General features: G+C 46.0%; 2 protein-coding genes across 10 annotated transcripts; both read right to left on the bottom strand.

The window, feature by feature from the left end:
* Window positions 1–16,399: 16,399 nt before the first annotated feature.
* LOC120405129 (cytochrome c oxidase assembly protein COX16 homolog, mitochondrial) lies at window positions 16,400–89,991 on the bottom strand. 2 transcript variants are annotated; one of them, XM_039538424.1, is made up of 4 exons: window positions 89,722–89,982; window positions 62,142–62,219; window positions 38,682–38,744; window positions 16,400–16,763 (listed from the first exon to the last, which is right to left on the bottom strand). In XM_039538424.1, the coding sequence occupies exons 1-4, from the start codon at window positions 89,815–89,817 to the stop codon at window positions 16,647–16,649; spliced, it is 354 nt and encodes a 117-aa protein (XP_039394358.1). In that variant the 5' UTR covers window positions 89,818–89,982; the 3' UTR covers window positions 16,400–16,646. The 2 variants fall into 2 exon arrangements, with proteins under 2 accessions (XP_039394358.1, XP_039394359.1); XM_039538425.1 differs by lacking the exon at window positions 16,400–16,763 and adding an exon at window positions 27,204–27,579 and having other exon boundaries at window positions 89,722–89,991.
* Window positions 89,992–95,880: 5,889 nt separating this feature from the next.
* LOC120405126 (maestro heat-like repeat-containing protein family member 7) lies at window positions 95,881–124,698 on the bottom strand. Of its 8 annotated transcripts, none has more exons than XR_005598392.1 (15): window positions 124,629–124,698; window positions 123,339–123,474; window positions 119,493–119,599; window positions 118,286–118,435; window positions 111,521–111,699; window positions 111,276–111,413; window positions 110,432–110,546; window positions 109,255–109,395; window positions 107,243–107,464; window positions 104,579–104,734; window positions 103,639–103,740; window positions 103,266–103,368; window positions 102,756–102,815; window positions 101,453–101,749; window positions 95,881–95,932 (listed from the first exon to the last, which is right to left on the bottom strand). XR_005598392.1 is itself a non-coding variant. In XM_039538417.1 (14 exons), exons 1-14 carry the CDS (start codon window positions 124,659–124,661, stop codon window positions 101,565–101,567), a joined length of 1,827 nt encoding a protein of 608 aa, XP_039394351.1. In that variant the 5' UTR covers window positions 124,662–124,698; the 3' UTR covers window positions 101,276–101,564. The 8 variants fall into 8 exon arrangements, 4 of the variants coding, with proteins under 4 accessions (XP_039394351.1, XP_039394352.1, XP_039394353.1 ...); XR_005598393.1 differs by lacking the exon at window positions 95,881–95,932 and adding an exon at window positions 99,484–99,660; XR_005598395.1 differs by lacking the exon at window positions 95,881–95,932 and adding an exon at window positions 99,741–99,759.
* Between the last annotated feature and the right edge of the window lie 4,691 nt (window positions 124,699–129,389).

Raw genomic sequence — 129,389 nt, 5'->3', positions numbered from 1 at the left:
AGGCATATGAATAACTAAGCCTGTTTAATTGGTTAGGGCATTAGTGGAGCATCCATCAGTCAGGCACTGTCTGTGCTCTGTAAGGAAACAAATCCTGATCCACAGTGAAGATGCTGACATATACAAGGGGAGAGAATGGCTGCGATGAAAGGTCCTGTTAGCAACCAAGGCCCCCATCCTATCAAACCCTGGTTAGTCAATTGTATCCCACAGAGATGCGATGAGATGAGAACGCCCATGCAGCAGGCTGTTAGGAATACCAAGGTGATGAGAAGTAAGTGAAAAATAGTTCATTTAATTCTGCAGTGGCCCTGCCAGAGCCATTTCAGCTGGTGTTTGGGTCTTAACCAGGCTCTAACGGGCGCTTTGTCCTGCTTTCACAGGCTGTAGTAGAAGGCATTTGCTTGGGAATCTAACATTAGTGAGGGTTAAATGAAGGAGACAAAGCCTAGCTCACAGGAATTTTACATCACAGTAGCCTCTTCTGTCTTCTTTGCTCCACGTCCCCTTTGCTCACACCGGTACCTACCCACCTTCTGTGACACTGCTGAGGAAGATCACAGCATTTTCCATGCCTTTAACATTAATCAATTTATATTACAGTAGCACCAAGGGGCTGTAACAGTAGATGCCCATTGTGCTAGGCATTGCGCAAAACACAGAGAAAGAGACAGACCCTGTACTGAAGAGCTTCCAAGCTGACAAGCCAGATAAGGACAGATATATCACAGTTTTACAGATGAGAGGAAGCCAGTAAGTGACTTGGCCGTGCTCACAGAGAGGCCCAGATCCTCAAAGGTAGTTAGGTACCTAATGCTCATTGAAATCAACAAGCTTTGAGGATCCAGGCCAGAGAACCGATGGCAAAGCCAAGACCCTTTCCCTGCGTCCCTAGAAAACAGATTCCTATTTCCTACAAGAACACTAGTCGGTAATTTCTCCAAATGAAAGAGCCACTTTAGATTACAGAGACCACAGAGAAGAATAGCCAATAAATGTTAATTATTAAACAGATGAGACTGGATGCTGAGAAAAGTTCTCTCAAGCTGCCTTAGATTTAAATTATTTTGGAAAGAAATCAAATGAATTAAAAGTTATTTAATAGCTTCCATTATGGTTTAGTCAGTAGTTCCTGTTTGACTCTCTCCTGCAAGGCTGTCTAAGCATTGGACATAACCAGGTATGCTCTAGCCCAGGGAGCCGAGATGATGAAAGAACCCCAAGCCATCTTGTACATGGTCTATATTTTTGTCTGGTTGGACAGTTTTTAAATTGTTCCCAGTCAGGCAGATACAGTTGATTTCATAGGTATGTAAAGAGTCTGATGGGAGATTAGAACCAGGGAGGAGGCCGGCTGGGGGTCTGGAGCTGAGATGAGAAAGTAAATCTGCAGATGGGAGGAGACAAGTCTGCTGAGGCCTGTGCTTGTAACATCACTCTCTGGCTTGCATTTCTCAGCCAATCCACCTGAGGCATGGCATCTCCCTAGGGAGAATGCATCCTGCCCCAAGTTCCTCAACTTTACTGCACTGATGCTTTGATTTTGAAAGGTGACACACTTACAAGACAGACTAAAAATACCGTTGACTTTTGTTCCAATCACCCTCTCTTGTGAATAAGCAAATACAATTTCCAGCTTTCCTGTTACCCAACAAACATTGATTTTCTTTAAAATGCATCTTTTAGGATAGAATCTTTTCCTTTTAGTGTCCCCTTCCTTTACCCAACAGCAGGGAAACGTCTAAACTTGCAACAGAGTGGAACAAATCTTTTTGACTAGCTGCTCGGGTCAAACAGGGGCGACACTGGTGTTAGCAGCAGGATCCAGTTTCCAAGGAGAGTAACTGAGCTGGTATTCCTGTTGAACCAAGATGGAACAAACAACGGAGGTATTTGTAGAAATCAGAAACGGCCAGCAGGAATAAAGACAAGATCTGAAACAAGAGCTGGAGGTTTCCCAGAAAGGACTCACAGAGGGACTTGTAGGCTGAGGTGAGATCCCTGTTAGAGCAGCGACTACAGAGCGAGAAGACAGATCGGCGGGCACCTCAATCAATCAGTTTTACCATCCCAGCTGGAGTGTGTTGCAGTGGGGCTTCCCATCTGACTGCCATAGAAGAGAAGTTCTGCCCTAAAATAGTGGAGACCGTTGCAGCAAGGACTAAAGGTGCTGAAAATTCAGCTCCAGAAGGAAATCAAAGGGTCACCGGCCACAGTGGAATGAAGCTGCCTGGATGAGTAATTGATCCAGACAGAGGACTTGGGTAAGACAGACATTTACAACTGTTTGCTATCCCTCTTGTAAACTACACAGGCCCAGAGAGGAGAGGCTGGCCTGTCCCAGCTCAAATGATGCAAAAGCGTCATTTTATTTGAGGGGAAAACTCCCTGGGAAGCTTATTTGGATGAATTCAACATGACAGGTCAAATGAATGGGTGGGAGGAGGGACAGGAAGGAGGTTTAACTGCAGCCCAACACTGACAGTGCTGCAGAACATACTCCCAGAGAACACTGAGTTACCCAGACCTGGTACAAGCCCTTGACAAGCCATCAATCTGAGCTGGCCAGGACACAGCTAAGAGCAGGAAGGAGAGGAAAGAAGAAACCTCACCTGAACTGGCAGAGGTCCTACGCAGGCCTGTGTTCTGGGCATACCCAGATACTGGTGACGCCTTCCAGGGGGAACTGGCGATGAGCCAGTTTATAGATGCTCAGCTGTTCTTCTGTTTCCCATTTAAGTGCTGGAACAAGTCCAGTACAAACTCTGGGCGCTCACCTTCATTCCCTTCCCTTGTAGTTTCCTTCTATACCAGTATTTATCAGATTGACCAGTTCACATTTAGCAACCACAGTTCCCTTTGTGCAATTCCTGTGTCCCTTTTGTATTGGACACAGCTGCTAGTGCTTACAGTCTGGGGGCAGTATTCAAATAAGAAAACAAAGGGCTTGAACGAGTCGTATCTTATTATAGTTTAAGTTCTCCTGAGAGAAATTATTGCACTTCCCAAAAGGAACTCCTAGCCATGGTTAAGTCCATAGAACATGTTCATCGCTATCTGCATGTGAGGAAGTTTGTGGTCAGGACAGACCATGCTTCCCTGCAATAGCTCTTTAGACTCAGGAATCCTGAGGGACAGCCTGCCAGGTGGTTGGAAAAAGCTGCAGTACTATGATTTTGCAATCACACACAGGCCTGACCATAAGCATAATAATGCTGATACCTTGTTGGGCGGCTAATTGCAAATACTGCCCCAAGCAGGAGAAGGATGACTTAATTTATCAGGGGATGGGTGTTCCTCTCTTCCTCTGATTCGCAGAAGTGCCCATGTTCTTGGTTCATCCACTGGAACAACGGGAATGCAGGAATGGACCCAGAGCAACTAAAAACTTCCCAGCGAGAGGATCCTGACATCAGGATAGTGTGTGGTCGAAAAATCAACTGGCAATTGCAGCCACCCTAGAATGATGTCCCCTCACAACACCACAGTAAAAGCTTTCCGGTCACAGCGGGAAGACTTGGCCTTTAAAGATGAAATATTGTGTAGGAGATAGGAGAAATCAGCATGTGATAGATACAGGCATCAAATGGTTGTACCAGATATATTGAAAATAAGAGGCTCTGAGGTTGTCATGATCTTAAAACTGCTGGACATTTGGGGGTTGCAAAAATTTTCTCTTGGGTAAAATGCAGAGAGGGCATAGAAATGATGCACAAAATGTGATGCTTGCATTGCAAACAAAAGCAGTGGAATGTAGGCCTGGCTTGACATGAGTAATTGAACAAAGGTGAGGCCTCTCTTTCTGGGAGACAGGATTAGGGAAGTCTGTGACTCAGCAGGGAGATTAGAGAGGCTATCAAAATAAAGAACTCAATAATAGTGGGGGATTTCAATTATCCCCATATTGACTGGGTACATGTCTCCTCAGGACGAAATGCAGAGACAAAATTTCTCAATACTTTAAATGACTGCTTCATGGAGCAGCTGGTACAGGAACCCACAAGGGGAGAGGCAATTCTCGATTCAGTCCTGAGTGGAGCGCAGGATCTGGTCCTAGAGGTAACTATAACAGGACCACTTGGAAATAGTGACCATAATATAACAACATTTAACATTCCTGTGGTGTGAAGAACACCTCAATAGCCCAACACTGCGGCATTTAATTTCAGAAAGGGGAACTATGCAAAAATGAGGAGGTTAGTTAAACAGAAATTAAAAGGTATAGTGACTAGAGTGAAATCCCTGCAAGCTGCATGGACACTTTTTAAAGACACCATAATAGAGGCCCAACTTAAATGTAGACCCTAAATTAAAAAACACAGTAAAAGAACTACAAAAGAGCCACCATGGCTTAACAACCATGTAAAAGAAGCAGTGAGAGATAAAAAGGCATCTTTTAAAAAGTGGAAGTCAAATCCTAGTGAGGTAAATAGAAAGGAGCATAACCACAGCCAACTTAAGTGTAAAAATGTAATAAGAAATGCCAAAAAGGAGTTTGAAGAACAGCTAGCTAAAAACTCAAAAAACATTTTGTTATTACCTTTCACGTACATCAGAAGCAGGAAACCTGCTAAACAACCAGTGGGATCCCTGGACGATCAACATACAAAAGGAGCATTTAAAGACGATAAAGTCATTGTGGAGAAACTAAATGAATTCTTTGCTTCAGTTTTCATAGCTGAGGATGTTAGGGAGATTCCCAGACCTGAGCCGTCTTTTGTAGGTGACAAATCTGAGGAATTGTCACAGATTGAAGTGTCACTAGAGGAGGTTTTGGAATTAATTGATAAATGTAACAGTAACAAGTCACCGGGACCAGATGGCATTCACCCAAGAGTTTGGAAAGAACTCAAATGTGAAATTGCTGAACTATTAACTATGGTTTGTAACCTGTCCTTTAAATCGGCTTCTGTACCCAATGACTAGAAGATAGCTAATGTAACGCCAATATTTAAAAAGGGCTCTAAAGGTGATCCCGGCAATTACAGACCAGTAAGTCTAATGCCAGTACGGGGCAAATTAGTTGAAACAATAGTAAAGAATAAAATTCAGACACATAGAAGAACATAAATTGTTGGGCAAAAGTCAACATGGTTTCTGTAAAGAGAAATCATTTTTTACTAATCTATTAGAGTTCTTTGACAGGGTCAACAAACACGTGGACAAGGGGGATCCAGTGGACATAGTGTACTTAGATTTCCAGAAAGCCTTTGACAAGGTCCCTCACCAAAGACTCTTTTGTAAATTAAGTTGTCATGGGATAAGAGGGAAGATCATTTCATAGATTGAGAACTGGTTAAAATACAGGGAACAAAGGGTAGGAATAAATGGTAAATTTTCAGACTGGAGAGAGATAACTAATGGTGTTCCCCAAGGGTCAGTCCTAGGACCAATCCTATTCAACTTATTCATAAATGATCTGAAGAAAGGGGTAAACAGGGAGGTGGCAAAGTTTGCAGACAATACTAAACTGCTCAAGACAGTTAAGACCAAAGCAGACTGTGAAGAACTTCAAAAAGATCTCACAAAACTAAGTGATTGGGCAACAAAATGGCAAAAGAAATTTAATGTGGATAAATGTAAAGTAATGCACATTGGAAGAAATAACCCCAGCTATACATACAATATGATAGGGGCTAATTTAGCTACAACTAGTCAGGAAAGAGATCTTGGCGTTATCGTGGATAGTTCTCTGAAGACGTCCACGCAGTGTGCAGCGGCAGTCAAAAAAGCAAGCAGGATGTTAGGAATCATTAAAAAGGGGATAGAGAATAAGACGGGGAATATATTATTGCCCTTACATAAATCGATGGTATGCCCACATCTTGAATACTGCCTACAGATGTGGTCTCCTCATCTCAAAAAAGATATACTGGTATTAGAAAAAGTTCAGAAAAGGGCAACTAAAATGATTAGGGGTTTGGAATGGGTCCCATATGAGGAATGATTAAAAAGGCTAAGACTTTTCAGCTTGGAAGAGAGTAGACTAAGGGGGGATATGATAGAGGTATATAAAATCATGAGTGGTGTGGAGAAAGTGAATAAGGAAAAGTTATTTATTTGTTCCCATAATATAAGAACTAGGGGCCACTAAATGAAATTAATGGGCAGCAGGTTTAAAACAAATAAAAGGACATTCTTCTTCACACAGCGCACAGTCAACCTGTGGAACTCCTTGCCTGAGGAGGTTGTGAAGGCTAGGACTATAACAGGGTTTAAAAGAGAACTAGATAAATTCATGGAAGTTAAGTCTATTAATGGCTATTAGCCAGGATGGATAAGGAATGGTGTCCCTAGCCTCTGTTTGTCAGAGGCTGGAGATGGATGGCAGGAGAGAGATCACTTGATCATTATCTGTTAGGTTCACTCCCTCTGGGGCACCTGGAATTGGCCACTGTCGGTAGACAGGATACTGGGCTGGATGGACTTTTGGTCTGACCCAGTATGGCCGTTCTTATGTTCTTATACTGAGGTAAAGAATAAGCTATGCATGGGCAGTGTGCGCTGTTCAGGTGTTGGTTCCTACAAAGTGACCAAGCCAATCCCAAAACGTGTGATGCAATGCATAGTAAATGCAATGTAATGTGTAAATGTATATAAAGGAAGAGGTTTGCTGTGTAACTCTGGATGTGATATGCCGTATACCCACCCCCTATGCTTGAGTCTGATCAACTCAGCATAGCTTTGCTGTGTGCCAAGTAAAGGAACCTGAGTGATGAGACTGGAGTTGAACTGAACTGTTGGAAAACTGAGTGGATGAGGTCTTGGGGGAACCCCAAGAGTGCTGTGTACAGTCTTTTCCTTAATGGTGTAAGACATCTCAGTGTTATTCATTCTGTTGAGTAGGATGAGAAGTTTAAGCCTATGGCTCTAACCTTGTTGCTCATGCAACATGTGATCTCACTGAAGGGATGGTCTCGAGGCAAAACTCACCATTTTAGGTCAGAGAAGATCTGCTGGTAAAAAAATCATTTCACCCAGCGATCAGTATTTCATTTAGTCCTGCCCATGCAATCCGACAGCATTTCCACTCCCCAGGCTCTTTTGTGGTTCCCCTCCCAGAGCAGAGAGCTTTGGCAGACTACCCGAGGAGTGGACAAAGCTGGGATTGCACGTTACATCTTAATAATGGATGACAGGGCTGGATCTTCCTCCACCTTTGTAATGATTATTTACTGCCAACATGAACTCATCATTGCTTTGGGTGTCTCCAAATATAAACCTCATCACAGAGCAGAGCCAAAAAGATGAAATAAATACCACCACCCAGATCTAGGGTTGCCAACTTCCTCATCGCACAAAACCAAACACCCTAGCCCTGCCCCTTCCCCAAGTCCCTACCTCCCGCACACTCCAGCCCCCCTCCCTCAGTTGCTTGCTCTCCCCCACCCTCATTCACTGTCACTGGACTGGGGCAGGGGTTTGGGGTGCGGGGCAGAGGGCTCCCACTGGGGATGCAGGCTCTGGAGTGGGGTTGGGGACAAAGGGTTCAGGGTGCAGGAGGGGGCTGTGGGTTGAGGGAGGGGGTTGGGGTGCAGGCTCTGGGATGGGGCCATGGGTGAGAGGTTTGGGGTGCAGGAGGGGGCTCCAGGCTGGGGGGTGGGGCAGAGGGATTCAGGGTGTGGGAGGGGGCTATGGGATGGGGCAGAGGGTTGGGATGCAGGGGGGTGAGGGCTCTGTTTGGGGATGCAGGCTCTGAGGTGGGGCCAGGGAGGGTTTGGGGTGCAGGACAGGGCTCCAGGCTGGGGCAGAGGGGTTCAGGGTGTAGGAGGAGGCTCTGGGCTGGGGGTTGGGATGCAGGGGGGTGAGGGCTCCATCTGGGGTTACAGGCTCTGGGGTGGGGCCAGGAATGAGGGGTTTGGGGTGCAATAGGGGGCTCTGGGTTTGAAGGCACTCAGGGCTGGGACAAGGATTTGGGGCTGGGGGTTGGGGCAGGGGCTTACTCCCGGCAGCTCCTGGTCAGCGGCGGGATAAGACAGGCTTCCTTCCCATCCTGACTCCGCACTGTGCCCCAGAAGTGAACAGCAGTCCGGCCCTAGGCGGAGGCATGGCAGGTTGCTCTGCGCGCTGCTCTCGCCTGAAGGCACCACCCCCACAGCTCCCATTGGCCACGGTTCCCAGCCAATGGGAGTGTGGAGCCAGTGCTTGGAGGGGGGCGTAACGCTGGCCATGTCTGGGGTGCAGCGCAGAGTCAGGATAGGTAGGGACTAGCCTGCCTTAGCTCCGCAGCACTGCTGACTGGACTTTTAGTGGCCCAGTTGGCGGCACTGACTGGAGCCGCCAGAGTCCCTTTTTAACCGGGTGTTCTGGTCGAAAACTGGACACCTGGTCACCATGCCCAGATCCTGACCTACAGTCTATGGCAGTGCGTTAGACTGGACCTGGGAGAAGAGGCTCAGAGAACTAGCAATAGAATATAGAGCCTTCCACTGTTTTTGCATCAAACAGAAGCAAGCTAGGCCTTAAAATGGTTTCCGTCACATTGGCGGTTTTTTGGCCTTGTCACAGGGTCCCTGTAGCAGGGTGGCCACCCGCTCCTGCCCTGAAGGGCTGAGAACAGCCCTGGGAGAAGGCTGTGGTAGGGGAAAACCTGGGCTGATTGGGGAAGTAGCCACAGCTGGGCCACACCCCAATCAGGCCACAGATGGCCCTATAAAGAGGCTGTGGGCTGGGCGCACAGGCAGTCTCTCTCTAGGTGCAGAGAGAGAAAGGCCTGGCTCTTGAGTAAAGCACTGGAGTAGAGCAGTGCTGGGGAATAGGGCTGGGGAGCTCCCACCTGGAAAACCCCTGGCTGCAAAAGCCAAAGGCCTGAAAAGGTACTGGCAGGGGTGCAGTCCGGGGGTAGGTGGCGGCAGCAGGTTCAAACCTCCCTTGCCAATGATAAGTGATATGGACTGCAGTCTGCCCCAGAGTGCGGGGGCTAGATGAGAACTGGCAGTGAACACTGAGGAAAAGTGGGAATAGAGGGTGGGAATTCCCCTGGAAGGGGAGCCCAGAGAGAGGGGGGTACTGCCAGGGGGCAGCACTCAAGGGAGAGGGGTACCAGGGTCCGGGAGGGACATGGGGCCAGCGACAGCAGGACAGTGACCTGCAGAGGGTGCTCCAGCTGCTGGAACACTAATTCCCCGGGAGACTAGCAGGGGGTGCCGCAGGGGTGAGTCCCGCATCGCTACAATCCCACTCATCATTAGGGTTCCTCCTCCTGGCTGCTCTGGGGATTAGCTTTTTCCAGATCTGCTGCTTGCTCATGTGCCCTGCTGCCTCTCTCTCTCTCTCTGTGGCATGGCCCTTCCGCCAGGTCATTATAGTCCTTCCACTCTTCTGGAGTATCAAAGTCTTTCCATAGCAACTGCATAGGTGCTGGAACTACGGGTGCTGGCAGTGCTTCCACATCCTCTGGCTTGAAGTGATTTCCATTATATGCCGGGTTCACAGATTGGTTCAAGGGCTCTCAGCACCCCCACTATACAAATTGTTCCAGCACCCTTAAGCAACTGTCTTTGTCAGTCTTCTCATTCACTGCCCAGATGGTGCCATTTCCCCTGTGGCTGGTATGGGAATTCAGGCCCAGTCTGTAGGCCGGGTTCCAGATCAGGGATCCTCCAACGAGCAGCCAAGGTTTGTACAATCTTAAGCCTTGCTGCCATTTTCCTGAGCCTTTTCCTACACCCTCTCCCCTAGGTTTCCCTCCTTCCCTCTCTAATGTCCAGAGAGTGAATGCAGGCTCCCTCACTGCAGCCCCTTTCTGCTGCCAACTTCCTGGTTTTATCATAGCCCTGCCTGTTACTTCTCAGCTGGGCTCTATTCCCAATCAGGGGCTGCTTATCCAGCCTAATTCCCCTCAGGTGTGGCCTATCAAGTTAACTGGCCCCCTTCTCATCATTAATCCTTTCCAGACTAATGTGGCGTGAACATCCCTCCACACACTGTCCCCCTTAAGACTGCATCCCTCGGAGGTATGGATGCCTTCTCCCCTAGCGTTGCCAGAGCCGGGTCTGCAGGTCATCCCGCTCCTGCTCTAAGTCGCCAACCATGAGAAGCAGTTTACCCTTCTCCTCCATGCTGTCTCCAAACTTTTCCTTCTAGAATTGAATGTCCTCTATAGCTTCGTGTAAAGCTGCCTCAGTTGCCACCAATTTCTGTTGTAGCACCTTTCCTTGTTCCGTAGGATCTCCCAGCACTCTGTCTCTCAGGGTCTGGATTCCTACTGTCTTTAGTCTATTCTCTGTATTTGTCCCTGCATCCCTCACTTTTATCTTTGCAGGACCCTTTCTCATCTCTGGTTCTTGATTACTGCATCAGCTTTCTCTACCACTCCACTAATGTTTTGTTCTGGTTTCTAATCAGGACCCTCCCCTTCCCTGGGCCACAGTTGGGTTACTTGTGAGGGCAAAGCCTCTTCACATGTCCTTAGGGCCGGCCTTAGGGAAAATGGTCCTCTAGGCAAACTTGTATTTTGGTGCCTTGCCCCTATGGCCGCAGCATACACACACACACCGTTGAATAGATCAGGGAGAAGGCAGCACCTAGCTTCACACAGGTCTCATGATCGTTGAATGGGCAGAAAAGGTAAGGCCGAGAGTGCACTGAATACATAAAGGTTAAATAGGGTTTTGTTTGTCAGCAGTGGCTGTCTTTTAAAAGTGATGAAGGAAAGCATCCATTTAGGGAGGGAAAATGATGACATTTTAAATGTTAGCTGCAGAGAATCCTATGTGCATCCTTCTACTGCTAGCGAAGAGGGGAAACAGCAGCAGGCTTAGGGATAAATAGATGGGAGCCTGATGCATGATATGTAGAGAGAGTATCACCAGGTTAGCTGGCTCTCTAGAGGGGGTGGAGAAACAGGTTAGTTTGAGGTACTAATGTGTATGTCATGCTGTCTGGAGTGGCTTACAGCTGTGAGTGCCAACCTCAGGGCAGAAACCCCAAACTGGCAGTATGTTCTGTAATTGGATTTCATCAACCCAGTAACAAGTGTGAACTCCTAAAGCACTATAAATACATCAGAGGGATAAATAACTCCTCTCCCTCCCTGGTATTTAAGTTAAGTGCAATGTGGACACAAGAACAAATGGATATAAACTGGCCATCAATAAGTTTAGACTCAAAATTAGGCAAAGGTTTCTAACCATCAGAGGAGTGAAGTTCTGGAACAGCCTTCCAAGGGGAGCACTGGGTGCAAAAACCTAACTGGCTTCAAGACTGAGCTTGATAACTTTCTGGAGGGGATGGTAAGATGGGACTGCCTACAATGGCATATGCCTATTGGCAACTGCCTGTAGAAAAATCCCCAATGCCCAGAGACAGGATACTAGATTGGGAGGTCTCTGAGTTACTATGGAGAATTCTTTCCCTAGTATCTGCCCGGAGGGTCCTGCCCACATGCTCAGGGTCTAACTGCTTACCATATTTGGGACTAGGAAGGAATTTTCCCCTGGGTCAGCTTGTCAGAGACCCTTGGGGCTTTTCATCTTCCTCTGCAGCATGGGTCACAGATCACTTGCAGGTTTAAACTAGCATAAGTGGTGAATTCTCTGTAACTTGAAGTCTTTAAACCATGATTTGAGGACTTCAGCAACTCAGCCAGAGGTTGTGGGTCTATTTCAGGAGTGGGTGGGTGAGGTTCTGTGGCTTGCAATGTGCTGGAGGTCAGACTAGATGATCACAATGGTCTCTTCTGACCTTAAAGTCTATGAGTCTATAACAGTCTTACCATGGAGTCACAGATAGACTGGAATGCCCAGGGGGACTATGTTGCCACCCAGGTAAGTTGGACTATGTGATAGATGGTCACTTTACACCAAAAATCACTACAATATTCAGATTACTCCCAGTCACTTACCACAGGTCATTTGTGCTCAGATCTGAAATCAAAGACAATGCCTGTAGCCAATCCTGTAATAAACTAATTCAAGATTTATTAACTAAGAAAAGAGTTATTTATAAGGTGAAAACAGAAAACATACACGTTAGGTAAAAAGCAAGTCCTACTCACCTCTCCAGCACCCGAGTTTGTGCGGAGTTGGTATAGGGCTTAAGTGTAAGTTTATTGAAGAGCAGCATCAATGTTACACAGAAAAAACAAGTGTGATAGATCATAATAAATGGTCATGCATAATCAATCAAGATTCACAGGAAAAAAACAGTAAAAAAAAATTGGAGAGAAGACAAAAGAGGAGATGGCTACTATTACTACTTATTGGGAGGGGAAGGGTCATGAGTAGTTCGCAGGTCAAAGCTTTTGATAAAAGTTTCAGACAGAGACATGTAGTCTGAGTTAAGTTTCAGTTCATAAGAAGTTCAGACTCAACATTCCTCCATTTGTAGCTATTGGGATAACTATTTCAACCCACCCAAAAGCCAATTCCCATAAGCCACCAATCATAAGGTGGCTGGGGTGGCCAGAGGAGTTCTTCTAGCCATTTCCCTTAGATGTTTGGTTTTGAAAAAGTGGTGGTAGGGTGTTGTTAAAAACACAGCACATTTCATTCATGGCACAGGGTCCTCCTCTCCCTGCTAACATTATGTCTAAAAGTCATTCATTTTTTTAAAGCTAACTGGGCTGGCAGGGCTGGGATTTCCCCAATCCCAGGTGCTCTCCAGGAACACTGCAGTCTGGGTTGTTAAAGAACCTGGTGGGGTCCAGTAAACCATGAAGCAAACCAAAACAAGGGTGCTTTTTTCAAAAAAGCCTTGGCATATTTGCAAAGTCAATTTGAAGATGTTGAAATGGAGGACATGTGCATGCTTTCACTATTGACAGGCAGTAGGGTTGAATGCCTGGAGCATACCAAGAGGATGCATAGGGTTGTCCAGTGCGTCAAACAGGTTGTTGTTTATATCTGTAGAGATGCTAACTACTACCCACACAGTCACAGTCGTGCTGATCCTGGGCAGGTCAGGAAGCAAGGTAGCTGGATAAGGGGGGGGCCACCTTTTAAAAATTAGGTTAGTGTCTTCTAAGAGTTAGAAGGGACAAGGCATGAGAGGTCAGGACCGTGGTAAAATGACAGGGTCAGGCTCTTTTGCCTTTGTGATCAGCAGGGCAGCTGCTGCCAGAGTCCGAGGTGAAACCAAGAGATATTGAGTCTGGGTGCACAGGAATGCTGAAAAGGCTGATTTTAAGTCAATAACAGTGAACCATTTCAGCATCCCAGGGATTGGCTGATGATAGTAGCTGATCAGGAACTACTGCATGAAGAGGGACCACATACTGATTAATAACCCGAATACCTGACTATTTTTATTTTTTTTCCACAGCCTGCTGCTGTGTCCCAACAAAAACCAGTAACATAACTGTCCCGGATGGTCTTTTTCGATCTGGCTCCTTACTCCTCTTAAGGCAGCCTGTTAGTCATACACACACAGTGTGGTGTACAACCTCCCTAGACATTCCCTCTCTACTGGGGAGTTTTCCTTCATTCCATAACTTATTTACAATCCCCAGCGGACTATGTCTGACTGACACTCTCCAACAACTGGCGTTATCCTGCTCAGTACCACGACCCTCAATATTGAATTGGCTGGGAGAAAGTTGATCAACGGGCTCACACCATCCTTAGCTTAAGAGCAAAGCTCGGAGTAAGTGTGGCAAGTTTATTTGGGTGCATCAAATCAAAAGAGATTCTACAGGATAAAACAGGTTAAAATGTAAATTGAGAAGACAAAAGAGGAGATGGCTACTGGGGCTACTTATTTGGAGGAAGGGTCATGAGTAGTTTGCGAGTCAAAGCTTTTGATTAAAAGTTTATACAAGAGTTTACAGTCTTAGATTTAAAAAGGCAATATAAGCTTCTATAATAAGCATCTCTATATGTCCTTTAGGGCTGACCCATGCCAAGCAACGTTGGGATCTCTTGCTTATGTTTGGAAATCTTTGGAAATCTTTGGACCTCAGAGTCCAGACAGTATAAAAGATCCAGTTTCTCCTTGTCAGGGATTTTTAACCCCCCTACCTCGGAATCCAAGCTGATGGGATGAGCGATCCTGCATGCAACCACTTCATTGGGAGGAGAGGAGAGAGGGACGTAATCAACGAAGTCTTTGTTCCACAATGGCCCATTTGGATTCAATAGTCCTTCCTGATGGGTGGGAGATAACACCTCTTGTGGTAAACTAATATTTCACACTTGGTAATTCTTCTCCCCTGACTGTGGGGAATTTACAGTCTTAAACATTTTTATATTTAAACACTACCTTATAATATGGGATACAAAAATATTATAACTAGGATTAATACATGCAGCATCCTACAAGCATTCCATAAAGTCTAAACACATTGTTCCAACTCTAATATCTATTTTGATACTGCTAACCCACATGTAAGCCAGATTGGTTTCCAGCTATGCATTTGTAAGAGTTCAATGAGGCCTAGGGACCTTAGAATGAGCTGGCACCTGGTGTGCCAGTGTCACATTGTAAACCTGGCTTCTCTGGGAATTCACACCCTCGATTTGCCAGATCAAGTGTCATATGTGTTAGAAGACTGCTCTCGGGAGACTGCATCTTGTACATGCATGTAATGGATTAGAGGATCTAATAAATCTTTTCCATTTCTAATTGCTGTCATAAATGATTCTTCACAGGGAGAAAGGGGAGAGAGGTGGAAGAAAGGAATCTATCTGAATAGATGAAAGATAAGAGCTGAAATTATTTAAGATAAAATTCAATAAGAAAGATGATGCTTACATGTACGAGCCATTATTACAGCAGTCCCTGGGAGTGCTCTGTAGTTCACATAGCAAAGCACTCTGTGTAATAATTCACTGTTTAAACATTCCCACAGCAATCCAAAAAAATAACATTCCAATTCCATTCATCTCAGCTCCAAGGTAAACTTTTGAAAAATCTGAGCAACTTTCATTCAGCCATCTTGAGGTATAATATAGTAAAAATAATACATGTATTATATTGTTATTTATTATTTTTAGACACTATAAGTATGATAAATGCATCACAGGGAACACACAGAAGACAGTCCTGAGAAATTTACAAACTCAGGTCTCAAATCAGCAAACATTTATGCACATGCTTAACTTTATGCAAATCCTATTTATTTAAATGTTTGCAGGATTAGGATTGGGGATCTTGGCAGCCAAGTGAGGATAAAATATACTTCAAAAAGGGAAGGGATGAGAGTTATTCCAGAGATGCATTAGTGCAAATGAGACTAGAAACGTACCCACTATTTCCCAGTCTGATCACAAATTCATTTTTTCATAGATAACTAAAATATGGCAGAAAGTTCAAATCTGGCATTCAAACAGACCTCACTGAGGCTAAGAGGTTGTCTGATTTCAGGCAGCATGTATCATGTTAGTTCCTCTTTAAAATGAATGTAGATTTCATTAGTGTGGCATGGGAATGGAGCTCGTTGTTGGAGAGCCTGTAGAAAAGTGGGTTTTGAGGGAGGGTGCATGATACACAGGATGGGGGAGGACATTCCAGGTGCATTAGACACATTATCTGAGGAAGGAATTTAAAGAGAACATGTCTCTGTGAGTTTTGAGGAGATTTACATGTACTTGTCTCTGGACTGCTCCGAAAGTAGCATCTTCTGTTGACCCATGTTTAACTACCCAGCTCTCCAGGAGAGGAGTTTTACATGTCTTTTGCAACACCTTAGACACAGATTCATTGTGGCTGGAAGGAATCACCTAGAAGCATCTACAAAGACATTCTTTGCAAGAAGGTTCCAAACTTTACCGTAAGTACTTGCTAAGCAGCTTCTACATATTAGTGCATGAAGGCACAGATTCACACAAAGAAGATTACCTGTAATTGGCTTTCTCTATAAACAATCTCCCTACATCTATATGAATGTGCACATACATGTATATTATAACAGTCCTAGGGAGATTTTGCACTCCTCATATTGGGTCAAGAAGATTCTACCACTCTGCTCAGCTAGCTCACATAAAAAACAGCAAGATTCTTAAAGGGGAAGAGCTCATATTTAAATTGAAATGTTCCATAGGGAAAGTTGCTGCCCGCAACAGCACATTGATAAAGTGATTACAGAAATCTGACCACAGCTGAACGAATGTTATTAAAACCATTACCTGCTGGAACTGATTAGTGTATGAGTGAGGTGCTGGAAATAAAACTCAAGAGCATTATTATCCAAAAATGTGCATGCTGTTCCTTAACAGCTCTTAAGCCTGTAGAGTACCTCCCATGTTTAAAAGCCTTGAGCCTGAGATCACACAGGAGCTCTCTGCACCAACATGTATCTGGTCACACACATCTAGAACCATCTGCAGAACCACCACTCTCATTAGGGTGACAACTTGTGCTACTGACAGGCTGAATTCCTAGATGTCAGCCCTCACTGAAGCCCACACAAGATTTTGACCAGTAGCTATGAAAAATGCTGAAGGAAAACACTGAGATCCTCAATGAAAGAATGGGCTGATCTTTATTAAGAATTAATATACACAGTCTATGGGCTTCCATGCAAATGGCTGCAGTTGAACAAAGATCTTTATTTAACATTTCATCTCAGATTGATCTCAAGTAAACCACTTGTCAGCTTGGTTTTTCCTCCACCCATGTCTCTCCCTGGACACAGGATTAGAAAGCAAGAAAGCCCAGTCACTGGCATAGCAGTGATTCTACAAAGACACCGGAGTGAGCGCACATAGTCAAGATGGCTTGGAATGAAGAACTTGCTGCTGCTGCTCTTGAAGAGACTTGGAATCCTCCCATGGACGGGGCCCTCTGATGTTCTTCCAGTCATCAAAGTCAGAGCTTTTCAGTTTCTATAGATAAACAAACATAAAGCGATGTTAGGGCATGAGTGCAGTGCTTTAAACAGAGTTCTTCAAAATATGCTTGTTTCCTATATCACAAATGTAACAGCAGCCACTGGCTGATTAACTTTCACCCACGACCAAATGATATTCTATAGGAGAAAAAAGTCTACAGACAGGAGAAAGAACAGAGAAATATCATATTCCTTGCGATGACTGTAGCTGTAACTGCTACTCTATATCTAGGGAAGAGTGAGCCATTGGACAGGGCAGAAAAGGTTCTCTTCTTTACCTTTTCTTTTTTTTAAAACTACCCTATTTTTCAGGTCAGCCCTTTGACTGCAGGAATTTCTGGTGTCGAGGTATAGAAAGCTGCCAAAGCACAACCCAAACCTGGCTTTCGCAGAAGGAACTACTCTTGAGGGAGGTAGGGGAAGGAAGACAATGTCTGCTCATTGGTGCCCAGAGGTATTCTGCCTGTGCAGGGCAGATGGCCTCAGGGGAGTCTGAAACAGCATGATCCCCTTCACTCCATACTACTTTCATATAAAAGAGAGGAATGCGCAGCTTTCCAGAATGTGCTTCCTAATTCCAGAAGCCACAAATGAGAGATAGGGCTATAGCCATGTTCCCAACCCACCTACCCATGTCCCCCTTTGGGGTGAGGAATACATGGGGGGACTTGTCTGTATGGGGTGTTAGTCCACACTGAGGAGTGTCCACTAGCGTGTTGCACACTAATTGGCCCATGTGGACCCTGCTGGGATGCACTAAAAGCTTCTTAGTGCGCGTTAATCTAGTACTGTTTGAAATGGGAACTTTTAGTGCATGCTAGCAGGGTCCACGGGGGCCAGTTAGTGCGCAACACACTAGAATTTACACCCCTCTAATACAAACTAATACATTGTGGAGACAGGCCCCGGGAGTGTTAAGTGGCCAAACAGCCTAGCACTTAAACAATGTCTAGATTTCCCACACAGGTGGTCTGGGGAGTAGACAGGATCTTTCTCCACCCCCCTCTAGTACCCCTGTTCAAGGGCATCCACAATAGGACTCTTTGTGCATTTCTGTGACTGGGTAAAAAGAAGAAACACCCTCTTGCCCTCCCCTGCAATGTGCTGCTGCTGCAGAAGGCAAAGGGATGCTGAGATTCCCCCAGGAGTATGGCTGTAGCACCACACAAGACAGCATTTTGGCACAGGACGCTGCAGTTCTTGCTATAGAGAAGCTAGAGAACCTTTGCAGACTATTTTTTAAAGCCTCTCCAGTTCCTATGTCAAAGAACTACAATAGTAAAAGACAGATGCCAAGAGAGTTTCTGTATCCAGTGCGTTTTAGTGCAAAGTTTAATTTCAGTGCAGTTACTGAAAACAAGCTGGAAGCAAACTCCGCTGACTCTTCCTTTAGTTTAATGCACACAGATAGTGGAGAAGTAGCTGCTCATCCCAAGTCTTCTCCCTGACCATCTACTTTAGTTTGTTACTGCCCCTGCTCTCCACCTCCCATTCTCCACACTCTATCCTTGAGATGGCACATTCTGAACCAAGTCCCACAGTGGTATAAGCAGGTGTCTCTCCCATTGAAGACAATATGAGTTCTGCTTGTTTACACCAGGCCAAAATTTGACACCCCCCCCCTCTTCACAGTGCAGCTAGTTGGGACATGGAAGTCCCATTTCCCACTGGGCACAGACTCTCTATAGTCAGTAAGTTCCTAAATAAGGAGCTTCACATCTGCTAACAGCAGACCTGTGAGGGAGTTTGCAACATCATCCCAAAAGTTCACACTGATGGGAGAAGGGGGCATTCCAAGTGTTACCGAAGTGGAGAAGATTGTACATTATTAATGATTAAGGCTAAGATTTTGTCATGGTTATTTTTAGTAAAAATTATGGACTGGTCACGGGCAATAAACAAAAATTCATGGAAGCCATGACCGGTCTGTGACTTTTGCTGCTGTGGCTCCATGGTTTCCCTTACCACTGTGGGTGGCTGGGAGCCGTGGGGTTCCCCCTCCGCCCACGGCGGCTGGGAGCTGCAGGGTGACCCAAAGAGAAAACGGAACACCCCGGCTGCTTGCCCGAGGCGTCCCCCTCCTGCCGCACGAGGCTGTTGCCTGTTGCTGGACCCCTGAGGCGGGCCCCCTCGGGAGTCTGTCACTGGAACTTTGCCGGGGGCCTCCTATGGCTTGTCGCCAGAACCCTGCCCAGGGCCCCACTGGCTGTCAGCTCCGGAGTCCTGCAGCCCCTGGGGCTGAAGCAGAGAATGTCACAGAGGTCTCTGGGAGTCACGGATTCTGTGATTTCCATGACCTCCATGACATAAACATAGCCTTATTAATGATACATATTGTAGTGGGACCCAACCCCTGCCTCAGGATCCGGGCCTCACTGCAATAGGCACTTTACATATACACCAGAAGACACTACCCTTGCCCTACAGAGCTTGCATTCTAATTTGCCTACTGTCAATAGGGATGACAAACAATGAGGGACTTGAAAAAGGGTCACAGAAAAATTTGACAGCTGTAACAGGACAGGCCTGCTGTTATTAGTTCATGTTATGCAAAACCTTCATGACACTTCTACAACTTGAAGAAATCTCAATGAGATTAGTCAGATTTCAAAATAAATTAAGCAAGATCCCACAGAAAACACTTGTGCACGCATATATATTCGCCAGACTTTTGATATGAGGTAGCAGCAGCTGAATTTTTCATACAGTGGAGTGAGTTAGCATAAGCACTTCCTGAAAACTGTCCTTGCTACTTTATTCAAATTGTGATTAACCAGCCTTTCATTTCCACTGGAAAAAATTTGAACTGACTAGGGAGGAGAGGGAGAGGGAGTTTAGGGAAGGTGCCCCATCATCCCATGCGTCAGCAGCCATCACTCGGATTACAAGAGACAGAGTTTAACACCTGACTCAAATGGAAGATTGCAAAGAACCTTGTGCTTTACAAAGGGAAAGGATTCTGACTTTATAAAACACATATACAGTGCAGTTTAGATTCTCTACCCACAATGCCTGCTCTAGAAATGTTCAGAGATATTTTCAATAAGCAGTTACTGAAAGTGAAATATATTCAGTGAAACTTACAGAATCTGAAGCGACTACTCAAGGGACCAACACAAGCGGAATACCTAATAGAGGATAGTCTTTAACTAAAGGTCATACTCTATTGTATCGGAAACACCTTAAGAAGGCTTTGAAGGGGTCACTCTCAAGACAAAGGGTTACTTACAGCACAGGGTGTTTCAAATATGTACAGTATCTAAGGAAATGAAAACAAGAAAATATTTCGGTAGTCTTTGTTCCAAATTTAGTGGCATCAAGGTTCCTGAAAAAGCCATTATGAATTACCTAATGAAGGACTTAACATCCAAGGGTTGGGTATAGTCAGAGTAAATAAATAGATTAAACTATACAACTGATGAGGTCTACTAACTGAGTTTATCCTTGTCAGTTAAAATTAAGGAGTTACAAATCTAATCAATGCACAGAGAAACCATACATTTGTTTGTTCAGGTGTTACATTCATGAAGATCATTAATAGTTTGTGACATTCACAATAAAGATTTCATTTGATGCCTCACTGCAAGTCTAGGGAGAGTAGCTTCCTAAGGATGCATGGCAGAATCTGCAACTATTATTAAGGCTGCGATTTAGTCATGGAGGTCACGGAATTCAGGACTTCCAAAGACATGCGTGACTTCAGCCAGTGCGGCTGGGGAGCTATGGGGAACCTCCACAGCTCCTGGCCACTGCAGGTGGCAGGGGGGACCTGGCGGCAGGGCAGATCCACCACTTCCGGCCACCATGGGCAGCAAGAGGGACCCCTGCTGTTCCCAGCCCCCGTGGGCGGCAGGGGGGACCCGGTGGCAGGGGGAATCCCTACCATTCCCATGGATCGTGGGCAGCAGAGGGGATCCACGGTGCTCCCGGCCACTACGGGTAGCAAGAGGGACCCCCGCCACTCCCAGCAGCTACCAGCGGCAGACAGGATTTCCACTGCCATGGGTGGCAAAAGGGACTCGGGCAGCTCCCAGCCGCAGTGGTGGGGGGGACACCCTGGAGCTCCCAGCCCCTCCCCTCCCAGCTGCCCAGGCTACCCATTTCCTCATGGGTATTTTTAGTAAAAGTCAGATACAGGTTCATGGGCTTCCGTGAATTTTTCATTATTGCCCGTGACCTGTCCGTGACTTTTACTAAAAATATCCATGACAATAACTTAGCCTTAACTATTATCAGTCTAGAAGGGACATGTATCCAATCAGTTATACATTCAGAACAGCCAGGCTATACAATTTCCCAAATCTGATGATGTCATAAAAGTTTTACAAAGAAAAGGGGTCCTTTTTTATTCAGGTAAAGATCAGAAGGAACATCAGCTACGAAAATGGACCTGATTCTCTACGGCTTAGCACCTGTAGTTATTTACATCTGTGCAAAGTGTGGGTACAACTCTACTCAACCAGAACTCTCCACTCACTTACACACACTGGTGAGAGCCTTTCACACCCACTTTGTACAGAGGTAAATGACTGCCCCAGTGCTGGGCAATAGAGAACTTGGCCTTCAACTGTTACTGTGCTATTTTTATTTTTCTTAAATAAGCCTGACAACCCTGAAGAGTTAAGTCCTCTTTCAGTCCACTGAATAGGAACAGCACAGGCAGCGGCGTTACCAGCGTCCCTCAGACTGGCACACAACCATGTAGCAGGACCACATCTTTGGGCGAGAGGGTAGCTCAACCCCCAAGTTCACTCAGTCTTTGGCTTTTCTGCTGAGAATGCCAGTTAGTGCTAGCTGTGATGTGGACACCTGTCCATTAGGACCAGGACTGAGACCACCTAATTTCACAGAAGTACAACATACAAATGGCAAAGTGCTTTCAGCCACTCCCAACTTGAGATCTATACAAACTGGCTGTCTAGAGGTGAAAGGCTCTCTGCTCTGCTACCAGTCCCCTGCACTAAACAGTCAGTCACTGAAGGAGATGTAACCAGATCAGATTGACATTCCTTTTGCTACTTGTCTCAAATAGCCCAAAGGATCCTGGAAATGAATTGTTTAAAGTCAGAACAATGTAGTACATCAAACCTACTGATTCTCTTTCTAAATCAGCTAAAAATGCCTCTTAAAAGTCTTTGGCTAACAAGCTGAAACTAGAAGACAGCTGCAGCTCTGTGAGTAGGTGGTGTGGCTAAACAAGCATTCAGCTGCTCACTACACATTTGGCTTTTATAAGACTCCTGTTAAGCAGGTTTCAATATTAGGGATACTGGATGGTATAAGGGACAGGAAGTGGCCTAGAGAGTCATTCACTCCCAGCTCCCTGGTTCAAATCTGGTCCAGACTGATGGTGTTTGAAAATCATTACCCTGTGAGTTTGGGTATACGTTGTCCGTAGAGGGCAAGCCTCCACACCACAAAGAGCAAACTGAAGTCAATCAAAATTCATTTGGACCTGGGAGTTCTCAGCACCTCTGAAAAATCAGGCCAAGTTATTTCAAGTTGGCCACCAAAATCAGTGGTCATTTACAACAACCGTGACTGTAGTGTCTCTGTGCTGCACTATCTCACCTGTAAAAACGAGACAATAAAAATTTGCCTCTCTGAGAAGGGTGTTAGGAGGCTTACTTCCTTAGGCTTGTGAAGTGCTCAGATACTTTGGTGATGAGCACCCCAGAAATGCCTATACATAACAAATCAAAAGGGGCAATTACTGCCTGTCATGGTAACCGGCATGTAAAATTTCAGATAAAGATGGAAAGATTACAAAGGGCAGAGCATCTTCACAGTTGAAAGGAGCAGGGAAGAGAACCGCATCAAATCAGCTTGGTACGTGTCAGATCAACAAATTACTTCCGGGGCTATAGCGCGTGTAATGAAAGACCATATTGTAACGTACAGATGTAGGGGGACAGAGTTAAAATGGGTGTTTAAAATCTCCACCTTATTGCAGTAATGAAGCTCTGTTTTTGCATGAAATCTTTCACAATGCAATCTCTTTGTTCTTTTCATTTTCCTTACAAAAGTCTGCTGCCACATTTGTTTAGTGATTTACGGGTTATCACTTTGTATTTAATTATTATCTGTGATTAATCCTGCTCAGACTGGAAAGCTGCATGGAGTAATTCTTTTTAACCAGAGGGTGTTTCTTTGTAGTTTTATGTTATTCATGTATAACGCAAGTTGACAAGGGCTGAAGAAGTTGAGAGGAAAGAGAATGCAAAGTCTGAAGTAGGGTTTTTATTTAGTGAAAGAAAGAATGGTTGTGGGATTGGAGCACAGGATTTAGACCCGGATCCACAAAGAACTTAGGAAGTGTGGTGCTAAGCGTTACAGCATTTCTAGGTGAGGCACCTAGACAATTACTGGAACAACACTGCAATCCACAGAGCCTGAGTTAGGTGCTTATGCTCCCTATACAATGAATGAAAAGAGGTGGGTGCCTAAGAATGCGATCCACAAAAGACAGCACACTAGGCATAGAGCCAGCTCAGATAGCCAGTGGAAGATGCTGATGGGAGATAATTAAAGAGTTATTGGAGCAGGTGGACTGGACCCCTGGGTCACCCACCTCCCAAATGGGTGCCCTGTCCACCAGGTTACAAAGTCATTCTTGCACTGTCCGGCTGAGCGTTACAGCATTGTGACTAATTATATGCAACACAGAACAGCTTCGCCAGGAGAGACTGAGGGAGCCCTACATAAGAATATCCCCCAGCTCAGTGGTTAGAGCACTTGCCTGTTCAAATCCTTTCTTCCTCACATTCTGGGTGAGTGCTCTAACTACTGAGCTAAAAGTTATAAGGTGGGCACCACGACCACTTCTTTCCCTGGCCTCCAATTCTGAATGGAACCCAAGCCAGTGGGCAGCCTCTCGGCGTGCTTACCAGATCGGGCCCATGAGCGCATTAGGTGCTCCTCTGCCTATTTTCCCATGGTTCATGCATTAGATAGGAGATAGGCAACTGGGCACCTAGAAGGAAGCAGCAGTGCACATACCCAGTGGCACAAACTTATGGGAACTTTTACCCTGAACATTTAGATACTAAGTGAGTTTAGGCACCTACAGGGTTCAGTGGGACTTTTGTGGATTGTGATGGAGCCTAATACTGGGACTTAGGTGCCTAAGTCTGGGGTTTAAGCACCTAACTTAGCATCCAAGAGATATGGGTTCTCTTCTCAGCTCTGCTGAAGACTTGTGGTGAAATCCTGATGATACTGAGGGCAATGGGAGTTTTGCCATTAACTTCAATGGGACAGATCTCACTCTCGGCACATGAGCTTGGGTAAGTCACTTAGGCCCAGATCCTCAAAAGTATTTAGGCTCCTAACTTCTATTGAAATCAGTGGAAATTAAGAGTATGAATACCTTTGACAATCTGTGCCTTATTATCTCTGTGCATCAATTTCTCCATTTTTCAAATAGAGGCAGTACATCCCTCCTTCACAGGAGTGTGTAAAGCTTAGTTAATATTTGTAAATTGCTCTGAGAACCTTGGATGGATGGTAGTATGGAGATCCAAATTATTTAATAGTCAGAATATTTATTGCACTCAGTAATCTGTAGGGTTACATAGCCTTTCCATTTTTAAACTAACCCCACGCTGTATTGGCCAGAGGTTTCACCTCCTAAACCCCAGAGGGCCCCAGAACCCATGCACATGGCAGGAGATCAGCAGAGACAGAAGGCCATTCCTGCATTGCTTCTGTATGCACAGCTGGTTAAGCGTGCTTTTATTGGTTCAAAGAATTCACAAGCTCCAGTAATAAAGCCGACAGAACTTGGCTATTTACTTCTACATTATCTTCTTTACTTAAACAAAAAATCTGGAAAATTAAAAGCAAAATAGTAGTATTAACACAATGTTAAGTCTGCAAGAACAAGCACTGAAAATTCAGTGAGTTCCAATCTTAACTAGGCCAGGATGCACATATTTTCTGTTCCTCTTTCCCTTGTTTATGGAAGGTTAGTATATTAAGATACAAGACCTTAGAAATGCTCAGAACGAGACAGAAGTATTGCTCTTTGTCACTGGGAGGTGCCATAAAATGTACAGCATGTGCACCGGGGCTAAGGAATTTCTTTACTTTTGAGTGCTTACTCTTGCCATCTTAATATTGTATTAAAACTTTTAGAAGTAAATCCTAGCCAGTATTTTACCACTTTAAAGGGCCCCCTTCCAGCAGGGCAGACGTTTGAGAGGTGTTCTCTTTTTGCCTGGAGTCCACCTCCATGGGTACTCTTTATGCAGCTATGTGCTGTGAGATCTGGGGTGGGGGTCAGCCAAAGCGTGAGGCTCCCCTGCTGTGCAGCTTCTCTGGTCTTTCCCCATCCCCCATACACTGCAGGATGAGCATGGCAAGAGAATGGGGGCTAGGGACATAGTTCAATTGTATGGATGGAGTAACATCTGCAGAGCACCTCAGGTCCTACTCCTGGACCTAGGTGGGGAGAGGAATACAGATTGCTCCAGCACTTCCCTCTACGGACGTCCCCTGCAGGCAGCTGAATTTGTCAGGGTGGGCACCAGGGAGAAGACCTGCTCCTTTGTCTTGCTTTGACTGTAAGCTCTTTGAGGCAGGGACCATCTTTTCATTGTGTGTGTACAAGGCCTAGCACAACGGGTCCCAATCCCTGATCTGTAGGCACTGATGCAATACAAATAATTAACTAAAAAACACTTTTTCAAATGTATATACTAAAAACAGAAGTTGTACTACAAGGGAGGAAGGAGAAAGGGAAACATTTCATATTTGAGTGCTACCAGGAGGTTTAACCTCTGAAAATTTTTCTAATATAAATGATTCCAGGAGCTTCTGGCAAGTGGAAGGGAAGGGCTGAGATGCATGTCAAGGAGTGCGCCAAGGAGCCACCACAGCAAGAGGTGATTACCTGCCAAACTAATACATGATGGTGGCATCCCTAAAAACTGGCATGTGAGAATACAGGTTCCCATAAGAAAGGCTCAAGGAGCAGATCTCAAATATAGCTAGGGCCTTTCATATTCAGTTTTTATTTTAATTTTTCCCAGGAATTTATCAGTGTTCATTACCACAACAACAAAAGCAGGTGAAAAATCAGTACCAAAACCTATTAATTTTTTTGGGTACATATCAGGGTTTATTTTGATGGATGGAAAGATGGGGAAAAAAGTATTCAGTAGATTAATGTTTTGAATTCCATTCGCTCAATGTGGTTTGCTGCAGAACTAAAACAGAACTCAAAACACAATGCCCCCGCTGAGTTTATGAAAACAATACATCTCTAATCCCCGAATAAAAAACTTTTCATTTCAATAAACAGGTTACTGTTGTAGACTTAGAACTATTAGCCTATAACTATTTACATTTTATAATTGGGCCACACCATTTGCAGCACATACACTCAACTCTATCCTTGTCTCCTGTTTGTTTTATAAAAACTTTCAAATACTTCTGGTGTTCTGAAATGTACTCTGATACAGATTTTTGTTTTCTTCCCATTTTAGTGTGTCAACTCTTTAAACTGTTATCAGATAACAGCTTGAAATGCGTACATGGTGGGCATGAGATTCATTAGTATATTCAGATGTGCATGCACTTTAGACCTTGCGTGCGTGCCTGCTTGTTTATTGTGTGTATCTTCTAGACCAGGGGTTGGCAACCTTTCAGAAGTGCTGTGCTGAGTCTTCATTTATTCACTCTGATTTAAGGTTTCGTGTACCAGTAGTACATTTTAATGTTTTTAGAAGGTCTCTTTCTATAAGTCTATAATATATAACTAAACTACTATTGTATGTAAAGTAAATAAGGTTTTTAAATGTTTAAGAAGCTTCATTTAAAATTAAATTAAAATGCAGAGCCCCCCCAGACCGGTGGCCAGCACCAGGGCAGTGTGAGTGCCACTGAAAATCAGCTTGTGTGCCATCTTGGGCATGCATACCATAGGTTGCCTACCCCTGTTCTAGACTAATACATAGCCTTACTTCAACAGGCAGCTTTGCATATAAACACAGACTAATTATTATCATAATATATGTATCAGAGGGGTAGCCGTGTTAGTCTGGATCTGTAAAAGCAGCAAAGAGTCCTGTGGCACCTTATAGACTAACAGACGTTTTGGAGCATGAGCTTTCGTGGGTGAATACACGAAGTGTATTCCGACGAAGTGGGTATTCACCCACGAAAGCTCATGCTGCAAAACGTCTGTTAGTCTATAAGGTGCCACAGGACTCTTTGCTGCTATCATAATATATCTACCTCATGCAATGTATTGTATTTTCCTCATAAAACAAGTTATTTTTTATATATTTGAATAATACAAAAGTAAGGTGAAAATCAGAAAAAAATTAATACTACTTTTTTGTAAAACCCCAGAATTTTTTTTGGTAAAAATCGGTTTAAATGGAAAACAAAGGGGCTTAAATATAGCCTACATCTAGGCCATTAAGAGCTTTGAAAAGAAAAAATTTAAAAAACCCATGTAGCAGATATAACTTAGAAACCAATCCACCCCTCTATATTTGTAAACTGCATTTTCTGTTTCTCAGCTGTTACTGTTTATAGACCAGCTGTCGGTTTAGGCAGTGCTCACACTGAGTCTTTTTAGTTAGCTCTCTGTCTCTTATCCACACTCTCCTGCAGATTTTCCACTCTCATCTCTTCCAGGAGCTTGCTAGACAATTTATAGTCCCCAAACAGAAAGGTTTTGTCTCTGTTAGTAATTCTGATTTTGGCCGGATGCAACACAGCAGCTTCAATTCCTTCAGCTATCAATTATTTCTTCAGTGACACCAATGCTCACACTTTGCTTTGTGTTTCTGAGCAAATGCCTGGGAAAAAAATATAAAATAAATTTGAACCATTTCATGCCACCTCTTGTTTCTTCATTTTGGCTAAAATTCTGTTTTTTTATTTGATAAGGCTGGTAACACTGCTCGCTTTCCCCCATGACGTTCTTTTTGCAGGCAGATTTCTGGGTGGCACCCTCAAGCTGTGCAGGATGTAGAATAAGTAAATAAATAAATAAATATTGCTTGCAAATAAATTGTACCTTTCTGGAATTATAACTGAAGTGTGTGTGAACCAGGTATGTCAGGGTGAATTGTTAATCAGGTCTATCCTAAACAAAGGAATTTGCATTTACCTCAATTTACATACAAGCAATAAACAGACTGTGACCATTGGTGCCTTGGAGGGGCCAGTGAGATTGCTCAATCAGGGTTAAGTGCAAAGAACAGGACAGACAATCCCCCAAACTGGTGGTTATTCTAATAATGAGATTCACCAAGACAGCAACAAAACAGCTTCTACAATACCTTACTGGTTACCCAGAAGCCAAAACCACAGCTTCCTTAAAGCCTCCTGGGCTTCTACCCAGACAGCCAAATCAAATATGATGAGGATTACTGAAAATCTTGTTTATCAGATATAAAGTTCTACCAATCCCAAGGGATCAGACACATTACCCACCAGATCAATGAATATTTCAGATCTTGTCCTAGTACACGCTTACAGACAATGCTTATTATCTAAACTAAGATGTATAAAAAAAAGAAACGTGAGAAAGAGTATTGGTTATAACAGATATGAATAAAGTTCTTAGGTCAGTTTCATTGTAGAGATTGCAAGCTGCCAAGTTGCAAAAAGTTATTGTCAGAATCACTTCATCTGGTTATAGTCCAAATAGGTAGTCCATATATAGAGTTTGTCCAAATTCTTCCATGAGAATTAGTTGGATAATCCAGATTGGAGCTGGAGACCGCAGTCTTGCGACTCAAGCTTCCCCTGACCAAGCTTAAGCAGATCTGAGATAACAGGATCAGGGCCCTAGAGTTCTTTTATAGATCTCTGGCAGGCTATCGATAGCCTCTTCACAGCAGGAGTTCCTTGGGTGAAGCTTTATGGCTTTTAAATAAAACCTCCTATTTCCTATGTATACACAGGTAATTAGTTGCATTCATCAGCATAAGGTAATTATCCATTAATCGGTTCACAGACAGTTTACTACAAACTTCAAAGAGAAATAAAGACAATGATATTATTACACCCAAGTTTCAACTAAATGTTAATGTTCCCTTCTGATCTCTGACTATATAGACTATAGTAACAGACAGGAACCATCTGGTTACACTGTTAACCTCTAACAAGATATAGGTAAACAGATAAATACAATCACTCTCTTACTCTATTTCTCTAACAATACAAGTCTACATTTCAAAGCTTTAGTCTATCTAGCATGGCTTTGTTAGCTGTTTATAAGGAATGGCCCTAATTGTCATTTATATACTTTTCTAATATTTCTTTAAAGGCTGAATTTGGGTCATAGTTGCTTAACCCTTTTTGGCTCAGTGTCACACAGACCCATCAAGCTAACAAGGGTTGGAGGCAAACTTCACACTAACAAGTGGGAAAGAAGACACATGGTGTCTATATCCAGCAGGAGAGAACCTTAGTCTGGGTTTTACTTTTCAGAAGAATCCATTTCAAAGGTTTACTGGGCTGAACTTCAAGTGATACGCAACTGAATCAACGGATTGTATACAACATTACTGTATCATAAAAACATACAGAATGAGGTCTTTTCTAAAAGCTAATGACACACTGGCAATATCATTGTGAAACATATGTATTAACATTATAGGAGAAATTATGAATACTCATTGATATTATATTTTAAAGTGTGTGGCCAAAGAAGTTTCCGCCCAGACTGGGAGTGGGGGCAGACATTTACTTGTCTCCTGTGTAAATTAAGCATAATAGAATCAAAACAACAGAAGCCCTATTTGCATAGAAATCAGAAGGGGGAAGGGAAGAATAGGATGAGGTCAGCTTCTTAGTGGATACAGCAAGCTGAGCACACAGAAGGGCTTCCTGTCTCTTGAACCAAGGCCATTGAACTTTGGGAGATATAAGCAAGGGCAAAAAGTCATTTTTGGTATCCATGGCTAGACAGACACAAGGGAACAGAGCTCTTGCAAGCTGAGAAAGATGGGTCCTTCAAACAAGGAGGGGTTGAAGTTTCTGAAACTGAATAGAGGTGAGAAGCCTGTTTAAGCAAAGATCTTTCACCTAAGATGACAAGGGAAGCCAGCGCCTTGTACCTTTTTGGAAGGTCCTGACTGAAGGAAAGTTAGCCATGGCTGGGAAGAAGCATGACTGGTGATGGAAACCATCTTGAACAAAGGCTGTATCTTGCTAGATTAATTTTTAGACTCTTATATGCGTGTTTTCACTTTTATTTGCTTGTAACCCTTTCTAACCTTATTCTTTTTACTTAGCATCACTTAAGCTATGTTCTATCGTTAATAAATTTGTTTTATTTTACTATAAACCAACTTACTGCGGTGTTTAAAGAGAAGGATGTATTTACCCCAGTTGAGTCAATAAGCTATGATGTGTGTTGTGTCTTTAGAGGAACAAGTGAACCATATTATTTCTCTGAATTGTCCAGGGCTGGACACTGCAGAGCACATGGTTTTGGGAAAATTCAAGACAGGGAGCTTGCTGGGGTCACCCTGCAAGTAGTAACCAAAGCTGGTGGAAGCCAGAGTGAGGCTGTAGATGGGCTGCTGGGGTGAGAACTGCTGAACCAGGGTTGTCTAGTGCGCGTGCGCGCGCGCACACACACACACACAGTGTGACCTGCTTGCTGGTAGGCTGGTTGGGAGCAGCCCAGGTTGGAGCTGTAACAGCAAAGCATTGCAAGGCACCCAAGGTTCCATGGCAGGCATGACAATGCCCTGCACTGGTCTGGATTTCATCCCAGAAGGTGATGGCATATGAACTAGGAAAAGTTAGTGCAGGCAGGCTTCAGGACAGAAACTAAACAGTCTCTGGACCATTCTAATCTCACTGTGGAACATTTTTACATTATTGTAAATATGACACTCTTGGTCACTGCCAAATCTGGACAAATCAGATCCAATCATGCTCTAAAACAGTCGTCATGCACTGTTTAATTGTGTGGTTCTATGTATCTTGCATTGCTAGGTAAACATTATTATTCACCATATTAATTATTATTACTACTACTTTTGTTTTGTTACATAAGGGTAATATGAGGCCGACAGAAGTTAAGTAATTTGCACAAGATCACAAAGCAAGAGAGTGACAGAGGTGATAATGGATCTCGGCCCACATTTTTTAAGGTATTTAAGCTCAGTATTGTAACACCTAATTGATTTAGGAGCAAAAGTCTCATTTTCAAAAGGGATTTAGGCACTTAGTAGCCTAAAACACTTAAATATGTTTTAAAATTTGGGTCCTCTTGTCTCCTGCCTCCCACTGCCCAGCACTGTATGCAGTGCTGTTGTAGCTGTGTTCGTCCCAGGATATTAGAGAGACAAGGTGGGTGAGGTAAGTATGTTTTGTTGGAACAACTGTCTCTCTCACCAACAGAAGTTGGTTCAATAAAAGATATTACCTCATCCACCTGGTTTCCTATTTCTTTACTCAAACCACCCTCCTAATTGTAGTTAGCACCCAGTGTGAACAGGGATTTTTTTTAAAGCCATCTCTTTAGTGGAAAGTATGCTATAGTCTACTCCACGAGCATGTCTACAGAATAGTTTAACAAATTAGTTTTTATTTCCCCACTACTCTGACCTCGTCCTTCCCCATTCATGAATCCCTGCATTAGCTTCCATTCTCTTCTGCATCAAACTTCAAGCTTCTCCTCAACCCTGCACTTGTATACAACTCTCACTTGCCTCATTTTCTCCTACATCTACTCCTGATTTCAATTTAAGTTTTCCTCTTCACCATCCTATGTGTTATCTTAGCCCCTCCCAACTCCACACCATCTTCCATGCTGTCCTAATGTTTGGAATAAACCCCCTACTGCTATATGCTAAAAACTTCTTCAATCTCCTTCGTGAAGCATCCAAGCTCTAATGGCCAATCCCCACTACTGTCTTGTAAATTTGGTTTCCCTTTTGCTCTTAGACAGTACGTTTTTCAGAGCAGGGGCTGGTTCACTGTTTGACCCCCACCTAATACTGTGCCATGTACACTTAAGAGTATTATATAAACATTTAATAACCACCCCTTGATGTGCAGATTACAGACTATGTTATAACAGCATTCTTCTGGAATCACGCTTGAAAAGCATTTCAAACACAGATACTGTTACTTAGGGTTTTTAGAACCCACAACAGGGGTAACTTAACTATTTCCCTCCAGGCGCTGTCAGGAATAAATCAATGGGAGCACAGCAATTCCGTCTGATAAAAGATGAATGCAAGTAAGCGTGCTCTATCGAAAATTGCAGTTTATTAGATTTAAGCACACATGGACATAAGCAATAGGTTTAGAACATCCCAGATATTTACCTAACATCTGGAACCAGATTGCTGGCACTTAAAATTAAAAAGGTTGTAGATCAGTTTTTAAACTAAGGGCTGGGGGAAAGCCAACAGGTGCAGAGGAGCACATGGTTTGGATAGAGACATCCCTTAGAGGAGGATCTACTAATGGAGACTCTCTATGTCCTAGTAAGGAGGAGAGTATGGAAGATGATAAAATACAGGTAGGATCAGATGAGAAACAGTCAAATGAAAAAAAAGTCTCATTCAATTACATCATGTAATGGAAGACAGCTAAAAAGTGACACGTTTTTAAAGTGCTTATATACCAATGCTAGAAGTCTAAATAATAAGATGGGTGAACTAGAGTGCCTCACATTAAATGAGGATATTGATATAATAGGCATCCCAGCAATTTGGTGGAATGAGGATAATCAATGGGACACAGTAATACAGGATACAAAATATATCAGAAGGACAGAACAGGTCACACTGGTGGGGGAGTGGCACTATATGTGAAAGAAAGTGTAGAATCAAATGAAGTAAAAATCTTAAATGAACTAAACTGTACCATAGAATCTCAATGGATAGGAATTCCATGCTCGAATAATAAGAATATAACAGTAGGAATATCTTACCAGCTAGATGACCAGGATGCCGATAGTGACTGTGAAATGCTCAGGGAGATTAGAGAGGCTATGAAAATAAAAAGCTCAATAATAATGGGGAATTTCAACTATCCCCATATTGACTGGGTACATGTCACCTCAGGACAGGATGCAGAGATAAAGTTTCTTGACACTTTAAATGAGTGCTTCTTGGAGCAGCTAGTCCTGGAGCCCACAAGAGGAGACAATTCTTGATTTAGTCCTAAGTGGAGCACAGGATCAGATACAAGAGGTGAATATAGCTGGACCGCTTGGTAATAGTGACCATAATATAATTAACTTAAACATCCTTGTGGTGGGAAAAACACCCTAGTGGTTGAACATTGTAGCATTTAATTTCAGTATTAAGTTCTTTCTAGCATGCCCTGTTCTTAATACACTGAGTTGCTCTCTCCACTAGTTGAAGTTCTGGGTGGCGTACCCTAGCCTAACGGAAACAAAGGCTTGGATAAGCCAACATTTTCAACAGAGAGAAAATGTCTTGTTGGGAGACTAAGAACCTTCCTCCTTGTACTAAAGTTCTATTGCCAGAATTTATTTTAGGAGCCTGTGCCATAATTGCTGCCCAGCTTCACCTTCCTGTAATACTTTGACCTTTCCCCGTGACCCACATCTTGAACCACAGGTTTATGAGATTTTTGAAAGAGGAAGAAGGGAGAACAAGATAACTTATGTATATATTGTACATTCACTCAACAAATACAGTACTTAAACACAAAAACTGCCCTAACTATAATCCACTTGCTCTCATACCTACTGCTAGTCTTGGTATGTCAAAGACTAATAATTAAGGCTATGTTTTAGGCATGGGTATTTTTAGTAAAAGTCATGGACAGGTCGCAGGCCGTAAAAAAAATTCACGGGCCAGTGACCTGTCCATGACTTTTACTAAAAATACCCGCCATGACTAAAACTTGGGCGTGTGTGTGCGCGTGCACTTGGGGGTGGGGGCAGTCCGGGACCCCCATAGATGCAGGGGCCAGGCCCAAATTCAATTAATAAGAGATGTAAATGGCACGAACCAGCTCAGCAGAGATAATACGTATATTATTTCCTTTCACTCACAAGGCATCTTGTGTAGGAAGCAGCCTTCCCAAACCACATGCCCAAACCTCTTGCTCTGCTGTTTGAAGACTGAGATGCCATTTAATAATTTTGCAATATTTGCCAGCAATCTCACATGATAAGTAAACAGTTACACATTTCTCACCCAGGGAGGAACGTTGCCCCCTCCTCCATGGATGCCTGGGTCACTCCATGCAGCGGAACTGATACAGTTCTATTGTACAAAGTATGGGTCATGATTTGGGTGGGCCATTGGACAGGGGATGTGAACCCATTGCATGTGGTGGAGTTCAGTCATATTTCCTCACGCAGACTTCTTATCTAATCTAATGAACTATGCAAGGTGGAAGTGGATCAGTATCTGGGTTTCATATATCATAGAGTTTAACGCCAGAAAGTACCATTAATCACCTCATCGGACTTTCTGGATATCACAGGTTATTAAGTTTCACCCAGTTATCTCTGTACTGAGCCCAATGAAGCATGCCTTCCAGAAGGGCATCCAGTCTTGATTTGAGGACATCAGGAGATGGAAAATCCACCATTCCCTTTGGATGTTTGTTCCTGTGGTTGATCACTCTCACCGTTAAAAATATATGCCTAGTTTCTAATTTAAATTTGGTCTGGCTTCAGCTTCCAGCTACTGGTTCTTGATATGCCTTTCTCTGCTAGACTGAAGAGCCCTTTAGTACCTGGTTTGTTATCCTGGATACCTTTGCTAAATTCCAACGCAGGTAATTACATTTTGTCTTGAAAAATTCTTACTGCAACTATGTATTTGCAGTCAGTTAGTTAAAAGGAAAACTGACAACTTGAAATCTAGTCAGTTAAAGAAAAGAGAGAGAGAGAGGGGATGCTAAAAGTAGTTTCAGGTTCTTCACATGCTCCTGAATCCCTCTTCCTGCCATTTTTGGGAGGGTTTTACAATCATATTTTCCAATTTAAAAATATTTTTACTCTTCTCTTCTGCTGTTGGAAAGACTCACACAAATAATAGGGGAAACTAAGTAAGGCCCCAATCCTGCAAAGTTTATGTATGTGCTTAATTTTAGGCTTTGACTTCAATGGGAGTACTCCTGTAAGTTAAGTTAAGCACAAGCTTTAAGTTAAGTGCTATGCTGGATCCAGGCCTCAATGTAGGGGCATTGAAAGTGATTGCCCACAAAGTACAAAATTGGCGGGGGGGGGGGGGGAGGGGGATTTCCCTCTGATCTCTTTCAGCTATAGTAATCCTCAGGGTAACATATAATTTAGTAAATAAAGAATTTCAAATAGAATTGTGATTAGAAGTTGACTGTGACCCTTTACATTTGCAAACCACTTTAGATCCTGGAGGATAAAAGATACTGTAGAAAAAAATTATGATTAGAAAGAATTTTTTGGGGGGTGTTCAAAATAAATTATTTGATAGGGAACAATGTGCCAATCGGGAAAATAATTCCCCTCCTTGCTTTAATTTTTAAGTGCCACTTTAGCACTTTAAAAAAAACAAAACTCTAGACCTCTGTCTCAGCACAAGTTATATACTACTTTGCATTTTTTATAGTTTGTTTAACAAGGCTCAAGCATGGAACTACATTCACATTAGTACCAATTTCATCTATGGAAAGGGCAATGATTTATTAGGCAAATGGGAGCAGCAAGGACTAGCTGGCTGTGCGAGAACACAAGTGTGTGTGAGGAATGCATGAGCAAAACGGAACGTGTGTAAAGGCAGTTTGCTCCTTTGGCACATCCCAAAGCACAAGATGGATGGAACCAATGATAGACCCAAGAGATTAACACTTCAGTATAGATTACACACACAAATGGTCGCCTCTACTGCAGTCCTTGAAATAACATCAATACCAACTGTGCTCCTATGTGGGATAAACTGAACTTCGCACAACTACTAAGCTATAGTGAAAAAAAAGTCTTTACATAAAACTTGTCACTTTAAATCATGACTTGATGATATCTTAACTCACAAAATTCATATTGAGTCAGGATATAATGTTATAGTACATTGGAAATATCTTTGCCCTGTGAGCCAGGACTCAAAAGGTGATAGGTAAGCTTTAAGCAGTAATCTCAGCATACCAAAAGAATTCAACACATATATTCCGATAAGAAGAAGAAGAAACAGAAGTCAACGGAAGGTTTTTATATATCAGACAGCCAAATTTCAAAAAGGACAGTTGTCTTCAACAGCGGCTGTGTAAAATAATGCTGTTAGTATAGCAAGATTGTAAAATAATGCCCTTCTCCTTTGAGTATTACATAATAATTATGCAACCTTCTTAGGGCCCTTGGGATTTTACTATTACTGTCCTTAATAAGAGGCACTATTATAACCCTCCAAGTAGTTCTATATATAAAATTCCAAGATGTTCTTAAGCAGCCATATTTTGGGTAGCCATGGGAGCAGTGTAGGAAAAAGGTAGACTATAGGGTCCACAGAGGAGAAAGTTTACTGTACTCAAGGAGAGAGATGACAAAGGACTTGTCCAGGAATTTTTTCAGTAGGAATGGAGAGGAAACAATGAATTAAATAGTCAAACACTCTGATACAGCCCAATCCTGCAAGGTGATATACAACCCTGCTGGGGCACAGAGCTCTTTTAACTTGTACTGTAGTGAGAATTTAGGATGCTCAACACTTAGCAGGTTTGGGCCCATAGTAAAGTTTTTATAATTATATACTTTTATATATTTGTATTTTGACATTAGAGATGGGCCCCGAACTGATCTGAATCCACCTTAATTATGAGGAATTTCAAATCCTGATGCAATCCAAACAACATATATTGGTCCTCTCTCTATAATCAACCACACTGGAATGCAAGATCTGAATGCTGTGTTGTTTGGTAAAGTTTGGATCTAGATCTGAACTCTGTGGCATGGGGCTCATCTGCAGTTTAGATTAAAAAACAAAAATTAAGAATGTTTCAGTCTCTTCTGTTAACAGGATGAGCCTCACAAGAATTATCAGAACACGTGTTTAAGATTTTGTTATGCCATCTTCATTTTATGAACACTGACGTCCCCCCTACAAGAGTCAGTGCAATTATGGCCGTTTAAATATTGTCCTTCAACCATGTACTTAATTGTGGTTGGGAGAAAGTGCGGCTTATCCAATCACATGTACAGTTCCATTCTGAGCTTAGGAGTTATGTATCATGTTAAAAGGACAGAGACTGTTCTTTTCATTGCACTGTGGTTCTTTCATGTTAATAAATCAAACCAGAGTTAGAATGCATATAAGGGAGCGCACAAGACTAAAGGCTCCCAAAGGGCAAATGGAACTGTCATTAGTGGATTGTAAATTATGAATTTCAGGCTGGGATTTTCCATTCATACTCAGTATGAAGCTTTCTGCCCTCTAAACACTACAAAACAAAGTTATTTGTAAAAAGTGCAATGCCCCAAATTTGTTTCCAGTCATCTTAATTTAATAACTTTTCTGTACTAGAGAAGGAAAACTCTGTGTGCTTATGTTAGAAAAGCAAAAAGAGTACATATTATTATTCGGATATAGATAATTCATGATGGATGGGATAGTGTGATAGACTGGTTTTATTAGCAAGTCCAGTTACTATTAAGGATGTAAATACCGGTTAAAAAAGTTAACTGGTTAAATGACTAAAATTATATCGTTTAATTAACCGGTTAACCGAGGTAGCTCTGGCATGGCGAGGGCTGGGCCTGCTCTGGATGGCAGGCCTGGTGCGGCTGTGTCTCACCGGCTGGCCTGGTGCAGCTGAGTCCCACTGGCCGTCCTGGCGTGACTGGGGCTGAGGTCCCACCGGCCGGCCCAGCATGGCCAGGGCTGAGGTCCCTCTGGCCAGGTGACTAGATGCAGCCGGGGCGTGGGTGCCTGCCGCCTGCGTGGGGCCACCGGGGTTAACAGTTAAGGTTGGTTAACCGGTAAGTCTAATGCTTACCAGTTAACCTTTTACATCCCTAGTTTCTATCATTTGAATATTTAAGTAGGGTGCAATCAAGTACATGACACCCATGTGTCAGGAATTTCACCTGCAAATAACTGTAGGCAAGAAACTGTACCCCAAATTATTTGTGCCCTTTTATCCCTCTCCTCCCATCAATAACAAAACAAACCAAGTGCAGAAACAACGAGCAGATAATTTGTTCCATTTAATTTTATAAAACTCTACAATTACCAAAAAAAACCTTTTCTATATATCAGTGTCATAATTTTAAGGTCTAATATCTTGGCCGGGACTGAGCCTGAAACAAACACCTTTTATCTCTGGAAAGGGATAACAGCTTTCCTCAGGGATAACAAACCCATTTCCAGCCTTGAAGACTTATGAGATACTGGACATTAAACCTGTAGCTAGCTCAGGCCTCCATCTTAGAGCAGTGTAATTGTGGGAAGGAATACATTTGGGGGAAAGGAGGAAATATTTCTCCGTGATGTATATATTTTTTGATGGACAAAAGGGGAATGGCAGCTGTGTGAAAACTGCACACATGTTTGGAATATAAGTAGTAGTTATGGAGGCAGATAGATTAGTGGGTAGTGTCAGCTAGGCGGTCACATGGTGGTGCAATTTCTCACAAGAATCTCATCACATCATATGTAGCATAAATGCTGACATGCACATATTCTATCCAAGTCCAGCGTAAGCTTTACTTTTATAGACTAGGCTAGCCACAGAAACTGTTAGCTTCATTTTAGTGCTGTACTTGGCAACTGGACATCAAAGCAGGGCTGTGTTTAGAAAGAAGCATTGCATGTTCAAAATCTTTTACCAAAAAACCCTAGTTTTACTGGACAGTAGTGAATTAAAGGCAAAGAGTTAGTTTAATTTTAATTATGAGCAGGCACACCTGACAAAACAGCTAGGGTAGGCAAGACAAGGCTACAAGCCCTGAGCAAAAAGCCTACAATACCTCATATTCAGATTCCAATGATATCTTATTCTTTCTGATTCTTTCTTCCAAAGCTGGATCCATCTGTAAGGCAAACGGAAAAGACATCCAAAATGTTTATTTATAAAATATACCCAAATTTTAAAGGAAAAAACAACAACACCACATTTCTCAATCTTCTTTTAAAAATAAACTAAATGCATTGCCCAGATACCACGGTGATGGGTGCAATATATGAACCCGAATACAAAAAAGGTCAACAGATTCTAGCTCAGTCAGACTAGCAGGGAGGAAAAACTGCCCTCCCCCTCTCCTTCGTTGCTCTCCAAGTACAATAAAGTAACCTTTGTGTTACTTAATTTTATATTACCTGAATTTTATTTTACTCTGCCCATAAATTTTCAATGTACTACTGTTGTTTATATAGCAATGCATAGCAGTGGGTTTTCACAGCTGGATGCTAAGAGTATTGGTACTCAGGAAGCAGTTTAAGTTTTGATACTGGAGAGGTAAATTCCTCATTTCCCACTCCAGCTACACTGTATTAGCTGTCCCATTGCCAACCCCCGCCCCCCATTCCAATATCGTCTCTTGTGTCAAACAAATGTGGAAATGATAATAATAGTCAACACACATTAGACTGATGTTTTTGCTCAAATGAACAGCACAGGTCCATGGAAATGTCCTAAAATGGTTTGAGTCCTTTCAGAACTAACCCAGAGAGGTGTAATGGGCAACTATTCCTCTGCCCTGAAAGTGCTCTCTTGCCTTGCTGCAAGGCTCTCTCTATCCTTTCCTCAATATTATTCAATATCTATATGAAGACACTGCGGGAGCTGGTTACACACTGAAAAATGTCAGCAATATACAGATAATACCCCACTGTATGTCCAGATGTAAACAGGACCAACTCATTGCATTCCTAATGCTTAGCAAGATCAACACTTGAATGAAGAGCAGCTGGCTAAAACTGAACCCAGGCATGACAGAATTGGTACAGGTAGGAAGAGGCAGGTGCTCAGAGCACATATCTCCTCCATAATATTCCCCTTGATCTAAGGCACCTGACTGCTGACTGTAAAGTCAATATATAGCTTTGGGGTCCTCTTGCATATCTAAGTTCCTAAAGATGCTCAGACAGCTGCGGCTGTGAAAAATTATCATTACCATCTGTGAATGGCTAGAAGACTTAGGACACGTCTACACTACAGATGCTGCAGCGGCACAGCTACGGAACTGCTCTGTCACAGTAGTGCTGTAATGTAGAAGCTCTCTACATCAACGGAAGAAATTTTTCTGCGACACAATACATCCACCTCTCCGAGAGGCAGTAATGAGGTCAACAGAAGAATTCTTCCATTGACTTAGCTACATCTACACCGGGAATTAGGTCAATCTAACTTCAGTGCTCAGAATTTTTCACAGCCCTGTGGGATGTAGCTAGATTGAGCTAATTTTTAAATGTACACCAGGCCTTAGTCCCCTTGCATGAGTCACAGATCTAGCTACAGTAATACACATATTTGTGACTTCCAGACTCTACTGCAGCTCATTACATCTGGGAATTAAGCCAGACAGACTAAAAAAGCTAACTTGGTACAAAATGCAGAAGCCTGTCTGGTGAGCAAAACAGGCTTTTGTGAAAAGGCTCCGCTCTCTAAACTGCTTCTCACCAACATTGGGGCAAATTCAACGTCTCGGTCCTGATGATTTTGAAAGTGCTCCATGGAAATGGCCTAGTGACTGGAAAAACTGCCTCTCTCTCTATAACCATGACCTCCAATAACAGCTATGTTCCACCACAGCAACAAACCCATTGGTCATGAGTGCGGGAGAGAGAACTCTCTCTGGAGCAAGAGGAAAATACCCCTGGACCTCACATCATTCAGAACGAAATGCAAACTTCTCCTTAGTGTCCTCACAATAGCTCTTCACATAGTCCACACTCAGACAGGGAAGGTGGAAATTAATTCTTATGCTTTTCAAGCTACTTCTCCAGATGGAGAAGGGAGCGGGGGGCACTCAGATGTCATGGTGGTGAGTACCATAAAAGTACCTACGTAGTTAAATCTGTGTTTTTATTTAAATTACAACAGGCAAAATGTACCTGATTATTTTTGTTTTGACTGTTACCATAAACATCTCAATATCCCCTATTTATCTGATTTATTTTACTTATGCGTAGTGATTCTAGTTCACATGGCTACATTTGTGAAAACTCAGGGGAGCACTGCTGCTGCTCCACTCCAGGACCCCTCTGCTCTCAGCCCACTTCCTTGTGCATTAATTCCCCTCTACCTGAGGAAGGAGAGGGGAGCATCTAAGTCTAAGACATAGAAATCCTGCAAATTTGTAACTAGCTTGACTCAGTAACAGCAATGTTGCCCCAAATAAACCTGGTCAGCCAAAGAAGCCACCTGAAATTGCTCAAGCAGATGTGCGACAGGTTGCCCCCCCCCCAGGATGCCACCTAATGAGCTGAGATACCACTGAGCCTGTCTATTATGCCAGCCTGGGTACCCTTTTTACCTGTCTTGCTTGAGCCAAGCTATTCCACTAAGCCTCCTCCAGCACACACACAGGCAGGGCCACACCAAACTGCAGGATGAAACAGACACTGAGATCAGTTCTGTGAAGGCTCAGCTTAAGGGACTTGCCCCAGCACTCAGGTGTCCACCTCCCTTGGGGTGCAGACCCAAAGATAGGTTATGAAATCCGCCTTCTCCCTCAATGTGGAGGAAGTTATGCACAGCCAAGAAATAAGTTTATTAACTACAAAAGGTGCATTTTAAGTGAATATAAGAGGTAACAGACAGAACAAAGCAGATTACTGAGCAAATAAAATGAAATATGCATGCTAAGCTCAATGCACTTAAGAAACAGTAATTTCTCACCCTAGATATTGTCACAGGTAGATTACAGAAAGTCTTGAAAGGCAGCTGCACTTGCCTGCAGCTGGAGATTTCAGGCATTTCCCCTCTCAGACTGGACGCCCTCCCAGCCTAGATTCAACCCTTCTCCCCTCAATTCAGTTCTTGCTTTCAGGTGTTTTTCACTGTCTCTTTGGGTGGGGAGGCAGAGGAGAACCACGATGATGTCACTCCCCTGCTTTATGTAGCTCTTGTGTATGGCAGGAACCCTTTGTTTCCCAGTGGAAGAACAAGTGTTCAGATACAGAAATGACACAGGCATACAAATTGGATAATCACATTCAATAAATCATAACCTTTCCAATGATATCTTACATGATCCATCTTGCATATCTCAGTTATGTCATTCATATAATAAGCATATTTTCACAAATATGGAGTGAAACGTCACAAGATGTTATTGTGTTAACACTCACTGGCAAGTACACAGAAAACTCGTCTTCATTATAAATAAGAATTTTATTCCATACCTTAATTACAGAGAGACTGGCTAGACCCTATTCTGAGCACACACTCTGTGTGTGGCTCCTGTGGAGCCCATGATGACCCACTGAAGTTATAAGAGTTGTTCTGTAGGAAGATTCCCAGCAATGACAATAAAATAAGTTTTCCCTCTTACCTTTTCCATTTTTTGTTTCCCCACACATTTACCCAATCCAGCAAAGTTGAATGATCCTAGACTTCAAGGATTCTGCCCTACTTTCTCAACACCTGCTTTCAAGACCCCACATTTCAGTCACCAGGTCTAATCAGAAGAGTTAAACAAGAATACATGTCTTCGGAACCAATGCAATGATCATGGTCAGCCATCAGGGAGAAAAAGTCTCTTACAAAGCGCCACTTCCCACGACTCCAAGTCTCAGTGAACCACATCTGCAACATTACGGAAAGGAAAGAAAGACAGAATGGGCATATCTTCCCTCTAATAAAGCATTCATTAGTACATGCTACAATTATGAACAACATGTCAGCCATAATCAAGCACCATCAGAGAACATTTAGAGTACAGCTATGACCAGGAAAGTAACGATGTCAAAATGACAATGGCAACTCCTTACTCTATAGCTCTCCTCCCTGCAAGTAGTCAGACCTCCCCATTTCACAGACACCAACACAGTTGTGTTTCCATTATCCCTGCCTAGCCAATACAATACAGTGAGCTGGAATCTATTCTACTGCACACATCAGCAAAAGAATCATCAGCTGAATTTTGAGTGCAGAATCTTGATGCAGACAAAACCCTGCTGAATTCTCAGAGCCCAGATGGAGTTTGCAGCACTGGCCTGGCAGCTTGAAAATGTTCTTTGGTTTATAAAATGGACTCATTTGAAATGGAATCACTGAGAGAAACTAAAAATTAAATCCAGGAGTCCATCCTTCCACACCTGGATAAGGAAGGGGGCGTGCACAAAGGTAGCTATGCAACATTTTTGCTCTCTTGACCTCAGAGGCTGCTGTGCATTACACCAGCTGACCAGAAGCCCCTAAGGGCCATTCTAGTGGCCAGAGATTGTCAGGGTGCAGGAAGAACAAAACTGTGTCCCATGCACCATGGGTTAGGAGGCACAGTGTCCCTATGCCACTGGAGAATTCCTTCAAATCCTCAGAGAATTCTTTAAGATGGGTTTAAGGTAGAAAGCAGGCTTTGTATTTTATTTTTCTGGGAAGTATTTTTTTCAAAATGTCTACTTACAGATAAGACCCATTCAAATTAACATTATTTGTCAGAGTATTTTGCACTGCGTAGGCTCACTGAAACTATTTAAATGAAAAAAATCCTAAAAAATTGATCAACGAAGACCAAGTTATTTCCCCAGAAACCTGCCCCAATTTACCAATTATCTGAAATAATCCAGAGTAGCAACAATTGAAGCCTTACGTGTGGGGAAACAGCTTCCTGGAGCTCACACATCATACTTCTACTCCTATAAAAGGCAAAACAGCAGTTCATTTCAGAGATTCAGCCAGGTTGGATCTTTCTTGAGAAAGGAGAGGGGGGGAAATACACTCTAACCTCTTCACAAGGATCTCCGACATCAGGCTACTGAACTGTGGTTTATGAGCAGATTTAAAAGCTACAGACAAGAAGGGATAAATCCCAGAGTTTAAAAGTGCAATGTATAATTATACTCAAGCAACTAAATTAGATGCTATTTTACTTCCCAGGAGGCAAAGGAAAAGCAGGTAAGGGTGTAAGTAATATAGTGAAAAGACAGAGAAGGTATTTACAAAATACATTTTGTAAAATACATTTACCTGCAGTTCTCTGTAATACTCTTTAGTTTTATTATTTATATTAATCATTTCAGCTGTATAAAATATAGAGATGGGCCCATCTCATCACCCTAGATCTGACCACCTCCAACCACCAGAGACTTCTGAATCCAGATTTGAACTTTATGGTTTGAGTCCATCTCTTATTAAAAAAATGTGGGTCTACGTAGGAACACCAAAATTGCCACACAAGGACGGACCAGTAGTCCAACTGATAGCTGACAACAGCCAAGCTCATGATTCAGAAAATTGCATATAAAACCCTGTAAGGCAGCAGTTCTCAAAACGTGAGCCATAGAGCACTGGTAATCTGACAAGAGCTGCTGGTCAAGTGGTGTCAGCACTCCTCCTTATTTCCAGCTGTCAAATTGCATTGAGAGAGGCTAAAAATACATTACGTTCTTCCCTACTATTATTTTTCCATGTGAACATCTGCTATAATTGCAGGGGTGTTATGTGGTCAGGAATGGGAAGGGGGGTGGTCTCTGCAATCAGAAATGGGAAAGGAATTGTGCACGAGACAATTTATTAAATTTCAGTCCATATAATGAAAAAAATTGAGAAACCCTGCCATAAGCATCCAAATTAGCAATACCATAGGTGGGGAGGGATCAACTCGTGCCCCAAGATATGAAGACTTACGACCCTTCTAACTGTGACCTGGTCAGTTTACTAGTGGGTGCTATTTTTCTTATTTCTCTCAATTTTTAAAAATATACTAAGCTGAAGACCACAAATGAGAGCGTTTATTTGCCCCCTACTTAGTTTATTGCTAGATTTGCCCTAAGAGCCTGAAATAGGGAACGGATGGAGGGTGCTTTGGCTGCTACTCGTCTATCTGTTTGGCGTAATATTTCAATGTTCCTATATTTTCTCACATACATGGGCCATCGGGAAATGGCAGGGGTTGTCAGCTCTCATCTCAAAAAACAATGTTCTCATGCAATTAATCAATTATTCCTATGCCCTCACATTCTGCTTAATTTCTAGGTGCACATTGATATATTTGATTTATAGAAACAAAACTAGAGGCCCCCTTCCCAAGCTCTGGGCACCCAGCCAATAAATTTAATTTCACAGTAACATTTTAATACAATGGACTGTTCTTTCCCGTGTATAATAAATATGTTCCAATACATAAAATAACCCCCACTACTAACGACAAGACCTGCAACCCTCCCCAAATGCCTTGGGGAAAAGATGGGCCTTGCAGCATGCCCTGAAGGTTAACAGATTCCAAGCACTGTCCATGCACCTTTCCCAGATCAGACTCAGCAGGACATAGCTTTCTAAAAGGAGCTTTCAAAACCTCCTGAGCTTTGCTACACCTTGATTTTTCTGTAGCTCCAATGGTCTGAAGGAAAGAACTTGCTGTGCCTTTTTGTGCACTTTTTCATGGCTTTCTGGCCCTTCAGTGATCCCCCTTCTAAACATGTAAGCAAGTCTAGATCTCTCTAAGGAATTAGGCAGACCTGACCATGAATGCCACAACTTCCCAACACTCCAGCACAAGGCATTTTGAGAAAGGCAAGAGTTGTTCAGCCTGCTTTTTTCATCAAGGGACTTGGTGCTCTTAGCCCTCATTTCAGTCTAGAGGAAATGAAAAGTAGGCACGTATGCTTTCCTTTGAGGCCAAAAAGTGGACTGTTGTGTTGTTCACAAATAGCACAACTCGCAGTAGGATTTTACTCTAGAGCTCTGCTGCAGCAGAATTTGATGATTCAGCTAAAATAAAATGATGATGGGTGGAGGGAAGGGAGCAAGAAAAGTAAGACTCCCATCTTTAAAATATTAAAAGACAATTCCTCAAGGTGCCTTTGTAAAGCCTCTTTAATATGCTGTACCTGTCCTGTTACAAACCACTTAAACAGCCTGAAGTGCAGGATTTAAACTAAATGCCCTTAGGGTATCAGCTGAGAGAAAGGAAATCTTATATAAGGCAGAGCTTCAAAAACGCTCTCTCCTTTTTCCTTGTCTCCTCAAAGTGGGTATAATTTATGAAAAATCCATTCATATTTCCTTCTAAAAGAACTGAAATCTTTAAATGTTGATTGTACCATATGCTATCTTATCTGCAAGTACTCTTTGTTAATCTAACAAAACTCTCTACAAAATTCCTTTTGCTGCTAATTTTTGTCTGACATTTATATTTTCAAAATCTGTTTTTATGCATTTCTAATTTTCCCATCATTGGTATCTGGCTACTACTGTTAAAACGTTTGATTTTTTTGGGGTATACAAAGGTACCTAACGTTCCGCTCTGAAAAATGACTGTAAAAATGTGTTTTCCAAGACATATCTGCTCATTAGTGACCCAAAAAACCCTCAAAAACAAAAAAAGTAGTTAGACTCCCTCTGTCCCTGCAGAGCTAACACAGGTAAGAGAGAGTGATCTGAAATTCCATTCCCTTTTGTACATCAACAGAATTATTTCCTAAGCACTAATTATAGGGTTAAACATACACTTGCACAAGCCTTGTGACGGCAATGGAGCCACACGTCTCACTGAAGACAATCTTTATTACTAGTATCAGGGGGTAGCCGTGTTAGTCTGTAGCCACAAAAACAAAAGGAGTCTGGTGGCACCTTAAAGACTAACAGATTTATTTGGGCATAAACTTTTGTGGGTAAAAAACTTCACTTCTTCAGATGCATGGAGTGAAAATTACAGATGCAGGCATTATATAATCACACATGAAGAGAAGGGAGTTACCTCACAAGTGGAGAACCAGTGTGACACCTCCCCATCTATTATTGGGAGTGGACTACATCCAGTGATGAGCTCCCAAAATCCTAATAACTGGTTTCGGCAGCATTTTGGCGGCAGGTCCTTCACCCAGAGTGAGTGAAGATCCCCCCACTGCCAAAGATCCGATAGGGAACCGCACGGTGAGTACAAGCCCCACGTGCCTGTCTCCCTCCTCCATCTGACCCCAACCCACTTCCTGCCCCTGACTGCTACCCTCAGAACCCGCAACCCATCAACCTCCCCCGCTCCCTGTCCCCTAACTGCCCCGACTCCATCCACCCCCCCCACGCCTACCCACCCCCCGCCCCCTGACTGCCCCCCCGAACCTCCGCCCCCTCCAACCGCTCCCTGCCCCTTATCCAACCCCTCCTCCCAGCCCCGGCCCGGCCCCCTTACCATGCTGCTCAAAGCAGCAGGAGCTGCAGAGCTGCCCAAAGCGCTGGCATGGCGCACTGGGGCTCTACGAGAGGAGGAGGAAGTGGGGGAGGGGCCGGGGGAGCCTCCCCAGCTGGGAGCTCAGGTGGGCCAGACAGGACGGTCCCGCGGGCCGGATGTGGCCCGCAGACCAGAGTTTGCCCACCCGCCAGCCCCTCTACAACCGCTTCTAAATTTAACAACCCGGTTCTTGCGAACCGGCTCCAGCGCACCACTGACTACATCCACCCTGATCGAACACTGTCAACACTGGTTCTCCACTTGTGAGGTAACTCTCCTCTTCATGTGTCATTATATAATGCCTGCATCTGTAACTTCCACTCCATGCATCTGAAGAAGTGAAGTTTTTTACCCACTAAAGCTTATGCCCAAATAAATCTGTTGGTTTTTAAGGTGCCGCCGGACTCCTTGTTTATTACTAGTGAATATATGCAAGAAAGAAAGCATCCCCAGATCCCAGCACGGATTTGCAGGACTAGCAGTTTTAAAAAACATCTTTTAGCCTGGATGCCGTTCTCCCAGAGTCACTTTTCATAATACTTATCAAAAGGCTGCTTTTTAATGTATGTGTCAGATTCAGAGCTACAGCCTAAGTGCACACAAGTCAGCAATGGGGAGAAGGTGCAAATATGGCATAAACTTCACCTTTACACCCTCTTAATCATGCTAACGTTCTATATAGCACCAGTTCCGTTCTGCCAAGTTAGAGCAGCCCTTAGGTTGCCCTAATTTTCTTTGACAGCAAAACAACCCCAGGAGATAAAAATGCAGCCAGAGATAAGCACGGTGCAGGAGCACCCTGTCTACGTCCCCAGGCCTCCAACAACACCCCTTTGCACTGCCACACCAGCTGCAAAGAAGGGGAGTGGTGTAAGACACTTTTACATTGGCTCTATGCTTCTGGAAGGCCACCTTTGCACTGATGGGTTCCCCCATGAGTCAGTTAACTGAAGTTGGGTCCAGTTTATACTGACAATGCAGCAAAAGTAATGACTCCACATACTAGAAGTTCTGGCCCATTATCTTTTGTGCAGCTAGCCAATGCAGATATGCAAAGAAACTCGTTTAAAAGAAATACTTGACAACGGAGTATGCCCATTAGAAGAATTAACTTCAAGGGCTCTAGAGTCCCAATTCAGGAAATAATTAAGCATGTGCTTAAATTTAAAGCACATGCTTAATTCTCATCAACTTCAGTAGGACATAAGAACCCTTCCTGATCAAGGATGCTTGATTAGGGTCTAAAAAGGGAAAAAAGTTGATTTTTTTTAAAAGAACAGATTTGTTAAGAAAGTAATGTTTTTGCCATCCTAAAACATACTTCATGAAAATGGTAATGCCTTCCTGCAGTAGGAATTAGACCTTTTATTAAACCGGCTCACTTTCCTGCTATACTGAGAGGGAGAAAAATCCACACTCTCTACAAAGCTCACTGCACAATATAAGTAAAATGGTTTCTATACTGACATCTAGTGAAGTTCTACAGTAACAAAAATAAACTCAACATTGAGCTAACACTAAACACTCAGATTTTCATATTCACAGTGATTTATTAACTAATTAGTCCTCACAACACCCTTGGAAAGTAGTTGCTACATATTTGTAGAATTTTGTGCTTTTTAGAATTAAACTATAATCCCCTTGCAAAGATATATTTGTATTTTGAATACTATTTTTTGTTAAATAAAAAAGAGTGTACATGTTGGCAGTGTCTCAGGCACTCTGATGGATACATTAAAATACCTAGAAAGATTAGATTGGGTAGATTAGATCTACTTACATTTAAACATGACTGGTAAAATTGCCAGTTTTCTCAGATATTGCCAGCAGGTGTTCTTATTAATTGGATCATTTGACTCAATTTTTTTTTAAAATGCAATTTATCTATTTATAGCAAAATAAAAGAGAAAAATAAATAGCACAAGGAAGACAGTGCCATACTTACAGTTTTGTATAATTAATATCAACAGTAGAGCCAAGCAGGGAGCAGATTCTCTCCACTCTGGCCATTATGCTGTTTCTTGAGCGGTAGAGGCCCAATACAGTAATCACAGCTAAGTCAATATGTCCATTAAAGTCAATGCAAGTTTTGACTGACTAAGGACTTTAGTCATAGGTAAGGCTGCAAGTTTGTCATGGAGGTAATTGATTTTGTGACTTTCCATGACTTCTGCAGCGGCTGCCGTGCCTGGCTCAGGGCAGCTCAGAAAGCCCCTGAGCCAGGCGCACCGGCCGCTGCTGGGGCAGTCTCGCCCCCCCTCCCTCCAGAGCAGAGTTTGGGCATGGGAGGAGGCGGGCTCTGGGTGGCACTAACCTGGGGGTCTCCCCGGAAGCGGCAACATCCCCCTCACTCAGCTGCTAGGTGGAGGCAAAACCAGGCAGCTCTGCAGACTGCCTCTGGCCAGAGTGCTGGCTTTGCAGCTCCAAATGGCCAGGAACAGAGGGGACAGGGCACCACACCCAGGAGGTGTGGGGGTCACACCAGGCTACTACCACTTCCCCACTGGAGGAGAGAATGCAAGTTCACCTTTCTCCTGCTCTTATCAGGCAGCTTCCTAGAGAGGTGAAACATGACATCACACCAGACCCCAGACTCTTCACCATTCTAAAAGCTAAGCTGTATCTTTGCACCTTATCAAAAAGATGCAGTTTACAACTGCCTAACACCACTCACAGTGGTACTGATTCAGCACTGACTCCAGGGGAAATACGGCACCTCCTGAATCACCAGTGAAGCTGTAAATGCCAAGTGTAGGGACAACTACTGAAAGAGTGACAGGTTCTCTTTTTCCCTCTCAATTGCCATTGTATTTCCAAAAGGTTTGGGTTCTGCTACTTCAGAATTCTGCAGAACTTTAGTCAACAGAAAAACCCAAATCAAAACCACAAAGAAACATAAAATTAAGGTCATCTCGACAGCTCACTCTTAAAACTGTTAGAGAGACGAGGTGGATGAGGTAATCTCTCTTCAGAAGAGTTCTGCGTAAGCTCAAACGCTTGCCTCTTTCACCAACAGAAGTTGGTCCAATAAAAGATATTACCTCACCCACCCTGTTTCTCTGAAATCCTGGGACCAACACGGCTACAACTCTTAAAACAATTCACAGTCTAGGGACTGATACATCAGCTCTACATTTAAAGTGCTTCTGTTCTTGAGTTTTGAGCTACTTTCTGGTATCTAATGCTGTTGTCACTTGTTTTGCAATAACAGTCTGCCAAGTAAGATGGGTCCAGGGCTGTGTTCCCTCTAGCTGCATGGTTGGACGGCCACACAGGAGCAATTCAAGTGCCGCCCAGTTGATTAGCAGTGTGAACACATCCGGCAGCAGGTGTTCAGGTGCCCCTTCCCCCGTTGCTTGTAGCCAGGTTGCTCCGTCCTGCTGCTGCTCTCAGGACCCTCCTGCTGGTTGTGCAAAGCGGGGGATACTGATGTCAGTGTGTGCCCATCTCTTCACCCCTGTGCCTCATCTCCACACACCAGGGGTAGGGGACAGCCTGGCTCAGGAATTGGAGCTGCAGCATCTGAGGTCTGATCAGTGCGCGAGTGCCTTTCTTAAAGAGACAGTGCATGGTTTCTGAGACTTCCCCAGCAGCCAGCTCTGTCTCTCTGACACATACTTCCTCTCTCCCCCATGCTCATGTACCCCAACTCCACATAGCCGGGGAGGAGAGACGGGGCTCAGGACAGAGCAAGAGAGTTTTCAGTGAGTTCACCCAGTTTGAGAGTGGAAATACCTGAAATCTCCAGCAGCCAGCGCACGCAGTCTCCGGGTCTCTCTCTCTCACACAGTCTCTGGGTTGGGGTCACACACACACACACACACACACACTCTCACATTCACCTCCCAACACATATTGGTATAATTGTTGTTGTTACTTCTTGGTACTTCCTGCAATGCACTTATATTATTTGTACATTTATTCTCTCAACGTGTGTTATTTTACGGTTTTGACTGGTCTATGCATTTCATAATGTTTATTTCTCTTACACTTACATTTAATTCTTTGAGTAGTGAGTTCTAAAATGCCTAACCTGTCCTGGCTGGAGTAATTATCCCTATGGTAACTTTAAAATATATTAGGCTTTTTTGTTTCTGCTGGTGGCTCACATCCGCACATACTGCGGTGCACATGACAAAATTTATTCCGCACATGGATGGGAAAAATTAGAGGGAACATTGGTCCAGGGCCCTGCTTCAGGCTACCAAGCAAGACGAATAGTGGAGATACAGTGTGTGAAAGGCTGCTAAGCATCATAAGTGCTTGAAAAAGACCAAGGGAAACACTGCTTAATATTATATGATGCTTTGGCAAAAATGTGTTTTGAGATAAATTATATGCTACAGGTTCATTTCAACTGCAATGGAAAAAGACTACTCATTAATTATGGAAGCGTAGTAGAACTCAAAGCAACCAACTAGAATTGTTGGTATTGCAGAAAATTTAACCACCTCAAAACTAACAGCATTATGTATGCTGAAGTTATTTCCAGCTAGCATGATATCCAACTCAATTTCTACACAGTAATTTGATATGAACTTATTTTTGATAAAGAAAAAATAAAGCAAAATAATACAGGAAAGATGTTTTTGTGTTTAAGCACAAGGCTGGGAGACCTGTTTCTATTCCCAGCTTTGTCAAAGAAGAGCTTGGTGACCTTGGGCAAGTCACTTGAGGCCCAATCTTTAAAAGCGCGCACTCATTTTATGTAAGTGCACAAGCAAATTCCATGCTGTGTGTCTGTGCATCAAGGCATTTTATGTATAAGTCAGGTATGAGCAGCAATGTCCACATACTTGCGTGTGCATATGTCTGAAGAGGCAGACCTTTGATGCTGAAGACTATTATCTAGGATCTTTGGTCACATTCAGAAAAATTACGCTAGTGCAGCACTAAAAGGTTGAAATTTTATAACCACAAAAGCCAGATAATTCAAAGTTAAGGCTCACATGGCAACCTTAACTCTACCCCACTGAGCATATGTATTATGATCAAGGTGTCTTGGTATTATTACACAACTAGGGTTACCACGTCCTGGTTTAACAAGATTGTTGTCCAGGAGGCTTATGTCTATTTTAGGTATTTATAAGGGGCATATAGGCTTGTCATTTATGTATCAACTTTTTACCACAGTTTCACTAGGGTGGTTCTGGTCTAGTTCTTCCTCTCCCCATCTACATTCTATTGGTGTCAGATCGCCATGCTTGTAAGACAAATCCTCCTACTGCATTAACTACAAGTAGTCAAGCTTGGTGTAAGGAGATAACACAGGGTCAGGGAGGGAGCAAACTACTCCCTCCAGATTGCCCTGTTGGAAGGTCTCCCACTGTGATGCAGAGTAAAGTTGTAATCCTGAAGTGTAGCACCAGGGTAGTCCCCTTATCCTGAACAGGATTTGTTTTACCTCTTGTTTGTTTGTTTTTCCAGTGCAACCACCATTGTCGCTGAGCTAAGGAGAAGCCAGATCAGAGTAAGGGCTTTCACTCCACAATAGCGTATTGGGAGGAGTTGCAGTAGAGCTCCTGACCTTTACAGGGGCAATAACCAGTGGAATCACATAGACCTGGCCCCAGAACTCCCTCCTGTGGCACACAGATGATGTTGATCTCTACAGAGTCAAAAATCTTACCATCTCCACCACAACTGAGAGGAGGGGCAACAGCAGTGGTGAACTGGAGCCAGTTCCCACAGGTTCTCAAGAACCGGTTGCTAAAAATTAGACCTCCATGGAGAACCGGTTGTTAAAGGGCCAGGGAGTGGGCAAAGAACAACGGTCCACGGGCCGGACCATCCTGTTGCTCCCAGGATTCCCAGCTGGGGAGGCTCAGGCTCCCCCGGTCCTTCCCCCCAGCTGCAGCGTGGCCAGCTGCCGGCATCAGCTGGGCAGCTCAGCTGAGCTCCTGAGTCGTCCTGCTGCTTTGAGCTGCCGGCAAGGTAAGGGGGGGAGGGGACTGCAAGCTCTAGGGCTGCCGAGGGGGCAATTTGCCCCAGGCCTTGCAGGGGCCCCCGTCCCCATGAGTATATCTCCCCCTGCACCTCCCCCACTACCCCCCTTAAATCAGAACTTTTTATAGGGAACCGGTTGTTAAGATTTTGGCAGCTCATCACTGGGCAACAGTATTAGTCCCTTTCTGAATTGGGAGAAAATTATGCACAATCTCAGCTGATCCATAATCCAGTGCATGGTATCATAAATTCAGCAAGAAAGCATCCAGCAAAGAGAGAGGGAGTGGCCCATTTAAGCCCAGGAACGCCAAGGAAAGTGAAAGAATGATTCCTGCTGCTGCCATAACCTATGAGAAAGTCCAGGAGTTCAACGTTAGTAGCTGGGCTCCAAACTCTGTAATGGGAGAGAGAAAATAAACAGACTTCCCCATCCAGACAATCCTTTTGGACTGGACCGGATCATTTGGAAGAGCTAATGCTTGAACACCTGGTATTACTAACATATGGAGTATGAAAAACTCCCTTCATTCCTCTGTCACGTTGCAGGTCAGATATTACTAACTTGGATGATTCAGAACTGTGAACTAAAATGAGGTAATGGGATCCAAGATCCCTTTGCTAATAGAAGGAAAGCTATTATAACAGTACCATGTTCCCACCAATCAGGATCAAGGCTACTGTACTAAATATCAAACTACCTCAAATCCTCCACCAAATAGGCAATGCAATGCTTGAAAACAGAAGTATGTTTTAATTCAGTAAAATGCCTCTATTAAATACAGACAAATGGCTGACACAGCTTTGGGTTTTGTAATAACTCATACATTTGTGCCTCTCACAAGCCCTTTAAACCACCAAACAACAACATTTTAATGTGGTTGGGTTTTTTTTGTTTTTTTTTTTATGACTTACAGCCAAGCTCATTAATGAATTTAGTCTCTGAAAAATCAACTTACACCAAGAAATTAGTTGATGTTTGTCTTCATTAGACTTGAGAGTCAGGCCAACCTGACCTGCTTGAGAAAGAAAAAAAATGAACAGCATCAATCCCCTGCCACACGGTGTTAGTGCGATTAGCTTACTGAAAACCAATTAAAAACAAGAAGATGAGAAGACTTAATTATTCTTCAAAGTTCAGTGACAGACAATGCAATGACTCTGTTCCCTAGCTGACAAACTGAAGTTATTTTCCTATCCCCCAACTCCCCCCACCAAATAAGGAGTGTTCAGACAAAAATACACAGATCTTTTTAAACAACCTGCTATGAAATTAAGGGACAGACAGGCAGAGAAAAGCTCTTTCCAGAATCTCATTGTGCCTCAGGGAAAAAACAACATATAGTGGACTAATTCAAAGAGACCCTCCACTTCTCTCCCACTGCCTATTCATCAATACTAGTTTGCTGACAGAGCATCCTGGTAACAATATTTAGTGTACAGTAATTCTGCATATATAAAAAAATAGATTTAGTTAGGCAGTGAATAAAATAACTACTTTATATCAATGGATTGCTAAAAACATTTTTGAGTTATAATAGTTATTCAAGTTTTATTATATTATTTTTAATTTTAAGTAAACGATGTTGGTGAAGGGTGTTGGCCTACTTGAATTCCAGAAGGTGAGTCCAAACCTACATGGGACAAAAGGCTCATCTCCTCCACAGAACTCAGAAGAAAACTGATTGCATGGAATGAAAAAAAAAATGAAAAAGCAAAACTGGAGATGAAGTGTGTTGGGCTGACTTCGCTAAAGAATAAAGCTTGAGGACAAGCTGTAGTTGCATGATCTTCCTCCACTTCACCCCATCCACCTGCCTAAACTCTAGATAGATGCTTCTAAAGGTGAGAAAGACATTCAGACTTAGCCACACTGCTGAGACTTGCCCGCAAGAAGGTATGTTGTGATGGTAGCTTTTAAAATGTGGATATCTATCGATTAGGAACTGAACTGACACAAAACTTATAATGGCCTTCAGTCACTCTCTTGAGCTGTATCTGTACCAGTGACAGAGATGAAAGGTGCCATATCCTACTAATGAGTTATTTCAATCCCATAGGTTTATAATAACCCATTGACTTACTACCATAATTCATTGATTTCCTATGAACAAAATGCGTTGCTGAGACACAAAAATAGAGGGCCAGAGTCTCAGATGGTTTAAATCTACATAGCTTCATTGATTTCAATTCCCTTCCCTGCCAGCTAAATCCTAATGCCAAGCCTCTAAAGAGAAGTTTCTTGTGTAGTTTCATTATACACAAAATGTGTGCAAAGTGCATTTTCTAACACATTTGGAGGTCTTCAAAGGAAGAAAAAAAGGGCAGTTCACAGAAAGAAGGCAACAACTATCATAGTAGCTAGGAATATGCCTGCTGGCAGAAGAAAACCTGGAAACTTGCAAAACATTGTTGCTATCAATTGTATTTTACATTGTAATAAAATATTGACATTCCAAACTCCATGATTAGAAAACAAAATTGGTTTCATCCATGTATTGTTGATGCTGCTGAGTTACAGTTGAAGATTTGGTCTTAGCTTCATTTCACCTGCTGCACTTGTTTTACAGGAAGAACGCACATGAAACACACTTTCCAAAAAAAAAGTAAAAGTGACGCACAGATCATCGTACATTAAGTACATTTCTGGGAATATTTATTTTCCAGTAAGAGAAACAGGAACTTCCTGCTTCAAGGATATTGCCAGAATCTGTGTTGCACAAAAATCCAGACTAGAATTTACATACGACTATCTCAGGAAAAAACAGTAACCACTAGATACAAAACTTACAATAGTATCTGACAGGCAGTCCTTCTTACATTCTGATGATTCATTTCGGATAAGGAGAAACTCCCAGACCAGATTTCTGGTCCCTCCTGAGACGCATGCTGGATTATACCTGTTGAGATTCCCTCCGAGACCTTTTCCACTCAGCTTACCCAGAACACCTCATCCGGTTCTGAGAGAACACTTTATCCAATACTCTGGAATCCAAAAACTTGGTTTGAATCAGGACTTGTCACTGAGGTGTCTTTATTGACATTTCATAAAGCTACATGAGGTGACCATGCCCAAATACCAGGAGGTGGGTTAGGGTGCCCCACAATTCCAAAAGCACATAATACATGAGATTACAGATGCAGACTAAACACATATACATTACATAAACAAATCCTAAACTGTCCACAAGATACAAAACATGCTAGTAAACAAAGCTGCAGCTGCAAACTTATCACACATTACTCTTCTTACAATTTCTTTATCTACTAACTACAAGGTCACTTGTGAATTAATATTTTGTCCACTGTTAACCTCTGCTTCCTTACTTCTATTTTCTTTCACTGTTCATGCAAGGCCTACAATGCCCTGGCCCTGATCTAATCCCAAAAGGACTGGTCAACTTTGTGCTCCCATTTCATCCTTATCTGTCTCATCCTGACCCAAATCACTCAATGGAGATTACTTGAGCAATTTCTACCTGAAATAATAATTTACGCTCAAATAGTGCCTTCTATATGAAGATCTGAAAGTACTTTAAAAACATGTGAATTAACTCTGAAACCTCACTGTGAGGTACAGTAGCATTATCATCTCCATTTTACAGATGGGGAATTGAGACTCATTGAAATTAAATAACTTGTCCAAGTTCATAAAGGGATTCTGCTGCACACTGGGAATAGAATCCAGGAGCCCAACTCTTTCTGAACAGGATATTGGTAAAATGCCTATTAAGGTCAGTAGGGGTTACTTAAACCCTGCCTGGATGGGGACAGAGAGGGATAATGGGGCCTACCTGTGGTCTCTTGACTCCCATTCCTGTGCCTTAACCACAAGGTTGAATGCCAACAACAGGGACCCCAACAATAGGCTGAAGCCCTAAAAATGAATGGGACTAACCTGAATATAGGCACATTGCAGCATTGCCAACCCTAAGGGTTCAAAAATAATGAATCAGCCCCCAAAAATCATGTAGTTGCTTAAATTTTTAAAATATAGTAAATGTTTGGGTGTTTGTCTTTGCCTTTGGACAGTGGTTCTCAAACTTTTGTATTGGTGACCCCTTTCACACAGCAAGCCTCTGAGTGCAATCTCCCTTATAAATTAAAACCCTCTTTTTACATTTAACACTATTATAAACACTGGATGCGAAGCGGAGTTTAGGGGTGGATGCTGCCAGCTCGCAACCCCCCACCATGTAATAAACTCACAACCCCCAGTTTGAGAACCCTCGCCTTTGAATTTCTGAGCCTGTAGGGGACATTTTCCAGCTTTTTGCCACAACCATGAGGGCTAGAATTGTACTTTTGTAAAATGAAAGCTGAAATTCTCATGTAATCACTTGACTCCAGGAGCTGGGGCTTTAACAACAAGTATTGTGAGACTCACAATAAAGTCCTAAGAGTTGTCAATAGCACAATGACTCATTGGAACAGCCTACAAGTCATCTCTAATCAACTGCTAAATGCAACTCAATTGGTCAGAGGGGTTAGCTGATGGGCTCAAAGCACTGCCATTCTCCCGGGAGCTGAATGCACTCCTTCTGCACTTGTACTGCTGATCACTGCCTCCCCTATTGGTTGCCTGCATAGGAAAATGGCTTTTCTCTCTGGGGAGAAAATGGCTTTTCTCTCTGGGGAGAAGATGACAGAACACACGTGACAGATGAGGAGAAACATTGCTTAATGCACTGTTGGAAGGCACTCAGATACAGTGGTGATGTACATGGTATAAAAACCTATATAGAATAGAATGGGGCATTTGGAATCAAAGCTGGATCTCTCGCAGCACAGTGCAGTAACTAAATGGCCAACAGGACAGCTGTGAAAAGACGTTCCTATGTCTCCTGTTTCGATGGTCCAAAATTTGATCTTCAGAGAAGGGATGTCATGGCTTGGATGGCTACAGTACCTGTCTATTAAAAATTATTCGGGTTCAAATTCCTGTCCTTACAGAAGTTTCCTGGAATTTAACAGAGAAGAATAATTTTTTTCTATAAAGTTTTTGAAGGATTCAACGGAATTCTATAGCAGGAATAAGTTTCACTATTAAATTGAATAAATTGGTTGGAATAAAAATTATATAGAAAGGATCTCATTTTCTATTAAAGTCCATATGGTTTTTAGAGTAATTTCTATATAAAGCTATTGTTTTGCTCCATTAAATTATATAGGACTTCTGCATAAAGATATTTATTTTTCTATAAACAATTTTGCTTTGCATCTAATCTTCCCAGAAGTGGGAATAATTAGGCAACCTAACAGGAGTTCAATTTAAATACTATCTGGGTTTTTATTGCAAAAATTTCTTGTGTGTCAATGGAAGTTTTCTTTTCTGAAGGCCAAATCCTCAAGTCCTTACTCAGGCATCACTCCCATTGGTTTCAGTAGTAGTTTGCAGGATTATGGACCTCAACATATGGCCCATGGTAAATAAACAAATTGGAATGTTCAGTGTACTGACATAATGTGAGTAATCTAGTTATCTGGCTCCTGGGTAATTTAAATGGCTCAGCTCACTCTAAAACATGTTTTTGCTGAGGAAAAGGATGGGCTTTTACCACTCTCTGAAACCCAAAGAAGTTACTCTAAATAGCTATAACATCTGTTGTTGGGACATTGTCAGTTCAATGGCTGTTACACACTGACATTACTGTTCAGAGCATCATTTTAGCTAGCATGGCAATACTTTATCAAATGCAAAAATGTCACACACTAACCTTCTTCCCAACTCCTGGTATTGGACAACAAGCTAGAAAGGTATTAATGACTTAGGAATGTCTTTAATGGGGTCTTCTGTTCATTAAACCACAACAGTGAGAAAAGAAAGTGGTGCTTAGTTGCATTATTCTTGGAACAAGGCCAGCTGCTCTACTGCAGGCTCCTCTCAAATACTGTTGTGGAGTGAAGGCCCTCACTCTGATCTGGCTGTCAGTTAGCTCAGCAACAGTGGTGGTCACACTGAAGACAAAAACCCAGGTAGACAAATCCTATTCAGGGTAAGGGGATTACCCTGGTGCTACAGTTTAGGATTAAAAATTTACTGTGCATCACAGAGGGAGACCCTCCAATAAAGGTGCCCATGCCTAACCAAAGGCTGCATTAGAAAATTGCCAAGAGAACAAGTTACAATACCAATTGTCACAAAATGGAGAAGATTGTAGCTGTTTCATTGTGAATACAATCAGAAGTGGAACCAACTGAGACTACAGCTCTTAGTATGCAATGCTCCCATTCACAGTATCCTGGCCATATGCACTTCCATGTTGAGATAAAGGTGGGAAGAAATGAGCTCCTGGATTCTACTCCCTGCTCTGCCACAAAGTCCCTATACGAATGCAGCCAAGTTACTTGTTCATAAGCCGAATTTTTTTAGTAAAAAAGGGAAGCACCAGAGAAGGGGGTCGGCTTATGAATGGTTATAGAGAGGAGAGGTGGGACACAGCCCCTCCCCTCAACAGAGGGAGCAAGGAGAGCCAGCACAGCCAGCAGAGCCAGCAGGGAAGAGGCAGGGCCAGAGTCTCTCCACTTCTGGCCACGCTGCTCTCCCCCTAGCCTCCGAAGCAGCTGCAGCTCCAGGGCTGGCAGGCTGCAGCCGTGCCACTCGGCCCGCCAGAGCACACTGCGGCCACGCCACCCATCCCGGCACGCTCCAGCCAGGCCAGAGACATCCTCCCCTGGCCCTCCCCAGATAAGGTGGGAAGGGATGGGGAAAGGGGGGGGTCCCAGGCTAGGGATGGGGTCATGTGGGGAGTGGTCACAGGGGTTATTCCCCTGACCCCCAGCTTCTCCCCCCCAAAAAATGTCCCCACCAATTGCTGTCCCCCAATGCAGGCACAGCTGTAAGGCTGTCCTTCAAGAACCCCTTGCAAAACCTGATACAGGAGGCATGTTGGAGGTGGGACTGTACCATGCAGGCTTCAGAGACTCTGGGCAGTGCTGCCCAGAGGAGGTGGTGTTTGACCCAGGGTCATCTAAGTTATAAGGGCTTTTCCAGGGCCTAGAGCAGCCAAGGATCGGAATGGAACCAAGGCGCTGTATAGCTACATTAAACCCACCAAGTTCTGTTCTTCACCTCTTAAAATAATCCAATGATTTTTACAAAAAGTGCCATGGAATCTTTAATGATTACAAAGCTCATTTCTACATCTCATTGGAAAGTCAGCAGCAGAATGACTCTGTGCACTGCTATGACACTCTCTGCCTCAAAGTAGCACCCTGGAACCACCATATTCACCATGGTGATACGAGTATGGTAAGTATATATTGTGAGGTATCGTTTTAAAAGTCTTGATCTGTTGAATATTAATATCCTGTTGCATTGTATATACTATCATTGTATGTGAAGTTATGAAGCATTACTGTTTGTGTTACAGAAATAAGTTGTGAGGTTGGGAACACCCACAACCATCCTTTCAGTTACAAGGGAGTAGGCATCAATAGTCAGACAGTGTTAATGGCTCATCAACACCCATCAAGAAAAGAATCCACTATCCTAGAGACTTCTCAGAGAGTAACTCACATCACAGCAAAGATCTTTCCAGCAAGCTGAAAGGAAATACGAGAGAGACAGTGACATCACCACTTGGCCACTCCCCACCCCCAACACACCACCTGGAGGACAAAGACTTTGAACTGCAGAAGAGTGGTCCCAGTCTGTGTATTGAGGATTTGTAATCTGCTTGTACCATCTGTTGGGGTGAAACTCTGCTTGATTCAAGTCCTGCTTAGTTTGTAGAACTTCGACTGTGAATTTATTTTTGTTTCTTAAGTAGCCAACTCTAATCTCTATGCCTACTACTTATAATCACTTAAAATCTATCTTTCTGTAGTTAATAAACCTGTTTTATATTTTACCTAAAATAGTGTGTTTTGGTTGAAGTGCTTGGGAAATCTCAACTCAGTTTACAAAGGCTAGTGTGAGTCCATTGCACATTGAGGGAGTGGCAAACTACTTAATTAACTTACGCTGGCCAGGCTTTTGACCAGTGCAAGACAATACAATTCTGGGGAGCAAAGCTGGGGGGAACTGGCTGGAGCCTCACTATTGATGGTTCATGAGTGGCTGGAAGATCATTCATGTAACACAGTTGGGTGTGTCCCTGCTCATGGATGTCTGTGTAAGTGCAATGCCTACCAGAGGTTTGTAGCTTGACATCAGCACCACAGTGTGAGAGGCAGCCCAGGCTGGTGGGTTTGAAGGGCTCAGCAGTCACACAGTCCAGGTTGTACACCGGGGACAGCCACACACTGGGGCATTGATTCAGTAATGATTCAGAAATGAGAGTACCACTCAGTGAACCACCAGCAGCACTTGCTGCAGTACTCAGTGAAAGGTTCCATATCTAATATACTTACTTCCCCCAGTTATGGGTTTTCAGTTACATTACAAGAAAGATTCTTTTCCCCCATCCCTTTAGTACAAGTTTCATATATGCGGGAAGATTGGGAGGGGAAGAAGAGTCCTCTACCTCCCTCGGGGACCCTAGAGCAACCCTCAGTCGGTATGTCTAAACTGGGAAAATATGTGACATTTTAAAATGTGTGAACTAATACATGTTGATTAACACAAAATTTTAAATACCACTTATAACATAAGAGAGATATGGTTTAACGCTTTAAAAAAGTGTGTTAGCTGGTCTTGGTCAACCCTAGGCTCCTCTTACCCCACCTCACTGCCATCTTGGGTTGACCAGGACCATTTAACACCATTTTTTAAGGAGTAACACCCTGTCTACCCTAGCACTAAGTGGTATTTAAAAACATGTTGGTTAAAACATGTTAGCTAGCAACTTTTAAAACATCACCTATTTTTTCTGGTCTAAACAGGGCCATTGTAACCACCATCCTTCTGGCAAAATCACCCTCCTTCACTGTAACTCATCATTGCTCCTCTTTAAATCGGTCAGAGGGGCTTCTGCTAAGCCATGCAAGATGTAGCAGCACTCATCTTAATTTTGCTCTCCAACCTGCCACCCAGGAAAAGTTGTAACATTTCGTTATCATCATTATTTGTTTTGTGGCGTGTCTCCCATGGATGAGGGCCATACTATGTTAGGCACGCTACAAATACCAAATCATACTATTTTCCCAGTCCTCACTATTTTTTAGTGCTCTCTAGATTTGAAAAAACCAACAAACCACTTAACTTACCTTGCTGTGGAGTTTTTGAGCATCATAACGGATTTGAGTGAACTCACGGAGACCAAAGGAGCCACCAATAATCAGGAGCTGAAACATTAAAGAAAAAGCACTCTCTAAAAAGACAGCACAGTACAACACACACTGGACTGCAACAAGAGAACACTGACCTGCACCCACTGCAAGTGTCAGGAGGCCTCAGATTCTTCCCAAGGCAGGAAAAAAAAAGACAGGAGGTGCATCACCAGATAAGCAGGGGGCATCAGAGCTTCCATCCTTGATAGTCTGTCTGTGGATCTCACCAAGTTTCTAATTTATGCAGAAAGGACTGTAGGGGGACTCAGATTTTCTTAGTGCCCGTTCCCTCCCCATCTTTCACCCTTACAATCTTCATATATAAATTGTTTTTCAAATGGCTCCTTGATTTGTCAGCAGCAGAGGACACTGCTACTGGATTTGTTCTCACTATTTTCATAGCAATAACAGGGAAGTAACGATGCCCAGTAGGCTTATTCTCATGCCTGGGCATAAAAGGACCCAATTAAGTTTCTGGAACAAACAAGCAAGATTGGAATAATGGCCCTACTGTCCTTTATGATGTCGCTGAAGAAATCAGACCCACTGCACCTGTATCTTCATTATTGCCCCATTTATTTTGTTGGAGCTCTCTCCACACCACTGAAGCTTATGAAAAGGAATAATAAAGGAAGAAATAGGCAAGGCAGTCTCATGTCAGCATGAAGAAAATCATGAAATGATTTGTTCTTACGACAGGCAGAGACACGTCACAAAGCCTAAACATCTATTTTAACCTTTAGAGAGCCCTGCCATGCTCAGACAAACCTAAAGATCAAGTACACCATTAAGGGCTGGCTAAGTAATCTAGTTGCCACATGGAAGATCAGAGTTCTGACTCTTGCTCTGGCCTGACACGCTCCTTCTGCTGTTCTCTGGCAAGGCCCATTGGCTGACATACAGAATGGGAGAGCAACAGGCTTCAAAGAGAGGCACGTCTGAGGAAGGCAATGGGAGGGGGATGTTCTGAGGACCCCAGAAGAAAAAACTATCCTGTATCTTCTCTCTCTCTCCTCACTGCTAGTTAACTCCTTTTCTGCAGGCTGCTGCAATTCACATGGTAGCAGTTCTCCATACAATGCTAGCTGTTCAAATGAAATGCATCAGGCTCATAACACAGCACAACAAAATGCCGAGTTTCATACTTGTTAAATCATGCTGCACAGACATGGTTAAAATGTGTGCCCTTCCTAACTAGCACATTACCCGACAGATTACTTCAGTGATGCAGTATTTGTTCTGTTTGTTTGTTTTTTTTAAATGACTTTTCTTCTCTGTTTATTCCTCCTGAAAGGTGCTGGCCAAATTGATTTTCCACTGGAAGAGGTTGGGCTGCCCCACAACAGAAACAGCAATAGGTATAACCTCCCCTCAGAAGCTGGAAGGTGACAGATTGGTAGCACTGGAAACTGAACCCTTCTAGATAGCCATAGAAATGGGCACCCCATGGCAAGTGGCAATGAATTCTAGGAGGAGTTAAGTCTCCACAGTCTCATTCTGTCTTGATCTTTGGATGTACATGACAATTAGAGTCAAATGTAGCAGTGGCTTTTGGGATATGGACTCCTTCCTGATAGGAACTGGACCCAGAACTACGACTCATTTCACAAAGCCAAAGAACCATCAAGTGGTAGCAAATAACTTTCAGTAGCTAACAACCTGGACCATCAAGAACCAAACTGGGCCAGATTTCTGACTCCACCATTCAAGGAAGTGATGATATTGTCATAGATGCTGGATCAACAAAAACACATACTGCAGAAAGCAGGGATTTATATGGGAAAAGCTTCTGCTCACTAACAAATATTTTGGTAATAAGATATAAGAAGAAAAAAACAAAAAAAATAAAAAACCCAACATGCTGATTAAAAGTGGTTTTAAGATTTGCCTAAATATGGCATGGGTGATTAACAAGAAGAATCAATGTATTCGCTGACTAAAGTTCGATTGCATGAAGCACTGAGCATCTCACAGGATCAGGCAATAACTCTAACCAAATGTGGTTTGAGTCACAGCATTTATTCTCATTAAAACAAAAATCTCCTTTGAAACTGGTCTTCTTTCATAGCTAATGACTAGTGTGTTAATTAACAGCCCAATGATTTACCTCACATTCTTAAAGCTCTAATGAACAGACCGCAAGATTGGTTTCAAGAAGTTTATTGCTATCACACACAATAGTTTACCAGCTGGAATCATGCTAACATACAGTATGAAAAATGCAGGGCCGAAGTAGGTGCACTAGAAAAGTATCTGGTACCCAGTTGTCAAACATCAATAATTAGTCTTGTTAGATCCATTAAGCATTAGTTTGCTCAGCAATGAACACTCATAAAATTATGCTATACAACCTGTGTCTTATTCACATTAACGAAGACTTACAGCTAGCCTGTTCCTCATAAGCCAAGCCCTACTAAATTGAGAATGGTCAATACACTGCGGTTTGTGAAGCCACTCTTTAACCAAAAGGAAATGACAACACACACTCTTACTTGCTGCATCTAAAACACTGTATATAATATGATTTAATAATCACCCTTTTGTCTGTGCCATAACTATGGAAAAACACTCACAATTTCATGAAACAATAGTCATACCACGCTGTATATGTTCTGTCTTGTCTTATCCTGTACTGATTTTGACCTGTTAATTGTTTGGCAGAGACCATTTACTATATACTACCCAGTACACTTTCAGCTATATACAGTACATGATAGATAAAAATGCTACATACACAAACAGACATATAAAAGGGGGCTGGTGATTAGATTATCTGTTTTTCTTGAAATTAAATATCTGAACTGTACTACCTAATTTAGATTGTAACACCAAGATGCTGTCTTCCTCCAAATACAGTACAGCACTGAGCACTACAGTATTAAACACATAAAATATAATCATCATCATAGGCCTAACTTGAGGCTCTAAGCAAAATAGATTGGTGGTTTCAGACTTGTACATATTACTTGTTTGTTCAGATCACAAAACCACCACCAGCCTCTGCAGTGGAGAGAGGCGCCATGACTCAGCCGGTGTGACTAATTTACTCTGTTCCTTAGACTACAGCTCCAAACCTTTACCTGCCCTAATTTTACTGACATCACCATTATATTATGAAATCTAAAGAATGTTTAAATTCTGTTTTACTTTTTGCCCTTCACATAGTTTGGGCAGTGAAACCAGACGGGTTGGTTCCATTTTCTGATTTCCAAATCAGAAATAGTCACCTTCCCTAACAAGGACCATTGGGTGTGCCATAATATAAATATTTCCTACCACCACCACTAATAAATAACAATAATTCTTACTGTTGGAAAGCTTAAAGAACTCAATAGAACAAGGGACATGTATTTACCTATGTCAGCTATTTTGCTTATCTTGTTTGGCTCCCCAAGTATATGCAGCTCTGTTCCCATGTAAGTTTCCAAAATATATAGTACAAAGGGTCAACAGATGTATCTTGTTTCCCCCTTAAAATGATATATGTATCTTGTATATCCAATTAGCCCCTAATAAATATATTACAGGTTGTATAGGTCAGCCAAATGATGTGGAAGGATGTAGATTAAGTTGTTTGTTACTGGTTATAAAAAGGGGCCCATTTGGCCGTGTAAGGTGTGTCTCTCTTCTGGCACTAGCCGATGAGAGCACCCGCTCAGCTGACCAATCAATAAAGGGAGTGGTACCCGTCTTCCTGTCCTCCGTGCCTCCTTGGTGTAATTAGGTAAGCTCCGGGGGGAAACGAGCCCTTTTGGCTAACAAATGGCGACCCAGATGGGACTTCTCTCCCTGTAGGGGGCGCTGACCGGCAGTCGAGGACGACTCTGGAGAGTGGCCACCTCGGGCTGTTGGTTTGCTCGAGCTCCGGGTCGCCACAATCGGCTGGGACGGCTGCGCCCCCTCTATAGAGAACTCCAAACGACACGGAGGCAAGACGGTACCAGAAGAGGGGGAAATCCAACTGCCGGACGCGGCCACTCCGGGCGGTAAGTGCGTTTACCTCCTGGGTTTGAGGGATAACGCCCCCCGAAGTGTGGGTTGGACCCTTTAGGTGATTCATGTAAGGGAAGGTATCGTAAGTGGATGAATGTTTTGTGGTCATAGTGACTAAGGCCAGCAACGGCTAATGAATAATTCCATTAACGCCACTAGTCCGTGGGCCGTGCTGAACAATTACTGGGACTTAGAACAGCCCGAGGGCCTGCTTTTATTCCTGGTAGGGGTATTTTTGTTTTTCATTATATTGGTATGCTGGAAGCCAAAACTGTGATAACCGGGTCTAGGAGTGTGTGAACCCATCTTCTCTCCCCCCCCTTCCTTTCCGTGTGGGCTACTGACAGTCTGATCATCTCACTGGCCGCAATCAGAGTAAGCGGCGCCGTCTCTCAGAGACTAGCCGACGCTCTTTGCTGAAGGGAGGTGTAGGAGAGTTGTGGTCATCCTCGTTGGTCTCTCCTGTGTGAGTGCCCTGTAGGGAGAGATCCTTAGTTTATGAGCCGCTAGCCCGGACAGGGCACCCTCTCTGCGTGTGTAAGTAGAAAATGGGTAAGGGACAGTCTAAACATTCCACCTCACCCCCTAAGGGTACCCCAGCATATTATATGTACGTACATTCTGGTCCTAAAACCTGCAGGTATTTAGAGAATTGGAATCTTCACACGCGTGAAGATCCATCTAAACAATGCCCATTAGAAGGTACCTTCAATCTAGATAAGATCATATATCTCAGAGGAGCTTTTAATCACCAAAGAAAAGCCTCTGACACAGTGTGAGCAATTTGTCTAGGAATGGGTTAATTTGAAATTCAGCTTGGCAGAGAGATAAAGAGAAAGTTGCTTTATGCTCAAGGTCAAGAATCAGTGCAAACTATGCTAAGTACAAAGAAGAACTGCTTTTAGCCCCAGCTGGCTGTGGAAAAATAGAGACAGGCAAACCAAAGGCAATACAAGTTACAGAATTGAAATTGCATTTGCAAAGCTTAACTGTTCAGTGAGATCCAACAGTCTTTGCAACCCCGGAGCTGGTGTGGTTTGGTGACACTGGAGAAGACATAGGCAGCTGACCTGGACTGGAATCTCTGAAAGAGACACCGCAGGGGATTCCAGGGTGTAAAAGAACAGCCCTCCCAGAGTAGAAGCATGTTGGAAATTCTGGGCAAGCTGTATACAGGATAATCTCCCGTCCACCTATTCCCCTTCTCTGAATGTTATATACAGACGTGAACAGTCTGGACATGTGTGAGTATTAAAGTGGCTTAAGGCTTGGGGCATTTATATTTTTTTGAGAGATGTGGGAGAGTTCCCAACACTCTCCATTGTTGTTTTATTATTTTTAATGACGCTTTAAAATTTGGTTATATGGTGTGTTTTATCCTCCCCCAACGTCCTGCAGTAGATAAATTGGTAAAAAATTTGTCACAGTTTGGTGAGCACTTGAGACTGGGGGAGCCCTGTAAAATTTATATTATTTATCTGTTTTGCCCTTGTTATTTTATGTTTCTTTTGTTTGGTACTGTTGGTGTTGTATGTTGAGGATTGCATGATTAAAGGTGAGCCCACTCTCAACTGCAGTAAGTCTGAGAACTGGAGAGGGGTTTAGCATTCCTCTCTCCACCCTGGTTGACCGGGAAGGGTGGCAGGTGGATCTACCCGCAGTTGTAGCAGGACTGGGCAATAGAGTAGTTGGAGAAAAGGGAGGACTCGGGTAGTCTTGTGAGTGAAAATGTTTTAGGGAAAAGACCAACTAGCCCCCACCCTTCTGAAAAGCCCACCCTCCTAGTTAAAACTGGTAGTGGAACAAGTTGGTGCCATGGAAGGGATGGTTCAGCGAGAAAAGCAGGATCGGGCCCAGGTGGGCAGGCAACAGACAGAGAGATTGGAAAACAGGTTGGAAACTTTTAAGGGTGTAGCGGGAGGAAGGAGTAATTAAGTATAAGCATGGGGATTTCAAATACTCAGGAGGATATTTGGAATGGTGATTTGAATTGGTAAGTGGCTGCTGGGAGACAAGCAAGTGATTTGAGGAAAGAGCAAGTGATTTGAAGGAGAGTGAAAAGTTAGCTCTGTAGTTGCTGGAGGGAACAGCAGTTAAACTTTGTAAAAATGCTAAAGAGAAAAGTTCTTGGTATCTTTAAAATGTTTGTAAATAAATTCAGGCAAAGAAATTATTAAATTGCAATCATTTAGCTATGAACAATTTTGTTGAATTAGCTGAAGAATGTATACAGTGCTATGTAAATGAAAATTTATTAGGCTCTAAGGCACTATAAGTGGTGATGTTTTCTGTTAGTGTTTTAAGCAGGAGTTAAAAGTAAAAAGCACGCCAGAAAGCATCTTTATTAATGCAAGTTATCTAACTGATAAGGTAGAAGCCACTGAAACCTGGGCTGCCTATAAAACATATATAAGAAAATATGGGGTAATGCCCCTGTTTTGCCTGAAATCAACAAGGGTATTTGTATATTTTAAGCAATGATTGACTACCCAGAAGGGGTAGACCTCTGTTTTTGTCTTTCAGATAATCAAAGAAAACTAATGCCAGCTGAACAGCATTCAACGTACCATGATTTACTGGCACACTAAAAATTATGTTTTGTGTTCTATGTTCTGTCTTGTGGTGTTTGTCTCGTGGCCAGAATTGTTTTGTTTAATATTTTTATGGGATGGTCTGGTTTGAAATTAAGTGGAAGGGTTGGATTGGAATGCAGATACTTGTTTTGTTCAACTTAGAATACAAAGTGTTTGGATACATCAGAAAAAATGTGGTATATTAGAGTCTAATACATTTTCTTAAGTAAGAGAAAGAAACGTCAATGGCCAAATCTTTTAATTGAAAATTGTTTTTAAAATTTGCACACTAACAGTCTTTGGAAGCAAGGACACGAAAAGTTAACCCACTCCCCATATTGTACATGGGATCCTTCTGGCTACCTCAGACTTCTAGCCAGAGGGCTGGGGATGGTGGGAAGCTATTGGACTAGAGGTTGTACTGAATGAACTCATCAAAGTGGGTGTGCTTGTCCTGGCTTCTTGTTCCAAAGCTCTGTAATAAGGTTATTTTAGTAGAAGGGTATATGTGGCATACATTAACTAATAAGATTAATGTACTGTATAACGGCAATGTGTATGTGTTCTTTGTTAACAAAAGGTGTATAAGTAAAAAGTAAAAGTTTCCTTTGTAGGTTTAAAAAAAAAAAAAAAAGCCAAGAAGGGAAAAGGAAAAAGAACAAGTTAACTGAGAAAAACTTTAATTAGCAAGCTCAGTCCAAAAATGAGACACTGACTTCGTTCAAGGACACTGCTCACAGTTAAAACTTGGCTGATAACCCAGAAAAGGGGGGGCTTGAATATGCCCAAGTAGCTGTAAAATCTGCAAAGACACTAATGCAGTGTGTTAGGTTTATTTTTTCTCACAGGTAAAGAAGCACTACCCAAAGACCCTAGCAGCCGTGCCACTCCTTGGAACCAGGAGACTGGATCAATGTAAAAGTCCACCAACAAAAGACTGCTTTGGCTCCATGCTGGAAAGGCCCTTATTAAGTCCTGCTGACTACCAACACCGCTGTGAAGTGCCAAAAACTGACTGCCTGGACCCATGATTCTCACTGCAAAAAGACCCCTCCACATCAGGAGAATTCTCCTATTGATAATTAGCCTATTCTTTCTTCTAGTTCTACTGTGCTTCTGGACAGCAGGGAAAAAGGACAAGGATGCTGAACCACGACTGCTTCGGGAAAGAAGAACACACACTCACTCCACTGACATTGCCAAAGTGCAGGAATTCCTGACCAAAAAGGACATTGGGAACTGATCCTGGTGAAGACACAAAGAATTATACACTGGCAGGAAGAAACTTGTGGGACCCCTGATTTGGGAATGTGGTATTAATTGGATTTTAGGGTTTATTTTACAGGCTGCACCCTGTGTTTTGGATAAATCTTTCTGTATGTATTGCCCTCCCTAATTGGATTTTAAATGACATTGCCCTTATCCAGTTTTCAGATCACTTCTACATACCCAAATTGTTCACAAGGGGCTGCCGTTAGATTAGCACAACAGAGAGCATGGGTTATTTCCTCTGGAAAAAGGGAGAATTGACCAGATCCCTGTGGGCTAGGGCCAATAGTGCAGCAACCATTTGGAATATTCTTAAAAGCCAAGAACATGATAAGAAATTGGGCCAACTAGAAAAGGCCACTAGCCTTATTTCTGAAGTTCAGCTAACCCAAGTATAGGCTGGAGTTGGTGAGTTACATGTCATTTCCACCCTTAGTTCTATGACCCAGAAGTTACTGACAGAGATGGTATTGAATATCACTGAGGCTGGGAAGTCATTGCAGCGGGATCTAGTATGTTTGGAAATTCAGGATTTCCTGAATGACCAGTTGATGGCCATTCGGAGTGATCTTGAGCACCAGACTTGGCCCACTGCCCTTACAGACACATCAAGAACATCTGATCTGTGGTCATGAAGACATACTTGGACACTTTCTGGGTGGAAGTGTGTACATTTACAGTGCTCCTCCCAAGCATATGGACCGGTTAGGGTGGGTGTGGGCTCCCACATACCGAATCCTGCCGGATCCATGGGGAGGATGAATGTGGAACTGAATACCCCCTCATTAATAACCCCAGTTCCCTAAAGCTTAATTGCTTTTTGTCCTCAAAGTATGAGAAAACTCAGCCAAAAGTTTGTTGAGTATTCTCAAAGGGGGGAGAACTGTTGGAAAGCTTAAAGAACTCAATAGAACAAGGGACGTGTATTTACCTATGTCAGCTATTTTGCTTATTTTGTTTGGCTCCCCAAGTATATGCAGCTGCGTTCCCATGTAAGTTTCCAAAATATATAGTACAAAGGGTCAACGGATCTATCTTGTTTCCCCCTTAAAATGATATATGTATCCTGTATATCCAATTAGCCCCTAATAAATATATTACAGGTTGTATAGGTCAGCCAAATGACGTGGAAGGATGTAGATTAAGTTGTTTGTTACTGGTTATAAAAAGGGGCCCGTCTGGCCATGTAAGGTGTCTCTCTCTTCTGGCACTAGCCGATGAGAGCACCCGCTCAGCTGACTGATCAATAAAGGGAGTGGTACCCGTCTTCCTGTCCTCCGTGCCTCCTTGGTGTAATTAGGTAAGCTCCGGGGGGGAACGAGCCCTTTTGGCTAACACTTACCAATGTTACAATTATGTATATAATGCTGAGCAACTGAAGGAGAAGCAGTAATTAAGTACATACTGAAAATTAAAACCAGGGTGGATTTGAATCACTAGTGAGGAAAACTCGATTTAATCATGGATTTCTATATAAAAGTGCATTCTTGTTGGTTGTTATAACCTTAATACATATTCTTCACAACTCAGATGTAGGTTTCATTTTTAGAAGGTACACACTATACATTTTTAAAGTGATTTATTTTGAAAATTTTTCAGAATAGTTTTACAGCTATATCAGAAAATGAATGATTGGTTATTTCATTTACTAAAAAGTAATTGAAGCAGATATTTATGCAGTCACTGGGAGGTGAACTATCTCCAATTCAACAGGTTAATAATTAATATTTGGAGGATTTTCTTGCCATGCTGTATTAGGAGGAGATCATCACCAGACAGACATTTAAATTGTTTTATTTAACTAAAACAACTAAGTTATGTATTTGGATTTTTTCTTCAATAACAAACATAATATTTTAAAAAAACAAGCATATGAATTTTTGAAAAAATCAAGTTTGTTTTTGTTAAAATTGTTTTTAACTAAAAATAGTGAAATGAAATATTTAAAAAAAAAATAAATTGGCTATGTCAGCCAGGTCAACATGAGAAACTTAAAATATTGGCTTCTGCAGCTAACTCAGTCATCTTCACCTTCATTTTGCTGTTTGTTCATAATCCAGACAAGAAAAAACAAGCTTTCCTGCTTTTTCAGGTCCCAAACGATTTTGCAGTTTGGAATGAATTAGTCCAAAGGAAGAAAATATTCTTTCTACATTGGCAGAAGCTACTGCTGTTAAAAGTGAGCTTGTCACTTCAACAGTCTCTGAATCCAAGTGCTTAAGTGACTTCCACCAGTTCACTGGTGTGACTTTCTTTGAATCATCATCAGCAAACATTTATTTCTTGAATGGTTCCCCCATAGCTCTGAAGTTTATTATAGTTGACATTATTGAGGGATGATTGCTGGATGTCCATGTCATAGCCAACTTCTCTTCTTCAGCAGTTAAGGTTTGACCATGATACCGAGTATTGAGAATATTTGCAAGAAAATGAGCTGGAGGTAGTGCTTGTCCCATTCGGTTTTTTAATGCTTGTAATTTAACTCTATCATTGCATATTTCTCTTTTTAAGATCTCACTCAGTTCCTTCCAAATTTCAACAGCGTCAGCAGTAAAACAGGTATTTCCCTGCATTTTGTTCAAGGCTACAGAAATATGCTTCAGGATACTCAGCATGCGTTCAACATTTCTCTTAAGCCCAACTTTGAGAATTTTGGCTATGAGAGTGCCATCTATTTTTTCACGATTTTGTTCCCAAACGGTCATCAGATTTGGCCAGTTCTTGATATAGTGCTCAAAACAGTCCAGTACTGAGTTCCATCGCACGTCTTGTGGGAGAGTTAGCTTGGTTCCTCCCATTTTTTTTCAGAGCAGCTGCTGCAAAGTGGTTGTTATGGAAGTATTTTACAATTTCAACATTAGCCTTTATTTCTGGAACACTGAAGTCTTAGGCTAGGAGGTGCATCAAATGAGCAGTGCAACCGTATGTTATTAGCTTGAGACTCTCTTCTAAATAATTTCTTCTCATCTTGGATACATTTGCAGCCTTGTCTGTGACCAAGCTGCATACTAGATATTTGAATTTTTTTCCAGTTTGTTATAACTTTTATTGCTACTTCTTGTAAGTATTCTGCTGTGTGTGCATTTCCTGATGTATCAATTGTTTCTGTAAGGAAGACATTCCCTTCTTCTGTTGTTACACAAGCACATACAACAGGATCATTGTGGACATTGCTCCAAACATCAAGACTCAAGTTAACAATTTTACCCTCTAGACCAAAAGCACACTGCTCAACTTCTCTTTCATACACTTTATCAGCAATTTGCCTGTGACATCTGCTCTGTTGGGTGGACTGTATCCTGGTCTTAATGACTGAACCATGTTAATGAAGTGTGGGTTCTCAATAATACAGAAAGGAGAGTTTGTTGCATAAACAAACCAGGAAATTTTTTCATCAATTACCTCTTTTTGTAATCTGCTAGTTCTTATCACAAATTTATCTATGGTTGTTTCTGGATGATGGTGCTACAGACTCCGGCCACTAGGCCACGCTGCCCTGTGCAAAAGGCTGCTTTATGGACTCCAGCCGTTAGGCCCCACTGGCCTGCATCAAAGGGCGGCTCTGTAGACTCTGGCCACTAGGCCACGCTGCCCTGACGGGCTGCTTTATAGACTGTGACAGACGGGCCATGCTGCCCTGACCTTAGGGGCATGGACCGTCACATTCAGACATGTTCCTTTCATCACCTTCACCACAGCTTCCTCCTGAGAAGGAACACGTCTCATGATGTTGTTTCATTCCGGCAACCAAGGCCTTGCATTTCTTTGTTGCACCGTTTGCATTCTGCACACATGCCTGTCTTACCCACAGGTAGAGGAACTTCATTAAAATATTCCCAAACTGGGTCTCTTTTATGGCTTGCAGCCATTACAGGTTTTCCCTTCTAGTGAGAGAGTAGTATGGTAGATGTATGGGGTGTTCAGGGAGGGGTAGCACCTCTGGTGTAGGGGCATGGCGTGTCCTTCCAGGGCAGCTCGTCCACCTTTGGTCCCCACCTGTCACTCAGCTCTCACCTGTGGCTCCTAGTAGCTGTAGCATGCGCAGCGGCCACACCCCGGGCAACAGCTTCGACAGGCTGGCCAAACCAGGTTGAGGGTAGCCTTCGGGCATAGACCTACGGTGAGATAGGGTCTTGTCTATCCCGAGCATGTGAAGACAGACTCCGGTGGATTGAGCGGATGAGACCTTTCAGAATAGGACCAACGGTCATGAAGGCGGTTTCTGCAAGCGATGTGGTATGCTAAGAGCACGGCAAAACGCGAAAGATGCCCTGGTCAACCACTGCGCCCAGCCCATCTCCAACCGTCTCGACTTTTGTCCTGCCATTGGAGCAAGATGGAATCTGGGAAGAGAGAGTGAGGCTGACTATGCGCACTTCTCCCTCACTTTAATCCAATTCACGCACAAGTCTTGACATCCCTCCAATTTCCGTAAACCTTAAAGTCCTGTGGTGATGGGCGAGCGACGAAGCAGCAGGTGTGGATACACTGGGAGCTGTAGCCGCGGACCTGCACACAGGCGGCTCAGGTCTAATGGTTGTCTTCCTGCTGACCGAAGCAACAGCTGGATTCGGCGTCTACCTGAGTGACTGAGCAGTCCTCTTTAGGACTGCACTGTTCACCTCCGTAGTAAGAGGAAGGGGCTAGAAAAGGTGCCCTAAACATCGTTTGCTTCATAGAACCCTGGCCAGCTTACCGCGGCTGGAGGGGATCCCATCTTATGCGGTCGAACAACAAAATTTCAAATAATAAAACGTAAGGTGACACCACTCATTATTGGTACATGGAACGTACGCACGCTTCAAGACAACCCCTCAGCAGATCAACCAGAAAGAAGAACAGCCCTGGTCGCCAGAGAGCTCGCAAGATTTAACATCGATATTGCGGCCCTGTGTGAAACTCGTCTAGCCAACGAAGGTCAGCTCACAGAAACAGGAGGTGGCTACACATTCTTCTGGTGTGGACGCAGCAGTGACGAACGTCGTGAATCTGGAGTTGGCTTTGCGGTTAATAATCATCTTGTCCGCAAACTTGCCAGTTTTCCCAAGGGCGTGAACGATCGGCTCATGACACTGCATCTTCCACTACCGAGAGGAAAGCGAGTTATACTAATCAGCGCTTATGCACCCACAATGACGAATCTGGATGAAGTAAAGGACAAGTTTTATGAAGATCTTGATGCCCTACTCTCATCCGTGAAGCACACTGACAGGCTGATTCTACTTGGCGATTTTAACGCGAGAGTAGGTTCCAATCACTCTGCCTGGGATGGCATCATTGGAAAAAATGGAATCGGCAAATGCAACAGCAATGGCCTACTACTATTGAAGACATGTGCGGCTCATGATCTGATCATCACCAATACCATCTTCCGCCTGCCCACTCGCAAAAAGACGTCCTGGATGCACCCACACTCCAAGCACTGGCATCTCATTGATTATGTCATCGTGCGGAGGAAAGACAGACAGGATGTAAGGGTGACCAAGGCCATGCCGAGTGCTGACTGTTGGACTGATCATAGACTTATCATCTCTAAATTAAGCCTTTACATCAAGCCAAAGAGACGTCCGCAGGGAAACAAAGTTGTGATGAAAGAGATCAACATCAGTAAACTGAGGAACCCCAACACAGCAGCTTCACTAGTAGAAGATCTTGGTAACCAACTCTCAGAGCAGCAATTAGAGGAAAATGTTGAGAGGAACTGGGAACGCTTCCGAAATATTGTGCACTTTTCTGCACTGAAGGTTCTTGGACCCTCACATAGGAAACAGCAGGACTGGTTTGATGAAAATGACAAAGAGATCAAGGCTTTACTTGCTGAAAAGCACCGCCTTCACTGTGCTCATCAGAATGATCCGTTGTCAACAGCTAAGAAAAATGCCTTTAACAACATTCGCAGGACTGTACAGAGCAAGCTTCGCAAGATGCAGGACTCCTGGTTGAGTGCCAAAGCAGATGAAATCCAGAAGTTTGCTGACAGAAACGATGCCAAACGGTTCTATGAAGCCCTTAGATCCTTGTACGGACCTCGGCCTTCAGGGAGTTCCCCTCTCCTGGACTTGGATGGTGTAACTCTCATTACTGAGAAGACTCTGATTCTACAGCGTTGGGCTGAGCATTTCCAATCCGTACTGAACTGCCCATCTTCCATCAATAACGAGGCGATTGACAGAATGCCCCAGACGGATATCAACTACAGCCTGGACGTTCCACCACCAGAGACTGAAACCCTCCAGGCCATTAGCCAGCTGTCCAGTGGCAAGGCCTCAGGATCTGATGCAATTCCAGCGGAAATCTATAAGGATGGTGGTGCAATGCTTGTTGACAAACTCACTCAGCTGTTCCAGTCCTTCTGGAATCAAGGGTCCATTCCTCAGGAATTGAAAGACGCGTCCATCGTACACCTCTATAAGAGGAAAGGAAATCGAAAAGTTTGCGATAATCAGAGAGGAATATCACTGCTTTCTAGCGCAGGTAAGATCCTTGCACGAGTGTTGCTGAATCGCCTGATTGACCACCTGGAACAGGGTCTACTTCCCGAGACACAGTGCGGCTTCCGCAAAGAGCGTGGCACTGTGGACATGATCTTCGCAGTCCGACAGCTCCAAGAGAAGTGTCAAGAGCAGAATCGCGAATTGTACACCATCTTTGTGGATCTTACCAAGGCTTTTGACACTGTCAGTCGCGAAGGTCTGTGGCGCATCATGTCGAAGTTTGGGTGCCCTGACAGAAGTATCCTGATGGTACGTCAGTTCCATGACGGCATGACGGCTCGTGTTCTGGACGACGGAGAAGCTTCAGAGGCCTTTCCCGTCACAAACGGCGTCAAGCAAGGGTGTGTGTTGGCACTGACCCTGTTCAGCATAAAGTTTTCAGCTATGCTGTCAGACGCCTTTCAGAACAGTTCCTTGGGAATCAGCCTGAGATACAGGACTGATGGGAAACTGTTCAACCTGCGAAGACTCCAGGCTGTCACCAAAATAAAGGAGACTGTGTGTTAAAGTTAGACTCAGGACTCACAGTTTGTCAGACCACTCTGTTTTATTAGCACAGCGCTCTGCTAATAACACCCAAATAATGTGAGCACCATGCAAGACACAAACTATCTTATTTATACAGATAAAGGGTGAGAACTTAACAAGATAACAAAGGAAGCAGAATCAGATAAGTTTACCTGGGCTAGGCATGCATATCTTATTTCCTTACTAACTATTACCCATCTTCTGTTAATGTTTCGCCATTAGCACCATTGTTTATGCCTAATGTTTCTTTTCCTGGCACCTGTATTTCAACATTTCTTATTTCTGCTTAAAGGTACATACAACATTTCTTTAATCCATTCTTATTTTTACAATATAATTTGACGGCTCGTGTTCTGGACGACGGAGAAGCTTCAAAGGCCTTTCCCGTCACAAATGGCGTCAAGCAAGGGTGTGTGTTGGCACCGACCCTGTTCAGCATAATGTTTTCAGCTATGCTGTCAGACGCCTTTCAGAACAGTTCCTTGGGAATCAGCCTGAGATACAGGACTGATGGGAAACTGTTCAACCTGCAAAGACTCCAGGCTGTCACCAAAATAAAGGAGACTGTGCTACGAGACCTCCTTTTTGCTGACGACTGTGCCCTAAATGCTGGATCAGAGCAGGAAATGCAAGCTAGCATGGATAAATTCGCAGCAGCATGTGACAACTTCGGCCTCCTCATCAACATAAAGAAAACTGAAGTGTTGCACCAGCCAGCTCCGAAAGCCCAACACCAAGAGCCCATCATCATAGTGAAGGGACAAAAGCTGCAAGCAGTGGACCAATTTACATACCTTGGCAGCACCCTTTTTCGCGCAGCGACAATTGACATCGAGGTCAATTGCAGAATTGCCAAGGCAAGTTCTGCATTTGGCAGACTGCTGACCAACGTGTGGGACCGCCGTGGAATAAGCCTTGCTACAAAGCTTAAAGTCTACCGAGCAGTAGTGCTAACTACCCTGACGTATGCCAGTGAGACTTGGACTGTATACAGGAGGCATGCTAGGCAGCTGAACCACTTCCATATGACTTGCCTCCGCAGACTTCTGAGGATCCAGTGGCAGGATAAGGTGCCAGATACAGAAGTCCTCTCTAGAGCAGGCCTGCCGTCAGTTTACACTCTGCTCATGAAAGCCCAGACACGCTGGGCAGGCCATGTTGTAAGGATGCCAGACTACCCCATCCCCAAACAGCTCTTCTATGGTGAGCTGTCTCAAGGAAAGCGATCGCACGGGGGACAAAAGAAGCGATACGAAGACACGCTGAAAGCCTCTCTTAAGTCCCTGGATATCGACATCACCTCCTGGGAAACCTTGGCACAAGATCGATCGACATGGCGTACGCTGATCCACCAAGGCTGCCAGACATCTGAAGCCAGAAGGATAATCATAGCACAAGAGAAGCGAGCACTTTGTAAAGCTGGAGCTGCAAATGCTGTAACAGTGGTGCCCACACATGTCTGCCCGACATGTGGCAGAACATTCCGTGCCCATATTGGCCTTGCCAGCCACCTGTGGACGCACTGTGGACAGCTTACAACCTGCAAGATGTCAAGGTCTTCTTTGAAAAACGATAGACGAACATCATCATCAGTATGGTAGATCTCAAATCAGTGAAGACTACACTCAGAAAGACCTCAAGACTTCTGGAATATGCTGCTCAAGCAGTTCCACTTCTGTTTCTACTGCCTGTCCCTCCCTTCTCACATTTATCTCCAGACTTCTTCTCCTCATCCAGATCTATTCCGCCCCCAACAATCTTCTATTCATTGAACTTTTTGAAACTTTGCACTTTTAGAGAGAGGTAAGGGATTGGCCCTGTGTACACAAATTTGAAGGACAATAGGGTTGAGGCCAGTTATTTCTTACCTCTATATATTTAAATGAATGAATGAATGAATAAATAAAACATTTTTGCTGTTAACAAGCACGTTATCTCTGGAGACACAAGTCCACAGTTTGAGAACTGCAAAACTAATCATCTCTGATATCTTCTAGACTGAGCACTGAGTCCTATTGGGTTGATAGAAAGATTAACCTATATAATCTATACAGAAGCCCCTGGAACCCCATAAAATTGGGTCCCTAATCCATGAACTATTGGAACTAATTTACAAAAAACTCTTCTTACACATTACATGAATATATTGTCTCATACTATAGAATTAGAATTTATAATCCCTATTCCATGATGAGATATCTTTGAGCTATAATGTATCCTAATTAAAAGTCTTTAAATAGGCTTTTCCTCAAAAATCTGTTATAAATTTAAAAAAATCTGATTTAAAAAAAATCATTGATTTTTATCCACCCTGATTAAAACATACTTTAATCACCCCAATTCTAGTAACCTGCAAATTGCTGCCTCACATTTAATCAGATGACCCAGAATACCCTATGCTGTGGACAACCCAACTGGAGAACAGAATCAACTTGAAAAGCTCAGATAAACCTGTATTTTTTTTTAAATGTGAGAAAGCTGTTAATATTTTACACTTTACAGAATGTGCAAGAGAAGAAATTTAAAAAGGTTCTGAATTCATTACATGCTGAAATGTCCCTCTGATTAATTATTTTGAAGCACTCAACATATGGATCTAATGGTGGTATTTTTTTTTACATCTAAAGGTCAGCTTTAAAAATAAAAACTAATAATACTTATAATTTATACAATACTTTGCATACTAGTAGCACTGCTACCATAAATACCCTCTTAAATGTTCCAATCTGGATTATTCCTGTATGCATCAATGATTATATATAAAAACTCAACATTTTACCGTACTCATGCATGCACAGAAGACATGTTGCAAAGTAGAATAAAAGAATGTGACATAAGAGTACCATCTGTCACATAAACTCAGCAACCTCAGTAAGCGTTTTATGCAAAAACAATTGACATTATTCTCCTTAACTTTATTTTTAAATCTACCCATTCTCTTCTCCGTTGAGAAGTGTGTTATGCAAACAGTTATGGATGGCACGGGGCTGATTATTAAGGCTGCATTTCAGATGGAGGATGCTAGCGCTTGTCACCAATTAAAACTGAGTTGTTCACTGATGGCCTGAGAACTCCCTGACTTACTGCACTTCCCTGAGTTATCCTGAACAATCTAAAGCAGCCACCCTTAGTCTCTTGGGTTAGCAAAATAACAAGAGGCAATTTCTCTGACATCGCCTAGCAATTTGCTATATTATAGAATTCCCGTTGCTAAAGAAACTCATTCCTGCTGCAACACCGATTGTGAAAGCCAACTTACAAAATTACATTTCCTTTGTCATAAATCCCTAAATTAATCACATCACAATATTCAATACTGGCAACTCAGATCATGCACTGGTGAAAAGAAAGCAGGAAAATGTTATGAAATATATTACTGGAGCGGTAATATGATAATTTTCAAGCCAATCTTCTTCAAGACAGCTGCTGCCAAAGCCTCAAGCTATGTATTGTGCAGCTGCAAAACTGGAAGTCATATGAAATATTTTTTTTTGTTTGTGGTGATCAGAGTTAAAAGGTTTTGGGGGTTTCCTTTTTTAAAAACCGTTGTGTGTGCAGTTCAGTGCTGGTGAGAGGTGCCGATTGGACAGTCCTGGAGAATGAAGTCCTTAATTTATCCACTAAACAGGTGCAGCATGGGCAGCAGCACTGCAAGCTTCCATCCCACCAAAACAGCTATCTGGTTCAACTCTGACCTGGAGGGACGCACCCCTAGGGCAAGGCGATAGTTTAGTCTCCATGGTCATTTCAAATCATTGGTCCCTATGCTGTGACTGCTAATAAGGGAGACAATTAGTGCCAGCTGTAGTGGTGGTTTTGTACCATGAACATTTGTGTAAATGGGAAATTTACTGAGACTTCCAACTCATTTTATATGAACAGCCTCCAGATGGTAACGTATAGTCCAGGGGCAGGCAAACTTTTTGGCCTGAGGGCCACATTGGGGTTCCGAAACTGTATAGTGGGCTGGGTAGGGAAGGCTGTGCCTCCCCAAACAGCCTGGCCCCCACCCCCTATCTGCCCCCTCCCACTTCCCACCCCCTGACTGCCCCCCTCAGAACCCCCAACTCATCCAACCCCCCCGGCTCCTTGTCCCCTGATCGCCCCTCCCAGGACCCCTGCTCCTAACTGCCCCCAGGACCCCACCATCTATCTAACCCCCTGCTCCCTGTCCCCTAACTGCCCCGACCCTATCCACACCCCCACCCCTGACAGGCCTCCAGGATTCCCACGCCTATCCAACCCCGTTCACTGACCACCACCCCCAGAATCTCCACCCCATCCAACCACCCCCTGCTCCCGTGACTGCCCCCGGAACCCCCCTGCCCCCTATCCAACCCCCCCGGCTCCCCACCCCCTTACCATGCTGCTCAGAGCAGGACTGGCAGCTGCACTGCCTGGCCAGAGCCAGCCACGCCACTGCACTACCCGGCAGGAGCTCGCAGCTCTGCCACCCAGAGCACTGGTAGCACGGTGAGCTGAGGCTGCAGGGCAGGGGGAACAGCAGGGGAGGGGCTGGGGGCTAGCCTCCCCGGTAGTTTGCCCACCTCTGATTTAGTCACTATAGATTAAAACATGCCACACCACTAACGCAAGCAAGTAGCAGTAGTAAAGGAAATACAAAGTATAATTTGACAAGATAGATAGATAGATAGATATGAGGTGACCCAGTCAATTTTTGTGTGCTAAATCCAAGTGCGAAGAGAAATGGGACAGAGAAGTGGATTGGGGATGAAAAATCACCTCACACAAGCCTCATTTTTCTCCTCCCACCTTATCCCTTCTCCCCTCTCATTTAAGCAGAAATCAAGGTGGGATCATTTAGTCTGGTTCTCCTCCCCACAGAAGGGGGAGGGTCTCTAATTCAGGACCCTTCTTTTTCTCTTTGTGGCAAAAAGATTAACTTGATTTTCATTACAGGCTATATAGCCTCCTTTTGAAAGGTGCTCAAGTGCCTTAAAAATATATATTTGATGCAAAGGACAAATTAAGAAAAAAATGTTTAGGAACTGTGTGTTAGCAGATGACGACCAATAGAGAAAGGAGTGAATATCATTACAGTGCATAAATACTTCTAGCTTAGAGATCAGCAATAGCCTCTCTTCTGCTGCCACCTACCCAAGCTGAAAACAAGGGCCAGCCATGTTGGGAAACCTACTCCTTAGCAAACATTGCAACCTGTTGTTCTCTGACTATTCTGCCTCCTGCAGCCACTGCCAGCAGAATTCTTCTGCACTGTTTATACACAACTAGAGAGAAACACAGCAGGGTGTGTATGTGTATTTCATGAGCAGATAAAATATACCAAGTAAAGGGCCATACTGACAAAATGCTGACAACCCTAGGGCAGCAACTTGGTTTAAGAAAAAGGAGCAGATTGTTCTATTCAAGATTGGAGGTAATGGCATTCAGGCCTCAGAGATTGCAGGTCTCAGCACGCAGTTCTCCATCTTGATCCAAGCAACCAGCTCACCTGGATCAGTATGGAGCACTGCATATTGGGACCTGACCTCTGCAGGCCGCACCACTATATTCAGTGTAGTAAGATGAGGCTCTGAAACATAAACCCTTGCATCAGAGGCCGGGTATGAGACCTAAGGCCTGAACTAAAGTAATGGTCAAGACTTTGTTAACATAAAAAAAAAAAAAGTTAAACTGTGAGTCAGAGGCAGGCCCTGCTCACAGAAGCTGGCAAGAAGGTGGCTGACTGTGTATATGTGCACTTACCTAAAAGTTACTAAGCACTAGTAAGATAAACATGTGCCAGGATGGTACCAGAACATTCCGGTACTAACACATTCCACATAGATAATAAGGAACAGGCTGGCCCATTCTAAAGACAGGGTCAAAAGGATAATATGATGGATAGAGTTGTTTTGTTCGAACCAACATGCACCAGGAGAGAGGCAGCACCCTAACATGCAGAGGGGTTGCACCTCAATACGTCAGGAGTGACGTGCGACTTGTTTGTACCTGTGTATAAGAATGCACCCCTGAGTGGTTGTCTTTTGTCTGTACCTAGTGAAGAATCCCGCCACTGACTGAACTGGTCCATTGTCAGGGAGCACATATATACTAGCAGAACTGTAGACATCTGATCCAGGGAGTCAGAGTCTGTGTTTCGTTTGACAATAAACCTGGCCTGGTGCCTTATCGGAGTCTGTGGTCCTTGGGGTTTCTCTCGGGGTCTGCTGTGCCACCTATCTGCACAGAGCCGGGGCAGCACACAGAGGAAACACACACGCAGCCGACTGTTATCATCACTGAACACAGCGGAGCATCATACCGGTGACGCCTGACGACATTCAAGATGCGAATGGCTGGGGGCCACATTGTAAAGCTCTGTTTTGTCACACGCTGTAGACACTGCGGTCTATTTTTTGGCAAAAAATCTTGTTTATTAAAATGTCCATTTCTTAACGTATGGGAGAATGCAAAAAAGGCATTTAGTAGAAACCAATTTCAGAACAGCGGACACAGCAACCCATATGTTCCTTTGTGTAAGCATTAGCAAAAGCGGACTTTTTCAACCAGACTGTTGTCATTTTGCATTATACACGGTGCTTGGACTGGTCAGGTGACAAGGGAATTTCACTCAGCAGCTGCAGCTGTTTGGAGAACAAATATGCTGTGGTGGTCAAGCGAAGCTTACTGTTACCAACAACACTGCCCCTTTCTTTAAAAATAAATAAATAAATAAAAAGGAAATCCTAGTACCATTTTAAAAACTAAGTTTACTGCCACCCATAGATCATAGGTGCAAATCCAGCTAAGGTTTACTGTGACCAAGGCTCTTTCCATCTGATCGCTCATTAGTAGTTTCTGAGCATGAAAAGATGTTGGTATAAGTTCAGTTACCATTAGACTAATAGCTATATTACAAAAACACAAAAAGAAACCATCACCACTGTTGCCATTAACTGTCCCCCTAGTTGTCAGTATTAGGATAAGGCTAAAAACTCAATGAGCCATGGGAACAGAACTAACCTCCTGCCCCTTTCTGTGGTTCCACCTGATGAGGACCGAGACATATTGCAGGGCTGTACAGAGGAAATGGGGCGGAGGAGAAGGAAGCCAACATCGCCACTGCTCATGTGTATATTTTCTGAGGATAAACAGAGGACTTCAGTCTACATGACTCTCAGGCTGGCCCATTCTACCAGCGCTAAATTCACACACGCACAATCTAGTCAAAATGAAGATGGGGTCTTATTCACAGAATAAAACATCACCACTTTGTTTTGGGAAGACATTCATTCAGAAACTCACACACATGCCCTAGACCTAAATCAACGCACTGAAGGACTAAGGAAAGACACTGTAGGTGAGCTAATTCAGGCAGCCGTACTAGTTTACCAAACTAAGACCAGAGTCGAACCAGCCATAGCAGACCATTCAGGTATGCACACTAGCTTCCAGCATACCATAGGCCGTTTCAAATGATGGTCTCACATGAAGCGGTACCATACTCCAGAAAGGATGCAGCTGAATAAGAGTTTAGAAGCAGTGGTGCAGCAGGGACCCAGTACACAAACTCATCTCATCATTAGATTAGAGGAGCACTGCTTGGAATAATAGCCACAGACACATAACAGTGACAGCATATGAATCAGTGGTTGGGAGAAATTGTTTTAAAGACTAAAATAGCATTAACAAAAGATTTTTATCCTCTATGTGCAGCACTAGTAGGTGTTTGTTTACATATACATCAGTTTATCTACAAGACTCAGAAGCCTGTTTGGGTCTCAAGTGTAAGCATTAAGGCCCATTTGTTCTTCATCTACACATTCTAGGCATATGAAGGTTTCAAGTCACTATGTTTCATACAGTAAATTGTATTTTGAACAGAAAACTCACATGAGGCAATAAATATAAATTCCCTGAAGATTCTGAAATTTTTAGTGGAATGCTGTATGTGAGTTTACGGGTGCCATGATGCTGGCAGAGCATCAAGAAACAGAGGAAATGCTCCTTGTGTGTTTGTAATGGGAGTTTTGGCACTTGATGCAATAGAAGACAATGTAGTCATGATCTGTGTACTCAGAAATTAACATCAGCAATGTCCCTTAGAATCTTTATTCACAGCAAGAATCTTCCTCAGTTGTAGGATGTGCCATCTTCACTCAGATCCTACAAGGTAATGGAAGTGAATTGTGCTCAGCATATTACAGGACCAGGCATTCAGAAATTCACCTACTTTTTGGAGTCTGAATCCACTTCATTAAGAGATCCTCAGATAGCCATTTATTTAAGTACATTATAAAACAATGTACTTCACCAGACCATTAGGCCTGCAATAGACTGCCCACCCAAAAACACACTGCATGGTAAAAAGGCAGGCTCCAGAATGCAGACAAAAATCTTTCTGAACACTAGTCAGAGCTTCCAGAGGACCCACATTTCAATTGGCGATAAAAATAACCTCAGTAAATCCAAACTGTCCTGCCAGCAGAATGTTTATTACATTTAAACAGACAAATAAGTCTTTAGTAGGAGCCTTGTAGACCACTGTCATTCCCCTGATGGTGCTTAGAAGTACTGACCACTTATCCCAATGCTGCTGGTGTGTTCCTCCCTTGCTGAACTCTGTTCTCTGCTCTGTATGTGACATAGACAAAGAGCAGAGTGCTGACCAATAGAAACACACAAAATGGCAATGCAATAATATGCACAGCACTTTCAATGCAAGAGGCAGAATTCTGAGGAAGAACGGGAAACACATGCAAGGTATTGCCAAAAGGCATTTTTATTATACCTCTACCCCGATATAACATGAATTCGGACATAATGCCATAAAGCACCACTCCGGGGGCGTGGGGCTGCACACTCCAGCGGATCAAAGCAAGTTCAATATAACGCGGTTTCACCTATAATGCAGTAAGATTTTTTGGCTCCTGAGGACAGCGTTATAGGAAGATAGAGGTGTACAGCAAAGGGAGAAACTGATAAATGTAAAGAAGACAGAAGAATCTACCTTTATCAGGCTGGAAAGTGCAATAGTTCAAGATGCTACAGTTGAGACTATATCTCTGTATGCAATAAAAAGTTAGAATTCAAGATGCATTTTAAAAAAGTCTACCTGCTATGACTCAAGTTCAGAGCCTCAAGTTTGTTTTTCCTCTTACAGTATCTGATGGCAGAGCAAGAAGAATCATAAGAAGCTCCACATTTATATTCCTTATACAGCTTTAGGTGCTTAGAAAGTCATTGGCTGTAGCAGACAAATGAACCATTAACTTGACTCTTGGCTACTACTGTGAGTGTAGGAGGTGATTTGCAACATTCATTTTAAAACGTTATTTGTAATTTTTAAGTCTGAGTATGTATTTTCTTAATCATTTGGAAAAACAATCTGTATTTGTCTGAAGGAAATGCATTTCCAGTCACCTTTAAATGTGTTAATTGCACTGGAGAAGTAATCTTACATGCTCAGTGTCTCAGAAGAGTGTATGGTGCCAGCTCCATTGGCAATGGTGCCAAAGAGCCTTGCTGGCACAGTATCATCTGAAAGTGTCACAGGAGGAATGGGACACTGACAGACATATCCCTATTCAGGCAGACAGAGTTGTCTGTGGAATAAGAAACACTGACTGAAAGCCAGGACCCTTCCTCTGTAATGGAGAACCAAGTGTCATACTGGCCTGCATGATAACCTGCGGGTGGTAATGAAAGAGTTAATCCCCCTGTACCTTTCTGCAATAGGAAAGGGAGAGATATGGATACAGCAGGAAAGAAAGATAAGTAAACTAAGTGGATACACAGGCAACACAGCCTCCTTCCTCACAATAGCAAGTACAAGTTACATCTGCAAGGTCAGTGGAGTTCATTCCAACATCTACACAGATGTTACCATCTTAGTGCTTCAGGACTCTATACCCTCTAGCATTCAAGCTGCTAAATGCTGTTCCATGCCAGGTTACATCACTTTCCTAGGCACATGTTGCCTTATGCCAGGCACTGGTATCACCACATGTCAAGTTTGTAGAATTGAAGAAAATGAGATTCACTGATTTATCTTGGGGGTGGGGGTGGAGATCTGTCCCTGTTCATTCCATTGATTTGTTAATTCGCACTCTCTACAGTCCAGCTGGTGTTGGGAAGAAAACACTCTTTCCTGCTAGGATAATATGACTGAGGAACTCTGATGATCATGCTACTCTCAGGGGCTGATAATTTGAGGCTTTAAAGATCACTTAAATAAGAAAACCTCTGACTCAAAACAGATCAAAATTATAAATGCACCCTGAAAATGGGTAAATATACAAATGTCTTTATTCAAAATTATATATATAAAAAGACCAACTGTCTTTAAGATATTATCTTTTTCACTCAGATCTGCAGAAAGAGTGGCAGATTAGACTTCAAGTTGTAAAATGAAAGACAATGAGGTTCATTTCAAGGCACTTTGACTGTATTTTTAAATGAATTTAGTGCTGATGAAAGGACTGACAGCCCTCATGACTAAAGACCTCTTTTTATCAACAAAGCAAGTATGGCACAGGACACAACATTCCAAGTTTTCATCACAGTAGACCAATGCTATGTAACAACAACTTCTGAAGAAATTAAGCATCTATTCTTTTTGTTTGCAGCTCACAGTTGGTTTCTTCCTAACTATGCACACAGATCCAGTGCCACTGCTCCTAGCTTCCCAGACAGTGTAAGAGTGAAGTTAATAAGATTCTGTTTAGCTTCACTGATGCTATTCAGAACTCCTTGAGCAGCTGTGAAACTAAGAAGAATCATATCCTCACCACTCTCTTCCTGCATTGGAAAGCTCTGGAAAGCAAAAGAGAGGGGCTCTGAAGTATGTACATGGGGAGAGAAACTTTAAAGGGGAGAGGCTAGGAAAGAGATATAGTATGAGACCCCCACTTTCCCCAACCAACAGTAAGGCATCCCCAGGGATAAGACCTATGGTTATTAAGTGTTAAATTTGTTCATAGCCTTTTATTTGAAATTTCACCTTGTTGTTACATTAAGGAAAAGGGGATAATTAGGAGCCCGATTTACCTTCTTTACATCATTGTTTTACATATCTATCAAGTCACCTCTTTGTCTCCACTGTAAAAGGATTAAATTGTATACTCTGATATCTCCTCAGACAGAAGCCCTGCTGTGGGGCTAAGAACTGCTGTTGCCTTTCTCTGATCCCCTTCCATTTATACTTTATTTTAGCGTTTTTGAGATGTGTTGACCAAAACGGAACAAAGTTTTCAAGGTGAGAGTATATATTTATATAATGGGATAATATCAGGATTATTTTCCATCCTGTCCTTCGCTCACCTTAAAAACCTTGTTTGCTTTGCTTGACCATCACAATGCATGTGTGGATCTTTTCACTCAGCTGTCCACATTACTGGCTAGGTCTTCCTTTTTGAGTGAAAAGGAATGAGGGCTACTTGTGGCACCTTAGAGACTAACAAATGTATTTGGGCATAAGATTTTGTGGGCTAAAACCCACAAGTAGTCCTTGTTCTTTTTGCTGATACAGACTAGCACGGCTACCACTCTGAAACCTTTTTGAGTGATTACACTTAAAACTCGTTGGCACATTTGAACACTTGAATTATTTCTGCCAATATGCATTCTCTTACACTTACCTATACTGAATTTGAGTTGACATTACCCTGCCCAATTGCACCACTGTTTGGTTACTCTTGAGTTTAATGCCCTTTTCTAATCTTAGTTATCCTAAATAATTGTGCATCATCTACACTTTTGCCACATCACTCATCTACCTATTCCTTCATTTAAAAGTACAGGCAGCACAAAAAGCCATTGCAGAGCTACAGCTCAGTAGCAGCTAAACCGAGGTCTCACACACGCTCGGCCTCTACACCAGCGGTTCTCAAACTTTAGAAACTGAGAACCACAGTTTTGATTTAAACTTTTGCCACAGAGCCCCGAGCCCCCCACCCCTCAGACCTCCCCCCCGCTTTCCTTGTCCTCCACTCCCAGCACTAGTGCTGCAGCACAGACGCTGCCTACATCCAGGGAAGGGCACTGGAGCTCAACCTCTCATTCATCAACCTAGCGGCGTCTATAGCGGGAGGAGGGTTGGCCCATGTGCCTCACCGGGCTGAGCGAGGCAGGTAAGGCTCTGTGTGAGCGAACACCAGCAGCACCATCTGCTAAGTGCCGGATTTACACAGACCCAGTTTCCAGCTGCGCGCCCGGAAAGTCTTTCACAGACAAATCGGGGCTCGCCCGCCTCGGTTAACGTCTCCCAGGGTCCGGGGCCGCACAGGAGCCCGCCGCGGGCCGTCCGCTCTCAGCGCCAGGGGCTGGCAGCTGCCGCTCGGCCCGGGGTCAGGGCCCCGCCAGCAGCGACCCGGCTCCGCGCCGAGCGCCGACCAGCGGAGAAGGGGCGCCCAGCGCTCTGCTCGCAGCGGGGCTCGGAGGCGAGGTGCACGGGGACGGCGCCCCCTGAGCCGGGCTGCCCCGAGACCGGAGCGGCGGGGACGGGAACCGAACCGGGAACTCCCCACCCGCGGCACGGCCTGGGCGCGGCAGAGCCTCCCAGTGGCGGGGGTCACGGGCGGCCTCGCTCACAGCAGCAGCCGGCTCCGGAGAGCGCCACCGGCCCCGCCCCCTGCCGGCCGCCAAGAGCGCCACTGGCCCCGCCCCCTCCACCAGGCCCCGCCCCCTGCTACTCACCATCATGGGGACCCCGTATCGCAGCGTCTTATTCTTCGCGAGGGGTCGCAGCCTCTCCAAGCCCCGCCGCAGGCTCCGCGCCGCCGCCTCCTGCATCGGGCCCCGCCCCCAACACTTCCGGGAGGCGCGGTCCTTTCAAAACCAGCCCCCCCGCGGACACCGCGCCCTGAGCAACTCGGTTCCGCCCCGCTGCAGGGAGGGGCCACGCTCCGCGCAGGCGCAGCCACAGCATGACGTGAGCTTCGGGAACGCGGCCGGACAGACCCGCATCTAACCCTTGGCACCTGCTGCGGGGCGCCCCGCTCGGGGTGGGTGTAACATTAAACTGCTTCCGGGGTAATTTGCGGCAGGTAGCGGATTCTGCAGGGAGCTTCCCCCTGTCGCAGCGAGCAACTTCCGCCGGCTTCGGCCTCGCTGCAGGGGTGGGCGGAAGTGGAAGGGGGATTGTGAAGCAAAGTGTGGCCATGTAGACAAGCCCTGATTAACCGAAGGGGAGGGAATAAGGGAAATGGGGGGGCGGGGAAGAGACTCTGTTAATTCCTTTAGTTGAAAAGGCTAAAGTTGGTCCCCTTTGTCATCTACACACCCTGCAGGCCTCAGCCCCTGGGATGCACGTACCTCTGATAGCAAAGGAGCAGTATTACCAGTGTGGGAGTTGTCAAGTGCACTTATTCCTGTCCATGTCTTGACATCTGAGTCACCATTATAATCTGTGGCCTCACTGCTAACCAGGTGTGTTTTAAACTGGGGGGTATCTAGTATGCATTAGCTATTCCACTAAAAATAATGGGGAGATAAGTCTCTTCAGTTTCACCACAGGGTATAAACTAGGTGAGGTCAACATTATGCCTCTCCCCAACCAATGCAAAGAAGTAACAGAATAATTCATGTAAAAATCTTTGATTTTGGCAAAAAGTAAACTGGTCAACAGGACTTTATTTTTAAAGTGGAAACCTCTTTACCAAGCTGCTGCTGCACCCTCTGTAACTCTCACTCTGCCTCCTCAACTCCTCCCCTCTCCTTCCTGTTTCCTGTCCTTTCAGACTCCCAACAGCCAGTGGTCCCAGTTCTAATAATCACAAGCACCATCTAAACACCACAAGAACACCACCAAAATGTATCAGAACAAAATAGGCAGCAAACCTAAAGGCTATAAAATGAAATCTTCAATTAGAAATGTAAACAATTCAGTAGAAAAATCAACATGTATGCAGCAAATGAAATAATAGAAGAGTAGTGTCTGTTTCAGTGTTTGCAGGATGAGAATTACTTACAGAAATAAGAATTTTTAATACATTTTAAATTAAAGTGTGTGTGGCAGGGGAACCATATGTTACTTTGGAAGTCCAAAGTGGCATTGGCTGTTATAGTGGGATTCTCAAAAGCCTCTAGGTCCTTTTGTCCCTCAGAGAATATTTGGGAACCAAGTTCTACACACAAGTGGTGATATGAAAAAGCACTAGGGTACAGGATAGAGAAGCAAAACAACAGTGACAAATATCAGAGGGGTAGCCATGTTAATCTGGATCTGTAAAAAGCAACAAAGAGTCCTGTGGCACCTTATAGACTAACAGAAGTGTTGGAGCATAAGCTTTCGTGGGTGAATGCCCACTTTGTCAGATACATGTAATGGAAATTTCCAGAGGCAGGTATAAATATGCAGGCATGAATCAGTCTGGAGATAATGAGGTTAGTTCAATCAGGGAGAGTGAGGCCCTCTTCTAGCAGTTGAGGTGTGAACACCAAGGGAGGAGCTATGGACTGTAGGTGATGGCCTGTGGAGTTCTGTTGGTTTCTTTCTTGGGCTTGTCTTGTAGCAGGAGGCTTCTGGGTACACGTCTGGCTCTGTTGATTTGTTTCATGATCTGCCAACAGTGACAAAGGTGATCCCCATTGGCAGATCAAAAGTAAGGTGACCATTTTTTTCAAATTTAAAACCAGGACATTTAAAATAGCATGAGTAATAGTCGCTGTCGTAGAATATAAATTGAAAAAATATTGCGGAGTATGCTTATCTTTTTTTTTCTTTAAGTGAAAGAATACAATAAAATGTACTTCTTTTATTTATATTATATATTATGAAAGTAATTTTGCGAAAAAAATATTTGATATGGGTAGATTAGTACATAATTGTATACTTAGGATTTTGGGATCCAAGTAATAAAGAAACAAGTGTAGCAGTAAAACAAAATCGTTTTAATAAAAAATGGTACAAAAGTACTTAATCTACATTCCTAATTTTGCTTCTTATATTTTTGTGAAGAGTGGATTGATTTTAATAATAATTTGTTTTCCTGGATGTTTTTATAAAATTCCATGCAAGTTTGGTTAAAATTATATTTAGTAATTAGCAAACATTTCAAAGTTTCAACATGTACTTGAGTGTTATCACTGGACCAGATATTGTTCATCTAAGAAAAAAGACGTTCGGCAGGTGCATTGGTTCCTGGTAAACAGAGACAATATTCTACCAATTTGCCAATATTTTTGTAGGAAACATCATTTTCACTGAAGGCTTTGAATATTTCAATCCATCTGTTCAATAGTGGTACAGAATTTTGTCTCCAGTGAGTAATTTTTTCATCTGTAATGTAGCGCAGGACAAAGCAGGTTTCATCAAACAGTTCATCTTCTACTAAATTGATTTCAGAAAAATACTGAAGAATGTAATCACTGCAAACTTGAATGTTGTCATGGGTGAGTTTAGTGCTTAACAAAACCCAATTGAATTTTTCGGTATGCTTAATAGGTCCTTCCCATTCCTCTAGATATTGAATACATGTGTCATAAAATTCTACCACTTTTTCTTTGAAAATAGCAGGTTTTAATATGCCTTCTTCCTCAAGCTGCTTCAAATTTTGCCGCACCTGTAACGGCAAGAAAATGTTGGCTTTTCTGTCAGCTAATTTTGTTTTTAAATCACTGTAAATATTGCTAGTTTCTATAATAGAAATCTCCTGTCCTTCTATTTTCAAAATAGCATTGTGGAACATTGATGACACGTTATGCAAAAAGTAAAGCCAAGACTCTGTCTCTGAATTATCAAAATAATTTGTGATAATTGTGGGGCTCTTCTCGTTTGAGGCAAAATATGATTTATGGGCAGGATATATTTGTAGGACGCTCAATCGCGGTCATGCGCCAACCATCATGTGACACTGTATCCCAAGACTTTCTTATATTCGATGTCCACGAATTCACAAAATTCTTTCAATTCATTAACGCGCACTGTATATATATAAAAGTATGAATAAAACTTAGTGATGAAAGTTTGCACATCAATTGGTACACAGTCGCCTTTAGTTTGTATAGCATTGTTCAAAATATGAGCGGTACAACCAATTCCCACAAGCTCTCTTCCACCCAAATTTGATTTCAGCTTGGTAAAAATGTTATTTTTCCCACTTCTTCGCATTCCTTCAAAGTTAGTATTGGTGTTGTCAGCACAAAATCCAAGTACCTTGGTATCTAAACGATACTTTTTTAACACTTCCAAAATATAATCAGTAACTATGTCAGATGTTTCGCCTGGCAAATCTCTTACTTCCAAAATTTTGACGTGTATTCCAGACTGGTATGAAAAATATCTTCTTATTATGGGAATCAACTTTACTTCCTTGTGGTTTGATGCATCCGAATAAATAGAAATAAAATTTGCAGCATCTAAATCCTCTTCCAATAACTGTTTCGCATAAGGCACCAGCACATCGGTAACTATTGCCTCGCATTTTGTTCTAGAACATGTAAACCTGGCATCAAAACATGTTTTAATCAGTTTGCAGGTACAATCCATTGATCGGAATGAGTGATTATGCATTACTGTGTGGTACGCCCATAAACCTTCAGCTGCAGCTAGTTTTCTTTCAGCATCTTCAAATTGTTTTTTTCTTAAAATATGATGTCACACTCGTACTTGCAATTGCTGCAGACACGGCCCGTTTATGTTTGACTGTTTGTATGTGGTTTTCAATGTCAGTTTTTCCACTGTTTGCAATAGAAAATATACTTCTGCATTTTACACATTCCACCTCACTATTGTCATTATTAGTACTTGCTTTGATGAATGTATATTTCGATTTTAACTTGTCATTGAAGACGCACTTTCGTCGTTTTGGCGCCATGGGTGTCCAAAAATAAACAATTATTACAAACTTAGTCGGATGTCGGTCTTGGTCCGAGGGGGTGAAGTCACCAGTCCAGGATCGAGGGGGGCGAAGACGCCGGTCCTGGTCCAAAGGGGCGAAGTCATCGGGTCCTGGCGAAGCAGCGAGGTGCGCCGTGAAAACGGCGGAGTGAAAAGCTCGAGTAACCGAGAGAGGGCGGAGCTCTGAGGGCCAGTGTCACGGTCCGAAGATGCCAGATCACTGGTGCCTGTCTTGTGCTGCGGAGGGCCTTTTATAGTCTGAAGCTAACACCGAATTGGTCTATTTTGGCAGGCTCTGTGTGATGACATCATCATCGAGTTCCCACGGTTGGGCTGTATGTAATGCACGGGAGTATTATCGAAGAGTCGCCGCGGCCACAATATAGTGAGAGTGCGTGTGCTGAATGCTGAGTATTGCCGAGATCCAACGACAAGAACCGTCGTGTAAAATAAAACTAAAACTAGGATAAATTAATAAAATTGATTTAGGCTGGTTTATCAAGGATTGATTTGATGTACTCAATCTTTTGATAAATTAATAATTTTTGATTTTGTAGTCCTAAACTGTACTGGTTACATCTCACGACTAACCAGACCACTGTCCAAAAAACCAGTACTGTACTGGTAAAACCAGTACGTATGGTCACTTTAGGTGAGGGGGAAAACTGCCACCCATCAGTGGGGTGGCAGTGGGGACGCAGGCCCATTCACTCCACTGCGTCCCGGCCCGGGGTCCTAGGCAGCGGCTACCACGGCTGACGGTCAGTGGGGATCCTGACCGCAACACACTGACATGGGTATGGGTTGATCTGCAGCCTGACTAGGGTCAGCTGCCCCCGGGCCACTTCCAATTTCCCCCTCTGGGCCTACCTGGTCCGCGGCGTCCACTCCTGGGAAGTCCCACAGCATGGGCTCCTCGCAGCCCGGGTGGGGGGTAGATCCGGCAGTTCCTCGGGGAAGTCCGGCCAGTGCTGCTCCGGGGGTTCCTCGGGGTAACAGCAGTGGAGAGGGGAAGTCTCCGGTGGCTCCTCGTCGTAGGTGGCACGGGGAAGCTCTGGCGGGTCCTCCCGGTAGCGAGTGAGGGGAAGCTCCGGCCAGTCCGGGCAACTGCTCTGGGCCCCAGTGGCTTCCCAGTCACGAGCTCCCTCGGGCAGGTCTGCTCCCAGCGGTGCCTGGGCTCTGACTGAGCTCGGATGGCCGGCTTTTATACGTCTGGGTCGCCGCTGACCCTCTGAGGGGCGGGCTCACTGTTCTGTAGCCCCGCCCCTTCCGGTGTCCGGGGCTCAACCCTCCCAGGGGAGGAGGGGAGCCACACCGGCCCGTTACAGAGTAGTTAACCATTTGATAGCTTTCATCACCATACAGTTTTTGGCAGGTTTCCACACCCCATCCCCATTTCTGGCGCCGTCAGCCCCTTTGACCATGCCCCTCACTACGATACTTCCGGGGGTACCTTGGTTCAGGGGACAATTAGCTCAGTGTTAATGGCTCTAGCCTGCAGTCAGACCAAGTAACGGTAGAGAGTCTGTTTGCCCGGGGCCCTCAATCAGGGCAGGGCGTCAATCAAGAAAGGGCTCTGGCCTACAGTCAGGCAGGCAGAGCAGCAGGAGGTCCATTTGCCTGGCCCTTGATCAGGGTAGGGCAGCAGTCAAGTAGGGGGGCTCTGGCCTACAGTCCAGCAGAGCTGTCACAGTCCAGGAGAGGTTAGCTCTCTGGTGGGAGAGTCAGCACAACTGTCTGGCATCCGGATTCAGGCGGGTGCCAGACCAATTCAGGCCTCCTGACAACCAGGTGGGGAGGCTGCCGCTCCTGACGTTGGGGTGGTAGGGTTAGAGGAACCCAGGCCCTCTCGTTCCACTGCGTCCCAGCTCAGGGCCCTAACAGCGGTGGAGTGGTCCGCCACTGGGTCAGCAGGGAAAGTCCAACCATAACACGCTGGCTGGCTTGTAGTCAATAACACATCTGAACCCAGTTCAGCTTCCCTGGGCTCCTTCCTACACGCCAATTCCATGTGTGCATGGGTTCCAGGGTTGTTGTTCGCTTTGGACCATGAAAAAGTTCAAGGAGCTGAGATTAGAGAAAAATCACATAAAATGTAAAAGGGCGTAAAGCCAATAGGGCTATCTATCTATCTATCTATCTATCTATCTATCTATCTATCTATCTATCTCCATACACCACATCTCTCTCTCTCATCTCAGGAAAGATGCTTTGGGCCTGTTTTTTTAGATAAGAATAAGGCAGTTAAAGGGGTGGGTAGTGAGGAGGGGAGGGAGGGAGAGGGCTATTGTTTAAAAATCTTGGATTGATAGGTTTGGTTCAGAGAAATTATTTCTATGACGCAGCTGTAGAACAGTTTCTGATTGGTCCGCCCGAGAGGCGGAGATAACCATGCTGGCGGCTGTGAGCCTCTTTTCCCAGAGGCAGCCACAAGGGTAAGTTCTCTCTTCCCCCGTGTCCCCTCCCTGCAGCTTTCTATACTGTCCTTCTCTCACTAACCAAAAACGCTCTCTTGCTGTTTTCTATACTCTCCTTCTCTCAAGCCTGGTCTACACTACTCATTTATTTCGGAATTAGCCGAGTTAATTTGGAGAAAAAAAAATCATTCCTTCCACATGACCAAACTGGTTTCTTCGATTTAAAGGGCTCTTTAATCCAATTTCTGTACTCCACCTCGGCAAGTAGAGTAGCGCTTAAATCGAGATCGCAATCCCGGATTAAAAGTAGTGTGGATGCAATTCGAAGTTATTGGCTTCCGGGAAGTATCCCAGAATGTTTCCTTGTGACTGCTGTGGACAACACTCTCAACTCTGATGCACTAGCCAGGTGGGCAGGAAAAGCCCCAGGAACTTTTGAATTTCATTTCCTGTTTGGTCACCAGCAGCACAGGTGACCAGCAGCACAGTCCACTATCATAGGCAATCATGCAGAGAGCACCATCACAAGAGACCACGCAGTCCCGGATTCGCAGATGAGCTCCAGAATGGTCCGAATGGGAGGTACTGGATTTCATCGAATGTTGGGGAGAAAAATCTGTTATGGCAGAACTACGTTAAAAAGAAAAGAACGCAAATACATACGCTAAAGTCTTCAGGGCCATGACGGAAAGAGGCTACTCCAGGGACACAGAGCAGTGTTGTACAAAAATCAGGGAGCTCAGGCAAGCGTACCAAAATGCCAGGGAGGCAAATGGGCGCTGTGGGTCACAGCCGCATACATGCCGCTTCTACCGTGAGCTGCATGCAGTTATGGGGTGACGACACCACTACCCCACCACTGTCCGTGGATATCTCCAAGGAGGAAGTTGAACGGAGCGAGGAGGATGAGTTATTGGAGGACGAAGAGGAGGAGGAGGAGGACAGTGCACAGGCGGTAAGTGGGAATCCATTTTCATCCCTAGCCAGGAACTATTCTTAATGCAGGAGCCAATAGCCCCACCCCACTTCCATGATCCTGGAGAAGGTACTTCTGGCGAGTGAGCCTGATCGGAGCCATGCGGTGGCGGGGTGGGGGGTGGGTAAAACACAGCCACGTTGGGCTGTTTGCGTTTAGTTTAAAGGGCTCATCCCTGCTCAGAGCCTCATCGGAGCCACGCAGTGGGTGCGAGTCTGTGTGTGTGTGTTGTGTGAAGCAATCATCCCAGAGAGCCTGCAGGACCTCCTTTTATACTGCAAACCTACCAGGCATTGCTTGCTATGAGAAAGGGGGCCCAGCAGTTTGAAAGTATTGAAATGAATGCGGAAGAAACAGAACCCCGTGTGCCCCTAGGGCTTACCATGGCTGGCTGCAAGCTGAATTCTGTTGCCCGGCTGTGTGTGATGTGCTGTGTACTATGAATTGCCTGTTTCACTGAGAAACAGTGTGTCCTTTGTTCTCTGAAATGTATCTTTTAAAATACTACTCTTCCTTTTTCTCCTCCTGCAGGTGCAAATGTTTCAACGCAGCCCCAATCTACTCCATCCAAGAGGCTGGTCCAGATTAGAAGGCAGAAAAAAGGAACTCGGGACGACATATTCGCTGAGCTCATGCAGTCCTCCAGCGCTGATAGGGCCCCGCTGAATGCGTGGTGGTAAACAATTGCGCAGTCACGTATTGCATTACAGGAACACGAAGAGAGGAAGGACGCGCGCGATGAGAGCAGGCAGGACACTATGGTCGAGCTCATGGGGGAGCAAACTGACATGCTGCCCTGTATGGTGGATCTAATGCAGAAAAGGCAGAAAGATCACAGATTGCCGCTGCTGCCCCTGTATAACTGCCCTCCCTCCTCCCCAAGTTCCATAGCCTCCTCACCCAGACGCCCAAGAACACGACGGGGGAGGTCTAAGGGGACTCACACACTCAACCCCAGAGGCTCACCCAAGCAGCAGAAAGTTGGCATATGTGAACTTTTGATTTGGTTTCTGGACTTCTCCTTCCCTTCTTCTCCACCCCCATAACCCAACCCCTCCTCCCCCCATTTACCTTCTGATTTCTCTCCATGTGTTGTGCAATGAATACTAAAGAATGGTTTTTAAACAATTGTGACTTTATTTCCTTTCATATATATAGGGGGCGGGTAACTTCAAGATAAACAAACACAAGTGTCACACTGTACCCTGGCCAATCATGAAACTGTCTTTCAAAGCTTCTCTGATGCACAGCACACCCTGCTGCACTCTTCTAATCGCCTTGTTCTCTGGCTGTGCGAAATTGGCCACCAGGCAAGTTGCCTCAACCTCCCATTCCGCCATAAACGTCTCCCCCTTACTCTCACAGATATTGTGGAGCACACAACAAGCAGCAATTACAATTGGAGTATTGGTTGTGCTGAGATCTAACCAAGTCAGTAAACTGCGCCAGCGCTCTTTCAAACGTCCAAAAGCACATTCGACCACCATCCTGCATTTGCTTAGCCTATAGTTGAACTGCTCCTTACTACTGTCCAGGGTGCCTGTGTACGACTTCATGAGCCATGGCATTAAGGGGTAGGCTGGGTCCCCCAGGATAACTATAGGCATTTCCACATCCCCAACAGTAATTTTCTTGTCTGGGAAGTAAGTCCCTTCCTGCAGCTGTTCCAACAGACCAGAGTTCCTGAAGTTGTGAGTGTCATGCACTTTCCCGGCCATCCCACCTTGATGTCAGTGAAATGTCCTTTGTGATCCACCAGTGCTTGCAGCACCATGGAAACGTACCCCTTACAGTTTACATATTGGCCGCCCCAGTGTGCCGGGGCCAAGATAGGGATATGCGTTCTGTCTATCGCCCCACTGCAGTTAGGGAACCCCAGCGCATTAAAGCCATCCACAATGGTCTGCACATTTTCCAAAGTCACTACCCTTGATAGCAACTGGTCAATGATTGCATTGGCTACTTGCAGCACAGCAGCCCCTATGGTAGATTTGCCCACTCCAAACTGATTCCTGACTGACTGGTACCTGTTGTGCATTGCAAGCTTCCACAGTGCTATGGCCACGCACTTCTCAACTGTGAGGGCTGCTCTCATTTTGCTGTCTGTGCTTCAGGGCAGGGAACAGCAAGTCACAAAGTTCCCTGAAAGTGGCCCTACGCATACGAAAGTTTCGCAGCCACTGGGAATCATCCCAGATCTGCAAAACTATGTGGTCCCACCAGTCTGTGCTTGTTTCCTGGGCCCAAAATTGGCGTTCCACGGCATGAACCTGGCCCAACACCACCATGATCTCCCAATCGCTGCATGCTGTGCTTCTAGGAACAGAGGTGTCCATGTCCTCATCAGTACAGTAATCGCTCTGTCGTCGCTTCCTCGCCCATTTTTGCAGAAACTTCACATACTGCTGAATAATGCGTGAGGCATTTACAATGGTCAAGACTGCAGCAGAGATCTGAGTGGGCTACATACTTGCCGCGCTATGGTGCCTGCATGGGTAATCCTGGAAAAATGGCATGAAACGTAGGAGAGCTGTTTGGTTCAAGATGGCTGATAAAAGGCGGGAAATGGTTTCCTTCTGTAGCTTTCAGTGGAGCCCAGCACCGACAACATGGAGAAATTTGCTACTGATGCAAGAATGGGAGAGCAGAGTTTGCAGCGGAAGCTGTGCTGCTCGGTTGTGATTATTCTGCCAGGTGAGTTCTTTCACCCGACCTTCTCAACCTTCCTTTATATTTCCTATTCTATTTAATTAGCCTTTGGTTTTTTAAATTGAGTTCAATTTTTTTTACTCTTATAATTTTTTAGTCCCAACAAAAATAACCTTTTACCACGTTCTTACAAACTCCTCTCTCTTGTTGCTTTCTCTAGTTTCCCCTCTTTCTTCTATTTAAGATAACCTTTCTTTCCTTTTTTCCTCTAAGCCTAAGCAATCTTTCTTTTTTTAAAACTCCTTTTCTTTAAGGCCTCTGTAGTGAGATGGCATAGTCTCCTGTCCTGACAGACAGGGAGGGATCCGTGAACGCCCCCCTGGTGGGTAGAACGGGGACTTGCATGGCCTCCCCGCTGGAAGCAGAGGGGTGGGACAGGAAGCGGAACTATAAAGGCTGGTCCTCCAGCTCAGTCGGGGGAGGGCTGCCTGAGGAGCAGGACGTCTCTTCCCCGTTGCGTGAGCCCAGACCTAACGGAGACCGCTCTCCTGACAGAGACCCAGAGGTGCTGACAAAGCTGCCAGATGCCAGGATCTCCGAGGAGCTGGGGGGGCTGCCACTAGCTGTCTATCCCAGCGAAGCGAACAACAACCCTGGAACCCATGTACACACGGAATGGGTGTGTCGGATGGAGCCAAGTGAAGCAGAATTAGGTTTGGCTGTGTTATTGACTACAAGCCAGCCAGCGTGTGGCGGCTGGACTTTCCCCGCTGACCCAGTGGCGGACAACTCCACTGCTGTTAGGGTCCTGGGCTGGGATGCAGTGGAATGGGAGGACCTGAGTTCCTCTGCCCCTACCACCTCAACGTCAGGAGTGGCAGCCTCCCCCCTGGTTGTCAGGAGGCCTGAATTGGTCTGGCACCCACCTGAATCCAGATGCCAGATGGTTGTCCTGACATTCCCACCAGAGAGCTAACCTCCCCTAGACTGCGACAGCTTTGCTGGACTGTAGGCCAGAGCCCCGCTACTTGACTGCTGCCCTACCCTGATCAAGGGCCAGGCAAATGGACCTCCTGCTGCTCTGCCTGCCTGACTGTAGGCCAGATCCCCTTCTCGACTGACGCCCTGCCCTGATTGAGGGCCCCGGGCAAACAGACTCTCTACCGTTACTTGGCCTGACTGCAGGCTAGAGCCATTAACACTGAGCTAATTTTCCCTGAACCACCGTGCCGGAAGTATCATAGCAAGGGTGTGGTCTCCCACCCAGATGGACGGACGGTGGGGCCTGGGGACTGCAAACCCTTTACAGCCTCTCTTTCTACTCATTCGTACTTTTTCTCTAAATATGTCAAACACAAGCACACAACCTTCCCCCAGCCAAACACAGAAAAATAATACAAAATAAATTTTCAAAATGGCCGACGGCATCAAAAACGTACACGACTGGAAATGGGGACGGAGGGCAGGACGTAAATGCAACACGGTGCATGGAAACCTGTCCAAAAGTACATGATGATGAAAGCTATCGAGCAGTTAACTACTCACATGGCTGGGCAGGGCAGGCAGCCAGTTGGGAAGAAGCCATGTGTTCCACCTTGCTCCAGGTGGGCTCTGATGCACCAAGCCCCCAGAGAAGGGAGGCTGGCTTTTCCCAGACCTAGGGCAGCTGGGCAGCTTCAATGAGCTGGCTCTCCGCAGTGCACATTGTTCTTATCCTATGGACCAATGTCCATAGGCTGCAGCAGGCTGGAGGCTGGTTCTTGAAGGCCTCCAGGATGAAGATGGTCTGAGAAGCCAGGCATCGGACTGAGGACTTGCTGTCCTGCTGCAAGCCTTTGAGGTCTAAGATTGAAAGGAAGGAAATGGAGGTCAGAGCCATGGCACTCTGGAGAGCCCCGGCAGGCCAAGCCAGCTCTGTACCTCTCGGCCCACAACAAGGAGGCAGCAGGCCAGGTGGCAGGAGGCAGGGGACTAGCGGGAACAACCAGCAACCCTCACTAAACATCCCCGCCGCCCTCCACAGCTGGGGGAGCCTCCAGACACAGGCAAGAAGTCCCAATGAACCCCATTCACTCACTATTTCTAGGACTGCCTCCTCCCTGCAGTATCTGAGAGCCTCATCCCTGCCTGTATTTACCCTCCCCCTTCCCCCCCAATGCATAGATGGGCACTTAGGCCTAGAGAGGGGGAGAGTCACAAAAGGGGCTTGGACATTGTTAGGCGCCGCCTAACTTCAGGTGCTCTGCTGCCCTCCAGGAAATGCCGAGGAGGGAGCTCAGCCATTCTCTAGCTCCGGTTGGGAGGCCCAGCTGTGAATCTGCTCTGGGAGTGAGGAGTCTGAGCTATGTCACCCACCCTTCCCTTTTCCCGAACAAATGTGGTGGAGATGCTGCTCTGCCCTGTGCTGCCCAGGAGTCCGGACACGCAGCAGGGAGGTAGGTGACCGGACGTCACTTCAGCCTCATTTGGAGCAGTGGCTTGACCCCAGGTGTCCCACGTGGAGGTGACTGCTCCAAACACTGGGCTAGTGAGTGCAAGGGGGGAGGCAGCACCCCACTTTGGCTGTGTTTGTGGGGGGCAATCATCTGCGAAGGCCAGCCAGCTCAGGCCCAGTTTGGGGATCTACCAGGCCACAGCTCTGAGGTCAGGGCTAAGTGCCTGGGCACATGCCAACCAGCAGACACAACAGGGTGAGGGGGCAGCTGATCAGGGGGTTGGGGATTGACATTTTGCATCCCCTTGTGGCTCTCGCCTGTGACCACGTTGCTGGCGTCGGAGATTGAACCCACCCTGCAGCCCTGGGCCATTCATCCCCCTAGTGCTCAGTACTCAAAGCGGGACCACTCACTGTCGCAGATGGCGTCCAGCTTGTCCTGGCTCCCCTGGTCCAGCTTCCGGGCAGTGAGCCCTACACACACAAACAGCTCATCACATCCCCGCGTCCCCAGCAAGGGTGTTAAAGAGCCTGTCACCCTCCAAGCACCGCGGCTTTCCCCCGCCCCTCACTGGCCAGGACACGCTCCTGAATCCCCAGGGGAAAGGGCGAGTCCCCAGAGAGATGGCTACAGGGCTGGTTGCCAAAGGAGAGCACAGCGCCTTGAAGGTCCACTACCAAGAGCCAATGGTGGGGTGGGGGCGGAGAATGGGGACTGCATGAGGAGCAGTGGGCTTAGAGGGGTCCCATCAGCCGATCAGGGCAGTTTGGGGTGAGCTTGCTCCTGTGGGTTTCTGACACCCCTTCGCCTTCATTAGGGAATCAGGAGCCCAGGGATCACTTCTCGCTGCTGGCAGGGACTGAGGAGAGCCTGGGACCAGATCCAACCCCTCTGCTAAAGGGACCCCTCTGCTCTGTGGTTACCTAGGAACCTGATGGCTGCTTCCCTAACTGGAGTCTGTGGGTTCTGCAGGAAGGCCATGGTCTGGCCCAGGAAGTCATCAGCTCTCTCCTTGTAGTGGATCACCTAGGAGCCAGAACAAAGGAGCACAAGATTATTAAAGGCCTTTCCATCCCACAGGCCAGCTTGCAGGTGTGTGGAGCGCACATCCTGTTTTTTCCCCTCCTTCCTGTGCTGGGAGGATCACGCAGAGGGACCACACCCAGGGCCAGGTGTGGTCCCGGGGCTGGGGCTCAGTGTGGGCACAGAGCCAGGCAATTGGGGGTGCCCTATCCACTGATTCCTCCACTTCTGCCAGCGAGGGCTGTGCAGTGAATGGCCAGAGGGCTCCCTCACCAGGCAGTCACAGCTTCGCCAGGTTTCCTTGTGCTGGATGAGGCCACTGAGCTGGTGCCACCTCAGGAATTGGGCGGCACTGCTGAGGGTGTCCCAACACACCTGCAAAACAAGAGGGGCCGGGGCGAGCCGGACACAGTTATGGGAGCTGGAAGCCACTAGCCTAGTTACCGGAGGCCAGGGAGGCCGTGCGTGCTGAACGCTTCCCTGCCCTGGCTGCTCACGGAAGGGCGGCGGTGTGGCTAAGGCAATGGCTGGAGACCTGACTCAATTCCCAGCTCTCTGTGCAGGAACTCAGGCAAGTTGCTTAGGCCCAGGGCTGCAAAGGGATTTAGGTGCCTAATGCCCATGGGGGTTCAATATTTTTGAGGCTGCGCCTCAGTTCCCCACCTCATGGGGTGAATTCATTAGTGCTGGTGGCATTTGTGTCCCAAGTGATGGGGGCCATGAGCACTAGCATGTGCAGAGGCATGGGGGGGAGGGGCTTGGGCATGTCATGGCTAGTACGGGCTGTCCGGGCCGCTTGGCTAAGGGCACATTGGGTCCTGTGCACCATCTGGAGGCTGAGTAGCCCTGCTCCTGGTAGGGATACGGCCAGGGTTGTGCTCTTCCCACCAGCACAGCCAGGGGAGTGTGCGGAGGCCAGTGGCTGTAGGAGTGGTGAGGCGACCACTCGCCCCACCCAATCTCTCAGCCTGGCTGCAGGGGGGTGTTGAGCTCAGAGGATGCAGAGAAGACTCAGCAGTTGGGTGGGGTGCCATGGTCATGGCACTACTGGACTCAACATTCAAGTGATTTTGAGTGCCTGATTGTCACAGCTCTGAGCACCTGCCCTCTACCGGCCAGACCCTTTAAAGGGGGGTGTCACATGTTGCCCCCCCCACAAACAAATGGTCGCTCTATAACTATCTCAGACGCAGACTCCAATTCGTGGCCTCACCTGGGACACGTTGGGACGCTCATCATGCACAAGGAGGAGCAGTGGGACCAGGCTCTGGAGCACATGCTCCTTCATCTGCCTCCGGTTGGGCCCCCTTACAAGCTCCAGCAGGTCTTTAAAAAGGGTGATGGAGAGCACCTGGAGCTTGCTGGTCACCTGCAAGAGATGATATAGGGAGGGGAGGAGACACTGTGACAGTCATTCTCATCCAGCGGGGCAAGCGCACACTGTGCCAGAGATGTCTGCCCTGCAGGGGGTATTGGTAACTCACCCCAGCCATACAGCCACAGCTGGGGCCAGAGTCTCATGGGCATAGCGCCATTGAAGGCAATAGAGATGCAGATTTCCACCAGCTGAGGGGCTGGCCTGGTAACTTCTTGGCCAGGGAGAGCAGTAAGCTGGGGTGAGACTGCCCCGGGCTCTCACAGCCAGCTCTGGGTGCACTGACATCAGCACCCGCCTGTGTCAGCCAAGGGGACACATTCAGGGTGGAGCAGCGCCAGGACAGGGCGGCAGAGAGGAGCGATGAGGAAAGATTCAAAGAGCGAAGGGGGGGTGTAGTTTGTCCACCCGCTTTGCAGGCCCAGCTCACACTGGTGTTGACCCACAGCAGCCCTCTAGCCGGGCCAAGGAGGCCAGGCATAGGGGGCAAATTCCTACCATTGGTGTTTGTTTGGGCCATGCTCAGGGACCTGGGGTGAATTTAACCAGGGCCAAGGGGTGGTAAATGTGCAGGAGCTCCCAGATAGGGGGCCTTGGATGCCATGACTGGAAGCCACCCAGCCTCCAGGGGTTTGGGGTGGGGTGAGGGTCAGCTCAGATGGTCAGCTGGGCAGCTGAGCCCAGATGGTCAGATGGTCAGCTGAGCTGGTCAGCTGGGCAGGCTCTGTACAAAACACGTGGGAGGGTATGGGGGCATCAGGGCTGCACTGCAGTGGGCACAGGCAGATGTTGAACTGGCACCTCTCTGGTCTTCCCTCCAGTTGTTGAGGCCTGTTTGCCTTTCCCTGGTGATGGGTGTAGTAAGTGCAGGCCATGATAAAGGCCCAGTATGAGGCCTGAGGCCTGAACTAAAGTAATGAACAAGACTTTGCTAACATAAAGCAAAGGTAAGCTGTGAGCCAGAGGCAGGCCCTGCTCACAGAAGCTGGCAAGGAAAGGGCTGATACGTACCTAAAAGGTACTGAACATTCACATACTTGCACATTCCACACAGATAACAAAGAACAGGCTGGCCCATCCCAATGACAGGGGCAACAGGGTAAAAGGAGGGAGAGAGTTGTGTTGATCGACCCAACATGTACAAGGTAGAAGGTGGCACCTAAATCGTAGAAAGGTTGTACCGTGCTACGTGGATGGGGTTGTACCTCATAGGTCAGGTGTGATGTGTAACTTGTTTGTGTCTGTGTATAAGAATGCATCCCTGGGGCGGTGCCTTTGTCCGGCCGAGGGGGCAGTGGAAAGTCCCGCCACTGAGCCGGGTCCATTGCCAAGAGGCACTTTCTCGTAGTATGCCCTGAATTAGGCTAAGAAACCTACAGGGAACTGCAATTGTGTCCGAGGTCGCAATAAACCTAGCCGACGTGGCTTTGCATCTTACTGGACTCTGTGGTTATTGGGGGTTGTCGTCGGGTCTGCTGTGTCAGCTATCTGCAGAGCTGGGGTAGCACACAGAGGGAACACACGCACGCAGCCGAGTGATATCAACAAGGAGAAAGCAGAGCACCACACCGGTAGCACTCTGACAACACACTTCTGACAACAATGGGCGTTGTGTTCATTAACACTATTTGGATATAACCCCTGCCCCATAAAGAACCTGTTCTGTTCCCCCCGGGCCTGAGAGGGGTTTGGTTTAAAGGGCTCACCCCAGGGCGAGATCCTGCATCCTTGGTCCAGGCTGCCCTGTCCCTTTGGCCAGCTGGGGATCCAGGAGACCCTGGGAACAGCTTTAGCCAGGCCTGTGCCACTACTAAATAAAGAGCGGCACGGTCCCAGCAGAATTCGGGAGGGCTGAGAGTAGGATTTACCATTATGAGAGCTGGGGAGTCCCTCCAGGAGCCCCCACTGGGGCATTACCCCTGGAAGGCAGTAATGGATGGGCCCCTTTCTCCTGCCCGCTTGCTGGATCTCGCCACCCAGTGTGGGACTGAACATCAGTCTGGTGAATGCGCCAGCGGGCTGGTTGTGGGTACAAAGATCTGAGGAGAACTTTCCCCTCCTTTGACGCTGCCCTGCCATGAGAACGAAGAGGAGAGGAAAGGGCGGTAGCTGTAGAACCTACAGACAGAGCCATTTCCTTATGGAGCTGACAGGCCAGCTGTAGGATTCCTGGCCAGGGAAAGGAGGGCAGATTTTCACCAAGGTACCATCACTTGTCACCCTGGAAGCCAGCAAGAGCATTGCAGCACCCTGTGCTGCAGAGGCCCCCTCGCTGCATGCAGGCTCAGGAATGCACGTCCTTCCCCAAGGGGAGCCTCGTCCCCAGGCTGCTCTCATCCTTGTCAGTAGGCCTGCGGGACACCAGGGTTCCCATCCTTTCTGCCATGTGCTCTCATGGAGAGTGAGAGGAAGGCGGGAATGGGCTCATGATTTATGACAATCCGTTTTCTGGCTAGGACCATAGCACAGGCCCTGCTAGCCCACCCCCTAGCCCCCACTCACATGTCTGCAGTTTGATGGGATCTCCTGTGAGCTGCCAGGCCTTACATCATGAAACAACGGCAGGAGTTGCGCAGCCACTTGCACAGCCGCGCAGCTGGCGCTCTGCCTGTCCATGCCGGCGAGGAGGTGTTTCAGCACGGTGATGGCCTTGCGGATGAGGTCTCTGTCTACCTCCTGGAGTCGCTCCAGGACATCTGGCAGCAGATGCTGGAGTTTCCCCACCTGTGTGAAACAAGGAGCTGCTTTACGAAACACCCCCCAGTGACCCAACAAGCCATTTCCAAAACAATGTCTGCCTCCCCTGCAGACAGAGGCATGGGAGCTAGGGGTGCTGGGGGTGCTGCAGCACTCCCAGGTTTTTACGCAGGGCTCTGCTCCTGGCCCCACACACAGGGTCCCAGCTGCCGGCCCTGTGCCAACCCCCAGCTATGGCCCCAGCCTTGGTCCTCTTGCCCCATCCACCCCCCGCCCCCGCCTCCTGGAACCATGGCCCTGCTCCTGACCAAAGCTCTAGTGGTGGAGGGGTGTGTGGACAGGGGTAAGGGTGTGTGTGTGCAGCACCTCCACTATAAAAAGTCTTCCAGCGCCCCTGCCTCCAGAGACATATTACAGCCTCAAAGCCTTTGCACAGCCAGCTAAGATCACGGGCAGTGGGTCCGGCAACCTGCAACATAAGCAGCTGCTTCCTTGTACTCCAGATCTCAGGGGATGGTTTTTATTAGCAGATTATCATCCGTGGAAAGTTCTCTACACAACACGTTGACCCCAAATAAATCAAGTGTATTATTGTTCGAATAGCACCTCGAGGGCCTGTCTGCAATGAGGGCTTGTGCTGGGGGCTTTCCAGGCACAGGAAGAGACGGTCCCTGCCCTGGAGCTTACAGGCTAGACACACGAAGGCAGGATTTCTATCCCCATTGTACAGACATGGAACTCGGGCACAGAGAGGTTACGGGACTCGCCCACAGTCACTTAGGGAGTCTGGCAGAACCAGGAACCGAACCTGGGTTCTCCTGAATCCTGGTCCTTACAGCCCAGCCTAGGGGAGGGAGTCGATTTTGCACACTAGTTCTAGGGTTAGGCTGTTACTAAAAGCCAGATTCAGTCATTTCTGTGTTTGGTTTTTCAACCTTTCAAAGACAGCCCCACAAAATCTCAACCGGCATCAGGGAAAAAATAGGTCATATACAGGCTAACCGGTTCCGGAAAGGAAAATGAACCACAAGCAAGTGAAAACCAGGCTGAAGTGCATGGAACGATGGGAATGGTGTATAACAAAGAGAATTACAGTCACGCCCTCTCCATGTCTGATCTAGTCATAGTCCGGGTTTAATAAACCGGACTGACCCCCCTATTCTCAGGCGAAGTAAATTATCATTAACGAGTTGCCTTCAGATTGTCTCCTCTTTACCAGGCTGTCAGATCTGTGTATTTAAGTCCCAAGGGCTTTCTCTGCCTTCACTATATTGTGGGTATCAAACTTGTTATGAGATCTTAGCAGCAAAAGGCCCTTCCAGAGCTCTTCAGAGGAGCGAGTGCTGCAGGACAGAGCCGTGACGTCAACAGTTAAAACCTATGAGGCTTTAAAAGGGGATTTGTAGGAAAAAATGGTTCCTAATTGTAGTGAAATGGCTCTATCCAAGCGTCCCTGATCACTGGGGTCGCCAGCATTCCCTGGGGGTCTAGAGTCTGCAGCTCTGCTGCTACTCTAGTGCTAGGGTTCTTTGGATCACAGAGACCCCAGACACAATCAGGCCCAGCTGTGCCAGATGCTCCACACACCTAGAGACGCACCCTGCAGGAGCCAGGCCCTGCCCTGCAGAACAGCAGACAAAGGCCAGGCAGGGGCTTGCCCAAGGGCACCCCGCAGGTCAGTGGCAGAGCCAGGAATAGAAGCCAGGGCTCCTGACTCCAGGCCAGGGCCATACCCCCAGGGAAGGTTTCAATGACCCCAGCCCTGCAGCAGCTCCCTGCGGTTCTGGGTTTATCCCCCAGCCCTCCTCCCCTCTCACCTTCTCTGGGTGAAGGGCCAGATTGAGGAGGCCTTTGAGCGCCAACCAGCGCACCACGGTCTTGGGGTCTCTCAGCAGCCCGCTCATCTCCTCCACGATGGCGTCTTCCAGCTCGCTGCCAAGGTCAGGGCACTTGAGGAGCTAACACACCAACAGCAAATCAAGCTAGAGAACGGGGCTGGCCTCTCGCGACTCATCTCTGCCACGGGGCCCTAAGCTCCACTGGCCAAGGCCCGGCATGGGCTGCATGCAGGGCATCGCGATTGGTCACCGTGTGGGCCCCACTGAAACGCTTCTAGCGCGACGGCCCCTCGAGGCTCCAGCTGAGATCAAGGCCTGCCCTGCTCCCTCACTAAGGCTCAGCTGCACACGGAGCAGTGGTGTGTGTGCGGGGCGGTCGGCAGCCTTGTGCTCCAAAGGGTCGCCCGGTCTGCGGGGGGCAGGTGAACTGGCCATGAATGGGCAGGCAGCTGCCCGGCCTGCACATGGCACACGGATGTCAGAGGGGGCTCGAGGGCCGAGGTCACACAAGGGACCATTCTATGGAACTGAGTCTTGGGGAACAAGAGACACCTGACCCTGGGCCTTGCTCCAGCCCCGTGACACCAGCTGGGACAGGTAACAATGCCCAGACTGAGTGACTCCACCCCTAGGGTTGTAGGAGCTTTCCCTGCCCCTGCTCACCCACCCACCCCCAGGGCCTTCAGGGCCACCCCTCTCCTGGCCATAGGCATGAGCGGCAAGTTCCATTGGCCCATTGGCCCCAGATAAGCGCCGCACCCTCCCAAATCCTCCCAGAGCCTGCCCCCCCACCCCTTTCCCGCACCCCACTCTGGCCCCCAAACTCCTTCCCAGAGCCTGCACCCCCTCCCTCCACACCCCCTCCTGTCCCCAAACTCCCGCCCAGAGCCTGCATCCCCACCCTCTCCTGCACTCCCACCCTCTGACCCATCCCAGAGCCTGCACCCCAGGCCCCCTCCCCCACCCAAACTCCCTCCCAGAGACTTAGGCAGGTGGGGGGCAGAGTTTAGGGGGGCAGAGTTTGGAGGGGCAGGTTCTGCTGAGCACCACCAAAATTTCTACAAATCTGCCGTCCCTGGCCATAGGTCAGCCCCATTCCCCAGTCACCGCTGGGCCGGGGCGCTTCTCACGACCCTCACCCGCTGGTGAGGCTCACCTGAATGAAGAGCGCCACGGCCGGGACGTACCACCTATCGTCCCGATCGTTGAGGATGGCCATGACATGGTGGAAAATCCAGTTTCGCTCCTCGACATTGAGCGAAACCATGGCCCTGGCATAGGAAACACAAACACCACATCATCAAGGTGGGCAAGGACTGGTCCTCCATTTACGAATCTAACCAGACCAGTGCCACAGGACAGGGGATCCCGGGCGACTAGTCACGCGCAGCTGGCACAGACTAGTTCCTGCTGGCTTAAAATGCCCAGCGGCTTATGTGCTAGAGACCCAAACCCTTAATCACTCGACAGGGAGCCCTTCCATGAGGCCAGCTCTGAGCACGTAGTGCTGGGGCTTCAAGAGAACTACAGACAAAGAAGGGTGTTGGTGGGGTCGGTGGTCTTCCTCATGTGCCCAGATATTGGGTGATGAGAGACAGAAGGGTGGGTGAGAGAATATCTTAGATTCACCCAAGACAAGCGCTGGAGCTTTCTGTGTTAGCTTCTCTCTCACCCACAGTCACTGGGCCAACCAAAGACATTCCCTCCCCCACCTTGTCTCTCTCATGTGCTGGGTCTGACAGGGCTACACCAACGCGGCGGAAAGACATGGCGGAGGCTGTCTTTGCCCAGCCATGCCTGCCAGAGCCATGCAGGAAGCGGTTTACGCCAGGCAGCGCAGGGTGGAGAAGTAGCCGACTGACCCCTTGGCCAACAGCACAGAGGCTGCGGCCTGTTCCATGCAGGCGATTGGGAGCCGTCTCACCCAGCAGGGAAGGCAATGTGGCCGTGTCCTGGGCCAGGAGGAGCTGCTGCTGTGATCGGTTCTGGGCAGCACTCACCGGGCAAGCAGGCAGACACCTTTGTGGTGCGTGTCGGAGCTCATGAGCAGGTCCCAGCGGCCATGCTTCATCATGAAGGTGGCCTGCTCCTTGTAGCCAGCGCATAGAAGCAAAGCTTCCATGGCCTTCACCGCGAACCTGTGTGCAGAGCGAGCCTCTTGTTACTGAGTGAGCCCAGGCCAGGCCCTGCCGCGTGCCTGCGGGCGATGCTGCAGAACCCAGGCTGGGTGTCGGGCTGGCGGTACCTGACGGGGCTGAGGGGTGCGGCTGTGTCCTCCTGGTTATGCTCCCTCTCCTGCGAAGCAGTGTGCTGCACTGTGTGGGTGACGTGGAAGAGCAGCGCGACGTAGAGCTGAGGGAAGAGCTCCTTCACTTCCTGCCTGCAGGCCTGCTCCTGCAGGATCACATATAGGGCTCTTGTGGCCTGCAGATAAGAACAGGAGACAGACATTGCTGCAGGGATTTCGTCCTTCCCACGCTCCCCCAGGGCACCTAGAGGGGTGGGCTGGGCTGGGGGCTAAGGCCTGGGATGCTGGGTTCAATTCCTAGCCTGTGAGACCTTGGCTAGAACCACACAAGGGACTTCAGCCCAGCGTGGCCATGCCCAGCTTCATGTGCCCTGCTGCCCAGTGGACTCACAGCCCTGGGTTAAGTGCCCAGGCTCCGTATATGCTCCAGAGAGAGAGTCAGTTGGGCCAATTGTTAAAGCGGGTGAAAGGGATGGCCTGGGTAATTTCAGGCCTGTCAGCCTGACATCGATCCCAGGCAAGATAATGGAGCAGCTGGTATAAGATTCAATTAATAAAGAATTAAAGAGGATAATTTATTTAATGCAAATCAACAATTTTTGATGAGATTACAAGTTTGGTAGATAAAGGAAATGGTATTGACATAATGTATGTAGACTTCTGTAAGGCGCTTGAGTTGGCGCTGCACTCCAGTTTGATCGGAAACCTAGAAGATACAAAAGTAACGTGGCACACTTGAATTGGATTATAAAGTGGCTGATAGGTCTCAAAATGTAATTGTAAACTGGGAATCAGCATTGCACAGGTGTGTTTCAGGATGGTCCTTGCAGGGATCGGGTCTTGGCCTAAGCGATTTAACATTTTCATCAATGACCTGGAAGAAAACATCAAATCGTCACTGATAAAGTTTGCAGATGACACAAGAATTGGGTGAGTGGTAAATAATGAAGAGGATAAGTCACTGATACAGAGCGATCTGAATCACTTGGTAAACTGGGGAGCAATCAAACAGTATGTGTTTTAATATGGCTCATTGTAAATGAATACATCTAGGAACAGGATGAGGGACTCTATCCTGGGAAACAGAGACTCTGTAAAGGACTTGGGAGTCCTGGTGGATAATCAGCTCATGTGATCCTGGGATAAATAAACAGAAGAATCTAGAGTGGGAGTATTTGGCACTGGTGTGACAACTGCTGGGATCCTGGGTCCAGTTCCGGTGCCCCAATGCAAAAGAATGTTGATGAATTGCAGAGGTTCAGAGAAGAGCCATGAGAATGATTAAAGGACTAGAAACCATGTCTTATAGTGATAGGGTGACCAGACAGGACAGGGGTTGGGGGTAATAGGAGCCTATATAAGGAAAAGACCCTAAAATCAGGACTGTCCCTATAAAAATCAGGACCTCTGGTGAGAGATATAGTGAGAGACTCAAGAAGCTCGATCTATTCATCTTAACAAAGAGAGGGTTGAGGGGTGACTTGATTACAGTCTATAGGTATCTCCCTGGGAAACAAATATTTAGTAATTGGCTTTTCAGTCTTGCAGAGAAAGGTCTATCATGATCCAGTGGCTGGAAGTTGAAGGTAGACATTCAGACTGGAAATAAGGCATAAACGTCACAGTGAGAGTAATTAATCATTGGAAGAATTTACCCAGGGTGGTGATAGATTCTCCATCACTGACTGTTTTTGAACCACGACGGGATGTTTTTCTTCAAAGACCTGCTCTAGGAATGATCTGGGGGCAGTTCTCTGGCTTGTGTCAGGCAGGGGATCTGACTAGATGATCGCAGAGGTCCCTTCTGGCCTTGAACTCTATGAAGCTAAGAGTGAGGAGCTGCCTAAACCAACCAATAGGAAATGCGGCGGAGAGGGATGTGGCCTAAGCCCCACCCCTAAAGGGAATTTGGTATCTATCTCTACTTGGGAACACTTAAATAGTCATTGGAGCAGAGTTTTGACCCCAGGTCTCCCAGTTGGGTACCCTAACCACTGGGCTAGAGACAGTGGTGTAGTCGAAAATATGAAGGTCCTGGAATGCCACTAAAATACTGATTTTCTTCAATATGAATTATAGAAATTCACATTTTATTTGTCTACTGAATTTCTGGTACAGTAATCCTGGGCTAAACCAGGCATGGCTGGAGACAGGCCAGCTGTCCAAAATAACAAGGTATTGGATTTTTTTTTAATTGTACACCCCATAGTAGCTATTCAATTTATTTTAAATGTTGAAATCATTGTGCTGAAATGCCATTACTGTGTATGCAATAGAATACAATAGAAATGCCATTACTGTGTCTACAATAGAATATGTAAAAGATATAACTCTAGACAGTAGTGTACAGTACAGTGGTAAAACCCAATGAATCGTAGCACGTTTTCTTTTTACTTTAGCCTATAGGCTAATGAAAATAGAAAATAAATCATGCTGCTGCACTACAGACATTACTGTATCAGGCTGAAATAATAAAAGTTTATTTTAAATGTAGCTAGTAGGCTACACAAGTAACACAAAATACATCAAGGCATAACGGACTGGAGTAGCAAAGGCCTGCTGTAATGCATTGATCTAATTTTTACAAGTATTTCCACAAAGCGTCTTTCTCCATATTGTATTTTCTGTGTCTGTGAATCAGAGGGAGAACAAGGATGTCTGAGCCAAGTTCTGGCACAGCTGAGAGGATGCCACATGGAAAATGAAGGGCCATGTAGCTTGCTAAACGTGAGTGATGATGTATGCGGAATAAGCCCCTTGCTACATTTCCATTCACAATCATAGTCATGTGGCTGAGGGTATGGCTACACTTGCAGCTGTACAGCACTGGGAGTTAAAGCTGTCTTCGTACAGCTGAGTAGGGAAAGCACTGCAGTCTGTCCACACTGACAGTTGCCAGCGCGCTGTCGTGGCCACATTTGCAGCATCTGCAGCGGCATTGGGAGCAGTGCATTATGGTCAGCTATCCCAGCGTTCCAAGTGGCTGCAACGTGCTTTTCAAACGGGGGGGTGGAGTGTGACAGGGAGCGTGGGGGAGAGAGAGAGTGGATTTTGGAGCCAACACTGTGTCAGCAGCTGCCTTGCAAGTTCCAACCCCTCCCTAGCCCTCTCTGACTCACTGAAAGTGAACAGCACCTCTTTGTCTTTTTCCTCACAGACCAGATAAGCAGCCGCTCGCCGAAACGGACCCTCCTCCCTCCCCCTCTATTCAAGCAAACACTAGCTGTGTTCCTTCCAAAGGGAGCCCTCTGCCTCTGCTCATTTACAGCAAACAGGAGCTGTGTTTGGTTTTTTAATAAGCAGCTCCCGGAGCCCAGAGTTTGCAACAAAACAAAGAGCGGAACCTTCACTTAAAAGGATTATGGGAAGCTTCCGGAGATCAGTCACTGCGTACTAAGGTTATTCCCTATTTACACTGGTGCCCCAGCGCAGCAGCAGCAGCAGCAGCAGCACAATACTCTTTATTCCTCTCGGGGAGGTGGAGTACAAGCAGCGCTGTAGCCAGGGAGGTACAGCGCTGTATGTGCCTTGCCAGTGTGGACGGGGAGTGAGTTACAGCACTGTTGGTGGCTTTATTGTGCTGTAACTCTCAAGTGTAGCCAAGGCCTTAGATAAAGTGAAAAGGAGGTAGGGCAGCTGTGTAACCAATCTGGTCTGTCACTGACAGAAATTGTCAATTCCTAGCATGACTTTCTTGATTATACTGGTCAGAAGTGCCATCTGAGCTGAAACCACTGCTCAGCTCCACGCGTGTGATTTCATGCAGCATGGCTGAGTGTGAACGTGGATTTAGGCCTTGGCTACACTTGAGAGTTACAGCACAATAAAGCCACCAACAGCGCTGTAACTCACTCCCCGTCCACACTGGCAAGGCACATACAGCGCTGTATCTCCCTGGCTACAGCGCTGCTTGTACTCCACCTCCCCGAGAGAAATAAAGAGGATTGCGCTGCTGCTGCTGCTGCGCTGGGGCACCAGTGTAAACAGGGAATAACCTTAGTACGCAGTATCGACTCATCCCACCCCCTTTTCTGGCTCAGGTTACAGCCTCAGGTACTGACCCTCACCTAAAGTCATCCCCTGCTCTCCCATCCCCCATGCAGACAGTCCCAGTAAAACTAAACACCATTTCCAGATCAATCCATCCCTCTCCCTACAGCGTCACAGGGCTATAGATAACAAAATGAAATTCACCAAAGACAAATGTGAGGTGCTACATTTAGAGAAGAAAAAGCAAATGCACAGATACAGAATGGAGGATAACCAGCTGAGAAGGATCTGGGAGCTGTGGTGGATCACAACCTCAGCATGAGTCAGCAATGCGATGCTGTTGCAAAAAAAGCAAATGCAATTTTAGGTTGCATTAACAGAGGTATAGCCAGGGCCGGCTCCAGACGCCAGCGTGCCAAGCGCGCGCTTAGGGCGGCAATGAGAGCCGCGCGGGGGGCGGGGGCACTCTGCCTGTCGCCGGGAGGGCAGCAGGCAGCTCCGGTGGACCTCCCACAGGAGTGCCTGCGGAGGGTCCGCTGGTCCCGCGGCTCCGGTGGACCTCCCGCAGGCATGGCTGCGGATGCTCCACTGGGCAGCGGGACCAGCGGACCCTCCAGGCACGTCTGCAGCAGGTCCACTGGAGCCGCGGACCAGCGACCGCCAGGCGCCCCAGCGGCGTGCCGCCCTGCTTGGGGCAGCGAAATTACTAGAGCCGCCCCTGGGTATAGCATGCAAGTCATGGGAGGCGATAGTACCACTCTACTCAGTGCTGCTTAGGCCTCAGCTGGAGTACGGTGTCCAGTTTTGGTCACCAATGTCTAGAAAGGATGTGGAGAAACTGGAAAGGATCCAGAGGCGAGTGACAAAGGTGATTAGAGGGATGGAACACAAGCCATAAGAAAAAAAGGCTGAAGGAACTGGCTATGTTTTGTTTGGAAAGGAGGAGATTAAGGGGACTAGATAATGGTCTTCAGATACTTGGAAGGCTGCCATAAAAAGATAGAAAAGTTGTTCTCTCTTGCTACGGAGGGCAGGACAAGAGGTGATGGGGTCAAACTACAGCACAGCAGATGTAGATTAAGCCTCAGGAAAAACTTCCTAACTGTAAGAAGAGTAGGACGATGGGAAAGATGCCTAGGGAGCTTGTGGAAACTCTTTCGCTGGAGGTTTTCAGAAGGAGGCTGGAGCCATCTGTCCAGGGTGGGTTAGAAACAAGAAGTCCTGCATTGTTGCAGGGGGCTGGACGAGCTGACTTTGCGATCCCTTCTCACCCTGTGATTCTATGAGTGCTGCTGAATAGCACCAGGAGAGCGTTTCGGCGTGTTCCGGCTCGAATATAGCACTGGCTAAAGTCACACTCTCTCTCTCTTTGGCCCAATGACTATACCCGTGGGAGACTGAGAGACCCCCTCAGGCCATGATGGGGACACACAGCACTCCTTCCCTTGCTGCAGGGGCTGGTACTTACGGCCAAGGAGGCGACGCCGGCCAGTCTCTGAGAGAGCTGATGCCGTCGTGGAGCCTGCCCCTGCAGCCTGCTGACCAGCTCCCTAAGGATCTTTTCTGTGCTCTTGGGCTGGGATGTCAGCATCTTCCACATCTCCGCAGCAACACTGCAAAGGGAGAGAGCCAGTGGCACCCGATCAGAGCCCTGCTAGCCTCCTGCACCCCTCAGCACTGGCACGCCAGCTGGGTCTCCCCTCACCGGCCGGCCCTTTGTTGCCCTCCTGCTCCTGCAAGGACCCCGTTGGCTGGTGCAGGCTACATGGAGCCAGGTCTGAGTGTCAGCCACAGGAGAGGCCGAGGGATGCCGTACAGGGTTTTGCAGATTGGCCTGTGTCCAGGGCAAGCCAGCCTGCAAAACCCTCCAGGAGAAGCAGCAGCTCTGCAGGGAGCAGGAGATCTCTGGAGGGTTCTGCACTCCCCTGTCTCTGGCAGCGGGACCAGTCCGGGGGACCCAGAGTGCAAGTGGTGGTAGCCGCAGCCCCGTACCTGTCACATGACAGTGAGCAGCCCAGCAGGGTTCCGACCACCTCCTCGCTGAACTGGGAACCCAGCAGGAGAAGGGCCCTGAGCAGCTCCTGCCGGGCAAGTGGCTCGCTGATGGAGTCAGGTGCTTATGAATGCTCCTCACAGCCTCTGACACCTGGAAGGAAAATGGGGAGGTGGGGGCCTTGGCTTCCTCGCACGGCTATTGATTGGGAGCCAAGGACCTGCTGCACCTGAGAGCCATCTGCCCTCCCAGAACCTCTTCACCAGCCCCAGGCCTAGAACACAGCACCAGTTCCCAGCCTATCGATTCATAGACTGCAAGGCCACAAGCGGTCATGGTGATCACCTAGACCAGGGGTAGGCAACCTATGGCATGTGTGCTGAAGGTGGCACGTGAGCTGATTTTCAGTGGCACTCACACTGCCGGGGCCTGGCCACGGTCCAGGAGATCTGCATTTTAATTTCATTTTAAATGAAGCTTCTTAAAAATTTAAAAAAACTTATTTACTTTATATACAACAATATTTAGTTATTTATTATAGACTTATAGAAAGAGATTTTCTACAAACATTAAAATGTATGACTGACACGTGAAACCTTAAATTAGAGTGAATAAAGGAAGACTCGGCACACCACTTCTGAAAGGTTGTTGACCCTTGACCTAGACTGACCCCTGCATTTCACAGTTCAGAGAACTGCCCCCAATAATGCCTAGCACCCAGAGACAGAGTCTCCCACGGATGGGCTCCCCCAGCACGGTGTTCTCACTGCAGCTCTTACCCTCACCAAGCCTAGGCCGGGAACCTCCAGGATCTTATGCAGCATGTTCCTGGCCGTCACTGCGTCATGGACGCTGGAGTCTCTCACGCCGTCGATAGCAACGAGGAGGAAGTCCATGCTCTCGGATGGGTTGAAGTACTTCCCAAACAGCTGAAACAAACTGCTAGTGAAACCCCTTTTGCTGCCCAGCGCGGATCTGGTCAGCGGCCAAGCAGCCAGGACTGGCCCGGCCAGGAGTGCAGGCAAACCCCACTCTACCGGGACAGGCCTGGCTTACTGCACCTGGGCAGCACAGTACCCAGCCAGCAATTGGAAGCTGTCATGCATGGCAGAGGCCAGCGTGGCAGTGCACGGGGGCACAATACTGCGCAGCACGGATACACTCTCTAGTGCTCAGCAGGGGCTGGTGCTCGTACGCAGATGCAATGATGCCTTTTATTGCATTAATCTCTGAGGAAGCTCCCAGCAAACCTGACAAGGAGCTGGGATCAGGTTTGGATGAGCCCCAGTGCATCTTGCGGTGTGTCATGTAGGCAGGTATATTGGGCTGCATTAGTAGAAGCATTGCCTGCAGATGGAGGGAAGTGATTATTCCCCTCTATTGGGCACTGGTGAGGTCACATCTGGAGTATTGCGTCCAGTTTTGGGCCCCATACAAGAGAAAGGATGTGGACAAATCAGAGAGAGTCCAGCAGAGGGCAAGGAAAATGATGCGGGGGCTGGGGCACATGACTTGATAGCAGCCTTCACTACCTGCAGGGGGGTTCCAAAGAGGATGGAGCTCGGCTGTTCTCAGTGGTGGCAGATGAGAGAACAAGGAGCAATGGTCTCAAGTTGCAGTGGGGGAGGTTTAGGTTGGATATTAGGAAACACTATTTCACTAGGAGGGTGGTGAAGCACTGGAATGGGTTACCTAGGAAGGTGGTGGAATCTCCATCCTTAGAGGTTTTTAAGGTCAGGCTTGACAAAGCCCTGGCTGGGATGATTTAGTTGGGTTGGTCCTGCTTTGAGTAAGGGGTTGGACTAGATAATTTCCTGAGGTCTATTATTCTTTGAGGTGGAGTGGGCCATAGGCAGGTCTCTGTCCCAGCTGGATGGGGTTAGTCACATCCTGGGTCTGTCCCTTCCCCCTGACTCCTAGGGTGTTAATTTCTGACTCCTGATAACTCTGGGCACAACAATCCCAGGAAGCACTGACTGTAGTTACCGATGTGATATTGCTGATGTTGGTGACCCAGAAGGCTCTCTCAGTTTGACTGTCCTTGAGGATCTGCCGATACTCTGCGCCGTGCTTCACCAGCATTTTGGCTGACCCAGGAGGAAACAGACAACAGGCAATATAAATCAGACCTTCGGTTAGCAAGCGGGAGTTTTGCAAGGAAGTTTAGAGAGGGTGTGTGAGAGACAAGTACATCTAACAAACATACTGTAAACTCAGGCCAATAACCTGTTCCCCATCCCTCCCCAAACTAAACAAACTAACCTCCTGGAAGAGTAAAAATAAACCAGGCAGAAGGGCAGCAGCAGCGTGGGGCTCTCAGTTGATTGCACTGAATGCAGCATGTACGATTACCAGCCCTGTGGGCAGGTAGCATATGTGGGCATTTGGCCCAGGAGCTACTGGCCCTCGGAGACCAGGAGACCAGAGGGGCTGAACTGGTGGAGCCAAGGGAGACAGTGAGGTACATAGAGGAGACTTTTAGGGATGCAGTAGAGTAGTCCCACTCCCAGTCTGACAGCCTCTGTGCTGCTGAGGAGGTGAAAGTTTCGGGAAGGAGAACATCGAGCTGGGGCAGAGGAGACGATCCCATAGTTGGGACCCACCTTCCAGATGAAGTCATGATGTCCTCTCACACTGAGGCTACCCCTCCTGAGGTGGGAATCCCACTTACAAAGAGAAGCCAGGAAATAGTAATGGGGGATTCAATCAATAGACACATAAACAGTTGGGTTTGTGATGACTGGGAGAACCGCATGGTAAATTGCCTGCCTGGTGCAAAGGTTGCAGCTATCACGAGACATCCAGACAGACTTATGTGCAGTGCTGTGGTATGTAACCTAGCGTTTAAATCGGCCTCTGTATGAGATAGCTAATGTGAGAGTGAATTTTAAAAAAGTCTCCAGATGTGATCCCTGGTAAGCCTGACTTCAGTACCAGGCAAATTGTTGAAACTATAGGAAAGAACAGAATTATCAGATGCGTCGGTGAACACAATTTGTTGAGGCAGAGCCAACATGCCTTTTATAAAGGGAAATCATGCCTCACCAGTCTACTAGAATTCTTTGAAGGGGTCAACAAGGATGTGGAGAAGGGTGATCCAATGGATATAGTGTACTTGGACTTTCAGAAAGCCTTTGACAGGGTCCCTCACCAAAGGCTCTTAACCTAAGGAAGCTGTCATGGGATAAGAGGGGAGGTTCTCTCATGAGTCAGTGGTTAAAAGATAGGAAGCAAAGGACAGGAATAAATGGCCAGTTTTCACAGTGGAGAGAGGTAAATAACGTGGTCCCCCAAGGATCTGTGTTGAGACCAGTGTAGTTCAACATAGTCATAAATGATCCAGAAAAAGGGGTAACCAGTGAGGTGGCAAAATTTGCAGATGATACAAAATGACTCAAGATAGTTAAATCCAAAGCAGCCTGCGAAGAGCTACAAAGGGATCTAAAAAAAAGAGAGACTGGGCAAGAAAATGGCAGATGAAATTCAATATTGATAAATGCAAAGTAATGCACATTGGAAATCATAATCCCAACTATACATACAAAATTATGGGGTTGAAATGACCACTCAAGAAAGAGATTTTGGAGTTATCGTAAATAGTTCTCTGAAAACATCCAGTCAATGTGCAGCGGCAGTTAAAAAAGCAAACAGAATGTTGGGAACCATTAGGAAAAGGATAGATAATAAAACAGAAAAATATCATAATGGTTCTATACAGTGGTGAGCTGGAGCCGTTTCCCACAGGTTCCCAAGAACCGGTTGCTAAAATTAGACCTCCGTGGAGAACCGGTTGTTAAAGGGCCAGGGGGTGGGCAAAGAACTCCGGTCCATGGGTGGGACCATCCTGTTGCTCCCAGGATTCCCAGCTGGGGAGGCTGAGGTTCCCCTGGACCCTCCCCCGCTTCCCCCCAGCTGCAGCGTGGCCAGCTGCCGGCGCCAGCTGGGCAGCTCAGCTGAGCTCGGGAGTCGTCCTGCTGCCGCTTTTTGAGTAGCCCGGCAAGTGGGGTGGGAGAGGGGGCTGCTGCAAGCTCCAGGGCTAGCCAGAGGGGAGGGAAGGGGAAGGGGCAAGTGGGGCAATTGGCCCAGGCCCTGCAGGGGCCCCCGGCCCCACGAGGATGTCTCCCCCGGGCTCTCCCCCGCTTCCCCCACCCCGCAGAGCCGCAGCATGGCCAGCAGCTGGGCAGCTCAGCTGAGCTCTGGGCTGCCGGCAAGGTAAGGGGACGGGGGGCTGCGAGCTCCGGGGCTGCAGGGTGGGGCAAGTAGGGAATTTGGCCCCGGCCCCTCGGCCCCACGAGGATGTCTCCCCCGGGCTCTCCCCCGCTTCCCCCACCTCGCAGAGCCGCAGCATGGCCAGCAGCTGTGCAGCTCAGCTGAGCTCTGGGCTGCCAGCAAGGTAAGGGGCGGGGGGCTGCGAGCTCCGGGGCGGCAAGTGGGGCAATTTGCCATGGCCCCCTGGCCCCACGAGGATGTCTCCCGGCCCCACGAGGATGTCTCCTCCCGGCCCCTGCAGAGCTTCAGCGTGGCCAGCAGCTGGGCAGCTCAGCTGAGCTCCTGAGTCGTCCTGCTGCTTTGAGATGCCGGCAAGGTAAGGTGCGGGAGACTACGAGCTCCAGGGCTGCGGGGAGGGCAAGTGGGGCAATTTGCCCCAGGCCCTGCAGGGCCCCAGACTCTCCTCTGCTTCCTCCCTTAAATCAGAACTTTTATAGGGAACCGGTTGTTAAGATTTTGGCAGCTCATCACTGGTTCTATATAAATCTATGATGCTTGAAACCTTGAATACTGCCTGCAGTTCTGGTCGCCCCATCTCAAAACAGATATACCAGAATTGTAAAAGGTGCAGAGAAGGGCAACAAAAATGATTAGGGGGATGGAACAGCTTCCATATGAGGAGAGATAAAAAAGATGGGGGACAAGGGTACACTTCAAACACTGTATCGCCGTAGCTGCACTGGCGCTGTAGCATTTAAGTGAAGATGCTCCTATGCAAAGAAGCTCTTAATCCACCTCCCCAAGAGGTGCTGGCTAGGTGAGTGGGAGAGGTGCTCCTGCCGACAGGGGTGTGGATTTTTCACACCCTGAGCAATATAGTTATAACAATATAGGTCTGTAGTAGAGACCTGGGACTATTTCGTTTAGACAAGAGATGACTAAGGGGATATGATAGAAGTCTATAAAATCATGACTGGTATGAAGAAAGTGACTAGGAAGTGTTATTTACTCCTGCACATAACAGGAGAACTAGGGTCACTTTATGAAATGAATAGGCAACAAGTTAAAAACAAACAAAAGAAGGTATCTGTGCACACAATGAACAGGCAACCTGTGGAAATTGTTGCCGTGGGATGTTGTGAAGGCTAAAAGTATAATTGGATTCAAGATAATCAGGGCATGTAACCCCATACTCTGCATGTCCCTAAACCTCTGACTACCAGAAACTGGGACTGCATGTCAGGGGATGGATCACTCAAATTTCCCTCTTCAGTTCATTCCCTCTGAAACATGAAGCACTGGCCACTATCTGAAGACACAATATTGGGCTAGATGAACCATTGGTCTGACTCAGTATGTCCATTCTTATGTGAGTTATGAAGAGTAGAATACGGATAGAGGAAGCTAAAGACATCGGAAACTCCATGGCTTGCAGGACTAAGGAGGTTTCTTTAAAAAAAGTGAATTAGGAACAAAAGAAATCGTAGCAGTGGTGTAGGCTCATTACTAGATGGAGACTGTTTAAAGGTTGCAGAAAAGGTGGAAGTGTTCAATAAATATGTTTTCATGTTGGAAACCCCATGTCAGTGTATTTAGGAAGGACAAGGGTCTCAGTGCTATTACATTTTAGCAGCTGCATGAAGGAGAAGAGGTGGTGAAGTCCCTCCACAGCCGATTGCCAGATCTCCTGCTCCTGCTCCACACAGCACAGAGTGAGACACCCCACCAGCTGGCCCAGGACTCTGAACTCCTCCACTTCCTGACGGAGAGAAGGAGCAAAGGGAGTCACTCGCCCCTGCAGACCTAGTGCAGTGAGTCTCCCTGGCATTGCCCTAGCAGTGGGTTAGAACAGGGAGGCAGAGGCCACCGCAGAGAGACTGGGGACAATGAGAGCAGGAGGAGCTGTGGGGCCCATCACCAGGGGCTGAGGAAAGCTCAGCAGGGACGGAGAAATCTGGGCAGCAAAGTCAGCAAGCGTTACCCCGAGTGGGGACCCAGGTAACGAATGAACTAACGTCCAGTCTCCATCTCAAGGGCAAGTTCCTAATCCCAGCCCCTTCTCCCATCCCCCTCCCTTCTTTGACCTCAGGCCCAGGAGCTTGGAGTCACCTTGGACTCCTCTGCTCTGCCTCCTGCCTCTCTCACTCCATCCTGGAGCTCCCCAGAGCCCACCCATTCCGCGCCGCCCCCAGCCTGCCTGCTCTCTCCTGCCGGCTCTCTCCTGCAGCCTTGTCCTCTCGTCTCCCCCTCCTGCAGCCCCTGCACTGGCTCCCTGCTCTTCCCCACCTGGCACCAAGCCCCTTGCCCTCCTCTCCCGGGGTCTGCACAGCCTCCCCACTCCCACTCCCCAGTTCTCTGGTGCCTTTGGCCCCGCCCATCCCTTTCACTGTGTCCCCTCCCACCTCCCTCCTTCTGTTCTGCTGTCCCAGCCTCTGGGGCACATCATCCGAGCGCCCCCGTCCAGCTGCCGGAGGGGAGGCCCTTCCATAGGGGGGATGGAGCATCTGGAGCAGCTCAATGGCCCTGAGCATGCAGAGCAAGGGGCGTTCATCTGGCAGCCTGGCAGAAGCTGATGCCAAGGCATCCCACAGGCGTCTGACAAAGGGGGTGAACAGACACCTGGGTTCGGAGGCTGCTGTCAGGGCAATCCTGTGTAAATGCATTGACCCTGCAGAGCAGACTTTGGTGCTAGGGAACAGCGGGAGAGTCCTTGGAGACAGAATGATGGAACTCGACCCAAAGCCCACTGGAGTCAGAGGAAAGACCCATCGACATCAGGGCTCGTTAGATTGGACTCCTACTGAGGATCTTGCTGAGTCACTATTCTAGGCCTGCATTTTCCATGCCAGGGCATGCTGCACCGCAAGGCTGTTCAGTGTAGTTAGGAGGTGGCCAGGGTCACAGGCTGCTCACCTGGAATTTGCACTGAGACCCCATGAATTCCATCAGCCACCTGATCCTTCCCACTGCCCTCAGCCGCTCATGTACCTCCTGGATGTGGTCCAGGGAGCAGGACCTGAGAGAAACAAATTGGGACAAATTGCTAAGGAGAAGTACCAAAAAATAGTCCAAGCACATAGGAGAAAATCAGCAAGGCAAAGGCAAAAATGAGTTCTAACTGTCAAGGGACATAAAAGACAATCAGAAGCAGCTCTATAAATGCATTAGGAGCAAGAGAAAGACAAAGGAAAGTGTGGGGCTACTACTCAGCAGGGAAGGAGAGCAAAGAATGGATGACACAGACAAAGCCAAGGTGTTTAATGCCTTTTTTGCTTTAGTTTTCACTAAAAAGGTTAATGACGACTAGATGCTTAACACAATATTAACAACAAGGGGCAGGAATACAGGCTAGACTAGGAGAGAACAGGTAAAGACAATTGAGGTCAGTTAGATGTATTCAAGTTGGCAGAGCCTCATGATATTCACCCTAGATGGAGCTAGGCAAAGAAATCGCTGAACCTTTAGGAGGTTGAGGTCCCAAAGGACTGGAGAAGGGCAGACACAGAACCTGTCTTCAGAAAGGGGAACAAGGAGGCCCCAAGGAATTATAGACCTGTCAGCCTAACTTTGGTACCCAGAAAGATACTGAACAAGTTATTAAACAGTTTGTAAGAATCTAGAGGAGATAATAGGGTAATAACAAATAGCACCATGCCAAACCAATCTAATTTCCTTCTTTGACAGGGTTACTTGCCTAGTGGATGGAGGCAGGCAGTATATGATGATGTATATGAAGTTTAGTAAGGCTTTTGACACAGTCCCACAAGACATTCTCCTAAGCAAACTAAGCCAGTCTGATCCAGATGAGATTACTATAAGGTGGGCGCCCAACTGATGGAAAGATCGTACTCAAAGAGGAGTTATCACTGACTCGCTGGCAAAGTGGGAGGGTGTCTCAAGTGAGGTACCCAGGGTGTGCCTGGTCAGTACTAATCAATATTTTCATTAAGAACTTGGTTAACGGAAAGAGAGGATGCTTGTAAAGTTTGCGGATGACACCAAGCTGGGAGCGGTTGCAAGCACTTTGGAGGACAGATTAGAATTCAAAATCAGCTTGCTAAATTGGAGAGTTGGTCTGAAGTCAACAAGATAAAATTCAGTCAAAACAAATGTGACGTAACACACTTAGGAAGGAAAAATGCATAAAAACAAAGTGGGGGATAACCGGCTAGGTGGCAGTACTGCAGAAAAGGATCTGGGGCTTATCATGGATCTCACACTGAATATGAATCAACAGTGTGATGCTGTTGTGAAAAAGGAAATGCCATTCTGAATTGTGTTAGCTTGGAGCTCTGTGTCCAGTTGCAGGCACCACGCTTTAAGAAAGATGTGAACAAACTGGGGCCAGTCCAGAGGACAGCGACAAAAATGATCAGCAGTTTAGAAAACCTGACCTGTGAAGAAAGGTTGAAGGAATTGGGCATGTTTCATCTTGAGAAGACGGAGGGGGCACCTGTAACAGTCTTCAAATACGTTAAGGGCTGTTATACAGAGGATGGTGACAAATTGTTCTCCATGTCCCCTGGAGGTAGGACAAGAAGTAATGAGCTTAATCTGCAGCAAGGGAGATTTAAGTTAAATATTAGGAAAAGTCTAAGGGTGGCTAAGCACTGGGACAGGTGACCTAGGGAAGTGGTGGACTCCCCATCATGGAGGTTTTAAAAAACAGGCTGGACAAACACTCAACAGGGACAGTCTAGGAATGCTTGGCCCTACCTCAGTGCAGGGGGTGGAGTAGATGACCTCTTGAGATCCCTTCCAGCCCTGCACTTCTGTGATTCCCTCTTCCCAGGTTCTGGGATCGAGGAGACCGAATCTCTGTTAAGGACATTTCCCTCTTTTGGGAGCACAAACCACCCACAGAATCTACTTCCTGTGGCCCCAGAACTAGAATGTTGGGGGAATCTAGCTCCGGGCTTTGGCCAGGTTGGTGGGGCCCATGGTGAACACAAAGGAATGCCAGGTTCACATGAGGGCTCAGTGGAGAACACAGCAGATCCCGCCCACGCTCCTCCACCCCCACCCCATACAGACTTTTTCAGATATAGTGGGGGCACTTGGCCCTCCAGCCCAAGAACCTTTGTAGAGAATGTACTCTGAGGAGCCGAAGGCACGGGGGTGTCCCATGCTTGGGATTAAACAGAGCCTTGGTCCCTGAGCCCCACCCCAGCTACAGGACTAGTCCCCTTCCTGCCCCCACGCCTCCAGACCTTCAAGATGATTTGCAGCACCAGAAGGTTGGGCTCCTGATCCTCGCACACCAAGGCCTTCAGCATCTCATCCATGGTTTTCAAAGTCTGCATGCAGAGCAGAGGAGAAACCAGAGCAAGTGGAGTTACCCAGCCAGGTGATGAACCAATGCCCTGGCGTGTGACACCCCCCAGGTCATAGCAGCCCCTGGTATTACAGCTCACCCACTCACTTGTATCCGCAGGGGACCTACTACAAACTCCTCTTGGCAACAGGGCCCCACCTGTCTTTGCTCTCCCCAAAAAGCCCACTGCACACAGTCTATCCCACTGGGAGAGTCAGACAGGACTCCACATTTGGAGGGCAGATTTCCAGCCAAGTTTCGGCTCCCCTGGCCTATGTGCACCTGAAGCAGCCGATCTCAGGCCTGTGCCCCCAGCCACGCATGGGGGATGAATGTGCTTGTGAAGGGAGTGTCTGTTCCCCACTAATTGTCAGTGCATGTGAAGGATAAATGCCTACTACTGCTACCCTAGGAGGGAGTTACTCCTTTATCTGGGCCTGTGCTTTGGGGCCTGTGCTTTGGTGCTGCAGGTCCTGAGCTGAAGTCCTGTCGGGGAGCTGTGATCATTACACTCTTATGCCAGTGCCAGGTAACCCAGGGGACAGTACACGAGCGAGTGGCAGGATTCCCACTCAGTTTGGGACAGCTCAACATGGCCGGTTTGGGGCTTACTTTGGTGCAGAGAGCAGCCTCCACCTCCTCCATGGTGTGTGCTGGAGGCAGGGAGAAGATGCTGGAGAAGCAGGTGGCGAGCAGGCTGGGTTGTGTCAGGATCCGCACCGGTAGCTTCATTTTGCTAAGAGAAGAGACACATGCGGATTTGGGGTCTGAGGCGGGACTGATGTGCTAATATTGCCCTCAGGCTCCCAGGACATGGAAACACCTGCGGGGGCTCCAGCTGGCGGGTGGCAGATGAGAACAGGCCAGGGGGTGGTGGAAGGAGTTGGTGCTGCCTTCTCCCATACCAGCAGGCAGGGACTTAGTGTAGCCTGCAGCTGTCTGCTGTGACCCCACCAGCACTCACCGGCTGGGGCAGAGATCGCTGCGCTTCACCGAGAAACAACATCCTGCAAATGGCATGGACGGGAGACTAGAGCCTGCTGGCACCAGCGCCTCTGAACCCAGCGGCCACAGTGCAGAGGAGCCTGCCAGTCCTGCCCCACTGGGGCAAGAGACCCTCCACCACAGCCGTCTGCACTGCGGCTGCACAGTCCAGGCCAGCACCGAGATGCTGCATCAACCCGCAGCCGGGCAGAACCGAAGCAGAGATCTAAGCCCTGCCCCTGCCCATTGCTCTCAGCCTGCTGGACAGGGCACACAGCTGTGTGCAGGGGGGCAGGAAGGTGGGGATAGCCCAGACAGCATTAACCTCTTCACCCCACTGCCAGAGCATGGCCCCAGCACATGCAATGAGGTGCCAGGTGACTACTTGAGCTGCCCTGCAGCCGCGCCTCGTGGCAGGCGGCAGCCAGTGAGGAACAGCTACGCCCACTGCTGACGCAAATCCCTCCCCTCTCACCCCGCAGAGCGCGATCATGGCTAATGCCGTCGCCTGCCCCATTGTCAGGAAGCCAGTGTGCAGTGGGGAGAGCTGCTCCAGCTCCTGCCCCGCCTCCTCTTCCCATTCCTGGGAACCTATCGAGCCAACAGCGAGAGCCCAGCTCCAGCCCGCAGCATCCATCACCTTCCAGGCGCCTGATGGACAGGGAAGCTCAGAGCAGGGCGCTAGTGGCACTGAGAGAGAGCCCCATGGCACAGGCAGTGCCAAGTGCCAGGAGCTCAGCCTGCCCAGCCTCTCAGCCACTGGGAGTCGCTGAGCTGCCAGTGTGGCGCAGCTGGCACAGCTGGCACCGACTCAGTCGCTCCGCTCCAGCAGCACCTAACTGCCCCTCTCCCCCAGAGGGGACTGGTCCTGCCTCCCACGCCCCTCCACCATATCTTCATAAGGCCACGTGGAGAGGTCACCAGGCACGAAGGATCCTCCACCACCTACCCACTGGTGCCAGTCCACATGCACCAGCACCATCATCTGGTGCCACATTTCCTGGGAATCAGAAGATGGGGAGGAGCAGAGGGAAATGCCCTGGAAAACTGGCCATGCCAAGAGGCTGGCGTGTCTGGCTGCACGTAGCACTGGCTGGGGCTGGGCCGCAGGCTGGGTACCTCAGCTTCATGATGGCGAGCATAGCTTGCTGACGCATCACGCGGTCAGGAGTCGACGGACTCGTGATCAATCAGCTCCTGAGGAGACAATGTGGGAAATGCCAGCTGGGCTCCAAGCTCCTGCAAGGCTCTGACAGGGGATCAAAGCGCAGGGCCTGCAACACGTGGGCTCGGCAGCCAGGTCGTCCCTACTGCAGGCTTGATGGTGTGCAGGGCTCCAGCCGGGAGCGCAGTGCAGGGCCTGTGCTCAGTGTCCC

The sequence above is a fragment of the Mauremys reevesii genome, linkage group 4 (genome assembly GCF_016161935.1).
Source record: "Mauremys reevesii isolate NIE-2019 linkage group 4, ASM1616193v1, whole genome shotgun sequence".
Classification (NCBI taxonomy): Eukaryota; Metazoa; Chordata; order Testudines; family Geoemydidae; genus Mauremys; species Mauremys reevesii.
This window is presented reverse-complemented; position numbering and strand designations above follow the sequence as displayed.

Bases quoted from the DNA above. Each gene is read 5' to 3' on its own strand.
- LOC120405129 (XM_039538424.1), bottom strand. From the start codon at position 89,817: ATGCAGGAGGCGGCGGCGCGGAGCCTGCGGCGGGGCTTGGAGAGGCTG. The intron at 62,220-89,721 runs GTGAGTAGCAGG...TTAATGTTTCAG, and splicing joins GATACGGGGTCCCCATGATG to CTCCTGATTATTGGTGGCTC. The intron at 16,764-38,681 runs GTATTGTAGGCT...GTTTATCTATAG, and splicing joins CATTGGAATCTGAATATGAG to AAACTGAAAAGCTCTGACTT.
- LOC120405126 (XM_039538417.1), bottom strand. From the start codon at position 124,661: ATGGAATTCATGGGGTCTCAGTGCAAATTCCAG. The intron at 118,436-119,492 runs GTAACTACAGTC...AGTTTGTTTCAG, and splicing joins ACATCAGCAATATCACATCG to CTGTTTGGGAAGTACTTCAA. The intron at 103,741-104,578 runs GTGAGGCCACGA...CTTGTTTTGCAG, and splicing joins AGCGTCCCAACGTGTCCCAG to GTGTGTTGGGACACCCTCAG.